Genomic DNA, 143667 nt, shown 5'->3' with positions numbered 1-143667 from the left:
CTTTTTATAGATGCTGCTGATTGCAGGCAGCCTTACAGTTTTTTCTATGTTCTGACTTTTTTTCTCTGACTAAACCTTGTTGAGACAGGGTTTTGGAGGCAGTGGTAGTAGTAGTGCGAGAGCGTATGTAGTGCAGTAATATCTTCATGTGGTTTGCTCTGATGTGAAGTTAAGATCGGCACAGCTATAGCCTTGCAATGAACCTATCACAGAGTCTCTTAAATCCTGCCTTTGAATCCAGCATTACGTGACAGACTGTGGACTGTGTTACAGGACTGGATTAAGTGCTGAATTAACATGTCTCCTTCCACCTGTGAGGTTTTCTGTGAGCCTCTTGCAGTTTCAAGTGCTTGAAAGCCATTTGTTGGCATGTTTTTCCCCTAAGGGTTTAATTTGATTTTGGAGTGGATCCATCCTGTAATATTTGTATGACATAAGACATTTCCTTCCCTGATACTGCACTGTCCGAGTGTGCCCCAAGCAAAGTCACAGACCAGTGCGTCAGCAGTTTCCCAAACTTCAAACCTTGGATACTATCAACCGGCAGCATTTTCTGCAAGGCAGCTTGTGACTGTGAGCATCAAACACTGCAGAAGTGATATGTTTCTGCAGGAAAGGGAAAGGTATGGATCACCTGCTCTGGCCTCGCATGTCACTAGTGCCTCATGAACAAGAGTTTTGGAACATGTGTCAGCCAAAACAGAGTAGAGATGAAACCATGTAGAAGATAAAATCTCCTTTGTAGGTGAAATAATAGGTAATGTCCCCTCCTAAATACACCATTTGTGAGTGCTGAAGTTGAGAGGTTTAAACTTAATTTTCCCCATCCCTCCCATCTCCTGGACCACTGCTCCTTTTCTGTAATGTTGTTGTTAGGTTGTACTGAGTTCGTTAATGAAATCTTTTCCAATAAGCTCAAGCAGGTTAATGCACTTTGACCTACACATGATGATGTATTAAAAATCAGTTAAACACTGATTGAATCTTCTGTAATAATTTCTGTTCTAGTCCTTAATGGCTAATTTATGCAGAGGTTAGCAGAGGGCAATAATCAAACAGTGTATCTTACATAATAAGACAGAGGATCAGCTGGAAAAACTGACCTGCTGTCTGGCAATTGGTGTGAACTTTTTATTTTTGTGGAAGCATAAGAACTGCCACATTAGAGTGGGTCTGAAGGTCACCTGCTCTGCTGTTCTAGCCTGATGCGAGTTGTCCTGGGTGGTCCAGGGGACAATGTAAAGACCATACCATATGAACTTGCCAGCTAGTCCACTTTCCCACATTATAGCTCATTTTTTTGCCTTCAGAGATCAGCACACAGTTAATATGTTTTTCAGAAGTTTATCATTATAAATTTAAGAACGCTTTCCAGCAGTAGTGATATTAAATCCTGGAACAGGCTACCTAGGGAGGCTGCAGCATCTTCACTGCTGAAGATTTTTGAGAGTAAGAAAGCAAGTAGTGCTGAGGACATAAGTATTCAAGTGGGGGACTCAGGTCTGCATCATCAGCTAAACACTGCTGCGAGCTTCCATTTCCCACGCACGTGGTAACTCCTGCATGCCTGCAGGACAACCTCTCTTCTGTGCCCATCTCCCAGCTCTTATCATCAAAACCATCACTTTCATCCCATCTGTGGGGAATGTGCAACACAGGGCTGACCGAGCAGAGCTGAGGCTGGGGCACTGCAGCCGTTTTGCCAGGTTAAGTAGATCTGAGCAGCACTGGTACAGGGAGGATTAGCACGGAGGTGTCCTAGGATTCTTTGGTGGACTGTATTTGTATGTGTTTCTAATCCCCTTTTGAATCTTGTTAGGTTCTTGGTCTGGATGACTGCCTGATAGGCAAGTTCTAGGTTTTAGTTATGTATGGTGTAGGCTGAAAACATGTCTTAATTGCTTTAATCTGCCCACTTCATAGTGGGAGCTATGGTTCTGTAGCCCAATGAAGGACCAATGTATGGGTGCACTGCAGCGAGCCAGAGAAATGTTTCTTTCATGACGATATTGGCAAACAAAGAGAAGCTAAGCAAAGTATGGGAGAGGTTACCATTTCCCTCTTCCAGGATACTGAGGTAGTTACAAAATACATTAAAATATGAGATAGAGCAGTGGGAAAAGATACACATAGAAAACCCAATCATAATTCCATTGAACTCAATAGGAGTTTTTGCCCTTATCTTCAGTTTTGCTCCGCACCTAACCTTTAATGTATCTCATCAATGTTTTCCATTGCACAAGGGCCTCATCAAAGTTTGATTAGCCCTTTTAAGGAAAACAGTTTATTGCTGAGAAACAATGAATCAAATCCTTCAGGTTAAATTAAAAGTGGGGAAGAGCCCAAAACCAAACAAGGCAGTAAGATCGCTGACCTCTGGAAGAAGCCCTGGAAAGGCTCTTGCTGAAACAACCTTCTCTGCACACCCGCACAAGCTCCTGCAGCAGGGGCTCCCAGGCCAGTCTGGTCACTCTTCCAACTATGCATTGGCAGGACAAACTTCTCTGAGAAAGAGGATTGTAAATACAGGAAGATATCCGTTTAGTGCTGAGATCACAGGACTATAATCAGCTGATTTGGATTCTGTCCCTGACTTTCTTATTGCCTCACTGTGAGAGGCTGGCTTGTTCAGTTAACCCCCCTGCACTTTGCCCGTTCCAGACGGAAAATTATTTTTATTTATCTCTTTGAGATCTTTGTAAAAAGGATGCTAAGTATCATCTCCACTCTTTGCAAAGACAGCTAGAGGCAAATAATATAAAAGCTCTGTAAATGCAGCACATTTTGGCCTGACAGGTCTTTAACTACCATTTCACTGCAACTCCTTAATAGTTGCAAGGACTGAAATGGAATATCCTCCTCTTTCATATTCAGAAAGGCACTTCAGGCAAGTGCCTGCCCAGCCAGTTGTCCACCACAGAGTGCACTGGGAGAGCACATGCCCACGACAGATGACATGAGGTTTCGTCACAGTGTGGGATTTCATTTCTGCCATACCACCTGCAAGTCATGGCAACCGTGTGACAAATGGGACAGGAGCCTTATGCCTGTATTCTAGGGTTTTCCCATAGGGTCAAAGAAACTGTCCATTTTCATTTTCAGGTTATTGCTTATATTATTAATTAATGAAGGGGGGAGATAAAGAGGTCACTTGCTTTTGCACCTCTTTAATTTTTATGGGGAGAAAAATTGTACCTTTAAGAACTGTTTAAGATTTTTCCTCTGCTAACAGCTAACGACGTTTACCACTGATCTCCTCAGCTGTGGCTGGAGTATCTTTGGCTCTGAGCCTGCACAGGAAGAATAAGGGAATAATAAGCTGGAGGGCTGTTTTTAGGGGATTTTTGCCTATTGTTTGTTTTCTTCATGATGTGTTTGGTGCTTGTTTCCATGAGAAAACTCTAGGTAACCACAGAACTGAGGAAATTCTAGTATCTTGGGAACTGAGGAGTGAAAGATGAGAAATCTGAGGGAGAGGAGATTTGCAGGCAAGAAACTGTTTATGTTTTTACAGAACATTCAGCACTTGCCTGCAGTGCTTTAGCTACAGTGTATTTTTTTCTGTAGACCACCCCAACTTGGCTGCTTAGCAGAATCTGAGAAGAATAAATGAGATATTAGAGATTGTTTTAAAGTACTACTTTTATGGATGTCATCCCAACTCTATGGCTATAAATACCCAGCACAAATGAAGCATAATATCTTTGCATAGTGTTTTACTGTAATGTTTGTGTTTGTCTTCTTCCCTTCTCTCATTCTCACTCTGTGATGAGTGTGTGAAGTCTTAGCCCTGACAAGAGGGGATGACACTTCCCCTCCAGCAAGTGTTATCACCTCTCTGCATCTGCTTGCCTTCTGGAACCACTTACAAGGAGACACCTGCAACAGTGGAAATTTCTTTCCCCAAAGGTAGTGTCAAGAAATGCTGCTAGACTTACATTTTTCTCTCTGTTAAACAACTCTGAGTATTGACCAGTGGGTCTTTTCAGTGGGCTACGTTCCAGTGGCCAGGTTGCAAGTTCTCGTTTGGTATAATTTTTAGAGCTTCCATTCCCCAGAAGCATCTGATTGGAAGGAAGTTGAGTGAAAATTGAAATTCTTGAAGCTCAAAAATTCTGAAAAATAAGCCCTAAGCAACTCTGCTTGAGATTACATAGGGAACCAGCTTTAAGTCCCTGTCCCTGGTGTTTTTTGGTATTTCATCTGTCAATCACAAAATCCTCAGCCTTCTTCTGAACTCCTCATCCAAGAAAGGATGCTCACAATTCAGTGGAGTCCAGTGATCTTGTGACCCAAAACATCCTCCAGTTTATTCAAAAGCTTTCTCCAATTCCAAAACGTTTCTAAAGAACTCATAATTTTCAAGCAGTTCAATTAGAAGGAAATGTGCTGAGCAAGATACAGAAATAGTTATTTGCTTTCACTGCCCAGATACGGCTTCTTGAATTTTCCAGTCAAGCTCAAGAACTATTGGTATTTATTCAAGTAAGATGATGAGATGACTTATTTTCAGTTGGCAATTAGTACATTGGCTTTAGGGAATGAAAACTGTGTTACATGAGAAACAAGAACAGCAACATCAACAAAAGATTTTTGTCTGTTCCTTGTGCCAGTTTGTGTTGTGTGTAAATCTGTAATTCTCAGCTGCCTCACCATCACCCATGTCTGGAATCTGGGGTGTGCCTGTGGTGTGGAGTGACTTGCCTTTGCTAGTTCTTTGTCAGGCTTGTGTCAGAGAACACTTTAGGAAACTAAGGGCTTGTTTAGCCTGCCGAGATCCATTCTAGTGAATCCATGACACTGTCATCCCTAGACTTTTGCACTTTTGACTTGGAATGAGGTTAACCATCTATTTGAAACCTTGCAGATTTTTAATACCAGTCTTCGCTTCAGAAGTTCCCATCATGGCGATCTCAAGGGGGATCCAAGCAGGTGAAGCCATGATTGCAATTTTCTAGAATAAGTGCAGTGATAAGGAAAAGCTACATGGGCACTCGATATCTGTGTGGATTGGTTTATCTCCTCTTTTTAATCCCTTGGGTTTGGGAGTGGAAATAACCCCCCTCTTTTTTTCTTCCTGCTTCTTGGATGGAGAAAAAAAATAGAAGATGAACCCTGCCCTTCTGTGCCTTTCTTGCAGAGAGCTTGTGAGGTAGTAGGCAATCTCTCAATTAATGTGCTTCCTGTTTTTTTGATAAACTGACTTCTTCTTGCAGATTTTTCCAGATTTGATTTGACTGATATGTGTGATGAGTGGAGTTGAAACATTCTCTTGATGGTTAATAACCAGCCAGAAAACAAACTCGGCTTAGCATCCCTGTCCAAGGGGCATGAAGTGTGAACTACAAAAGAGCTTCAAAATCATATTTTCAGAAATCAGAAATTAATTATTAATTAATTAATTCAGAAATCTGAATTAACTCAGCCAAGAAGACAGACATCTAAACACACAAAGCTCTGCTCATTATTAATGTTAAGATACCAAACACACATTCTGTGAAATACTTTATTTAAAGTGGAACTTACCTGTGTTTACTAGAAAGGGCAAAATATCTCATGAGAGATTACATAGGATATCCTAAGTCTCGATCTGAACTTCTCTCTGGAGAGTCCAGGCCTTGGCTGCTTTTTACTTAACTCTGAGGCTGAAATTAGGAATGGGGTGAAGTTTTGCCTCTTTTGAGATCAGGACAGTCTTATTTTTGAATCCGAGTAAGCATGTGCTTTTTTTTTTAAAAAAAGCTATTTTTAAAGGATTTGAGGCACAGCTTCCAATTTTCTATTTGGAGTTTGTTCTGGTTCCCAATGAGAGAGTGAAGTTGGATATCAATGGATATACCATTTGTGCTTACAAGCAATTACAGCTGCAATTGATTGCACACAAAATTAGAAGCAATTTAAGAAAAAAAAAAGTCTAATTTTAAGAGCTCTAAGTCATTTGTCCAGAAGTGTTTTAATGCGTATGAACAAGGACTGTTCATTTCCTTTTGTTGTGTGTCTGAAGTTTGAATAAGGTGCTTATGGAGTGCAAGTTGTTACAATGGAGATGGATTTTTTTATTGGTTGAATTGCTTGTGAAATACGTTTTATGTAATGAAGCACTGATTACCTAAATTAGAAAACCAAAAAAATGCTGTTGTCTCATTTGGTAGGAGGCAGAGATTTTGTGGACAACTGAAAGCTTGCTTAAAGGCAATCTGTGACCCACTCCATACTATTCTTATGCTAATGTGAGAATGGGTATCCTGGGCACCATCTGCTGTCCCTGAGGTCCCGGCCTTGGGCATTCAAAATTGGTTTGCTTTATTAATGCTAGGCCATCCAGAACAGCAGCAGTGCATTTGTTATAGTCTATGAAATCAGAAGTTCCAACTGTAAGCATACAGAGATAATTGTCACTTTTAATAATACACTCAAACATGATAGCTACCACTTTGTCCAACCTCTTAGGCAAAGATGCCATCTTCCAAGCTGTAGTTACCTTCAGCAAATCCAACAAAGGCCTCTCTGGCTTTTCAGGGTGATGGGTTTTACATCCTTGGAAGGTCATTTCATTATATACAGGATGGATTTTTTGGCTGGCTCTGTGTTTTAACTTTTGTAAATGCCCCCTAGAGAGACAGAGGAGTGTCTTGATATAAATCAAAATTAATAAATAGGACATACGATGTGATTATTTTTAGAGGGGCTAAAGGGATGGGCTATCAAATATCCTCAACTAGTCTAATTAAGCCAGTTGAGGCTTAAAGGACACGAGGCATGAATTTTGCCTAAGCTTATTGGCAGAACAAATGGCTACAATCTCAGTTGTAAGTATCTTAATAAAGTGTCCTCTAATGATGATTCTGTTTGTGCTTATTAGCTATATAGTTATTTCGGTGTCCATGGTTCTAATTAGAAAGCAATTCCTCCTTCTGTTCAAGTATCTGGGTACTTAGATTGCTCCTTTTCAAGTACCCATGAGATACAAGTCAGGATGGTTCAACTGCTAGCCAGCAAGCTCGGTCCATCTCACCTGCTGCCTTGGGTCGGTGGTCTCGAAACAGGCAGAGCACCTGAAGCTTAGAAACTGCCTATCTGTCTCCTACTTCATCCTTATCAGCGGTGTGGGACAGCTCCTGAGCTGACACCCAGTCTCCAGCCTTCTGTAGAAAATAGCATCTTGGCTTCCATTTTACAGGTGAGTAAAGTGAGGCATGGCTAATACTGTGCCTTGGGTCCTCAGGCCTGAATCAGCACAGGGAGCGTTAAGGCCGTGCCAGATTCAGCCCCAAACTGCTCACAGTGGGAGTATAAGGGGAACTGAAGATGTTAGGAGTGTGGGGAAAGAGTGAGGTGACGGTAAAGCAATGTGACAGGCAGTGGTCTCAGCTGATGTCAAGCTTTTTGTGGTGTCCTGGTGAAAGAGCATGTTATGGCGGAATGGGAAAGGAACAGGTTGCCCAAGGCTGTTGGCTGATCCAGTGAGAGTGTAATTTTGGGTTTGTGAGTCTGACTCTCCTGATCTCTCCGTTTCAACATGATGTGTGTGCAGAATTTATTTACAGTGACCTCTGTGATGGAAAAAAATCAGCCAATGAACAAATCATCTCCAGTTACCTAAGTAAGCAACATACAGCCAACAGGGAGAACAACTTTCAGTAGCTGCTTTTGTCCCCTCCCTTGCCTGCAGAGCTTTCAGTCGTTTCTTTCAGTTATGGGTGAAGGAGACAAGCACTCCAGGGCCAGGGAAAATGAGAGTTAATTACACTGCGGAAGGGGATTGTTGCACAATGCTAGTTCTTTCCCATCCCTGTCTCAAGCGCTTGAGAGTACAACGGAGCAAACAGAGGTGTTCTGCAGTACCGTCCTTTGCTTATTCTGGAAGCATTGGAAATACAAAGCTGGACCTTAAACGAAGACTATAAGGAGAAGGCTTCTCTTAGGTCTCAGCATTTGTGTAAGTTGTGCCAAGGTCAAGTGAAATTCAGCAGAGGTGGATTTAATATTACATATACATTTTTAAAAAGAATATTATAACAGCGTGTGTATGCACTTCTTAATGTTCTAGATGAAACTGTGTTTCAAAAATCTTAAAAACAGTAGTTTTTGCTTTGGTCTCCTTGCTGTAAAAACTAGAAGGAAGTCCCTGAGACATGCAACGAGGAGAAAATATTTGTATCTGGAGGACTAAGTAGAAGAGTGGGATATGAAAGATTGTTCTAGAAGTCACTCTAGGTAATATTCACCCTTGGATCCATCTCCCTCACTTTCTGGGATTACTTACCTGTCACTCCTGCATTTGACACATGGAAAAGAATCCACATTTAAGAAATGCTGTCTTAATGGAGTGCTGGTGTAAAACAGAGGTGAAGAAAGGGGAGGTGTGGCATTCTACAAAATAACGAGGGGGAAGCTGACAAGAATGTCACCTTTGGCTCAGCTGAGGTGCTGAACTTGTACTGAGATCCGAGTACAGAAGACACGCTTACAGATTGCTGATTACTCTTAAATTTCTCAGCGATTGAGAATGATCAACTTCTGGTAAAGTAGGGCACTCACTGACAGGAGATACATTGTCAGGCTGTCAGCAGGGGCTGCCACACTGTTGTATTGTCAGCTGCCCAAATTAAAGTTGTTCAGTATGTAGGTGTACCTGCTTATGAATGTGGCCCTATAGGTGCATATGCAGAGCTAGTGCAAGCACTGAACCAGGTATTAGAGGTTCAAGGTGTCTCATCTGTCAGGGCAATCTCATCTCACATCAGGGACTAGTATTTGAATCTGTCACATCTCAGCTCAGTCAATCCCAATAATCACTGGGTTTGCATGTCCTGATTGGAAAGACTCCCATTTAAATGTGGACAATGCTTCAGAATGATTCTGCTACATTCAAACACTGGAATAGGTTTGTTTTCAACTCATTGTAGAAGGCATTGAAATACTGAAACCTCAAAAACTGCCATGAAGCAAAATAATTGTCGTCTTATCAGATCTTGTGTGCATTACCTTCAGCTCACACGCAGCTGGGACTGAAGAATATCTGCAGGGGTTGTTTATATAAATGCACAGCAGAGAGTACTTAAATGCTTATTATCATCTGGGATGCAGATCTCCTTCAGCACTTGACCAAAAAATTCTGCTCTGCCTGCACCTTGCTGATGCCTGTACATACAGATAATTATAACAGTACATGGTGTGAAATAGTAAACCATTCAAGTTAAGTTCTGGTGTTCCTAATTTGTTCTTCTCTTGCCAGATATTATACTGACAGGGTTGACTGAACGCTTTTGAAATATGTTTTTAGTTTCTTCCCTTGAAGTAACATGTGCCACTCCATTGGAAGACAATTGACAGTAACAACTAGGTATTGATGAGTGCAGGAAATCAGAAACGGCCAGAAGTGAATATTTTTAGAAATTAAAAGTTGGTGGCTGCGCATCTCAGTGCTGTGTTCATTGTTTTTCATTGTTGGCTGGATAGGAAAAGTAGTCCTGTTTAGCATGCTGATGCATACATGAGGTGTAGGGATATCTATCAAAATCTATTGGGGTGCTTTGAAAAGTTGTGAAATAGCATTTCTGCAAAGGATGCGGAAGCTCTTGGAGAGACTGCAGGGGTGCTAGACAACCTTTCAAGCCTTTATCACAGCCTGGCAGTCTCCATCTTCAGGAAGGCCACCCTTACACATGTACACAAACAACAAGAAGGGAAAGTTTGTGTCCAAAGAAGTTAAAAAGAAATTGTGAAGAGAGATATATTTAGAGATGGCAGGACTGCAATGGGCAAGTCTTGGTTCTTCTGTGCAAGACTTTCTAGAGTGACAGCTTTGGTTAGGGATAGTGTAATTATTTGCTTTTGGAATGCCTAATATTGTTTCCTTCAAGCTGAGTTAACTTAACTTACTGCCACAGCATATTTCATTTGTCCCCTTGTCAGTAGCTACTGGATGTCTTCTGTTCTCCATGTTACGGGAAGGACAGTTGGGGAGGCCAGAGGACAAGGATGGCTCTCAGAGACACTGGATGCTGACAGTGGCTCAGCTTTGGTCTTGATTATCTTTGCGTTTCTAACTTGATCTAAACTGAGCCAGGTACTTGGTTCCTAGGTAGGTATTTTAAGATGCTGAGATACCAGTGTTACACAAGTATTTTGGAAAACAGACCTCTCCTTCTCCCTAAACATGGTGACATTTGCTGCTGCTTGGTGCGATGACCCAGCTGGGAATCAAAGCCTCATGGTTAACCAGGGACTGGCACTAGGGATCTAGAACTTGTTCCTGCACGCATTTTCAGACTTAACATACAGTTAGATATGGTGGATGGGCTCTGGAAGCTATTAATTATAATAGCAGTGAGACTACCTCCCCCCCTACCTTGCAAAACCAAGCGGAGGCTGAGCACAAGTGCTTCTAATAGAGTACCTGAGCTGGGCATACCTGTCCATGCTGGGATGACTGTTGGCTGGAAAACAAGAGCTACAGTATGCTCTTCCCAGTCACCAGCTTCTCCTTTCCCAGAATTCTTGTGAGTACTCGCTTTCTACCTGCAGATTAAAACATCTTTAAACCTTAAAAAAAAAATCTTGTGGCATGATTTACATCATTCCATTTGTGCACAGTCATGGTTCTTTTCTAAGCAGAAAGGGAAGAAGTTCTAGCAGAGTACAGGTGGGGAAGAAAGCTGAATAAAATAGTAACAGCAAAGGAGATGGGAAGAGCAAGACTGCTCTTTTCCTCCTGATGGTTCTGTTCATCTCCTGGTGCTGCTGGGACACCTTCCGCTCACAGGCCCATACTACATGCGCTCAGCAAGAACTCTTTCTCAGCTCTGTGTGTGTACGAGGCAACTGATTTGCAAGGCCCAATTTAAACTGTAGATCAAAATGCTTGCAGCTCTGCATACGCTTCCTCAGGAGAAAGGAATGTTTTCTCATTCCTGTCTTACTTCATATTTCACAGCTGCAGTTTGTCTTGTTTTCCCCCTGCCTAAGGCCCAGCAAGTGCTGCAATGCACAAGGGTTTAAAGGATTATTTATTTTAGGGCATTGATGCCTTCTTTGAAAAGCTTTGTATGTTTAGTTTGTTTTACCAGGGACTCTTACTAGAGCAGCATGGGGAGTTTGCAGGGAGAAAAGGGAGGCAGTAAGTACGCATATCTCTTCCAAAGATGTGTTATATAAAGATAGGTCTCTCAAATTATCTTAAGCAAGATGGATTGTGATGGTCTTTGCTCCTGCATTAATTTTTATTTCGCAGTGGCTGTACATCCCACTTTTTCCACCTTAGTATAACTCCATCTCTGATTGCACTGATAGCTGAATGTCCTTAAGTTATCCAACACAGGTGAAAATGGTAGGAAAATCAACTTCCATTAACTTCAGTAGGAACATGATTAGCCCTTAGCTGCACCATCCAGCCAAAACTGACTCTGGTTATAGTGTAGGAAGTGAAGCATCAATAATAAACAGCTACCAAGTCCTGATCTCTGGCCAATGGTCCTTTGCATCATTGTGGCAATGGTATGTTGCTGCTCTGCTTCTAAGAAAACTTCATGGAAAAGGAGGCAGTCTTGTACTTTGGAAGAATAGCTTGGAAACAGCCATGATGGCTCTTGCAAGCTTTCAGCCTGGTAACTTGTTGGGTGTCCCAGCCATCTTGTAATCCAGGGTGATCTAGCAGCAAGGATTCTTATAGTTTGATTAGGCTACTGCTGAGCAGTGCCGGCTTACAGATGTTGATACACTGCCAGCAAAAGAGTGCAAGGGCATGGCTTGCCCCATAAAATGGGAGGTGTCCCTTTCAAATCGTAAGGGAGGAGACGGAATTGTGACTTTCTTGCCACCCTGAGATCCTGAGAGGGTGGACTCTTGTTTCATGCCAAGCTGTTATTTGATTATTTCCACTAATAGGTGCATCATCTTGCCATCCCCCTTCTCCCAGAAAATAATTCAACAGCTGAACTCAAGAGAATGTGGCAAGGCTGAAATATATAAATATATGTTAAAAACTCCCTCTCTCTATAGAATCATTTGCATTTTTTAATTCAAGGGGGAACTTGAAAGTACATCTGTAGTGTGCCACTTATCAGCCTCTCTGATGTCTGGTAGGCTTTTATCAGCTTAGGGCTAGTTTGTCCTGCTGTATATGGGAGCGCTGGAGGAGTAGGTTGGTTTAGACATGCTGGTGTAATGTGATATATACAATTAATGTTGTGCTCCCTCATCTCCCACGCTCAAAGGGAGTAAGATACAAAGCTAAGTCTTGCCTTAAGCCTTCCCCAGAGCTTTGGAAATGTTTGGATCAAGGCCTCCATCCCAAACCTGGGGAGACATTGATGGGTTTAGTAAAGCCTCGATGTCTCTCTCATACAGCCAAAGGGCACAAAGTCTCCTGCAGTATCTCAGGCTGCATGAAGTGAGTGTGACAATTCCAACAACGTAAGAGGTTTCCTCTGAAATACATTTTGTATAGATCTGTAAGTCCAAGCGCAAATGTGCTTGATTATTGAATGTCGATGTCCCCTTTGTGATCATTGGGAGAGACTGGGTAACAGACTAAGTCCGTCCCAACAGCATCCAGAAAACATTTCCAATACCTTTTTTTTACCCAGAAGAAACCTGTACCATTATTCATTTCAATGCATTATCATCAGTCTGATGAGGTTGTATATTTTTCCTAAAATCCTATCTTCAGAAGTCAGGTGATTTATGGGAAGATTCTCTGTTTTCCTTTAGAAGAAAGTGTCTAGTTCTCCTTGCTGTGAAGAGAAAAAAAGGTAGGCTTGAATACATAGCTGCAAAAGGCAGGAACACCATAAGGCAAATAAAACATAAAATATCTAAAAACATCTTGTTTTCTAAGCCAATCTCATTATTTTTTAGGATCTGAGTAATGAGTAATGATTTTTGAATGCCCAGGTTGGCTTTGGAGACAAGAGACCTGATTTTCACAAGTGCTAAGTACTTTACTCCAGCTGTCACACCTATAAAAATCACCCATTAAAATCATGCCTGGGGTCCAGTAGTCAGACATACACAGTTGCGGGGTGGAGAGAAGAAATGCAGATAGCATGGCATATACAGAGCTTCACCGTACCTGCGATATGTCACGGTAAATGTGAACTATGTTAAGCAACATTGTCTTCTCTGAGGCAGAAACAAGAAATAACAGTAGAGGCTTCTTCATATAATCTTTTTGGTCTTTCATAAAGTAAAATATTAATGTAAAAATATTATGAACTAGTTATGAAATCGGCATAGCTGAAATTTACATCTAAGGAACAAATTAGGTTAAAGGGAGGGGGAAGTAGAGAAAAACACATGATAGCAAAGGGAAGCCAGAAAGGATCTTTCTCTGGGGAATATCTTGAAGTAAAACTGAGGAAATGGGGAATTTTGTTTTCATTTGAAAAAAGGGCTGTGTGGATACCAGTGCAAAGTCTTAATGGAGACAAAGCCCATCTTGCAGTGTTATTTTATTACAAATTTTGCTGGTTTGAGGTTTTCCTTAAGGCTTCAGCTCTTGGATTCAGGGGAGACTCTCAACATCCCTTAAGGAGGTAATTTCTTATGTTCCCCATCCATGGAAGAGTAAGTGGAAATGTGAGCCAGCTGCATATTAAAGAGGAGAAACCTTCCTCCATCCCCAACCCCAAGATTGCTGTTTGTGTGTATTTATTTTGCAGCCTGACTCTTGATTGTCAAGTGCTGGGGGTTAGTGATATTCCAGCTTTTACCCCAAGGTCACTGATTGAACCTTATTGTACGCTTCACAGTGGAGTTTCCCTCATTTAGCACTCTCAAGGTCAGGATGGCAGTGCTGCATCTCTGCTAGACTTTAATCTAAGGATAACAATTTCCCTGTAAATACACTTTTTGGTCTTTCTGCAGTGAAGGTAGGCTTTTTTGAATGTTCAGGTTCAAGCCCAGCATATTACCAGAAATAATAGAAGCAGTCAAAGCTTTGAATGTTCTGTACTTTTAAAATAACCTAAAATTTTATAACAGAAATAAAAGGGGAGAAATTGCCTGACATAAAATTTTGGGAATCAGTATATTTTGTTTGTTTGTTTGTATTGTTTTTACAGGTAAGTCTGGCATGAAGCATGTGAATCTGTGTTTGAGTTACTGGCAACAAATTAGTAAGCCACATGCTCAGTCTTTGAGATACATTTTAGGTTTAAAAGATGCTATAAAAGAAATGGTTTTTCCAGCAGGTCCTCTGGGCTTTGCAGGTTCTTTTGATGGGGAAGGAAGATGACTTGGCTTTTGAGTGAAGATGGTAGAAAGTTGTGTGCGTGAATACCAGTAATGAGAGTCCTTAACATGGGTGTATAATATATATTCTACCTGCTCATTTTTCCAAAGAATGTATATACATCAAAACCAAAAGTCCCTCTGTGAACAGTGCTGAGCCAAACCATCCTAACAGAGGGCTCTGAATAAGCTCCTTTCACTCCACAATTCTACTTGTGCTTTTCAGTAAAATAAGCTGGTATTTCCACCTACGTGTTCTCCTGTTATAGGAAGCCTTTCTCTGTCTACTGGGGATATTCCTCAATGTGGAGGGTACATAAAATCTCTCTCCCTGCAAGTGAAAAAAGAGAGCTCAGTTTTGTACAATGTAGTGGTAGCTGGCAGATGAAACTGTGTCCGCAGAAAGAGAAAAGTATTCTTTTTTCTATATAAAGGGGCTTAAAGTGGGTTAATTAACACTGACCCTATTTAAAGGGATGGCTTATGCGCCTGCTTGACAGAGGGGAAGTTAGAGTCTCACATGTGTTCGTGGAAATCTCTCTTTCAGTGTATTTGTAGCCCCGTGCTGGGCTGAACAAGCAATGAAGCCTGACAAATCAAGCAGCTGTTTGCCCCACAATAAGCCAGCTGGTTTGAAATCCAGGCTGTGTTGTGGAGTCCCTTGCATATTCAAAACCAGGGCATATTTGCTCCTTTAATTAGTGTTCCCCCTGGTCCTTGGAATATGGGTTTGTGACAGGGGGCTTGTTAACAGAAGATCAAGAAAGATTTCCTGCTTTCCCAGCCTCTCCAAGGGGGAGAGGAGGAGGACAGCTGGGGGACCACTCACTGCATGGGAGGGTTGCCGAGTGGCTAAGGCTGAGTTTCGGCAGTGGAAGAGGGGATGGAGGAAAGCTGTCCCTGCTCATTGCAGACAGAGTTTATGTCAAACCAGTACTGTGCATTTTGAGCCGAACTACAGCAATGTTTAAACTTGAGGGAGGATTCTGGCACAGTTGCAGTTCGGAGATGTGGTCTTTAGGACTTTAAACTTTTCCTTGGGCCCATCTCTCATCAGGTGCGTGGAGGAGGCTACAAAATACAACTGTCTTGGTGGTTATGTCTGTAGCGTGAGGGTCCAGCCTGCGTGATCCCAGCAGAGATCCCACACAGATGTGCCCTCCACCAGCTCCAGAAGCAAGAGGGAAACCTCCTGTGTGACTAATGTAATGCAACTAAGCAGGCGCCTCTTAAATGACTGACTTAGCTGAACCCTGATGATTCAGTTGTCTTTTGCCCCTGCAGGTCTTTTCCTGACAAGGTAGCACCGTCCTCATAGCCTTGCTGATAAACCCATGGCACTTAAGAGCAGAATGAAGGAATTTACCTGATGCTTCCAATCTCCACAGGGGATATTGCCTCTTGGTGTCCTTTATCAGTTACTTCTTCTGGTGATACAATCAGGATGCTGCTGGTATTGAAGTATTATTAGTAACACTGAGAGCTGTCAGATCACTTTGGGTGGATTTTCTCTCTCTCTTCTTATTGTGTAGGAGAGGCAAGGCAAACCCTGCATTTCCAGGGAAAAAAAACATATTAAACTTCCAATAAAGCTTCTTTTTAAAATGAACAATAATAAATTAGCAAACTGCTGAGTGGGGTCATTTGTTCCATGGAAGCAAAGTATTGATCCCCCCCAAGATTCACCATTTTTTTTACTCATTTCAGCAGTATAATTGGGAATGGACTAAACTGTGACTCATTTTAACCCTTTGTTTGTAGGAATGGTGTTAGGAAAAATCCAAATGAGGAGAAAATGGAAATTGGTATTTAGTGTTTCAGAAAATTGTGGCAAATTAAAATATACTGATTTTTCGTATTATTATTGCCTGCTTTTAAGGCTTGCAGAGAAATAGAGAAGCAGGTCTGAAGAATCTCATTAGAAAACCTGATCAGTCCTTTCCTTCTCTATTTTACCTTGAGAGAGAAAGGGGAAGTTCAAACTGAAAAATGGGCCATGGATAACAGCTGAAAGACCTTATTGCATACAAAGCAATGGGCTGGAATATAAGAATTATCTGCCAAGAGGTGTCTTCAAGGAAAACTACGCAGTAGGATCTGAAGAAGTAGAAAAATTTTACTGGTGATAACAGCTTTGGCATCTCTGAAGCAAAGACAACGTGGAGGGCAGCCAGTCGTGAGGTTTTTAAGCTGTAGCGTCTGCTCTTTGAGAGGATCCCCTTTTGCACAGAAGTATTCTGTGTGATCAAAAAATGTGTAGTAGGGGGGCAGGATGGGGCTGATTGCCTGCCCAGAAACTAAAGAGCTTCTTGGAAGTAGCACTGAAGTAAACGAGAGCATGGCGGATCATCTTCCTCTGTGCTGCATTAGCTGCTGAAAATAAATTGTACATGTTGTTTAATTAATTAAATTTCCAAGCTGTGTAATAGCATGTTTTCTGGAGAGATACTTTAATGGCACCACAAAGTGTCCTTGAGCAAATTAAAAAGACATTACTTTGAAAGGTAGCTGCTCTGAGCCACACAGGAACTTTTGGGAACTGCCTGGGATGTCTCAGGCAGAAAGACACATCTTTGTTATCAGGCGGATAGTCCATGCTCCTGGGCATCCACTGAGACAGGGAAAGATCTGCCATTCCCAGGAGAACCTTATAATGTGGCTTTTGGTGGGGAATTCTGCCCCCAGCCCTCCAGAGGGGAAGGAACTTGTGGAGTTCACAAGACTCAGCTGCTCTGAGAGCTGACAGCAAACCTGCCCACAGCCTCGGGGAAACCCACATGTGCGCTGCCTTGTGGACCTGAGCCCAGCAAACCCAGTGAGATGATTCCCACTGCTCTTGGTAGCTTTGGGGTGGGCCCGTAAATGCTTTGTTGCCATATTTAGGGCTTTTAGGGACAGCAAACTGGGGTGGAGACTATAAAATGTCAGTCATGCATCCTGTGGCTCTCTTCTTCCCATCTTTCTATGTTTGCTTCCCATTTGATTTTCATTTCCATTTGTCCAGGGCCTTGATTTCTGGCCAGTTGACCTCCTGCAAACCCACTCTGGTTAGTGGTGTGAAGGGAAGTTCCCAGACTGACTCCTCAGGGTTACAGACTCTCTTCACTCGTGGCAGCAGAACTGCCAAGGCAGCGTGTGCCCAAACCACTCTCACACCTAGACGCTGGCCACGCTAGCACAGTGTTTTGGGCCAGAGTTTGGATGTTAATTTGGATCTGAATTTGCCTGTGTAGAAAAGCGCTTGGATCAGACCTTGGGTTCAAGACTCCTTGAGGGTAGAAACCATAGCCCGCTCCCAGAGCTGGAGAGGGTTTGGCTGAGGCCCTGGGTGCTTTGGATCAGCCCAGGGGTGGGGTGTGAAGCTCCAGGAGAGGCTGGCAGTTGGTGCTGGGGCAAACTAAAGCTCATTTCTTTCTGCTTGGCCCTCTGCTGGCTTTCTGGAGGCTGTTGTCCTGTAGCAGAGGCAGGAAAATCAGAGATGTCTTCACCCTTCACTCCCCTTCCAGGAAAGAGGGACCCGGGGAGAGGTGAGATGTGTGAACAGGGGGAGCAACGAGGGAGCGAGAGTTGCGTTGGGCTTGCTGCATTACAGACAAGTGCTCATTGGAAACTTTGCTTTTGGTTTGCATTTCCATCTGTCCCTGTTGGATGCTTCACTTGACAAAGCTTTTGATGCCGTACCTTCTCCTCTGTGGGTGCTGGAGGAAGGTTGCCCGCACGAGGCTGCTTTGCTTAGATGCATCTGGGACGTGCCCCAACTGCCGTGCCAGCCATGCCCTGCCCCTCGCTGCTGGTGGCAAAGGGGGCAGGACCGCGTGGGGGTTGAGTGTGAAAATTGAATGCGTGCCCTGATACGGCCCTAATCACAGGATGTCTCCATACCAAATTCTGGTTTGCTGCTGTGTTTTCCTCCTTGTGTGCTCTGCCAGGTGAATTCCCATTCCCAGTTGTCCTTCAGCTGGTGTGGTGCTGTCCTCCTGCTGCTTCCTCGCTGACGGACAGGCAGTTGCAGGACCTGCAGCTCCTGGGGAATGCACATTTATTGCTGAAGTGTTTAGGGTTTTAGAAATTACTTTCTGATTCTGTAGCTCACAAATTCCCCTAGTACCAACACCTCTCCCCCTCCTTCCGTGCCTGCTAAATTTTTCTTTGATGAAAGCAAGCAGCACGTGCGTTCAGAGTGCTGGTGAAAGGGAATTTCCTAACTAAAGGTGAACTGTTAGGGCATGTGTGGTCTCCCTTTAGGAAAGTGAGTATGTTTGTAATAAAATTGTTCCTGTGTAGATCAAGACTTTTTGATCTAAAAGTTCAAGCAGCTTTTTGGCTTCCATAATGGCTCCCTGGATTGTTTGAAAGTCTTGACTTGGTTACAAAATCTGGTATAACATGTATGCACAGCAGTCCAGAGCAGAACTTACTGGTTATTTAACTGTAATTCAGGGACTCAGGGGACGACCATTAATGCACTCGCAATATTTTCACTGTATGTGGGTGATCTCACTGATTGGTTCTGTATGTACAGAGAAGGACAGGGATGTTTTGCAGTTTGTTAGCCCCGTGATTTTCACAAGATACAGGAAAACTGGAACCACTCTCTGAAGAGGAGTGCCCTGGACAGACATTCAGCATACGATACTGTGGACTATAGTGGCGATAGCACACCAGGCATCTTTCAGGGTGCATGTCAAACTGCTGTGCTTAAAAAAAGCAGAATTAAAATAATTTTTTGTTACCTCCCCAAAGGGTTTTGGTAGAAAGTTATGCATAATTGAAATAAAATACTTTCCTATTCTTTGATAGAGAGGTGGAAAGGAATCAAAACTCTAGTTTTATTTCAGAAACAAATAATTCCTTTTGTATTTGATTTTTTTTCCTTTGGAGTTTTTTGAATGGTCCTTTCCACCACCCCCACCATTTTAAAACTCCTGATGCAGTTGCATTAATAAAGCGTAGGGATTTTTTAAGGATATTTTCTTTTACATTTTCCTTTCCCCACTCTTGGGGGAAAAAAACCAAAACCTCTCTGTAAAGTTTCCAAAGCAAAATGAAGGAGAAGAAGGCAACAGTGGAATTTTGCCACTCTGTAACTTTGCCAAAGTTGGAAAGACTTGGAAAGGTAGAAAATAAAAAGGGGGGACAATAAAGAGGAAGCAAATCAATCTCCTTCCTCCTATTTTTGCATTTAGGAGTAGAAAAAAGAAGCAGCTTTGAAAAATTTGCATTATAGAAATTTTAACTTCCACTCCCCTCCCTCCTCCTGTCTCCCCATGTGCTTTTCCTACATTTTGTATTCAGGATGCTTTCAGGGAGGAAATCTGGAAGACGAGAGAGCGGGGTGTGAGTTTCAGCAAGCTCTAATGAGAAGCACCTTGGGTGTTTTTGTCTCCCGGTAGAGCAGCTTGCTGCGTGCTTTTGCGTTGGCTCCTCCTGTGTCTGGCATGGCCGAGGGGAAGCAGAGCATCCAGGCCGGTGACGCCATCGGGGAACATGCTGTTTGGATTTAATCTGTATGCTGGACCTGACTGACAAACAGTGGTTAACCAGAGCTAAAGAGAGGATTGCAGGCATAGTTGAGCTAAAGGAGAAACAATGTGAATCTAATTTGACTGGATTGCTAATCACAAGGAATATTTTTCAAACTCTTTCCGAATCATTATGGGGTGGAGGGGTGTAAAAGTTGGGTGAAGAGTTTCTATAAGAAGAAAAGTCCCTGCTGCTCAGGGCTGTTTGTCCCCTGTTGCAAGGAGATGTGGGAAGGGTTCAAGATGCAACTGGATTGTTCAATGCCAAGGACATGGTCTAAATGTTCAACTCTGCAAAAGATCAGTGCAAATGAATTTTTGTTTCTTAATGCTGTGGTGAGACAACCACCATTTGGAGTCTGAAAGCACTCCTCCTACAAGGTCTTACTTTATTTCGTGATATGATCTATACCCCAGACTGTTAAGGATTTCCTTGTAATACCATAGGTTAGCGAGAAGAGATTTATCATCTCTTTTGGGACTCTCCTAGGCCTTTACAAATAACAGCAGGAAAAGCACTAGCGGGAACGGGGGCTCCCTGTTGAGCTCCCTGCCCAGTATTTTTCAATTTAGTACACTTACGTTGTAAAAAGTAAATTTACTCTGAATAGGGAGAAGAAATAGGTTGATCTAGATTCTGTCCCATCTCTTATCCACGAGATTTGCCTGACACATAAGAAGCTGTGACTGGAGCAAGCGAGCAAGCTGAACAACTCTTAGGGAACTCTTATTTAAGAAATGAGTTCTCCATTCTCTTTTTTTTGTTTGTTTTTTCCTGTTTCTGTAGGAAGAGTGATTTTCCTCAATTTTATTTTGTTTTGGAAATGTGGTGGAGCAATACCTTGTGACAAATCCTTAAGGATTTCAAATCTGAACTGTATTGCATCCAACAAAACCCACTTTTTTTTTTTGAAACAGGTTTAGTTTCATGATCTGCTTGACTGTGTCTGTCCAGTTGTTTTGCTGCTGTGTAATTTGGACAGTAACGGTTGCCATCATGTGTGGTTTTGATCCATGCGAGGCTATTTCTTGTTTGATCCTACTGATTTCAGGAAAGAGAACTCATGTTGCCAGCTTCTTCTTGTAATGAAAACTGCGGAAGCAACCTCCAAATAGATTGGCTAACCAAATTCCTTAGGCCTAGCAACAGTTTGTTTCACTTTGTTAATTGGATAAAAATTGCTCCTGGAATTCTGTAGGGAAATGCTCATCTTTGCAGATGCAACATTTACTCTCTGATACTCTCACAATATGGTTTCAGCAAACATTCTAGTTTTTTAGTTTCAAAAACTTTTTTTTTTTCTTTTGGTGAGAAATATCATTTGCCAGGAGATACAAGCAAGCGGAAGGTGAAAGAGACATCAGCACAGTCCAAGCAACCGTACTACTGGTGTGGGCATCTGTGTGCAGTGTTTTCTTCTGGTGTAGATACTGAAACCAGGGCCTGGATTCAGCGTTGCTCTCGTGATACCAGTTCTGCTGGCGTCTGCTTTGGTTTGAGGTGATTTACTATGTGGTGCATTTGTAAGCAGGATATGCCAAAATTAGAACCATTTATCTGCCTGCCTTTTCCATCCCTCAAATGTATCGCTTTCAGCTACAACAGGGCCTTGATCAAAACCAGTTCTGACTTCTGGCCTTTTTCTGGTAAGAAGGGTAGAAGAACAGGGTGAATCTTTGCTCTTTCCCATCCTTTATCTCTCTTTGGTTGTGGTTTTTGTGGGATGGCTTTGTTTTGCAGATTGGAATTTGAAAGGCAGAATTGATTTTTCAGTCCCAGAAACTGGCAGGACAGTCCCAGGGAGACCTAACCTTGTGGTGGACACGGCTGCAGAAAGCTGTTCCATTGCTTCCAAGCTGAATTGGGTGCACAGCCAGCCCATGCGGGCACAGGGTGCGTGGGTGATGAAGAAAGGGGTGGAGTTATTTTGTCCTTCTGAACAAACCCCCAAAAGCAGGAGCAGACAAAGCAGGGGCACTTCTTGTGCCACAGAGGGGTAAGGTATTGCGGTAACTTGTCATCCGCTTTGGTTGTGCTGGATGTGACCGCACCATGGAAGGCAGCCTTGTCAGGGACTAAATGCGCGCTTCACTACCTTACAGTATATTCAGACTGACAGGGTTTTCCCAGTTTATTAGACTCATTTGAAGAGGAAGCTAGATGCATTTTGCTAGCACAGCGCTTTGGACACCTCTGTGATCCTCAGCCATGCTCTTAAACCTTAAAGTAAATTCTCATTTAATATAGGGCTTACTTTTCCTTTCCCAAGTGAGTAAGCACAGAGCTGATGGGAGAGGACATCCAGCTGTCTTGGACTCTGAGGCTGGCTTGTCATTTCCCACAGATGTAAAGGTTGCACAGCATGCTCTTCCCTCAAGCCCCAACAGCAGCTTCTCGCTTCTCCTGACCTCCTGCGCCGTAAGCAGCTTCCTAGGTGGACATGGGAGCCACCTACCCAGCCAGTTCATCAGGGGAGAAGGCAGCCATAAACTGAGGAGATGAGATCTAACAGAGCCGTGTTTTCAGATGAGTCCCACTAGAAGGCACCCCTGCCCAGCCAGGAATGAGCCCCAACAGCTCCGACAAGGGACAAAAGATGGTGAGCTCCTCAGGGAAGGTTTTTTTACGGCATGTAGAAGAACAGGTTAGTGGGTCAAATTCTGTTCTTGGCCACCGCTGCTGGACAGATGGTAAAGTGTTCTATTTTGCTTCTTGCGCTTAGGAGAGAGGGAGACAAATAGCTGCTCCTTTGGAGGGGCATGATGGGCAGTGATGGAGCGGAGGAGAAGGCTCCTGCACCTTTACCCCGTCTAAAGTCTACATGACAGCAACAATAATTTGACCCCAAATTCTGGGACTAAAATTCCCAAAGACTCGAGGTGGGTTACTTGGACTGCCTACTTGCTCTGTCTGCAGTAGAGATTATCTAAATAGATCTGTCCAGACATTTCTAGAGTTTCTCTTTCCCTGGCTGTGCCATGCACAGTACTTAGCTTGGCTGTTCACAGCTGACTAAATCCTTTTAAGAATGAGTCACTCCTAAATGAGAGGTGACAATGGATATGCAGACAGCAAGAAGTCAAGAGTGAGATAATGAATATTAGAGAAAGGCTAAACTAAATAGGGAATGAGCAGCATAAACTTGCAGCCCTTATAAATAGCACTGCACTGAAAGGTTGGGTTTTATTTAGAACTGTAGTTCCCAGGGAGAATTTAGATTTCCTGACCCATAAGTTTATGTCTGTGAACTTCTGCCTTGCCAACTCTTAAAAGACAAACAGGTTGGCACAGGTTAGTATTCAGTGGGGTGATTCCTGAAGCAACATTCCCCTCCATATTGATTTAAGACGTGGCATTAGTGACTGATGAAATGATGCTCTTCCCTCTCGGTCAACCTTGCTGGACTGTGGAGCAGAAGAAAACGGATAGGATGGGGCTACTTGTCCCAGGCTCTCGGCATTATGTCTTGTGTGGTGAAATCCCCTGTTGGCTTATGGCTAAATAGAGCATTCCTGCTTTGCGTTCTAGCCACTGTAACAGGTCAGCAGTGGCTGTTTTTCATTATGGAGGTGACTATACTTCAGCGGAGACATAAGTCACCCTGGAGTTTGTTTTACGTATTGGTTTGGGGTGGACATTGGCACAAGGTTATTGCCTAAGGCAGAGATTTGCAAAGAGCTGAAGGGAGTTAATTATCCAAATCCTATTAAAGTGCAATATAATTATAAAATCCCATTAAAATGCCATATAATTATATAGCTTTATTTTATTTTAGTTATTTATATTTTGTGCAATGCACAGTGATTTTTTTGCATGCATCTCTATTAGAAGCAGTCAGCAAGACTAATGTCCCTCCTAGTGCTGAAAATTAACCATTTACTTTTTCTAATTTAACAATATAAAAAGCAAATGTTTGACTATCAAAGAAATATGGTATCTCAAAACTTCATTTGTTTCTACCTACATCCAAAAATCTTTGACCTGACTGAAAAGACAAATTACTGCTTTTGTCTTAAAATAAGCAAATCAGACTGTGAGGCAGTCGGGAATCTTGAAGTAAAATGAGAAATGGACCTTATGGATGAAATCGTTGCAGATAAGTGGAAGATTATCTGGTGGAGTTGACATATTGGCATCCTGTGGCTTTCACTCATAACTGAATTAAATGAAATTTAGCTGTACACAGATAACAAGGAGAAGGGCATCTGAACGTTGTGTGGTAGCTATGGGAAAAGCAGTGATGGAACTGACAGAATTTTACCCGTTAATAAATAAAATGGCCTGTGGGGATTGAGTTTATTAATTTCTTCTCTGTGGATATCTGAAGCCAGAAGCAGAAGGGTAGCGGGAGGGAAAGAGGTTACTTGAGTGTGTAAAAGCCATTGGGACCTCAACTGGTAACTTGGGCTAAAGGTTATCCTGGCGCATTTTTTGTATTTTTGGTGAAATGTTTTCAAATTGGTCCCAAACAGGACTTCACAATACTGTGAACCATCAGCATCCCAGAACAGCTTCCCTTTGGGGAGTGATTCATTGTGACAGATTGTCAGGAGGATGCTAGCAGTGCAAACAATTGCAAGAGTTAGGATTATCTTTTTGTGTGTGTGTGTCTTTTTGGTAGTGGTATTTTTACCTTTAGTTTCACTCAGTTTAGGAAAAAGGTGCTGCTGGTAAGGAAGGTGCAGAGGGGGAGGACTGAACTCATGAAGGGGCAGTAGAGAGTGTGTCTGCCCCCATTACAAAAAACAGTGGTTCGTGGCATGATGATTTATTTGTTTAGGAAAATATACGGTATTAAAATGTGGTAGCAGGACTCAATTTCTTCATGTTCTGATCTCACTGACCTCAGAGCAAGTGGCTTTAATTTTCTTTGCTAATAGTGGTGTTTTGTCTCAGTGAATGTTAGAGCTTTGGAGTTACCTGAATCATTGATACTGGCTTAGATTAAATTATGATCTGTGCTTGGGTTATCTTCAGACATTTTTTTAGTTTGATGTTTTTGTCAAGTGCATCCAGAGCATATGGAGAGGCTGCTGCTGGTTTTGTTTTTTTTAAAGCCTAGGTACAAATAAAGTTCTTCCAGCCAGGTCCCCTCTATCTTCTGTCTCAGCTCCCTGCATCATCCTTCTCAGACAGCAATGAAAGTGTCAAATCTCATTTTACCTCTATTCTCTTGGTACTGCAAAGGTCACCCCTCCAGACTGATGGCTGCATTTCCTCCTCCCTGAAGATCTCTCCACTGCCCTTCACCTTCTCCTGTCAGACACAAACTGCTCATCTTCCTTTCCCTGATTCCTACCTGCCCACTCTCCTGCAGCTGCTTCCAGCCAACCTGCCCAGCACCGCTCAGCAACTCGGGAAGTCAATGACAGCTAGGAAGGAGTGAGGAGCCACTTCACTCCATCATCTCACTTGAACTAGCCAGAAAGGTTGTTTAGTCTGTTGGGGGGTCTTTGACCACTGATTTTGACTCTCATATGGGAGGTTGTTCCTCCAAGATCCCCAGTAAAACTTTGTTTTCTTCCTTCTTATCCTGCCTCAAAACTCCGTCTTCCACAGCAGCATTTATTAAAGATGATTCTTCAGCTTCTTTTGACAGTGGACAGCACTATTCCCATGTTTGACCTAAATCCTCCTCTTATTTCCTTATGCATCCTTCGCTGTACCCACATGTTACTCATGCTCTGTATTTTGTTTATCAGCTCATTGGGGAAGGCTGCTTGTGCTCATTTGGTCCTCTGGAGTCCTGGCCTGGGAGATGGGTCTTGCAGGCCCCACTGCAATACTGATGATGATGTTTATTTTAGAGTTGGCTCACAAAGGCAGCGAACTCTTCAATTATTAAGGACACTCAGATAAATGCTGGTTCTTTCTGTGCAGCAGCATCTCAGCTCTTTTGGAACAGGCACTTGCTTCTGCTGGTTCACACTTGCATGTTCTGCACTATTAATTTCTCCCTGCTACAATCAATCTTTTAATATTAAGAAACATTAAATATCGACCCATATTTCACATCCCCTCTCTAAAATTACTAAGCAAATGTGAGCCACAGGGTAGATCTTTAAATGGTATAAATGGGCATAAGTACCCTACATCCCTTTATAATAATTTGACAATTGGGACTGGAGGACAGCTCTTGAGGCTTCTCACTGATGCAAAAGTGACCTCAGAAATGGAGGCAGAGGGAACTTTTTACTGTATGGAACATTCACCACTAGTGCTGTTATCCCTCGTAGGTCTTGCTGAATCATGCAACAAGGAAACATGGGGTAGGGGAGAAGAGGTGGGTCCCCATGCAGAAGGCAAAGCATATGGCAGGTTTTCTATAAACTTCTATAAATTTTAGGGCCAGCTGCTTCTGCTGTGTGTTTCAGTTCCTTAGGAGAAGGGCAGCAGCACTGGCGAGAGGACAGAGAGGCTTGCCTAAGACCATACCAGCCCTTTTGCCCTTTTTTTAACCTGTTTTGTACCTAAGGAGCTGGACATACGTAACACACATGTGATGGTGTCAGGTGAGCCCACAGTGTCACTGTACATGAAGAGGAGTGAGTGACTGCTCTGGCTCTCTGTCACTGGGCCCCTTTGGGCATTGCAGGACTCATTCTGCACTGCACCAGTCAATGGTGATTTTGAATCCCCCAGCCATGTGTGGGAGGTGAATGTATGTGGGTTCTACTCTGTACTTTGTGGGACAGTGAATAGATGTGATTTGTAGTTATGTTGTACAGAGGTTTCCTGAGATGGAACTTCCCTACTATGTCTTTGGCCTTCATCCCTGTCTTTGTTTATTTTTACCTGATTGAAGCAGTCCCTCAAGCAAACCAAGAAGCCACCCACTTTTGATTCATTGATGTAAAATATTCTTTTTAACACAACCACCAATACCTGTTTTATAGAAGGCTGCAGTTCATCTGCTGCACAATAACAACACAATCCCAATCTTGGCAGCATTCAAAGCATCAAATCCATGTGTCTTGAGCCAACTGCTGACATAAGGTGCTTTCCACTCCTTTCTTTGCCTTTTGTAAAATGTTCTTGAACTTCTTTAGAAACCTGATAAAATACATACCCTCTGCTCTGTGCCTGGAAGGTTCTTGGAGCCAGGCTGTTTTGAACAGGAGCCAGCCATGAGCACATGGGCTGATGACCCTAAATGTGTGTGCATCCCATCTGAACTGGCCGGATACAAAAAAGATAATCTGCATGTATGCTACATACGCTGAGCTATATGTAAAATTAGGGTAGTTCAATGCCCAGACTAATACAATGGACCTGGGCAGTGCACTGGAGAGCAGGAATGTTCTTAGAGTCTGCCCAACCTACAGCCCTTCTCTTTATAATAAGGTTGATCCATACAACTTGAACAGTTCTGCTGGCCACAGAGTGGCATTGGCATAGCCGGACCAAGATGAACCCTTTCGTTTTCTCACCACTTCTTCATTGCTCATCTTCAAAACTTTACTATTAGTGTTTTCATTTTGTAAGAGGCAGCCTTCTCTAAAACAGCAGCCTGTGATAAACTGTTGAAAATATTTAGTTGTGCATCTCTTAATCTAGATTTGCACATTTTTCTTAGTGCTTATATGATAGGGAACTCAAATTTTGGAATATTTGTGCTTAGACAGCAGCCAGTATTGTATCTAAGCCCTGTTTTATCTTCTCCACATGGTGAAGAACAAAATCCCAGAGCTGTGCTGACCAGTGGCATAAGAAAGGTCCTGTCCTGCTTGAAAATGATTAGAGTCCTGCTGTTGTCAGCATTTGAAGGGAGCTGTTGCCAGGCTACTTGACCAGTCAATAATGAATGCTCATTAATCTATTTTCTGCTTCTTGATGACAGTTGTTTGATAGCCTGATCAATTTTATGATTGCCATTTGTGTGATGGCCTCCTGCTCCTTTACTCTATCTTTTTGTTTTAAGGAAGAGGAAAGCAAAATCTGAGAGCCTCTGTTTCCCCCAGCTTTGGAGATGAGGTGGAAACGCCACAGATTTTTTTAAATTTGCATCAGTTTTCAAGATCAAAATCTCTTGCAGTATTTTCTGTGACAACCCTGAAAGTATAAATATAGAAACCACAGACAGTTCCCTGGAGACTGAAGGCCTAATATGTGAATAATCTCACCTCCTACTTCATAACAATATCATAGGAAAAAAAAGGTGTATTATGCATACCCACAGCTCTGCTTCAACAGTGTCTAGTCTGGTGTGTGAAGTGTGTATGTAAATATTTGAAGGGTAGATCTCAAGTCACCATTGTGGGAGAGACTACACATATAAGGTGATATAACTTTGTGCTAGCACTTGGTAAGGTTTTGAATATGCCCTATATCCAGAAGACAAAGCACACTGGGGCTGGGCTTATAGCTTGTGCAGTTAATGCAAGGCATGGGTCTTACCAGAGCTCAGAAGCTTTAAGATGTTTTATGTGCGGGTAATCATGCGGTATACTTAAAAGCACAAGTTATCTAATTAACTAATATTTAAAATGGCGCTCTTGTTCTGCTTTGTCCTCAGCCAGCATCTCTGGACCGTGAAATCATTCCGAAAGTGGCAAAATCCAGCTAGATTGCCAAATTGTTAAAATAATTATGGAATTGAAGGGGATTGTTCCAGACTACAGAGGCTGAGGCTTTGGGAGTAAGGTTCTTTTTGGTTTCTTTTGCTTGGATATACCTGTAGGATAAGTTAAGGATAACGCTAGTCTAGGTATGGGCTTGGACCACTGGGGCAACACCAGCACACCCTGTCCTCTTACTGTTCCTGGCAGGGAGAAAAGTGATTCTAGCAAAACTTTGTGCTTTTACTGAATACAGACACCTCATCAAAATGATCTGTACTGTTACAAGCAGAGTCTTGTCAGGATAAGGTTTTATCTGCTGGCACAGCTGGACCAGTGAGGGAAGGAACATCCAGATACTCTGGGCTTGGAAAGTCTTAGACTAAAGCACTTGACCCTGTGTCCTGACCTGTTTCTGTTCATACAGTTGTGCCCAGCCTATATGTATGCAGATATGTATGTGCATATGTATATGCATATATACACATACACGTATGAAGAAAATGTATACATATATGTATATAAAAATGTGTATTTTTGTATGTATGTGTTTATATTTAACAGTCAGAGCACTGTTGAGTGGTGTCGTGGTTTAACCCCAGCCAGCAACTAAGCACCACGCAGCCGCTCACTCACTTCCCCCCCCATCCAGTGGGATGGGGGAGAAAATCAGGAAAAGAAGTAAAACTCCTGGGTTGAGATAAGAACGGTTTAATAGAACAGAAAAGAAGAAACTAATAATGATAATGATAACACTAATAAAATGACAACAGTAAGTAATAAAAGGATTGAAATGTACAAATGATGCACAGGGCAATTGCTCACCACCCGCCGACCGACACCCAGCCAGTCCCCGAGCGGCCAAAAAAAAAAAAAAAAAACCTGCCTCCCCCCCCCCTTCCCAGTTCCTAAACTAGATGGGACGTCACATGGTATGGAATACACCGTTGGCCAGTTTGGGTCAGGTGCCCTGGCTGGGCATGAGAAGCTGAAAATCCTTGACTATAGTCTAAACACTACTGAGCAACAACTGAAAACATCAGTGTTATCAACATTCTTCACATACTGAACTCAAAACATAGCACTGTACCAGCTACTAGGAAGACAGTTAACTCCATCCCGGCTGAAACCAGGACAAGTGGAAGTTACATTCCTCTGTTAATCTGGGCAGGGTGAGGAAGGGAAGAGGGGTGCTTTTGTGAGGGCAGCAGAGGGGGTGGTTGTCCCCTCATTGCTCCCCAGTGTGCGCCATGAGCTGTGAGTTTATCTGGCATGGAGGGAAACATCCCGCCTGGCTTGCAGGACGCAGCTGCGTCCAGCCCTGGGAGAGGCCTGTTGTTGCTGTGTGGTGCCTGTTCTATGATGGCCGGGGCATTCCCCTCTCTGGAGCGGTTCCCTCTGACATGTCCTGCTAGCACAAACCTCTCCCGCGTGTGCTTAAGGTAAAGGGAGAAAAAACCCAACCAAATACCTTTTAGAATCAGTCCTAATTTTCTGGTGCTGGTTGTCCATCCGGTACAGACAGGACTTTGTGAATGGCTTCCTGAATAGCACTGCATGTGTTGCTTTGTATAAGAATGATACAAGATCTATTTGCATCAGTGTAACGGCATTTCAGAAAGTAGCTCCTTTAGATCAATTCAAACGAGCGTTGCTGCTGAAATAAATGGATGCAAAGGTCAGACAGTGATTTATGTACAGTGCTAATCAACTTCATGTCTGCCGAACTGCAGATTACTCTAGTATTGCTTCCTCAGCGCCACACTACAACATGAAAGCTGAATCAAACAGGACAGTAGTTTTTCATGTGAAAAGCAGTAACTGCCAAGGCCTAACTGTTGAGAAAGGATTTTTTTTTGTAACCAGAAACCTAGAGAGGCACACCTGGCTCTCAAATTTTGGATTCTGACTAACTTGGAATGCTTTTGTGATGGAGAAGTTACCAGCTTTGCACAGGAAACCAAACTTGTTGGTTTCTGGGAAGGGGAAATAGAGAATTTATAAAGTCTGTGAGGTGTAATACAGAGACACAGCATAAGTGGTTTAGTTCTGAGTCTTAAACTATCTGGATATGCTGAAAGACTGAGCAACCACTGAGATCAAAGTTGTGCCTGCAGAACAAATCACTCCTCTACAGCACTTATCAGCACATCTCAAAGTACTTTATAAATGAGGCCACTTTCCTGATTTCCCCTTCACAGTTGAGGAAACGGGCATTGAGAATGACACAGGGAACAGATAGACCGGGGTGGAGCCAGGAGCAGAAGTTGTCCATCCTGAGATGAAGGGGGAAAGTTGTCCTTGGGGCCTCCCTGCCTTTGAGGGCCCCATTCTGGAGCTATGGAAATGGTCCAGTAAAGATGTTGGAGAAGTAGCTGTGGTGTGTACCTGTGTGCTGGCTCTGTGCAGCCCCCCTGCCACGCGGTCCTCCAAAATTGTACCAATATATCAAAGGCTGAATGGTTTTTTGATTCCCTTACTAGGAGCTCTTTAGACTAGACTAGACTAGATTAGACTAGACTAGAATAGACTATTTCAGTTGGAAGGGACCTATGATGATCATCTAGTCCAACTGCCTGACCAATTCAGGGCTGACCAAAAATTAAAGCGTGTTATTAAGAGCATTGTCCAAATGCCTCTTAAACACTGAAGGCATGGGGCATCGACCACCTCTATAGGTGTTCCAATGTTTGACCACCCTCTCGGTAAAGAAATGCTTCCTAATGTTCAGTCTAAACCATCCCTGGCACAGCTTTGAACAATTCCCACATGTCCTGTCACTGGATACCAGGAAGAAGAGATCAGCACCTCCCTGTCTGCTTCCCCTCTGCAGGACACTGCAGAGAGCAATGAGGTCACCCCTCAGCCTCCTTTTCTCCAAACCAGAGAAATCTGAAGTCCTTAGCCGCTTGTCATAGGACATTCCTTCCAGCCCTTTTCTCCCACCATCTCTTCTGGATTGTTTCTATGGCTGGTGTTACGAAGGTGATCAAGCAGGATGGTTACATCAGTCTTTTAGGAAACTGTGTGTCCTGGGGGCAGGCAGTGGGTTTTTCTGCAGATTATTTTCCTCACTGTGAAAATTAGGCTCATGATCTTTGCACAGCCCAACTGGAGCTCCTCGTAGAAATGTTCCCAAGTCTATGCACTTCTAGGTCACCCCATCTTACGTCTGTCCCTATGATCTATAAGTGATCACTCTGTCACTTTGAGGGAGACCTCAGCTTCTTCTCATGGCTCTCTGGGGTGGCCAGGATCCCTGACTGCCTTGCAGTGCAGCTGCCTTAGTGTTTAACACCCTCCACTCTTCTGAAGGTGTTTTTCCTCATGATCCAACCCTCAGGGGGACATGCTCTGGTCTCATGCATGGGGGCATGGGACTGAGAAATTGTAGAACAAGACAGGAGAGTGGATCCCATGCAAAGTTTGGCCTCCAAATTGCGTAAGGAGTCCCAGAGCAGGGAACTGAACCCAGCTGCCTTGTCACCCAGCCCAGCCCAACCAAGGCATCACTCCACACCATAAGCCTGCTTGGTTTTGGCCCCGAGACTGGAGTTATGGCCCTGCCCCTCCAGTCTGGGATTTAGTGATGTAAATTCAAAAAGGTTTGATTGATGGAAAACCAGAAAGAGATTAGAAGATCCTGCAATGTGTTAACAAATCACTCTGTTGATTTATCTGCAATGTAAATCACCCTAAATGAAATGCTCTGATTTATCCATCTTTACTTCATATTTGTAGCAGGAGGGACTGATTTAGTGATGCTGAGCCCAGCCATTAATGTACCATGTTCATAAATCGTGGCGTGCTTGTGTTAAACTGGGATTTATAAAACCCAGTCAGACTTTCTGATTTCACCCTATAGCTGTGATAATGGGCACCTTGAAAGTTTTGTCAGCTGTACGAAGTATTGACAGATAGAGGACAGTATTAACAAGACCTTACCAGGGATTTCCTCTCTTGGAGCCTGGGGATGCTCTGCACTTTTTAATTTGGAGATCAGATCAATAATCTTTGCTTTCCTTTTCTCATTCACAAGTCAGCAGAAGGAAGAGAAGGTTGAGAAGGATGGATGCGGAGAGTCACTTCTGATGGGCGTATGGGGGATAAGGGAGGGAGCGGGGCTTTATGCAGCTGTCTGTAGTTACGGCTGGTTCTTTTATTGCCTGCTGCTTTATGTTCAGTGGAGTCACTGGAGATCAGTATGGGGAAGAGGGAGACAGGATTTAAAGTGAGAAGGCATTGCTACCGTCCTTCAATCTGACTTCCTGAATTATTCAAGATGTGGTATTTCGCCTTGTAATTCTCACAATGAGGCTAATAACTTTGTAACTGAACTAGGCAACTGTGAAGATTTAAGCATCCTCCCCTAGCCCCACCCCAAAAATTTACTTTCAAGCCTGTGCTGCACAGGGTAAGTTTTGTGAGGTATGAAAAACAGCTGTGCCTTTGCCCTGCAAAGCTGTGAGCTTTCCACCTTCGTAATTTTTTATTTTACATCAGTACTGGGCTGTAAGGAGCCAGAATTTGCAAGTTCTGTGTTAGAGATGTGTAATTCATGTTTTTTCCACGAGAATATCCAAGCTGCAGGAGTTTCTTGTAGGTAGCACTTGCTTTTAAATGAAATGACTTAATTCATAATTGCAGGTATGCATTGTTATGCTTTTAAAAAGGAAGATGGCTTTGGCTGCTGGAAAAAAATAGAATTTTAATTAGACTAGGAATTAAACCAAACTAACTCCCACTGCACTCTTCCCAATGCTAGGTAATGCCAGATGAGCCTTGATTATAATTATGGTGTCACAAGTGTTAAAGCTTTCTAATGTACATAATGATGCTTTAAAAATGACCTCCTGCATACTGAGATTTATCAAATTATTACCATTTCTGTATGTCTAGATTAATCGATCATAAACAGAGCTTCAGGAGGGTTAAGGAAACTATCTAAATTGAATGTTCTCCTGAGACTCATATCTGGACAGGTTGACTGAATTTCTGTGACTTAACGACCCACTTTCTCCCTTGCCTGCGGTCTGATCCTGTGTATGTGATATACAGCAGTAGGGGTGGCTGTACAAACCACTCAGTGTATGTGAATACAAATGAAGTTTTCATTCCACTCAGCAGGAGTGTTTGTGCCAAAAGGATCACTAAATATTTGCCTGTTTCTTGGACTTGGTGCTTGCTCACCTACCAACCAGGCAGAGCAGCCCTGTGATGGAGAAGGGTTTGCTGGGATCTCTGAAGCAGCAGGTTTTGGCAGACAGCGAGGATCTTTTCCAGGTCTCAGGTTTAGTGTCTCAAGCTCTCTGCTGCACTGTGGCTGGCTGTTCAGCTTCCAGAGGGACAGAGCAAACCCAGGCAGAAATCTTGTAAAATAAAGGCTAAAGAGGTAAAAAAAAATTGCGATTATGAGAACACCTTCTGTGAACAATAAGCTGTGTCTGTCACTGAATACTGTTGCCATTTCTAGCATTTGCTAGGAATATCCAGTGCTGCAGAGAAATATTAATTCTCCTTTTTTTCCTCCAATTATCATCACTGCAAGTAGCACTGTTTACAGTCCTGCTTTTGTCTTCAGAACTGATAACTCTCTTGTTTAACAGCTGTAGGGAAATCTGGGACAGTCCCACTTTTACTTAGTGACACTCAGAGCATTAGTTGTTGCAATGAAATCCTGGTTTTCATGAAATCAGTAGCAAAATTTTTGCTGACATCAGAAGAGGCGATGTGTGTCTATGGATGCTTTCTGTTTTCCCCTGAAAAAGCCAAACTTAAGGCTAGTTTGATCTCAACTGATGTCATTTAAATTAAATAATTATTATACAGCAGCTCTTAGATCCCAGAGCAGATAGAACCATCATATAAAGGGCTGGACAAGGCAGTATTGAGCAGCGGACTCTGCTTCACAGACGTTATGATCTGAAGTCACAAGTCAGGAGGGTGCTTGATGTGTATCTAACTTCTGAGCCCACGAATAGCTCCTGTGACTTCAGTGAGAGGACTCGCATGCCTAACCTTAAGTAAGTGCTGAAATACCCAAGCCACTTCTAAATTAAGACCTAATACACAGACAGTCTTTCTTGAATTTTAGGTTCCCCTGCCTGGCTGCCCTGACCTTCTGCAAGCCTGTGGAGGGTTGATAACTGTGTTTTTATACATAGGCTCAGCCAGTACAGTTTTAATCTAGCAATGATGATGGCCTCAAAATTCAAAATGTAGAACATCCTTAAACTCTACTTCCATACTCTTGGGAGTTTAAGAGGGAGAATGCTGTTGAGAAGAGTACCATGTAGGACTGTAAAATGTAACTATAGCACAAGAAACCTTGGTCACTTATTAACACATCTAGCAAAGATAGAGTGGAATGGAGGATCTGGTAGAGCCTTACAAAGTGCCCGAAGCACGTCAGGGTGTGTGGGGCTGTTCTCTCCATTGCACCATGCCAGCTCTCAGGAGTCACCAGCTTGTGGCTGGAGAGGCAAAGGCAAAGCAGTGTGTGGAGGGAAGATGTATGCACACTGCCCTCTTCCAGAGAGCCTTTTTCATTTTTTCTTTCATTTCTTCTTGTTTTGTTGCTTAGATCAGTCTTGAGATCAAAGGCATTCTGATGGGACTGACAAGCACCTTCTTTTCTGTGGGAAAGAAAAAGAAGTCCAATAAGTTATTTTGCACAACTTTCTACTGTACCATCCCTTTTAATTGAGTTTGCTCCTGTGGTTAAACTAAAGTAGCTGTTCATCATATTTTTGGACAGGCTTTTGGCTTCTGCCCTTTGAAAAATGGAAGGAACTGCATCCTTAAAGTGAGAGCTTGGTCTTTAGGCTCTTCACCAGGCAGCATCTCCTCAGTGGTCTCACCTATGACTGGATCAAGATGTTGACCATTAGTTTTGCTCTGTCAGTCCAGAGAGATCCACTTGCTGATTCTCCGGTCACATCCCTATGCCTCTGGAAAACTCAGAACATCTGAGGTAGCCACCATTTTACTGGGTTGTTTTTTTGATGCTTCCTTGAAACCTCTCTCTGCTGAGGGGGTTTTAAGTGGTGTAGGGCAGGGACAGGCATCCTTCCTGCTTGTCCATGCAGAATGCGAGTCTGATCCGTCAGCGAGTGCCTGGAAACTAACATTGATTAATTCCTCCTTGGGGTAGTAGTAGGAATGAGATACAGGTACCAGCGACTGCTTCAGAGGATCTGTTCTGTTACTGACCAGTGTGCTTTGAAGATGCATGGGTGGAAGAATAATGATAAACTTTCTCAGTCATTTGTATTCTAGCTGAGAGCCAGCTGTATTCATGTAACCCTTTTGTTCGTGTGCACTGAAAGCATCGATGCCTGTGTGTGCATGTGCTGTCTCCAGGTACATTCAGATTAAATTCTCCCTGTGGTAGGACACCTCATATTTCAATACCTTAAGAAATTCTAGGTGATTCCCAACCAGTTTCTAAAATGTCACAGGAAATTGCAAGCTTTCGGCTCTGTCGTAGTAGAGCCTGTCGCTGCAGTGTACAGAAGGTGGGAGTTTGCACTGTGCCAGCTGCCCGCAGCCCAGCCAGTGTTGCCCCATAGCACTGACAGATCTCCCAACAAATCGGCGTGTGATTCTGCAGCCCTTCTAGGTCAGGTGCAGGTGAGACAGAAGGAGAATTTGAAAAGAAAGACAAACCTGTTGGTATTTTTTTCACTGTATATTTCACAGAAAGGCTTCTATTTATTTTTGAAGTGTTTGCAAAATAGGAAGATTATATTAAAGAGAGACATGGATACAGTTTGGACGCGGTGGCAGTGGAGGTGTATGGGAAGGAGGTATTTGTTTCCTGCACTGGGTTTCTTTCTGCTGTGTCCCTCCCCACATATTTTTTACCCATTTTCTTGATTTCCTTCTCTCCTTTCATTTTCCTTTTATATTTTTACCTCATGGGGCAAGTTAAAAATATCATCACAAGCTCCATGCATGCAAGGAGACAAGAATGAGCTCACTAGTGTTTTGGTCACGATAAATAGTCATTCAGTGGCACTGCCAGGCTTTCAGAGGAGAATAGATCTACAGGCAGAGAGATCACCTTTTCCTTAATGAGAACATCTGCATAAAGCATCATATAATCCAGCATATAATCCTTCCATGTCAAACCTGGAACACTGAATCCTTAGTTAAGGTATTGAATGAGTGACAGTATTGTGTCCTTTTTTAAAAAAATAAATGCTGTTATAGAACTCTCTCAGCTTAAAAAATAAACCCTTAAAAATAGTTTTGCCTATTTCAGGCCAACTGAGTTTCCTGCTTTCTTTCTCTGCACTGTATGTTGAAAAATGTTAAAAAAGCTTTTAAGAAGTAGACATTCTGCTTTCTTTTACGTGTTTGCCTACTTTCTGCATTCCATGTCTCTTGGGCCATCAATTGCAAATGTTGATGGAGAGTGTTTGTTGGGGAAAAAAACAAGCACAATTCCTTTGAAGAGCTATAACTAGAGATGGAAGCATTTATCTTCCTTTCTGATTCCTGCAAATTGTAGTTACAGAGACTAAATAGGAGTCCAGAAAAACTTGACCACTTTTCCTCTTAATGGTTGTTTCACTGCAAGAGAGGGCTTTTGGGTAGAGTTATTCTAATCGCTTTTACAGAGAGTTTCCTGATGCTTCACTGTAGACGTGCTACAGAAAAATCCCAACTGGCAATTCATCCTGGAGAGCAAGCGTGGGGCAAGTGTCTGCATTTGTGATGGAGAGGCACAAATGATCAGGGAGCCTGAATTCACCGAGATGCCATTTTTCTCCTCTGGGCATTCCTCCTTGCAGAGCTTGCTGCATTTGTGGCCTAGTTTTAATGAGACATTTTTGACAGCAATGGTGAATGTTGACATTTTCCTCTATTTTAATTTTTTTTCCTTCTTTGGGTTTGAGCTGAGCATCCAGTGTAGCAAGAAAGCTCAAGGATGCCTGATTTAGCCCCTCTGACTGCAGGTACCATGTCCTAGAGTCTGCTTTATAAACTCCTGAAGATGGTTAATGGTTTCTTTCCCCCACTATTTCTATTGAAAAGTAGCTTCTGCCTCATCCTTCTGCTAATAGAAACATTATAATTTTCAGTCCAAATTTACTTATGGCCTTCTTATTCTTCTTTGTTTACTTCTAGTCACTGATCTTGACTAGCTATTTTTCTTCCTTGGTGTTTGCCTTTGAGTTATTTCTGGATTGCAGTGATGACCCCTCTCAGTCTCTGTTTGGTTAAGCTGAAAAAAGCTGGCTACTCTGGTCTCCAGCAGAGGAATCTCCCTTATTCTGATTATCCTACCAGTCTTTGCCAGTCCCTGGCTTTTTTGGAGTTCAGTGTGTGTGTGTTGAAGAGGGGCCCACACAACACCCTCTGTGTTCTGGCTGGTTCCCCCAGGTTCTCGAATATTTAAAATCACCTTCCTCATCACAAGAGTCACATGTGAGTTTCAGTAAATACATGTTTTTGTTTTTTAAACCAAAACCCCAACCACCATTCACTGAATGCAAAAGCAACTTCTTGTCTGTGCAGGGTAAGGAATGGTATGTAATTCTTTGAAGAGCTAAAGGATTGAAAATTTGTTAAGACAGTCTGGATGCTGAAGGTATTTAAATAGTCTGCTTCCCTTGCTCTGTGAGAGTGGGACAGTTATTTCCACCAGTCCTTTATACTTGTCTGCTCTACTTTAAGTTTAGGGCTCTGCTTCTTTAGGCAGGATGCTGTTTTGTAGTAATGAGCGGGGCATTTAAATACAATATTTATGGGTTGTGTTTGAACTATCTGATTATTTGCAAATCACAGCAAAAGCTCCCAAACCTGACGCAACCTAGTCCATATCAGAGCAGGATTTGCCAGGCAGCCTGGGTGCTGCACAGGGTGGCCACTGTGAGCCTAACTCAGCGGGGGATTTGTGCTGTGCTGTTGTGACACTTCCAGAAAGCATCTGACTTTTTACTTAAAACTGTTCCGCACATCCTGCGTGCATAAGACAGAACAGGGTGGGGAGGTAGAAGGGCAAGCCCGGTAGGATTATCCAGGTGACAGGAAAAGCAGAACCAAATTGCAAGGTGTAAAAAGGGAAAACCTGTCCTTGGTCTGCAAAAGATAGTGAGTGGAATCATTGTGCCATTTGAAGGTATGGGAGGTGCAGGTAGCAAGTAAGAGCTTTGATGCAGCTGGAAGCCACAGGTCAAAATTTCAGTCAGGGTAACAGAGAAATCGATGGCACTGCATGGCTTTCTGCCAGCTGAAGATCGGGCCTAATATTTGTTTTCCCAAGTAAAAGGGTTCAGTCAATCTTGCAGCCTGCCTGGAAAACAAAGGAGCGAGACAGATTTAATGCTCGTTCTGTTAATTGCCCAATGGCCATTCTTTCAGCACAGATCTGTGTTTATGTGCCAGAATAATTTGGGTTTGTGTCTGACACAGGAGATTTGACTTGTGGAGGGACTTCAGTCTGGGCTGTTATTCTTGGAGGACTGGGGAAATGAGGGCATATCCTTCCTGCCCTTATAGTCTGCAACTGAAGACACCTTTCAGGTAGGAGTTGTTCCTATTGATGGCCAGAGAGGTGAGTGACATGTAAGCCTTCTTTTAAAGCAAAGTGAGAGGGGAAGGAAGAGATGGAGAAGGGACAGAAAGGTCCTGAAGGGTTTTCTTCAGCCTGGCTTAATTTGGAGGTGACACTTCATATGTCGCTTTAAATTAAGCCATTTCAAAGAGCGCCCATCCCAGAGCCTTTGATGCACTCTTAAGATGGCAACTGTGGGGTATGTTGGGTGACAGACAGAGTTGAGGACAGAGAGGGAGGGAGCTGCAGGAGCAGCTGAGATGAGGTGCTTCGTGGCAGGGCTGCTTTGTCCCCTGACATGTATGATCGCATATAATTGCCAGGATGTAGTTCACCCCTGTTTTCTTTATCACATGCTCGGGCCTAGTGTTCTGGTGTGTGTTAAGTCCAGGTATCTGTGTAATGGGTTTGTGTGACAAGGTTTTGGTAGTGGGGGGGCTACAGGGGTGGCTTCTGTGAGAAGCTGCCAGAAGCTTCCCCCATGTCCAATAGAGCCAATGCCGGCTGGCTCCAAGATGGACCCGCTGCTGGCCAAGGCTGAGCCTGTCAGTGACAGTGGTAGCCCCTCTGCGATAACATATTTAAGAAGGGGAAAAAAACTGTACAACAAGCTGCAGCTGGAGAGAGGAGTGAGAATATGTGAAAGAAACAACCCTGCAGACCCCCAGATCAGTGAAGAAGGAGGAGAGGAGGTGCTCCAGGCACCAGAGCAGAGATTCCCCTGCAGCCCATGGGGAATGGTGAGGCAGGCTGTCCCCCTGCAGCCCAGGGAGGTCCACGGTGGAGCAGATCTCCACCTGCAGCCCGGGGAGGAGCCCACGCCAGAGCAGGTGGATGCCCAAAGGAGGCTGGGACCCCATGGGAAGCCCATGCTGGAGCAGGCTCCTGGCAGGACCTGTGGCCCCGTGGAGAGAGGAGCCCAGGCTGGAGCAGATTTTCTGGCAAGACTTGTGACCCCGCAGGGGACCCATGCTGGAGCAGTCTGTGTCTGAAGCACTGCAGCCCGTGGAAGGGACCCATGGTGGAGCAGCTTGTGAAGAACTGCAGCCCATGGGAAGGACCCACGTTGGAGAAGTCTGTGGAGGACTGTGTCCTGTGGGAGGGACCCCACGCTGGAGCAGGGGAAGAGAGTGAGGAGTCCTCCCCCTGAGGAGGAAGGAACGGCAGAGACAATGTGTGATAAACCGACCACAACCTCCATTCCCTGTCCCCCTGTGCTGCTGGGGGGAGGTGGTAGAGAAAATCAGGAGTAAAGTTAAGCCCAGGAAGAAGACAGAGGGGGTGGGGGGGAAGGTGTTTTAAGATTTGGTTTTATTTCTCATTATCCTGCTCTGATTTAATTGGTAATAAATTAAATTAATTTTCCCCAAGTGGAGTCTGTTTTGCCCGTGATGGTAATTGATGAATGATCTCTCCCTGTCCTTATCTTGACCCACGAGCCTTTTCTTATATTTTCTCTCCCCTGTCCAGGTGAGGGAGGGGACTGATAGAGTGGCTTTGGTGGGCACCTGGTATCCAGCCTGGGTCAACCCACCATAATCTTTTACTTATGTCATGGTTTTCTGAAACCCTCCTGATCTGAGTAAGGTTTAAATAGGAATGCTGTCAGGGTGTTGAGCGGTTAATGTAATAGAAAGCTAACACCGGCATCTGCAGCCTTGTCCCCTCCAATGCAGCTGAATAGCATTTCATGATGGCAGGAAAATAATTCAGTAAAACCAGGCCTTGCTCCGTGGGCGATGAATGAAGCTCAAGTGAAGTAGAGGTCACTCGTGTTAATCTGAAGCAAATAGGATTGTGGGACTGGGGAAGAGTCCTTTTATGTACAAATTCTATAGCTCAGAGGCTTAGGAAACACTTCATAGTAAACATTTGCAAAGTATCCATGCCATTAACCTTTTCCAAGCAGAGAGACAAATGGTTTTCCTGCCTCATTTTGTGCAGGTCTCGCATTTTGGTATGTATGTAAATTGTGCTGGGTGGCAGTGTCTCATACAAATAAGCTTGAAATGCAGAGGCAGCCATGCAAGAAAATGGCTTGCCTTTTCCTGCAGCTGCAACGAGACTTTTATCACAGGAGGACCAGGTGGGGAGAGAGCCTGATCTGTAAGGAAGCATTAGGAAGAGCGAAGAAAACCAGGAATCCTCCTAAAATGCTGGCACAGTAACAGAAAGCACTGCATCCATGCTACAGTGCTACCCTGTATTTTTGATGACCTGAGGAGCATCCGACACTGTTTTATTTTTCTTTGAGTTTTGGAGCATCCTTATCCTAACTTCTCAATGCATGGAAACATGCGAAGAGCTCATGGCTCTGCGGAACTGGGGAGGTGACGTTTGGGAAGAAGAGATGAACAGCACCTTTTTGAGATCAGGAGCAAAATAAGCATGGAAGATAATACAGATGTGAAACGCAAGCAGGCAACTTTGCAGGGATATTGACTACCTGTTGTAAAGACAGTGTGCGAAGGCTGGGCATTACATTGTGCTGCTAGTGTTCTCTGTCCCACATCCATTGCGGGGCTGTGGATGAGGTTTTTCCACACTGTTTAACAGCAGTAACTGATATGCCTGTGTAGGATCATCCCAATTATAAGTCTTCTGTGTCTCTAACCCCTTTGCAATGTTTCTTTTATGAGCTGGGTAGGCATCAGGCACTTACATTTCCAAGGGATGAATCCCTGTTCTCTCCATCTTAGGCTGTGCTTTCCCAACAAGTGTACCAGGAGCGACTATCCTGCAGGTTAGATTGAGTTTGACTTTTTGAGTCTGCAGTGTCCCTTGGTTAACATAGTGACAAGACCAAATGTTATTTAATTTTAGTGATAGGTGACAGCAAAACAGAAGGGAAAAGGGACTGGAAGCTGATAAAAGTTCTTAAAGACATAAGCTTCCCTGGCTTTTGTTTGCAACCAGACCTTTCTGGAGTTATGGCTCATTTGACGTGCCTGTGCTGGAGTAAAACACCAGTGCTACCTGCCCACTGAATGTGAGAAGGGCTCTAAGCAAGTGTGCGTAGTGCAGACCATCAAGCAGGGGAAAGGGGCTACTTGGCATTATTGGTTTCTTCTCTGTGTAGGTGCAGACAGCCACAGCTTGAACAGGCTCCTTGCTTTCAGCTAGGTGAGCTGTGAGAAGGAGAGAACAGTGCAGCTGCTGATTCGCACCACGCTTCACTGGATCCATTCCTTCTTTGCTCTTTGATCTTTTTTCACACTGAGTAACAGGCAGCATGACTGCAATGTGATGCTCTGGCTGTAGACTGCATTGTCATGTTGGAAAATGAATTGCCTCAGAACCTTCAGTCTATCTCTGGGCTATTTCCCGTTAAAACCAGGAAAGCTGGGATTTCCATGTGATTTTGAAGCTCAGAGCTCTGATGTACAGAGAAATCCTGTCTCTCTGTGTTCATTCATTGCTGCTTCTGATCCCTCCTTTTCTCTTCCATTATCTAAAATGCTTTTGGAAACTTCATTTTCGAAGCACTATACCGTCTCATGGGCCACCGCTCACTTGAGTTTCCTTGTGTGGGCATCATGGCTTAGTAGGAAATGCAACACTGGTCTGAAATGTTCGGCAGACAAGATAGAGAAAGACACATCTGTGAGTTATTAAGGGTGAGAGTAATGTCTTTTACCTTCAGAGTTTACAGATATTTTTTTCCCTTCTCATCTGCCAAACACTTAGGCTTTTCAGCGTTGTCTGTGTCCGGAGGGTGTCTGTCTTGGTGGAGAATTATCTTGGATGTGCAGCCTGTGTGAAGCTGCCTTGGGCACCTCCTGAATGCTCTGGCTCTGTGGCTCAGTCCTTCTGTGTGTGCTAGCTTGTTTTGGTTTTAGCATTTCATCTCCGGTCACTCATGAACTGATTCTGTAGTGGGAGACTTTGGTATTTCATTTTGTAACTATTCATCCTCATGTGAACTGCAGGTTTCAGTAAGAACCTGGGCTGCACTCTTCCCTCGGTAACTGAAAACCTCCTTTCCCCAGTGGTGACAGCCTGCTGCCTATGCTCGTGACACCTCTGCCTATGCAGAACAGGCGAATGATGACAACAGTGAGGTTCTTCCGGTGAGTTCCTGATCAGACCTTAAAACTCACTGAAGATTAAGCAAGTTAAACCCAGCTTTTCCCCTGGCCAGACCATTGCCCTCTAAAACCAATCTTTAGACAAAAAAGCTCTTTTATTGTGGTAGAGTTTTCCAGTTGTTAGGTTTTGTGTGTGGAGGTCGAATCTTTGGTTAATGTTTCATTTTCATGGCCTGTTGTAAGTTGTTTCACTTCCGTTCCTACTGTGTTCCTGGCAAAAAGGGAGGAGAGATATGGTAACACAAGTAGTGCCCTTGTTTCCCTATCTTCACTGTGATGCAGAGGTACGTGATTGCCACTTGTTTTTGCAGTTTTCAGAGACAGATTCTTTAATTCCAGCCATTAAAAGCATATTGGACTCGTGTGTCCATTAAAATTGCTAAGGTGCAGGAGCTGCTCTCTAGAGGTGCCAAGCACCTGGGAACTTCATCTGAAATGGCAAGTGTTTGGTGCTTCTAAAACTAGGTGTTACTGTGGAAGGGAGCACTGGGAGGAGACTTTAGTGTCTTCATTTCTCTCCCTCTGCTGTTGCAGGCAATTGTATCCAGTGGTGCTTTCCATGAGCATACTAGGTGCCATATTGAAATCACTGGGTTTCTCACCCCATTGTAGGGCTGTTCCACTCTGTCCAAGGTTAGAAGCTGTCTCCTAGCTTACAGTTTAAGCTTACGGGCAAACTATACCTGTTGCCCACATCATCAAGGAAGAAAGGCAAGATGCAAAGGCTGTATTTTAATTAGGCCACAATCTAATTAACTCACCTGTGAACACAGCCAGACTGCACACTGTGATTTTCTTGCTCATTCCCACTTCTTCGGGGATTTGTTACCAACCTTTCTCTCTCTGTGGGAGGAACCTGGAAGCCAGGAGTTTTGAGCTCTGTTTCTGGCAGTGCTATTGATTCACTTGTGACCTCATGCAAGTCCCTTTGGGTTTTGCTTGTAGGGCTTTGCAAACGTAGGGGAGAGATGAACACACTTCCTTCACTTCTCAGCATTTATTGTGAGCCCTAATTAACACTTAGAAAGCAAGGGGCTTTACGCTACAGGGTGCTGCAGAAATATATTGCTATGGGAATACAATTAATAAATAATAACACATATGGTACAGGAGTTCCCAAACTGCCTATTGCAATGGTTTATTTTCATTATTTGTTTACTGCATACAGTCTATATGAGTCATACTATACATCTCCTTAATTTTCATTACTGCTGGAGAAACCCTGGATAGGCAACGTTAATATTCTACCTCCTAAAGTACTGACTTAATGGTGCTGTGATCCCAGGTAATGGGAAGCTATTACTGCTGTGTCCTACTGTTCTTCAGCTGCCAGTTCTCAGACTCCAGCTCTGCCATCAGGGCCCTGTTCACAAGAGGATGGGACAGTTCTAACCAGCTAGTCTGACCTCCCATGCAAAACGAATAGCAAACTTTTGTCTAAAGACTTCTACTTCAAGCTCAATAACTTCTGCTTAGGTTAGAGCATGTCATTTAGACAGACATCCAGTGGGGCTGCAGAAACTGTAAGTCAGAGAAAATCTACTGCTTCGCATAGTAAATTATTTCAGTGGTGCATTGCTTTGGTCTAAAAATGCTCTCCTCACTTATTTCCAGCCTCCAGTCTTTGTTATGCTTCTCATTATGCTTTTGTTTAAAATTAAAAAAGACTTAAGCACCCACTAATCTCAGGATTTTTCACTGCATAGGTACATACAGACTGTGATTGAGATGCATCTTAACCTTCTCATTACTAAATTACAGGCACTGAGCTCATTTCAGCTCTCTGCGTGATGGATTATCTGGACTTTAAATTCCATTTTTTTATCTTTTTTGCTAAACTCTGTGCCACCAGACATTGTCCTTTTTAGAGTGAGCACCAAAACTGACACTACAGCAACCTGGTAATGATGGTTAATCACTTTTATCGTCAGGAGTGTGCATAACTCAGATGCCTTCCTGGGAGAGTTTAGGATCTAAGCCTCCTGCTTTGAGGTGGCTCTTTGCAAGATGAGTGTCTGTTTCTGGCTCCAATTATAAGGTTGTTTCCTGTGTGAAGGTGAAAAAGGAAACAGGAGGGGGTGACTGAACAGGGAGAGGACAGAAGGAAAGGGAAGGGAGAGGGGCACTGGGTGCTGTGATCTCAGGGAAGGCTAATGTGTATGTCTGTACAAGGTAATAAGAAGAGCTTGCCTTACCAGGCATTAATTGCAAGCGTAAAAGGATGAGTTTGGCTCCATGTCAACAACAGCCATGGAAGGTGAACACAAATCCTAAGCTGTGTGGCTCAGAGATGAAGTGGCTCTGCTCTTGCCAGAGCTTGTGTCAAGGAGACTTTATCTGAGTGTGACTTTGTTGCACTTCTGGGTATGTTTCATCCTCTGTACTCCAGTCCTTTGCTCCTCATCTCTCAGCAGCCTTCATATTACTTGTCACTTAGATTGGCATGTGCCCACTGTTGCCAGCTTCTCTAATTTTGCCAGACTTTTTTCATAAAGCTCCCATGAGTGTAATTATTGCCCTGATGAGAGTAGGTGCTGCGTGGCTCTCCTTCAGTGGGCAGAGCTCATATAGCATAGGGGCTCTGCTAAATCTCGACATTTTGGGGGAGCAAAATAAGCAATGGTGTCCAGCAAATGCTTTTGACTTGGGCCCTTTTAATGAAATATTCCTTTGTGCAAAGTGTGCAGGTTTGGGATCCCCTTGCTTCTCTTTCCCAGGAAAACTAGATAAATTAGCCATGTTTGTCCCCCAACGGCTATCACTGCAAGTGTGGTGATTAGGGATGAGATCACTTGTGGTAGAGCCATTCTTTCTGGCTCTCAGCACACTCTGCAAGGTACGTGGGCATCTGAGTCATGAGGTTTTCTTTGCAGCTGCATTTCTTAGAAACTGAGGTTCCAGGGGGCCAGAGAGTCTTTTGAGGAAGAAGCCAGTATATATATATATATATATGTTGGATGGATATTTTTTGCGCATTGATGTCTTCTTAGCCAGCTAGCAGAAGCATGACAAAGAATGTCTTGAGATCTCAAGTGTTTCCTTAACTGTTATCCTTTCCCTACCAGGAAAACATGTTCATTTTACTTAAACAATCCTTATAGCAGATTATAGAATGAATCCACCTGATTTATTTCCTGCAGCTGATAGGAACAGAGAGGTTGGGATACTGGAGAAGGTACAGACTTTTTCCCCTGCTAGGGATGGGACAGGAGCCAGTGGTACCTGTGTGCTCTGGGGTCTGGAGAGCTCCACACCCCACAAAGTGGCTTTGTAAAGGTTAATTAAGGGAGAAGGTGCCAGTAGATGGCACTCACGAATACACAACATTGTCTCAGGGTTTTGCAGGGCCACAATCACTTCTTTTGGGCATATGTCGCAAAAAGTGCAAAACACTGCAGCATTCACATGCTGAATTCACAGACACGGCTCCAAGGCAGGTGGCCAGTGCTGCAGTGAGCAGATAGCCTTCAGGTTGGTGAGCCCAGGAGGTGGGAAGGAGCAATTGCTGTCTGTTAGAAAGAAAACTGATGATGCCCCTGGATTTGATGGCCATCCTCATTCCCCCTGCCCCATTTCCATTCAGAGCAGTTCACCTTTCCAGGCTTTGTCGGTACAAGGACACTGGAGAGAGGTGCAGTGACGTAGGCCTGACAGTTCAGTGGTGGCAATTCTGCACAGCCAGTTTACTGCGGGGTCAAAATGATTTTTGCTTGGAAAATTACAAAGTAGAGCAGTTAGTATAGGAAGTAGAGTCCAAAGTACAGTGGATTATTCTGCAATGCTATTATGTACATGGGACTGGCTGTGCCTCTCAGTTTCCTGTATGTAGGGTAAGATTGATCTGTTTCTCTTTCTTTGTCTTATTTACATGAGGTTTAGGTAGTTCATGGAGTGGAGTTACTACAGATTGGCCACTGCTTGTGGGCCAGCACCCCTAAAGGAGGTACATCAGGGGACAGGGCAGATGCAGATGTCACCCTCCTTTGTGCCCCCTACAGGGCTGCAGCCCACCAGAGGTAGAATTTGGTTTCATATTTTTGGAGACAATAGAGGGAGGAAAATTCCTATGTTATATGTGAGCTCTTTTTGGTTTGGGGTTTGCATTTTTGAACCACAACCAAAAGAGCTCAAGGGCCATGAAGCTTGAGATGCTTTCAGTCCCAATGCTTTCTGACATTAAACCACTAAACAGCAAACGGGTGAGACCCTTCTCCTCCTGTCTCCTGAATCCATCCAGCTGATCCTGAGCAGATCACTTGGGTGCAAATGAAACACAGTTTCTTAGTCTCCTTCCTAGGGGACTGGTGTCGTCATGACTTTCCGCCTCTCCAAGGAGTGCTGAGGGTGGCAGTGACAGGAGACACAGGCTGGGGTGTGCAAGGCTGCCTGTCTGTGTCAGCTCTAGCTCTGCCCGCCCTGGGAGTGAGAGGAGTTAGGCTTCCAGTCGTGCCTGCCCAGTGCCCCTCTCCTTGGACAGACCTGTTCAGCTGCTGTCTGGTGCAACAAGTGGCCAGAACTGGGGCTTCAGGCTGCCAGCATTCATTCCTGATGGGGAAAGTAGTGACATTCAGCTTCCATTAGAAGACAAAAATGGCATCACAGGCCATCTGAGGGCACATTTTCAGGAGTCAGAGTGAAGGCAAAGTATGGGCTCTATTTCTGAGCCAGAAGAGCAGTCTGTTCCCGGTCCATGAGACTTGTCAGCCCAGAAATGATTAGTGAGGCAAAAGCAAAGGCCGCAAATCTCCTCCTGCCCAGCTCTGGTGAGAGAAGGTGATAAGGAATTCATTGTGCAACCGGGAGATAATTGGCAGCAGTAGCATGAAGCAATGCCAGTCCCTTTTGCCATAGCAATTGTCCAGACATTTTGTTCACAGCTGTAATTCACCTTGCTGCACAGTTGATCTGTTCAGGACCATGCACCATTTTGAAAAGAGCACGGCTGCCACGTAAAATCAAGCGGGATGGCACAATGGCTGTGTACGGGATTAAGTGTGAAAATCCATTTTGCTGGTGCAGGGCTTGGGAGAGGCAGGCAGTGAAGCGACTGGACCCCCAAAGGGCAAGTCAGCCTCCTCTCCCCTCTCTCTTCCCTCCCTGCAGACACTGGTAAGTGTAGCTAAGACTGTACAATCACTTAACTCCTTGTGAGGAGGAGAAGCTGGGCTCTACGTGCCTCAGCCTGAACTGACAGATCAGATCTCTTACGGGAGGTAGAGCCCATGTCTTGTGTGATGACAAGCTTGAAGGAACAGGGACTGGGTCTCTCTGATGATGTCTGCGTGGAAAAGTGAACAGAGAGCTTTTGGTTTAGTTGAAAGCCATACTGCCTGTGTCTTTCTTACTTTCTTCTGTGTTGCATGCTGCAGCCCAGGCTTAATGTGTCTGCCCTGTGCATAGGGAGAGTGGGATGAGGCTGTCTGCTGATGGCCTCGACTGTAGCTTGACCTGCAGGTGACAGGTCCAAGGAGACAGGGTGGCTAGGGTGACTTGGCTTGGCTAAGGTGGTCCCTTGGGACCTTCAGTCCAAGTTAATGGGAGCTGAAATGTTGTCGATGGGTGAGCCCCTCCTGCTTGGCAACATAGGTCTCTACTCACCAGCTTTGAGTCTGTGGCCATGTGTCACATTGTCCTGTAAAGAGTGAGTGTGCCCTGGAGCTGCCCAGCCCCACATCAGTCCCCGAGCTGTGCCCCAAGGAGCTGCTGTCTTCAGAAGTGGCTCCTTACCTGCCGTCTGCAGGGCTGTGCGCAGCCCTCTGGGATGCAGCAAAGACAGCGCTTGCTAGAAGGATAGTGCTTCTCTTCCTCTGATGATGAGGAATTTATCTGGCATTTCCTCCCCTGCTTTGCTGAGACTTTCTGAACTTCTGGGGTTTCCTTCCCTCACCATGGGACAGCAGTTATTCCTGCTGGGGCAAGCACCCATTGCCTCCCTAAGCAGTAGCTCTCCCTTGGGCTTTGCAAGATAATTGGCCTGTTTCCCTGGTGTGGAACCAGTGGCTGTGCAAGACAGCTAATGAGAAGAAGCCAGGGTAGCAACAAGATTAAAAATATGTATGAACAAACATCTTGTTTTGACTGCAAGGATGCACTGAAGCATAAGAATCTAGGTCCCGCAGTAAGCCAGAGGCAGACTGGATTGGCATTCAGACCGGCAGTTGCACAGTAAAGCAACACTGGTAGCACGGGAAAAGTGAGAGCAGGAGCGCAGTCTTATTTGCACTGGTGTAAACTGGAGTCATGTCATAGAATCACCTATTAAATTTGGCTGCATCTTGTTGGCTGGAATCCGGTGTGGATACATGGCGTCAGGAGAGCGGGCAGGATGCCACCAAATCCAGTACTGGCCTCTAGCTCTGTTCCTCTCTGCCTGTGGCCTCAATATGGGACGGTACCTTTCATTATACATGTTGTTCATATGGAGCCATTTTCTGCTTAACAGACACCAAGAGCAGGGAGGTGGATACTGAGTGTGGTGACCCCATCCTGGTGGGCTCCACGGGGCACTGGCAGAAGCAAAGCGTGACTGTCAGTGAAGGTGTCAAGAGTGACACAGAGGTGGAGTGGGTGCTCCAATGAAATGTTGCTTTTTCTTTCATGAAAAAAATAAAGGTATTTAATTTTAATTTCTATTTTAAGGGTGATTGTTCTTGGCTGGGTTGGGTCCCTGTAATACTTCACAAAGTGATTTCAGATAGTTGAAGGCTGTCAACACACCCCAGTCATTTTCCTCTCATGCAGTGAAGGATTTTTTGGGAGGAAGGTTTATGACATATCCTTGCATTGAAGCAGCTCAGACTAGCAGGGAAACTTATCAGCTAACTGCAAAAGCACTTTCATGACAATGAAGGCTATCTTGATACATTGGCTACAGCTGGCATATATGCAACCTGAAGAGTTGAAGGCTTGCTGTGAGATCTCTTCACAGAGAAATTCATTTGCTCACGGAAGGAGTCGGTTTCCCTGTTTATATGCTAGGTTTACCAGGGACCATAAATCCCTGAGCTTCGGATTTCATGAATACCAAAAGAAAGAAATATCCCGTGGAAGATGAGGGTTAGTGGAATAGATGGGCAACCGCACAGGTTTGTAGCCTTTGTGATGCATGAGAGCACCCGGACACCGTTGCTGTGTCAGGGATTCCCTGACCCCACGGGTGCTGCTTGGCTGCCCAGCCGTCAGCAGGCCTGAGGTGGAAGGGGAGACTGACCTGGCACAGCAGCAGTGCAGAACAGGTCGAAAGCTTTAATCAGTCCCCATCTCCAGTGGCATTGATGTCATGTGTTTATCTTGGAAATCAGACCCTCCAGCCCCATCCCATATATTAGCAATTCCAATAAAAATAATAATTGGATTCAGTCCATTGCATTTAACATTTTAATGTCAGCTGGGGATTTCTTCCTGATCCCAGCTCTTGATTAGGTGACATCTTTAAGCACCAGATTAATAAGCCTGACTGTATTCTCTGAACATCTGACTTTCACAGCCAGAGATGAGGGTTGAAATGTAGTGCTTGCTGCACTGTCGTGCTTTATATACTTGACTGAAGCTGGTCAAAAGGTCATACTCACGATTCTTGAAATATTTTTTCTTTTTACATTTGTTTTTTGATCTGAACTGGATGGAGAACAAAACTTTCCTAAATTTGCCATGAATTAAGTGTTCTCCCATCCTGTGGGTGCATGCTAAAATTGATGCTTTCTTGAGTTTTTAAAGAAGCTGGTCACTGAAAGTGATGTGAAAAAGTCTCCATATCTAAGACAGGTCTTGCCCTCTCCCTATGGACTGTCTTGGGTTGAGGGTCTCATGAACATATCTTTCCTTAATCTTGGGGCTCAAAACTCCTCTACTCTTCAGGTAAGACTTGTCAAACCTGGGTGGTTTTGTACACTGAAAAGCATTATTTTTAGAAGAAAAAAACCCCTATTTTGCCAGAAAACTCATGCTCCACTGCCTTCTGGGCTCTGAACTTACAATAAAGAGATTTTTTTCTGGGATTGTGGCCTTCTATCTTCAAACTAATGCTTGGTCCTGCCTATGCTGTGTCAAAACAGTCCTTAACTTTCTCAGTGACATGAAAGATCATGGAATGAACTTCTCCTTGGTGGTTGTACCTGCACACATGCTTAGCTGGGCAACCAGTCTTCACTATTTCTTATGGAGTTCTCTTTGTTGCCAAATAAAACCAAGAGTTTGGGGACAAATAGTAGTGAAAATCTGCTTGGCATGAACAAATCTATAAGGTCTCACATTTTATTGGCTGTGTCCTGCTATATAGTGAGCTACCAGTGCATGCAGACTTACAGGGGAGAAAGAGAAGGGAGGTGCTGGAAGGGTTCACGGACAGTGAGGAGAAGGAAAAAGGGAAGGGGAAGGAGAAGGGTGTATTCTCCTCTAAAGAAGTAACTGCACTGAGGATGTGTTGGAGGCAAGGTTGTGTTTTAGGCTGTAGAAGTTCCTCTTGGTATGTGTAAGTTTGTTTCTGGCACATTCTCCATTTACTGATGTGATGTGGTCAGTCTCACAAAGGTAAAAGTCCTTCCTCTGGAATAACTTCCTGAAATCTTGTTTGAAGTGTCTCACTAAATCGGGTTTCAGAGGTATCTTTTTCTTCAGCTGTTGCAAATTGTTTATATCACAAAGACAGTCTCAGCCCCGCTGCTCTAGCTGGTATTAGGCACGCTAAAGAAAAGAGGGGCACTTTACGCAGTGCAGTTGATGCTGGTCTGCTATAGCTGAGAGCCATTGATTCTTTAACCCAATATCAAATATTTTGCCTGGTCAGCAGCCAGAGTTTCTTGCATTTTAACTTCCCAGGTCACAACCCCAATAAGCTTGGGAAGGGTATTCTTTAAGTCAAGACACACATTCTCTATCATGCTTTTTCTAATTGTAAGGCTTCAGTCTAACAGGCTGGTGTGGGAGTGCTGTGGGAGTAAGATCACAGACAACCCTTGTCTCTAGTGTTCTAGCTGCTGGGGGGACACTGCCCTGAGCCAGCATGGTAGTAAAATCTGATTGTCATGGGATATTCTCCAGGCAATGAAGTCTTCATTCATGGAATGGGATCCACATAAAGATGTGTTTCTTCTCCAGGCCCTCTGGGCTGATGTTATTCCTGATACCTATGGTACCTTTGCATTGCAACATATTGGTAACCCGGTATTCTTCAGTACTCACAAGCGGTCATGCCATGCCGTGTGTTTGCCATCCATAGCACCTTTGTATCATTCCACTCATCAGTGGAGTTGCCGTAGCTGTGAAATCAAAATTCATACTGATCTAGTATGAGGTTAATTCTCAGATTCCCAACACTTGTTGTGGGAAAAGTGGATCTTCAAGAGAGATGAATGAGCAGGAGGAGCCACATGAAAATAAGGATCTGCTTTCATTTGTGGGGACAGGGGAAGGAACCACTAAAGATGAAAGCAGCATCAGCTGTCCCATCTGCTTTGAAGGAATAATTCAGACGCTCCCCGGTGATACTGTAGCTGAGGGCCTAGCATCTCTAAGGGGTACAAACCATTACGAGTTTGTCTGTGCTATAGGCCAGCCAGAAGTATGTCAACCCAGGCTTGGAGGCTGTATGACTGGGTCACCATGGGAGGATGCCCAAGCTGCAAGAGTTGTTTGCATGGATACGAACTTGCAGAGCCCCTGGTAGCTTTGCTGTTTTCACACTCTTAGGTGATGCCTTCATCATACGGTCCTAGTAGCTGAAATGCTAAAGGAAGGGTGGTAGTTCTAGGGGTTGAAAACAAGACAGAGAGTCTTTCTTCTTCAGGTTGTCTGTTCCTGGATGTATGTGAGTCTATCTCCAGCCAGTTTTGTAGTGCATTGCTGGCCCCCTGACAGGTTAGCTCCCTCCCTGCTCCCATGGAGCCTGTCTCAGGGCAATAGGGAAATCCTGGACTTCAGTGGCATCAGATTTTCCTGGTCTCTCCAGAATACTCTGAAGGCAGCAGGAGATGAGGGCTGGCAAAATTTTCCTGGCAGCTGCTTGACACTGCTTCTCTTCCACAGCAAACAGCACTCCAGTCTCCTGTATCTTCAGTCCAGAATCATCCCCCATGTGAAGTCTTTTGGTGATGGAGTGCAAAAAAGGTCTGAATCCCTGCCTAAACCCTTTCTGTTCCTGAAGCACAACTGCATTGAGTGGGAAAGAGCCAGAGAGGAAGATTTTTTTTATTGCAAACATGTCTGACTGAGAAACAGGCATTAAAAAATTTCAGTAGTGGCTTCAGTGTAAAAGCTGTTAATACCATTCATTTTCTAACAGCCTTATTGACTTTAATCAGTTCCTTTTTGTAAATCAGATAAACTACATACCTTCCCTTTGTATGTTACCTTCATGTGGTTGGTCTGGGATGCTGAGATGCTCTGGACAGTCACAGATTATATATTGGCCTCCATATTCAGCATCTCTAAAACCCCCAAATGTCAGGTACCACCAGTGGTTTACCCCTTTCAAATATGTACATTAAGGTAGGAGCTCAGCAGCTCTCCCTGCTGACACGTGTGTTCTCAGCACAGGGCTGAGCTCAGGTGTCGGAAGGGGACGGCTGTGCAGGCAGGGCTGCTCCACACTTACTCCACTTCAGTGTTGCAGTAATTAGTCTTAATGATTACATCGAGGTGAATGTAAATTAAAACCCCAGATCCAGATGCTGCTACAGTGTGGCTAAGCCTGAACGTAGTCTCTATAATGGTGACATTCCATCTCTTGAGCCTCTCTGTTTTGATGTCTCCCAGCAGGCACAAGAATCGGTGTCGTTCCTGTTCACAAGTAGCTGGGGAAAAAAATGGAGAATGACTTGTGTAAAAATCTAGTATGTTGGCAAATGCTTTTCAGTTTGAAACAAAGATAAACAGCTTGGAGAATAGTTTTTATATGTCTCGCCCAGCTCTAGATATTTTACAGGTTGCAAACTGAGGCACAGTGATGTGTGGCTGTTCCAGTGAAGAATCGATGTTGAATGACAGCTATTTTTCGAGGAGAAGATAAATTTGCTGCATTTGCCCATCTCGCTGTGGTGGTTTTACTGTCAGATTTTGCCCTTAAAGCATACAGCAGCATAGTTATGTATATCTGTTCCTAAATGAGAAGTAATTCTCACCTCTGCTGAGACATTGTAGTGCAGGGGGTTGTGCATGGTCACGTATCAGTAAATCTGGTGTTTGTGCTGGACCACGGCAGCTTGGCCACGGTCCCCTGGGTCTGCGGTAACACACTGTGTCTCAGAATCTTATTCTCTGATACCAGGAAGGACTGGAAACTATTCTGTGCTGTTTAGATAGGTAGGGTGAATCTTGGTTTTCTCAGGCCTGAGAGCAGATTGAATTCAACATCTGTAAGCAGGTAAAATCCAGCAGGCAGCTGGGTCGTCTTCGCTTGTGTTCAGTCAAAGGTGATGTTCCCCATGAAGGAGGATGGGGACAGGACAGTCAGCATTGGACTTTACAGGGGTCTTCTGAAAAATTCTGAATCCTGTTCCTGTTTCTGCAGGAAGCTGTGATGTGTTCTGTTTACAAGCTGTGTTAAGGTAGGGCTTGATATGTTTAAGCTGTTAGTCCTGCTACTCCTGTTGGAATGTGATTTAAATTGCAGTTTACAAAAAAAAAAAGGACCTGGGAATGACACTGGAGATCCGTACAAGGCAATGTTACTGGGAGGTTCGTGCACAGCTGCTACTGAGCTGCTGCCCAGCCCTGGGCTGCTGTAGCAGCTCTTTGCCTCAGTTTCCCCTCTGCCAAAACTGGAGGAGCAATGCTGCTGGGCTGTACAGCCTCTCATGGGGAAGAATCACTAATTACAGCTCGGGCAGTATTTCAGAGCACAGGTTTAAGGAATATTGGCTCGTATTGTTTCCCTCTTGCAAAACCCTATTCCAGGGTGGGGATTTCCTTGTAGACATTCCTGTCCCTTTGTTCCTTTCTGAGAGAGGCAGAATTTGTGCACCCGGTGCCTAATATTAATCTGAGAGTATTTCTGTTATATGTAATCAACTATATCTCTGTCTTAGCTTTGAATTTTATATCACACACATCCCCACAGTAGGAGAGCAGTACATTCAGTTTTACTAGTTCCTGGAGGTGGATTATATCCCACTTGATTGTTTACAACAGTTGTGAAGTTTCAACAACATTTTAATGAGATGTAGCAGTGGTATATTAAGAAATGTGTCTATTAAATGCAGTCTTTAGTAGTTGATTGGTATTTAATTGGCATGTGTTAATATTCTTATTACATCTCAGTTAAATCCACAGTTGAAGCATTAATTTTGAGTAGGAAAATTATGATTTGAGGTAAAAATATAAACTAAAATAAAAATACAGCTGCTTTTAATATGAAGACTTTATTAATAAAGTCTTACACTGACTTAAGCAACTGTTTACAGTAGGTATTTTTAAAACAGATGAAGATATAAAAGAAACGTTCTGTCAATTATTGCTGTAAGATTCATAAGGAGTTATGTATGGAGTAAATTCCATCTCCTCTTAGGAAAGATTCAGACTTCATCATTTTGCAGGGAAGTTTTTTTTCAAAAGTGTGTTCCTTCATGTGAATGTGGGCATTCTTCTCCAGGGATCTGGTCTCGGGGATCAGCAGTTTGGCAGCTGAGCTTCTCCAAGCTGTGGTGTGGTCACCATCCACAGAGGTTTCAGACTGTAGTACCCCAACCCACTGTTACTGCAGTCAGTGGTAGATATCTTGCAAGTTTGTTGAGAACAGGGTGAAACCCATGTTTCAGAAGGACGAGGTGAAGGACAAAAAGTTTCCTGGGGCGAGAAGACAGCGCATGTGTAGATCTCAGGGGAAGACGCTGTGTCGGGTGCCTCGCGTGATCCCCCAGGCTCAGTCTCCAGTAATGACAAGGGCACATCTCTGTCCTGTCTTGTCATTCTTGGACCTGAGCTGAGAGGATCCTCAGGACAGCAGTCATGCATGAATTCTCTTTGAATGAGCTGCATTTGCTGCCAGTCCCTGCCCTGCCCTGTGCGAGGTTTGCACTACATGCACTACACTACTTCCCAGTGGCCCGTGGTGTGGCAGCGGGAAGGCATTCTAAACATTCGCAGAAGTTACCTGCAAATGGGGTAAACTAAGGCACAGAGCGGTTCAATGACTTACCCTCAGATGTTCAAAGACTGACCCTGAGAAGTAGCATGCGAGGCCAGCGGCACGGTGGGAAAAGGCCTCTGCGTGCCAGCCTCGCCGTGTCACTTGTCCGAGCCTGCGTTACTGCCCCGCGCTCGCGTGAGCCCCGGGCACCTTCACCGCTCGGGGACTCGAGTCATTCCTAAGCAGCACTTGTGTGTCCTCCTCGCTCTGTCTTTGCTTGGATCTCGGCAGATCCCAGATCCCACAGCTGAGCAGTTGGGACCCCCTCACTGCTGGCAGGCAGCCCGCCTGGTTCCCATCGCTACGTGCCGGTAGGTGGTTCCTGTCTAACGAAGCTCCTTTCCAAGGGAGGCTGTTGACGTGCTCCAGCATCGCCAGATGGTCCCCTTACCTCTTCTGCTCTCACGCTCCCTCGGAAACATTAATGATCCCTAAACCTCTCTGATGGAGGGGCTCCTTTTTGTGACAACCTCATTACGTGGTTATCAGGAGCTGCCACTACCCAGGTTGTCACGACAACCAGCCTGATTCAGAGCCGCTGGGAAAGGTCTGAACCTCAGGCAAATACCCAGCCCCAGCTCCCAGCAGATGCTCACCCGCAGCCAATCCGCGGGGCGCTGGGAAACCATGACATCATGGGCCAAGCAGGCCCCCAAATTTAATTGTTAGCTTTCAGCGTCCCTCCGTGTCCCTTTCCCCCCGCTGCTCCCCACATCAGTCCCCGGTGCAGCTAAGCCGGTCCTGCCGTGGCCCCGCTTCGAGCCGCTCCGGAGCTGCCTGGGCTCAGCCGGGCTGGCAGGGCTGGCGGAGGGGCCCCCTGAGCCCCCCCCACGTAAGCCAGCCTTGGCCAGGAGCAGGAGCCGTGGTGGGCGAGCGCTTTCGCCTCGGCGGTCTGGCGCAGGCAGAAAGCGCCAGGGTAGCGTAATACCCACGGCTGTTAGGAGCCAGAATAGGTAACTACTTATTGCGGTTTTGTTAATGGGGACGGGAGTTAGTCGTCAGAGTTAATTTTATCTGCAGGACGAGCTCTCTGGCAGCTACCACTAAGTATGGAGATTAATGGGATCCTCAGTCCCCCCTTTCTCATGAAAACCTACTGACACCCAATTACCAGTCACGCTGTATCGCTCAGATTGTGTCATGTTTGCCAGCAAGGTGAGATAAATGCAGCAGAACCAGTTCTGTCGAGGATGGAGAATGTGTCCACCCTGCTGCCTGCTGAAGCAGAGGGGTTTGTTCAGTGGCCTTGTGACCTCACCAGGGTGTATCTACCTGAGCCACCTCTGGAACTGCGTGCCCCATTAATGTTACATCCTACGTAGTACTGACCGAGGTGTCCTGCAGATGTGCGGCTGCAGAGCTTTCCTGAATTCCTGCCCTGCTTGAGCACATTCCCTGTGAAAGCAGGATCAGGCAGCTCTTTGAAGGGAATTGTCTTTTTACTCAAGAAAGACTTCTTTTTTAAACTTCCTGGCCATCCCAGCTAAGCGTACATTTGGTTTCTGACAACGCTGCTGCTTGGTCTCTTTTACTGAGACGTTTAGCGTTGCACACCCCTCTGCCACAGGGAAGGGTGCTGGTAGTTTCAGGCAGTGGGAATCTGCAGCACTGCAATCAGTTTGGGAGGGTCTGTCTGATTAGATCTAAAAGGTGAGGTTATGTGGCTTTTGGCTTCTGAAGTCCTCAGGCGTCTTTCAGAGGAACAAAGGCTACGAGAAGGCTATTTGTTGCTCAGAGCTAATATTTCTTTCTCTTTCTTTTGCTTTGCTGCGTTAGCTACCTAGCCCTGTATTTCCATGGGGCTGCATCTTCAGGGAGGAGTTGTCCCTGGGCCACTCTTGGCTGGAGGTGCCACACAGAGGGGCTGGGGAGCTTGTGCACAGCCCAGCATGGAGACACTCCAGCACCAATGGTCCTGATCCAGGCAGTCCTGCCTTTTTTAGCACACGAGAAAGGAGCTGTTGGGGCTGGTGATGGACCTGGTCCAGCCAGGTCCCTCCCCCTGCTTCTCAGACTCTGAAAGCATTGAGCACTGGGGCTGAAATTAGGGCAGCTTCTGAGGTTACTTTTGCAGGATAAGACCCTTGCTCAGAGACCTAGCTGGCTCCTGAAAAAACAGGGTTGAGGCAGGCCCTGCGGGTCAGGAGGCTGGACCTCGTGGGCGTGCAGACTTGCGAAGCATTTCCAACTAGCTTTGACACCCATGTGACAGTCACACAGGATTGACATCTAGCAGGGACCGGCCTGCTTTCCCGTGCCTTGTGGGGACAAAGCCGGCACCCTGTCCACGTCTGGGCTGGATCAGGCTCAGCAAGACTTTGCAGGTCTGGCCCAGCCCAGCCCATCCCAGGTGTCGGACCCGTGGAGCAAGTCCAGCTTGCACTGCCGAGCCCTGCGCCCCGCGCCCCGGGACTGTGTGGGTGCCCTGGCCGTGCAGTCACTTGGCTTTTTCCCTCTCCCAGCAGTGTGCCATGAGCAATGTGCCCGTTGTCGGCACACCTGGCTGGTCACAGTGTGCGGAGGAGCCCTCCAGCTCCAACGGGGTCAGCCTCATGTACGGCTGAGGTGAGGGGCAAGAAATCTCTGCGGTTTGGGCAATTTCCCCTTTCTGGCGTTTGCCTTTGCTTCCTTTCTTTGTCTCTTTTCCCAGGAAGGTATGGGACAGGCATGGGGCATCAGCTTCCTATGAGGCATGGGACAGTCAGCTTCCATCCAGTAGCTTAAAGATAGCTGGAGAACCCCAGAAGGCTGAAATAGCACAGGTTCAAGGGCTTTGTGGTCTCCAGAGGCCAACCCAAAAGGCACAGACTTTTAAAAATCCTCTGTGATTTTCAGGAAAAAACTCCACCGTGCACAGCAATGTTTGCGAGGTTTTCTTGGCTCCCAAGAGAGTCATAACTTCGGACCAGGCTGAGAGTAAGGGATCTGATCTTGCTTTTTCACCATGTGCAGTCACGGAGTCAAGTTTCTGCTCTTTCACAGGGGAAAGGAAGCTGAAACTCTTCCTTCATCTGCTCTCGCCCAGCCTTTGGCAAAGTCAGCCAGAACCCAAGGCACCAGGCTTGGTGTCTCAGAGAGCCTGCAGTTTTCTCATAGTGCTTGTAAGCATAGTTTTGCTAATAGTTTATGCTAAAACTATGTTTTAGTTGTACTTTTGAAAATGAATGCAAGTGATTCACCTGCAGATTCAGTCCTAACATTTGTAATTGCCTGACTTGGTGGTCTGTCTGCAGCTTTTCCTTGAGCTGCGTCCCTCCTTCGGAAGCCTGTGAGCGGGGCACACGCCTCACGCTGCCTGTGGTGTGCTGGGCTGTGGGGCTGGTAAATAACCTACCGTTCTGTGTCCAAAGCAATCCGGAATAATTTTTACTCTGGAGGTGTCCTTTCCAACTCTGTGGCCTGTTTTTAAACAGCAGTTTGCAGCAGCCAGTGTGGTTTGTAGGTGTGCTGGTTTTGGCTGGGATAGAGTTAATTTTCTTCACAGTAGCTGGGATGGGGGCTATGGTTTGGATTTGTGCTGAAAACAGTGCTGATAACACAGGGACGGTGTAGTTACTGCTGAGCAGTGCTTACACAGAGTCAGGCCCTTTTCTGCTTATCGCCCTGTTCCACCAGCGAGGAGGCTGGGGGGCACAAGAAGTTGAGGGGGGACACAGCCGGGACAGCTGATCCCGACTGACCCAAGGAATACTCCAGACCATACGATGTCATGCTCAGCAATATATATGGCTAGGGGAAGAAGAAGGAAGGGGGGGATGTTCGAAGTGATGGCGTTTGTCTTCCCAAGTAACCGTTAGGTGTGCTGGAGCCCTGCTGTCCTGGAGATGGCCGAACACCTGCCTGCCCATGGGAAGTGAATTCCTTGGTTTGGTTTGCTTGCACGTGCGGCTTTTGCTTTACCTATTAAACTGTCTTTATCTCAACCTTGAGTTTTCTCACTTTTACTCTTCCGATTCTCCCCCCCATCCCGACACGGGGGCAGTGAGCGAGTGGCCGTGTGGTTCTTAGTTGCTGTCTGGGATTAAACCACAACAGCAGGTATGGCCCCTCAGCCCTGAAGGGCTAGGTGAGCCTGCAAGGACCCCTGGCAGCTTCTTCAGCCACATTCCTTTCATCACCGCAGCTGGGGGACATTCCCCTAAATCTTTGCACAGACTTTGAAGGGGGAAAAGCTGGGCCAAAGCCTAAGCCCTCTGCAAACTACCCTGTCGTGGCTGAACAAGGGGGAGTGTGTCCTCTGCAGGGGCCACCCCACCTGCTTGTCCCAAGCCCCCTTGGATGCGCACCGTGCTGTCACTGGGGTGGACACTATGGGCAGCAGAGAGTGGAAGGTGCCTCTTCTTCCACCATCGAGGGACAGCAGCCTCGCAGGGTCGCTGCTGACCTGAGAGGATCCCAAGAGTCATCTATCCACAGGGGTATTTCTCTACAGGGATGGAAACAGCACTGACAACTTGCTCCACGGCTTGACTGTGGTCACTGCAGAGCCAGCTGGCCAAGTGATAGATTTGACTCGTACTGGGGAAGAAAACCTTGACGAGCCCTCAGCGTACGGCAGGAAGGGACGGCGGTGATTCAGTAGGGGCTGCTTGTCACGTCAGTGTTGACTGGGTGACTCAGTGCGCTTTTGCTTCGGGAGATCCTGTCCTTTGAACGAGCTGTAAGGCGACAGTGTGACCACTCGTGGTCAGAGAAGATCACGTGCCGTGTGGTGGGGCTGGGAGGGTTTGTTATCTCCTCTTGGGTAATTACATGGGACCTGCCTTACCTTTGGCAACAGCAGCCAGCAGAAGGTAAGCCTTCATTTCTCACCCGTGGCTGCCGCGTAATGCATTATTAAACGCTACCTTGTGCCTCTCCCTCAGGAAAAAAAACGAAAAAAAGGTCAAAGATGTGCCCATCTTGGGATGTAACAGCACGGCCCTTTCCATAGCCGGCGGGGCCCGGGCAGGAGAGCGGCTGGCAGAGCCGCCTGCCAGCCCCCGGAGCGGGCACAGCCCCGGCGAGGGGGTCAGCTCCCAGCAAGGCTTGTGCTCCCAGCCCCGCATTGCTGCCATGTCCACGGCCCCAGGGGCTCTGTAAAATCGGTCATGTTTGTCTGTGGATTTTTTTTTTTCTTTTTTTCTGGGAATTTTGTAAACGTGAGGTCATCCTCCTCAAACCAGGGTCTGTTTCTACTTTTCAGACCTTTCATGGAGGATTTGAACTTGCGGGTTCGGGAGAGGCAGGAGCGGGACCACGCTCTGCCTCGGGGAAGCGTAATTCTGGATGGAAGAAGGAGAAGGGGAAGGCACCCACTGTGGAAAAGGAGGGGTTTCTTCTGGTGCATTTGGGGATCTTCGCAGGGAAGCGCCCTCTTTGCCGCAGGAGTGGCCGGAGCTGGTCGCTTCAGCCTTGCTCCTGGTGGGTTTCTCCCACGTCTGGGTGCTGACGGGAAAAGCCCACGGGCTGTCACATGGCAGACGTCATTTGGGGGGGAACCCGAAATTTCACGGCGCATTTCCTCCTCCCTGCGGACGAGGAGCAAGGAGCGTTACGATGCCTTTCAGGACACCTTTCGGTACCAGCCGGCTGCCGGTCCCCGCCTCCCAGGTGCCCGCTCAGCCCTGCCGCGGCCGACCCACGCCGGAGCGGGGAGACCCGGGGGGAGGGTGGTGGCGGGGGGAACGGCACACACGGACCCCCCCGCGCCGCGCTTTCCCCACTCCGCTGCCTTGAACCACAAGATTTGCCCCCGCGCTCCGAGGGGGCCGCCGCAAACCGAGCGAGCGCAGCCAATGGGCGAAGCGGGCGGCGGGTTGACGACACAGGCTGGGGCGCGGCGGCGCGGCCCGCCGGCGCGCCCGGCGATTGGCGGACGGCGGCGGCGGCGGCGGCGGCGGCGGCGGGCGGGCGGCAGATGGGCTGCGCCCGGGGGTGGGGGGGGCGGGGGGCCCGCGGCGGCGGCGGCGGCGTGAGGCCGCGGCGGGGGACGGCCGGTGCAGCATGACAGCGGGAGCTCCAGGTAACGCCGGGCTCTGCGCCGCCGCCGGGGGCTGGGAGCGGCCTGCCGAGCTTCGCCCGGGGCCGCTCCGCGGAATGCGGTGCCCGTGGCCGTCTGTGCGGGTTCCCCGTCTCTTCGCGGAGGGCGGGGAGGGGAGCCCCGCCGGGCCGTTGCGGGGGGGGGGTGCGCGGCCGAGGGGAGGGCCGGGCCGCTGCGGTGGCGGGGTTCGTCTGCGTGTCTGGGGCTCGTCTGCCGTTCCGTGACACCTGTGTTACCGGGCGGCCTCCGCGCCGGCTGTAAATGGAGACCGGTGTCCTGCGGGAGGGAACTCCCGGCGCGGCGGCGCGCCGCAGAGCCTCCGTCGGGTCTGAAGTTGTGTCAGCGCCGACACCGGCCATAAAGGCTGCCGTGGTGCCTGTGTTCCCCGTCTTCCAACAATGCGGTCTTCTGGGCTGTGCTTCTGCAGAGGAGTGAGAAATTCTGGGCTATAAATAACTCGGCCTTTTTTTTTTTTTTTTTTTTTTAAATACTCTTTATTGGCAACACGCATCCGATTGACCCCTTTAAAAACGCCTGCTAAGTTTTTCCCGAAATCCGGTCGGGGAAGGGTGGTCTCTCCCCGGCACATGCATGGTGGTGCCTGATGCCACACGGGAGCTGGTCCCCGTGCTGGGTTATCCCTTTGTCCCAGACTTGTACACCAGCCAGCCGGGGAAGTGCTCCAGCGTGATGTCTGGCTGCTCCAGGCTTCCCTCCTCCAGCGGGGGATGCGCTCAGCACGAGTGCCCCCTTTTTGGTCATTCAGACAGTTTTTGGATCCAGTTTTCACTGGTGCCAGAAGTGAACCCTGTTTTAAATCCAGCGATGTTATTTAATGTAGAAGGTTGAGGGAATTCAGGCAGTAAATGCCACGGCTTCAAAGTGAGCAACGTCTGAAAGAGATTGTGGGCCTGAGCTGGAAAGAGCAGGGCTGTTTCTGGACTCGCAACCCCAGAGGGTGTCGGGGCGTTGGATCTTGTCTCTCCCCGCGTGGCTCCGTTTGCCGGGGTGGGCGCAGCGTGCCTTAGGGGTGAACGGCCTGGTTATCTGTGTGGAGAGTTTGGCAGACGGCCCTGAAAGCTTTATTCCCCTCACCTCCCTGATGCCCCACCTGCCCAAATCTGACGCCGCGCAAAGATTGCGGGAGAGGGGAGTCCGCTTTTTGTTTTCCTTCTGGGCATGGTTGGCGGTGATGTTCAGCACCGGGAACCAGGAGGCTGGAGATCAAAATGGGGTTTGCTGAGCGAGTTTCGGGCTGACATGAATCACCCCAGAGTGAGGAGGAGGAGGAGGAGGACGGGCTGTCGGGAGGGCTGGGGGGAGGCTGCAGGGCCCGAGCCAGGCTGCTACCTGCCTGCCTGAGGGAGGGAGAGGGAAGGAGATGCTGCGGCCGGAGGGGATGATGAGATGAGATCTTCTCCCCTGGCTCCTCCTCTTGTGTGAATCCACCTTCTCGGTGGCTGTCAGGCGGGGAGGAGGGGGCCTGGGGACAGCCGCGGGGGGACTGGAGCAGCCCCGGAGGAGGAAGGCCGCTGTGCTGAGGGCCCTGGGGGGCAGCGGGGCCGGCTGGGACCCCGGAGGGGCAGCAAGCGGCTGGGGAGCGCGGCAGGAGAATGGGGGTGAGGACATGGCCCCGGCCAGGGCGACCGCCCGGGGCAGCTCGCAGCGGGAGGGGATGCCAGAGGGGACCCCGGTGTCCCCCGAGCAGGAGTTGGTGCGGGGGGCTGCCGGCAGAGAGCAGGCCATCCGCGCAGGAGTGGCACTGGGGATTTTCAAGCACCTTTGCCCCGTCTCTCGTGGAAGTGGGGCACATGGCTGGCAGAGGAGCCTCGTGCTTCTGGGAAAGGTGTTCAGTCACAGGTTACCCAACGGCGTGAGCAGAAAACGAAGTAAATCAGGAATCGGGGATAATTAGTTCTAGGCCTGGGAAGTGGGCTGGTGGGTTGTTCAAGGCCGGGGAGTGAAGGTTGCCATGATGGGTTATGTGCATGAAGGGGAAGGATTTCCCTGAGCCTGGGTTTTCTGCCGTGAGCACAGGGCTGGCGAGGGACAGCGATGCTTGTGGCTGCGTTGGTTGGAGCTGCCTTCCTTGAGCGTGGGACTGGGCAGAGGAGCTGGTGGCAGGCGCGGTGCGGGGGGCTGTGTTTGGGGGGTGGCTGGCTTCACGGGTGGGGGGCTGCAGGCAGCTGCCTCTGGGCTGCAGAGGAGTTTGTGCTCTGAACCGAGACCTGCATGGGTGGTATTTCTTCACTGAGCGACTCTGGATAACTAAAAGTAAGTCTCAGTAGCTCCTGCGAGCCCTGAGCTCCTGTTACAGGATTAAGTTTCCAGTCTCATAGGCCACCGCTTGCAGCAGCAACAGTTCAGGAGGCAGCTGTGGCAGCAGTGCCGCAGGAGGCAATACCCAGGGTGAGCTGCTTTGGTTGTCACAGGCCCTGTGCTTGGCCTTGATCACCTTGGGGCTTTAGCACAAGCATGCCAGCTTCTTGTAGGGAATGTCTGAGGGGGCTTTGTGACCTCTAAACTAACAAGCCCCACGGGACTGTGTAGGGGCGTCCTGCAGAAGCTGGCAAGCATTTTGCTGTTTACTACAGCGAAGAGGACTTTACCTCTCCAAGTAGACCGTTCACTGGGAAATTTCTCTGTAAGGATCTGACCAAAACTCAGTATTTAAAAGTATGTGGAAGTTGGAGTCCAAATTATCCTGCGCGTCCTGAGCCAGCTCGCAAGGTCTGGAAAAGCAAAGTTTGGCACAAGAGGTCACCTTCCTCCACCCCCCGTATTTCTTTGCAACTTTTGTGCGTAAGGTTACAGGGATAGGTGAGACAAATTCAGCTCTGCAACATACTGTTCGCCATAACAAACCCAGCTCCTGTGTTAGCTATCTCCTGGCCTGGCAGCATTTGCTCCTAGAGGAGAGCTGGTTTGTGGTGATAGTCCCATTTCAGTTCCTGTTCCCTCTGCCTACAAGCTTTCTCCTCTTTTTATTTTAATACTTTAATTGTGACTGTGGATCCAAGTGTTCCTGGAGCTGCCGGTGTTCTGGGATCAAAAACAGCCTGGAAGCTGGAGGTCTTTCAGATCTGCCTTCAACTCCTCCTTCATTTTAGCCGTGTCTGCACACAGAATGGGTCACAGGGGAGATGTTGCCAGATTCGGCTTCCGATTCTGCTCTGGTTGGACTCCCTGTGACTTTGGGACATTCACACTGCTGTCAGTTTGTGCCTAGCTGGTTTGAGTACTGATTTCTGTTCCTTGCTGTGCTACGCAGTGGGCAGGTGGGAGCTCACTGTGATCTTCCTCTTTCATTACCTGCCTTAGCTCCTGCAAAAGGTGCTTGAAGGTTTTCTCCCAGGAACTTAATGGGCAGGGGGAACAGAGTGAGTGGGTGGGGAGGGCAGCAACACGAAGTGGAGAGAGAAACGTGAATTAACTTTCACCTGCAGAAATAAACCTTTCTACTCGCCAGTACTATTTTGCGTTTAGCTAGCATTTTCTCCCTGCAGCTCTATTTTGCTTTTTACCTTTCAGACATAATTAGTTGAGCTTACGTGTCTTCTGTTTCTTCTATGTGTACTGTGATTTGTCTGATACTTGAAGAATGGCATTAGGCTGAGTGGTAATTGGTAGGTCTCACTGGGCCTCGGTCAGCACAGGTGGAGATGCTGATGTGAATGTCTTGTCTCAGACCTGCTGTCGCTGGTGTGTCTCCTGCCCCTAGCAGTAATTCTATAATGGAAAAATACGACAAAAGAATCTGTGGTTTGCTCGTGTCTTGTCTCAGTGCTTCGAGTTTTGGAGATCTTTTCCAGGTGAACGTCAGCAGCTGTGGCTTGTGCGCAGCTGACAGCAAATGCAGGGTATGCTCTGTTGGGGATGGCAAAGGGACTTTTCATTTTGCATGTTTGATTGTCCGGGTGCAACTTAGCTCTGGCATGGCCCTGTTTATGAGTTGGCCTGCTGGGTTTCCTGAGACAGGAGACTGGGCTGCAAGGTGGCCCTCACCTCCACGACCAAGTGGTGTGAGACATGGCAGGTGGGTACCCCTTGCTGTGGGCAAGCAGCATGGCATCCGCCCAGTCAGTCCGACCGATTGTCATCCAAGAAGCCTCTGATCTTGTTGATGCGGTCTCCTGTCCCCAGCTACTGGAGCTCTTGACCCCAGGAAGCCCTGGGCGGGGGACAGGCGGGCCTACAAGCGCTCCAGGTCTTCTGGCTCCTGGATTGGGAGGATCCTCGTGTCAGCGTATGCCACCAGCCCTACCTGCCGGTCTGGCTCTCAGAGCATCGGGCTAGGTGCACCTCTGGGTACTCCGATGTCCAGTCTCGTATCTTCTTTTCTAGAGGCAGACTTAGAAATGTCCCTCTTAAAACAGGGCCCTGTCCTGTTCAGTTGAGAAAGCTCTGCCATGAATGTTGCTTAGCATGAGCAGATGTTTTCTGTTGGTTTGTCTTACTCTAATGACTTATCATCATGACTGTGTGCATTAAGTATTCAAGGGTAAAATAGTGTTGTTGTATATTCAATGGGCTCATTTCCCAACGTTATTTTTTATTGTCAATTGCTCATCTAGTAGTGTATTGATAGATGCAACTGACTCTTGACTGATCCGGGGCAAAGCACTTCTCTGCCCTGGAGTCTGTGCTGGCAGTTACATGGTTTGAATAGTTTGAACTGCTTCCATGTGGTAATGCTGGTTTTTGGGCTCTCTGTGTAGTACAGGTGCAGGACGCTCCAATACAGCACTGTGTAAGGCTTGCAAATGGCAAAGTTAAGGTTGGATACACCTCCTTCACTCTGTCTGCTCTGGTCATGTGTACTTTTTTATTGCTGTCAGAAGCAAATTAAAGCAATTTGGATCCCAGAATGTGTGTTCAAGGAGTCTTTGGGAAAGTTTTACGTGTTTCTTCATAATCCTAAGGGCAAAAGTGTGCTTCCTCAGAGAAATGGAAACAAAGATTCTGATACGACCCCTTGACTTCTGAAAGCAATACCTTGCACGTGGACTAGTGATAGCTGTGCTTTGATCCAGCTTGCTCTACACGCATGTGCTTGGCTTTTCCACAAGACAATGTACTGCAATGTCATTTTTGTCCAGCCTTAGATCCCCTACAAGCCTGAAACAAACTGCCATTTCAACATTGCAGTACAGCACAGGCTCCAGAGCTGGACCATTCTCATTTTCTTTCTAATCCTCAAGTGTTGAAAACATTCTGACACCTTAGCAGGCTCACCATTGCTTTGCAGGGTGTATGCACAGTTGGCTGCACGTGACTAGGGGAGGACTAAAACATTTTCTTGTCATGTCACCTGAGCGTGCTCGTTTCTCCAGACAGTGCTGTTGAAAGGGCAGCAGCTGTGTGGCCCCCCAGTCCCTGTCCCTTTGCTGGCATGAATAAATTGCTGTTTGCTTTATTTGGGAAGGGCACTGGAATGTACTTCTGTGTGTCTTTCAAGGGGAGTGAAAGGCCTAATGTTTTCCATCTTCTGTCGTCTCCTTCTCTATTCCCTATTGTGAAGGAGAAAATCCTCCAGATCAGAAATTTTCCAGGTGCTTCCCTGCAGAGAATTTTGATTCAACCTGCAGTGCCCAGATGCCAGCTCATATTTATCAGGTGCACGCAGCCACTCCCCAGATGAAACATGGGGCTGCTGGTGCATGGTGAATCCGAGAGGGAAGAATGGAAGTCACAGAATTAAAATCCTGGGCATTTGCTAAAACTGTTTTTAATGTCACCTGCCCTCACAGGCAGAAGATTGTGGACTTGGGTTTGGGATGCTCTTGAAGTGTCACCAGAAAAGCTGTCAAACATGTGCATGCAGAAATGGAGGCTTGGAAAATGCCTTTAATTGTGGCTCCACTCTGCACAACACAGATTGTCATGCTTTGAGCTCAGGTTTGTTTGTATCAGGGACAGACATTGATGCAACAGCTCCTATCGGGGTATGAATATTTCAACAACTGAAACGATGCCTGCCTGCTCCAGAAAAGAGCTGCTTACATCCTCGTTTGATCTTTTTAGTGAACCTAGCCAGCTCAGGTTGGCATCCTGGTTATTTATTTCCTACAGATATGGTCTCTGTTAGCTGTGCTGTGCTATGGCTCTCCTCTCTTCATTCCAGAGGCTCTGGGAACTCAAGTTGGGAAGAGGTGAGATTTCTAGCAAGAAAAGAGACTAAAGGAGCCAGGATTTGCTCCCTGTTTTGTTTCTTTTTGAGGAGGCACTTTGCACTTTGTAGGATGCATGGACCAGAAAAAGGTGGGGTAATATTTGGAAGTATCCATGTGGAAGTATCTATACGGAAGTATCTAGAGTGGCAATCTCTGGGGCCAGTCTTCTCCTTTCATTTCTGCCCCACATCCTGCACCCCACCCTCTCTCCATGCTTCTGTTCTTTCTGCACTTCTTCTTGCACTAGGGGAATGCAGAATCCCCCTCTCTAGTGGCATTAATGAATAATATTAAGCACTTCAGAAGGAATAAGCTGAGAGTGGAGCCTTAACTCTTTTCTGCAGTATATTGACAGTTCATGCACAGAGATTGTGTCCTGGACCCTTCTTTTTGAAAGCTATAGTGGTATTGAAACACTGGAACTCCTGGTACCATTGTGTGTTTCTGAAGTAAAATGTCTCCAAAGCATCTAATTAGGGGGCACTTCCTGCAGCCACGATCCATAATGCAGACAGTGAGAGCTTTTGAGCAACTTGCTCTTCAGGGCATGCCCTGACTTCTTCTGTGGTCTGTAGAGCACTCTGGACACTCAGGGTGAATGCCAGGCTTCTTCATGTAATAAGGAAAAGCAATAGGAATCTGAGTATGAGGTAGTTTTCCACTTCTAAGTCCTTGGTGTGGTAAGGTCTCTCTCCTCTTACTTAGTGAGCAACAGCGTGTGGATGAAGTTTCCAGGCCCACAGATGATGCAAGAGGTCAGTTACACGATTCTCGAGTATTTTTTTGAGCTGTGTTTCATGATGTTTGCATTGCTGATCCCAGTTCTGTGAGCTTGGCCTCATGGTACAGCTGAACATGTGTGATCCTCTATTTGAGGAATACATTTATTGGAGTGGTTATCCTGAGTATAATTGCTTGCATACCAGAACAGAAATTATACATTGAGAGTTATAGCTGTGTATGTACCCCAGGAAGCAGTCTGGTAAACATAATCCCCAAATCAACCCGCAGTAGGACTCACTTTTGGGCAAGGCAAGGAAAAAATAGGGCTCTTACATATTCCAAACAGCCTCTAAAGCATGAGTTCTCATTAGACTGATGGCTTTTGTTGGTGGGGTCATTAGGCAGAAGCAGCTTTGCACTGGTCTGCCCTGCAGTGTTAGTGTGGTCCATGGAGCTGGCCGTGTCTGACCACAGGTCCCCCTTGCCACAGAAAGGGCGGCTCAGGCTGGCCCAGGCTCCCTCCCAGTGTGCTCACTTGAATTTTCAACATTGGTGCCAGAAGGCAATGGGCAGTAGGTGCATGCTTCAAGCATTTTTCTGCGTTCTGAGGATTTCAAAGCCTGTTTTCTGTGAAAACCATTTTAAAGGTTTACAATAAATGGCTAAAAGTCAGGCCTGGAGAAAAAGCAGCGGTGTGTTAAGGCAGGGTCTGGCTGCTCCAGGGGGGCTGCGTGCCAGGTTGACTCATGTCAGACACATTGGAAACACAAGGATGAAGTCAAATGTCCAAGGTCATCAGTGGGGTGCTGGCAGAGCAATAGAAGATGCCAGTTAGAGGCAAACATGATTGAATTTTTGTGTCCTGAACTCACTGTGGGGAACAGTGGTGGTGGTGTGGCCAGGGACCTTGCAAACCTGGGCTAGTAGGTGCCCAAATGATAGAATTTGGGTCCATGGCGACTAATGAGGACAATTTATGGTGGAACATTACTTCTTGTATCCTTTTTCAAAGCAGACGTGTGGTGCTTCCATCCGGCAGTGTTAGGGAGAGAAGAGCCCTGGCACCCCGAGGCTGCAAGGCTCATTCAAAACATATGCACTGAAAGAGGGATACGTTGGATGAAGAATTGCTACTTGTGACATATTAGGTGTTAAACGCATGCGATCCAAGGAGCTTGTGAAAGGATCTGGATTCAGGATGTGCTTGTGCCTAGCAGAAATGTTCCGGTTTGTGACTGTTTTGAGCAAAAAGACAAGGCCCCCCCCGCCCTGCTCAGCCATTGTTGCAGGCTGGTTGCTGAGCCGAGTGTTGTAAGGTAGCCATTACACAGGTGGCCACGTAACGCAGCAGGATTTATAATGGAAGACGTAGGGGCTCTCTGGGGACTGAGGATTTAAAGGCTTTTTAGACACTTTGCATTGCGTTTCACTTGTACGTGTTTGGGAGGGGTGTCCTTGTATGCATATATATCGTATGCAAACGTATTTTGAGTTGCTGTGTGTTTTGTCTGAATTTAGAAAAGGAGTGATCTGGAGAAAGAATCCTCCAGGAAATGTTGTTTTTGCAAGCACGGGCCTCTTGACTGTGATTTGGGGGGGAGGAAGGAGTGGGAATGAGGAGGAGGTTCACTGAGGTTTTCTTCTTTTCTTGTAGCATTTTGGGAAAACTCCAGCCAAGGCCCACATACAGTCAAATGAATCAGCCTCCCCTTTTGCCATAAGTAATTGGCAGCTCTAGCTGCAATGCAGTTTTGATGTATGGCTAATACACTTTTTTCTTGGTTAATTGAGAAGAAACACTGCAGTAGACGCATGTTGTTGAGTTGGCCTTTGTATGGGGTCTTTGAGCTAGTAGGGAGACATTGTAGGTTGCTTCTTGAGAGGTTGGAATTTGCCGCGAGTTATATTCCATACTCTAGTCTGAAGGCTGTCTGCTCTAGAAAATACATTTTTTGTTGCATACAAGTGTAGAGGGCACTGTAAGCTGGCGCACGGCACTGTTGCTCAGTGCAGGGTTTCCTTGGAAGAGTCTCATTTTATAGCAACTTCAACAGAATATTCATGTTCTTAGATGAGTGACTGTTCCTGTGCTGACAAATAAAGCATTTTGGCCTTCTCATATTCCTGTAACAAAATGAAATTCACTTGTTTTCTAAAGCATCTGGTGCCAATTCAGACTCAGAGCTTTCTGTGTCTGCTGTAGGATTTCCACTGGGATCGGAAAACTTACCAGACAAGCTCAGCATTCACCACTGGAAGTATCTGGAGTAACTGGAGGGCTTTCTTGTCCTGGAAACAGGACATGTAGCAGTTGCCCTTGGCAGGCTAAGACTTGCCAAATGCCTTTTATTTCCTGTTGGAAGCCTAGTTTTACATGGAAGGACTATATTATGTTCACAACTGTAGTATCTGTTGGTAAATATTGGCTTTAATAACATACGCTTCACTTTAGCAGAATAACAACAGTGAGGGATGAATGAGCAGTGAAGTAAGTGTGCTGTACTGGGGCAGTAACATCAGTGTTCTTCTAGAATGTTTTAAATGGTAAATACCATGCCTATTATTTTCATAGCATTTGAAAATTCATTAGAAACAAGTCCCTTTGAGGAACCTGTAGTCATAAATGTGATTAACTCAGCCTTGGAGTTTTAGTCATGGCCAAGGCTTTGCTAAATGCTGTCTAAACAGAGAAAACAAGCCTGGCCTCGAGTTACTCTTTCATGGGATTGCTTCATATACAGGCAGCATGTGGCCTTCCTGCCTCCAGTTGTTCAGTGGGGGAAGAAAACATTCAAAGAAAATACAAATGTAAAGTCTTTGCAGGGGGCAAATAAAATGGTTGGCTCCAGAGCATTTTGCACCTGAAAGGAAACACAAAAGTGACAATTTTTGCCCTGCACCTTTGTAAGGAGTGGAGGGGACTCTTGAATGTTTGAAGATGCAAACACATAGAAAGCAGAATGGCACCTGCTTTCCATGCACGCTTAGATGACCAACACTCCTGCTTGCTTGGTTCAACATGTTGTGTGTATCTGGAGAGAGATTATATCCAGGCCAGTTAGGCTGAAGTTTGCTCTTTCTCTCTCCAGTTCACTGGACAAGTGTTTTACGTTTTCTTCAGCGTAACTTTAAATGGACATTGTTTTACCCTGTTCTGGAAAGGAGCTGGTATTTCCACAACTCGTGCTGTCATGTAAGTAACCTTTTTCTTTTCTGCACAAGGTCATTACATCATGATGCAGTAATCCTCTGCCTGTGGGATAAACCATTCTCTCTGTCTCTGTGTCTGTCTGCTGCTCTTATCTGTGTTTGTTCTTTCTTAAAGTGTGCATGGGGGGAGGAGAAATGAGGGGAGAGCAAAAGTTTTGATTCTGGCCTGTTAAACTATGTTTAGAGAGAATAATGCATGGGTTGTGAGATGCAAAGGGCTGTTGTCTCACAGAGGTATTGCTTTGATACTTTATCCACAAAGAGAAGCTCCAGAGTCTCAAGTCAGAAGAGCCTGGGGATGAAATTACACCTTTGCCAGGCTCTGACAGGTTAAACTTTACGGAGATGCAGGTAGCAAATTATCCACAGACTGAATTGCAAAGGAGGGCTTTAAAATGGGCTTTAACAACCTGCTGGGGAGATTGAGTGGATAAAAATAGTTAGTTCTTGTATCCCTCTTTTTGTCTGTAGAGCTAAAAACAATTTACAAAGGAAGGACAACATCGTTATCTTGGTCTCAGCCCTGAGGAACCCGAGGGATGGAGCACTGTGGGTGGAACAGGTCAGCATGGGAGGCAGCAGCAGGACCCGGCCATCTTGCTGCCTGTCCCATTGCCTGGCCATTAGACTAAGTTGCTCCCTGCTTTTTGCAGTTTCTAATTTGTCTTGGATGTGTCTGTGTACTTTTTCCCGTGTCAGTTTACACCACAATATATCATTCGTGGCCAGCCTGGGGTGAGCACGATGAAGTATGGTTCAAAACTATTTTTGATTCATTTATAAAGGGATTAGGTGACGTGGTTGCCTGGACAGCAGGGACTGTACTTGGTGACCCAGCGGGTCTCTCCCAGTCCTGTATTCCTATGTAACCTGAGGTGATGCCATCTAAGCTGCATCGAGATGCCAGTGATGTAATTTCAAACTGTCTGGCCTGAGCGCCAGTGAAGTCAGGGAGGCTGCACATGTGTAAGATAGGATTGGCTTCGATCCTGTCTATTTTGCCCAAATACTAAGTAGAAGATAGGCAGGGTTTGATTCAAAATGAAACCAGCTAACTGAGCAGAGGAAGTAGAGCAGATGTATTAGTGGTTGATTCCATCTTTTACCTGCTCTGAGGGAAATAGCCGTTGTATTTTACTGTGCAGCTCTAAGGTCTGTTGCAGATTAAGACAAATAACTAAGTTGAGTCATCAGGTTGTAGTGTCTCAACAAACTACTTAAAAAGATGTCAGGCCCTCGCTGTGGGTGGATGTTAAAGTGCCACAGCTATCAAAGAAACACATCTAGAATCACATGAAGACTTCACTGTTGCTGTCATGCCATACGTTATAGCTGTTCAGAGCATTGCAGTGATAGAGCACGTGTCCTCCAAGCTGGAAGTGATAGACTCTTGTAGCTGTCAGCAGGACAGGACTATGACGGGCACCTTGCAGGGCATGCTGGCGTGGGTACGGTTCTGTGCTCATGTGCCTTTACAGCTGTCAAAACAGACACGTGCATCAAGTTGCTTGGAGTGCAAGCAGAGGAGCTCAGATTGGGCTGTGCCCATCTGTGGAGACTTAGCCATGGCTGAGCAGTCTCTGGTCCGGTCAAAAGGGACACCAGTAACAGCCACTATATCCTCATGATAATATTTCCATGTTTTGTACTTGTCCCTAATTGATTATATCCCAAAATCCAAGAGTCTTCTCGTAGAGATTGCGTTGCTGACAGCGTCTTCATCCATGTTTCAGCTGTGCTGCCTCTGTTGGTGAGAATAGGCTCTGTGTAGTTTGCTCCAATGTCAGAGTGTTTTAATGGAGGAGGGGAGATTTCTAAATTAGATTAATTCATTATGCTCTTTTCTCATTACCTGTTACTAGAAAAGTTCTAGCAAATGACTTTGTACTACTTTGTTTGCATTATTGGTTTGCTTCTGTTTAATTCCGGCAAAATCTTCAGACCCAGATTCCAAGGGGATGACCATGTTGTCAGAAGAACATGGTCACAGCAGAACTTCTCAGCCATTAGTTATGATAGCTTTGACTTTTCTACCAGGCTAAATTTCAGAGCAGCATTGATTTTTATTTCTTCGTGTAACTTGTGATTTGCTGAGTTATAGCTGACAGCAGCTTTTCCCTGTCCTTAAAGGGTCATTCTGCATACGTGTGTGTGTTTGAAAACTGCAGAATCACATCTTAAAAAGAAAGTCCTCTAAACATGCTTAGCTGAGTGTAATACCTTTCCCTATGCACTTAGTTTTAAAGCCAAATGTCGTAAAAAAACTTTCAGTGCTTTGATGTGGGCTCATAATTTTCTCATTGATGCTATTAATATTGCATGCCCACTTGCTCCATGGTGGGTGTCAGCGCTCACTAACAGCAGCCATCTGTGAGAAAGGAGCTGCTTTCTGGCATGGATTAAAATTTAGGCCAGCTGTGGATGCTGGAACCACATCTTAGAGAGTGTCCCTCTGGGCTCTCCCTTCCCTGTGCTTTGCCTGAGACTCTGCACTGAGCAGAATTTCTGGTACCCAGGATCCCACAGCCTGTGGAGCTGCATTTCTGTATTAATGTCTGTGCTTCACACTCTGAAGGCAGAAAGTAGGGCCTGAATTATTACGCATTGGGCTCATGCCGTTGTCATTCCAGAAGGCCGATATCCCTCAACTCAAGGGACTCGCCCATTTCAATCCATTTAACTGGGAAGTAGTTACCAACAAATGATGCTCTTGTTCAGTTTGGACAATACCTGAAACTTGATGTCTCCCCCTGCACCTGTTCAGCACAAGTGGTGTCTTATGGGTCTAGTGAAACAAGTGAAAATGCAATTGCAACTCTGGCCTGATAGTCTGGGGGAAGCCAGTTTTGCCGTATTTTTTACTGTGACGTTGGAAAAATCTTATCACTCTGCCCTTTAGCTTTAATTCCTGGAAATATAAGCAGGTTAGTATTGAGAGGGCAGGGGAAAACAAGCAAACAAACTCCAAGCAGCATCCCATGTAAATCTTGGATATGGAGGATGTGTGTTTTGCCACATGTTGAATTGTTTTGCAGTCAGGCTTCTGGGATCTGAATGGATTTTCAAACCTGTGTCAGAGCTCAGTGGTGGGATTACTTTCAGCAAAAAAAAATCATGGAATCGTAGAATGGTTTGGGTTGGAAGGGACCTTGAAGATCATCTAGTTTCATCCCCCCTGCCATGGGACAGTACTGCCATAATCTGTCAGTACTGTTCTCTTAGTCTGTGTTAACTATCTCACTAGCCCACTCCAGCTATCCCAGAGGCCGGTCCTTATGAAAAATAATGGCCTTTGGCCAAATCCTGCCTCCAGTTATGTGGTCTGACCTCAAGTTTTCATTTAATTTACAGAATTGAGGTTTATAAAATAGCTGTGTTTAATAACTGCATCAATTCTCATCTTGATGTGACACCTAAGTAGCATTTGCAATAGGAACATGGTCTCAAGATTTCTGCTGTTTTCCAGCACACATTCATCCTTTCTGTAGCTTCCTTTCAAAGTCCTTTCTGTCTCACAGGATTTCCTTTCTTAAACAGGGTTCTTGGGACAGGCATTTTGCAGATGGCTGCAGGCATAGGCCAGTCACTCAGAAAAGGGCTTCTACCCTGGACGTGCCTCCTTGTAGACAGGGAAAAGAATGCATGGTTCTGCTGTCCAGCGGCCTTTAGAAGAATGGAAACTTGTTTCTTTGAGGGTAAACAAACCTTCTGCAAAGACTTAGGAAGTGATTCATCTCCATTTATACAGTGTGCACTATCAGCTTGTCAGACTGGGATCGTATGTTGCACTTTATGATATAAAGCCCCCGAATGTGAATCACATCAAGGCACTCTTATAGTTTGTCCAGCCAAAGTTACATTAGCGCTGGTGGTAATTGCTAAGAGAGTATAATGATCTACCTAGATAATCATGACTGAGTTCTATCAGTAACACTGAACATTCCCATTCTGATAAAGGCCCCAGCTTTCTACTGTCGTGAAACTTTGCTCAGCTGGGAACGGTACAAGCCCAAAAGACTGGCACAGAATCTGCCTTGGTGGATGGTCACATGCGGGTCGCATGTAAATGTTGTGTGGGTTCAGAAGACAGATTAGGTTAGAACTGGGTTTATGCTTTTCTTCCTCAAACTTCTCTGTCATAGAAATCAGTGGAACTAGTGAAAGGCAAAGGGGGAGAGAAACTTCCCTCTTCAGCTCACAGGTCATCAGAGATTTGTATTATCTAATATGAATCATGTTTCAGACTTAAAGGAATGCAGTCCCAGATCCTTCAGCAGCTCCCAATTTTTCCATTGCAAACACCAGAACCACTGTTTAACCCCCACTGTGGTGATCTCTGGGGAGAGGCTGGGACCCGAACGGGCTGTAGAAGCACCAGTAGCTGCCTCAGTCATGTAGGTGGCTTCTTGATATTGAAGATGTTAACTTCGGCCAGGCCCCGAAGGTAACGTGCAGGAATATGTGCTCGATAAGCCTAAGTAACTCCTGCCTGGCAGAGGAGTAGAAGTTTTTTCCTCTCCCCATAGATGGTGAGACACATGGAACCAGAGCTGGATTCTCATGGGAGCTGAGCACTGCCTTTTGTGTGCACCTGAAACGGGCAGTAATTTCTCTGCTGCATTACTGAATCCCATCATATTCTTTGAAAGTAAATGAATGAAGGTTTGGTCATGGTTGGCAAGAAATTTGTGGATAAAATGTTCAGCACAGGAATTTTGTTTCAAGGAAGTCCAGGCAGTAAATGTAGGAATGGTACAGATTGAGGTGGAGGCCTTGCATGAGGAGCAAATGGGCTCTGCAGTGAGGTCTGGTAGTGTTTTCTGACCAGGCTGGGATTTCTTTCTGAATGAAGATTGAGATGAGCTTTGTTTTGCCAAAGAGAACGTGGAAGCTCTCTGTTTCATTGGTAGATGCTGTTTGTTGTCTCCTTCATAAAATCCTTGACAGAAGAAGGAATTCTTTATGGCAAAAAGTGGTTATGCCAAATAAAACAACAAGAGGTGGTGGCTTGAAATAGAGTTAAGTATTTCTAGGAGAAGCATGAAATGTATTCTGTTTTCAATGCATGCCTTGATGCCACATCCTAGATTTTCCTTGATAACATTTCGAACCAGCAGGCCCTTACCCATTCTCTACCAGTATTAGTTGCAGCTTAATGACATATAATTACTTTGGTTCTTTATCACTCAACTTGCCAAGTCATTTATCTCTTGGAAGGAAGGATGGAGAGGAGAGTTTATTGCCTCTCTGTCTCTTGATGTTCTGCAACACAAATGTGTATTTTGCCAAAGCCTTGGGGAAGGTACATTATCTGAAATGGCAGGCGATTGCACACCTAGAAATGGAGGTGTTGCATGCTGCCTGCACTGATAATCTAGCCAAGTCCTTTTAATACCACGTTACCCTATACCCACAGAGTTTGGTAAAAAGGAGATTGGTGAGATAGCTGGATGATAAACAGTAATTTCTGGTGTGTTCACATACAGAACTCGCATGCACATAAATTGGATTTTTGACAGCTGTTGGCAGCAAGTTATCAAAGCAGATTTTTTTACTGAGAATAGACAGGTAAAGAGTCGAGGTGTGTAATTCCTGGAGCACCGGAACAACTGCAGTGTTCTCTTCCAGGGCATAAGGTGACACTGCAGCTAGAGGGGAGTGCGTCTCCCCACTAGCTTCTCCATGGAAGTCAGCGTGGACCAGCCACTCACCGAGGCACTTGCTGCTGGGAGGGGGCTGCGCCCTGTGCTGACATGCCCGCTGGAAAAGCGAACTTGGGTGCATCTTTAAGAACTGCAAGCACAGCTTTGGTGCAGAGTTAGACGCTTCTTTGGTCTTCTGACTTACAAAGAAATGAAGGTAATCCATCCTGTCAGTCTGGGAGGAGGAAGTTCTGGGCTTGTCAGAAAAGTGGCAGCAGCTTAACTGATTCGGTTATAAATCACCTGCTTCGAGTGGTGTGGACACCCAGTGTAAACGTGCTTGTCCAAATTCCAGCCTTTGCTTTGATCCATTTTGTGCAGCTGGCTTGTCAAATTAAGTAATACTGGCTGCTGAAAGAGTTAGGCCTGCTTTGAATGTGTTGGCATTAGAGTTTAGATTGTAATAAATCATTTTCTAAGGAGAGTCTGGCCACTGTCTTCCGTGTTGTCAGTTTGGGTCAAGAAGCTGAAGGGAAGGCTGATGAGTTCCAGTAGATCCGAGTCCTGGTGGTTCTCTCGTCCCCTCTGGTGGGAGTTACTGTCTTAGAGCCAAGTTGCAAGAATGCGTGCCTCCGCCTTTGTCACTGTGGGGCTGGAAAGTTAGCCCAAATCCCTTCAGTGGCACTTTAGGCTAAGTCAGCAGATGCTCTGTGCAAACGGTTTAGTACAGACACATCTTCCTTTCTGCCAGCTTTTCTGGGTGAGCAGTAGCTTTTGGCAGAAGGGCTTCTTCAAATAGTCTCACGGGGTAGAGCGATGTCACGTGGCCAGATTTGCATGTTAAGAGCATGTGGCCCTGTGCCCATCTCCAGAGCTCTCTTAAAAGGTTCTAGGCCAAGATCATCGTTTGCTTGTTATAACTCACATGCTGTGCTTGGAAGAACTGATTCATGTTGAGTCCAGCATCACAGATTCATAGGAAGGATGGATCCAAGTTGCCTGTGGCATGTGTGTCAGAGAGCCACGATAACAATGGGAAACGACAGCAATATCTCACCTTTTACCTTTTCCAAGCACTCTCTAGCCATTAACTAATTAATAATCTGCACAGAATCCCTGGGAGGTGGCCAGCAGGCTGGTTCTTTGTTGGAGGGAGGTTGAGTGGAGATTCTAACATCCTTGGACTCTTGAGAGCTCAGCTCGTGATACCCTGGTCACTGCGTGCACACAGCACCATTTACAGGTAAGCGGAACCTGAGCTCCTTCCCTGTCGTAGGGCCAGGTAGGAAATGGTTTTCTCTTCTTTATGTCCCTGGCACTAAGACCTTTTAAAGCTTTTCAGAAAAGAGTTGGAGTGGAAGAAATGCTATTAAGAGGTTTTCACAAAGGAGTGGGAAAAACTGTTCCTGGGGAATCTGGATCCCCTGCCGGCGTATCTGACAGGCTGGTGCCTGCATTGAATCTGGATTTCCCAGTCCTGTTAACAGCCCCAAGTCCGCACTTTCTTCAGCTATTCTCTAAGGGAAAAAAAATGCTGTTCTCTCTCTGTTTCATCCAGAGACATGTCCTTCTGATGAGGCCTTCCAGAACAGTGGCATATTCCCATGAAAAGATTCTCTTTCAAGCCACTGACATGTAACTTGCTGAAAAATTCATGACCAGCTCTAGTCAGAGACCTTGGCTCTCCCAGGAGCACGGCCTGTGCCTGTCGGATTGTGATGTGCCTGCAGGGAGGCAGAATCCTAAGTACAGGATCAGTCCCAGGTGACGAGGGATTTGTTACAGCATAATTGTAGCCACTGAGAAATGAGGGAATTGAGGCACGTTGTAATTATGCAATTGGCCAGAGTCCCCATGATAAGTCAGTTACAGAGCAGACGAGAACATCAGATTCCTGGCACTTCCTCCTGTGCTCCTGCACAGGGAGGCAGGATGGGAAAAGCCCTTCTGATTTTTGGATTTGATTCGGATATTGAAGGCTGTATTTTTAAAAGACCTTAGCTTCCCTTGAGAACGGCAGAAATTATGGGGATGTCAATAGCAGAATTAATCAATTTTTTTGAAAGAAATCAGCAGCTAAGTGATGTAGCTGAAAGAGATCTGAGGCTGCAAACGTGCAAAGAGGATGTGGTCAGTGCATCTAGCAGAAGAGTATTCAGTAAGTGACGTGACCAGGTACACCTGCCCCTATAGCTGTAGGCAAGTGTTTGAACATCAGAGTATCAAGGTAAACATAGCAGAGGGTATGCACCTTTACAAGGACAAGACAACTGTGTGACAGGTAAGACTTGGTGCTGCAAACCACCTGATGGCTCAGGGGTAGAGGGATGATAAAGCTGACTTTCCATAGACCTTTATCTGGACTGGACTGTTTTGGCTGGTGGATAGCTAACAAGTGCAGCAGTAGGTGCTAGGCAAAAGAGGATTTTGCTGTCATTGTCTTCAACTGGCAGCGATTGCTATTCTCTGGAGTACAGGAGAGGCTTTGCACAATTTAATTCTGAATATAGATTTGATACATTAGATGTTGTGTGTACAGGAGGCAGAACCTAGGAACTCCAGTTGTATTTCTTAGCTGGAGAGCTTACAGCTGCTGGAGATGGATGCCGGACAGCAAGAGGAGGAGTTTGGGCTCTTGGTGTATATCAGGGACAGGTGGTGGCATGTTTGTTAATTTATCCCATTTTTACATCCACAGATTTATTAAGGCAATTTGGAGTGATAATTTAATCTCTGTGCATTGATTTCCTAATTTGTAAGCTCTTTGCAGGCTGGTGCCTGTGTTCTGGCTAGCTCAGGTAAGCTCTGTTCAGCTTCTGATGCCAAGGGTGAGCTTTGTCTGGCACAGGCTGCGTGGTGTACAGTCTGCAGTGTCTGTCTTTAGTGCTGCTTCTCCTTTAGGCTGAAAGGCTGAGATTTTTGGCAGTGGAAAACCCAGAATTCTGCCCCTGACTCTGCAGACAAGTATGTGATTTGTCTGATAAGAATTCACTGATCACTCCAGAAGTGCTTTGGGATTATCGCAGTTAGGGATGAATGTTACTGAAATTTACCTATATGTTGTCAAGGGGTTTAATTAATTGTAGCTGGTGAAGGGCTTCATAATCCTGAGATAAATGACTCTTCAGATACACAAAATGTTATCGTGTATAAATATTTTCTAGATAATGGAAGAAAAATATTTTAAACCACAAAGTAATACAGGAACAAGATCTGCAAAGTGTTGCATTTATTTAGGAGCTGTTGCAGGCTGAATTGAATCTGAAGATAATGAAATAGTAATAAACCATGATTTGATGGCCCACATTTTCCAGCGGAGGCTCGTTCAAGTGCGCACACCATTCTGCATCAGCCCAAATTAGACTCGCAGGTCCCAGGATGAAATGGAGAAGCGTGATAACTGGTACAGCAGGACTTTCATGTGCCTGGCATGCACAGAAAATGATACAGGGCTGCCCATTTTGAGCCATGGGCTTTGCCTTCACACTTTCTTTCTTCCTAGGGTTTGTGCATTTACTGTCTGGTATCTTGGCGTTTGGCCCGTGTGTGGCAGGCAGCCTGGTTTTCGGCATGCTGAGCCTTAGAGATGCCCTTGACTTCGATGGGAGCAGGGGGTACTTAGTCCTTCGCAGGACTGGGCCAAGTGTGTCTGAGTCAGAGGAAGGGCAAGCAGCCAGGGCACTTTCCTCACAAAGGCAAGGAAGCTGAATTCCTTTAGTCCTTAAAGGAGCGTTTTGCTCCTCAGATTGGAAGGGCCTGTAGAAACCTGATACCGAATAGACTCCAGTAATGCTGTGACTTCGGTGGGAATTGAATAAGACTCTAAATGTGTTAAAGTCTTTGCACTTTTAGCTGTAATGATGATGCTGATAAGCAGAATTGAATTAAAGATAATAGAGGAAAGAACTGTCTTCCCTCTGCTGTTATCTGGTTTCTTTTGATAGAAATGTCTGCATCTAGATTATTTTAGGTTTTGTTTTGTTTCCCTGTGGTATCATACTCTCTTTAATAAATAATTTGTGGTTCTTTGTGACAATTTTCTTTACTCCTGAAGAGAGGAGATCCGGTTTCGTATCCCTTCTGGCTTTGAGGTATGTAGTTGCAAACAGCTTCTACCATCTCTTTTTTTCTTAACATTTCCTCCTGTTGACAGTCGTGCCTGCACCTTGGGAAAAGTTTACTTAATGCAAGGTAAATATTTTCTCTTCTCTGGTACACGAAGGTTTGTCTTTTTTTGTTTCTGATGGCAAATAAGAGCTGTTTGAGCTGCAAGAAATGATTAATTTTGCAAAAGAACCTTCATCTTCTAGAAGTGGGAGGATGCTTTCATTCAGATATAGAGACTAAACAGACAGAACAGGTCGTCACTGCCTTTTCATAGAGGCTGCTCTTAGGTTTGCCCCTGAAATTTACCACAAGGGGGGGGAAAAAACCCTGAACATTTACCACTAGTGGATCTTCGGCTAGTTTTCCACTGTAGCTTTCTGCTAGCCCAGGTCTGTGTGTCTCACTGGTGAGGTGGATCTCTGAGCTGCCAAGCAGTGCTAGTAAAGATTGGGGCATAAGCAGGTATTTTTGTTGCTGTAACTTTTTTCACCCAGGACAGTGGCACTCTGATGAGAATGGCTGGCAATGGTGCACTTTATCAACAGAAGTTCTGAGGACGTTGCTGGCTGGTATATCATGACATGTAGTCTTGCAAAGAGAAGGCAGTATTTTTCTCTTGTGATCTGACCCGTCAAGGAGCCAGTATTGCATTACTGTTGCTTGGAGTCTCCCATTAGAGTTAGGTAATAATTTGGTGTGTCAGTCTGCTGTCTTCTCTTCCACTGAGACATGCACATTGCATTCTGTAGAGTTTCCCTTTCAGCATGTGTTTGCTGCCATTAGTTACCAACCGGGAAGTGCTGTATGCTGATGCTCTCTGAAGAACATGGGCAATTATCCCTTGGATGTACTCCATGGGGTTGTTTATGTGGTCCTTTCTCTTGGCTTGTGACCCAGACAGTGCTGGTGACGCGTCAGGTGTGGATAGAAATGCCACATTCCAGGGAGTGTAGCTGGTGGTTGCTTTTCTGTTTGAGCAAATGTACTTTGTGACCTGTTAGGCATCAGCTGGTAAATGGGATGGGTCACTGGCTTTCCATACTTGCTGTTCTTGGTTTGCTTCTGAGGCATCTCGGTGTTGCTCTGAGCTGCTGTGTAGGACTTTGGTACCTCAGGACTGGGCAGGGAAAAGCAGGCGTCTGCCTAAAGCTGTAAACTAGGGAGGAGCTGACAAAATCATGCTAGTAGCAGAGCAACTTCTTGTATACCAGCTTCTTTGAGTGGCTCAAGAGATAAGGATTGATGTAGGTTTCTAGCTCGGTAGCTGGCAGCCAGGGCTGTGCTACCTGTGTTCCCAGCTCCTGGCTGGGACTGCCTCCAGCCTTGCCCTGCTTACTGGAGACAGCAGGCTGATGAGCCGCCCTTCCAGCTGGGGTGGGACCCGTCGTCTGGCCGTGCTCCCTGAGATGACCCTGACCTCACCCTCTGCTGCTGAGGACCCTTGAGCCCTAGGATGGAGGTTCTCGGTCCCTTAGCACTGCCTGTCGCTGCAGTGCGTGCTGCTGTCCTCCGATGTTCCCAGGCTTCAGAGTGGCGGTGCAGAGTCTGCAGAGCTTCTCCAGCTCAGTACGCTGCAAGGCGCTCAGCGCATCTTTTGCTCTAAGAATTTCTTTAAAGGCCTCGGGTGTAAATGCAGGGCCAGGAGTTAACCTCACTAGGAACAGGTTCACTCAGTGATGATTCTTAGATCGCGGTTAGTCTTTGTGACCTGTTAGTTAGTGTGGCTTTTAATTGGTTTACTGCATTCTGTGGTGGTTTTTTTTTTTCTGTTCTAGTTTTTTAATCAAAGGCTCTTGTCTTCTAAGGCCTTCTAGGGACATAAGTTTCTATGAAAATTATAATATTTCTTTATAAAATATGTTTATCTTTTCATGGTTGCATGGCCCTGCTGCCAAGTAGTGGATGGTTCTGTCAGCTTCTGTCAAGCTAAAGTGATAATGTCTCTGGTTTTATGAGAGTTCTTTTTTTATCAACAGCTTGTATTTGCCCACTGACCTCAGAACTTTTTTTTTTTTTTTACTCTTAAGTTTTCAATGTTTGGTGGCATTTCTCCAGTCTAAGATTGCCTCTTATCATTGCAGCTGGCTCTACAATCCAGCTGGAATCAAATTGGTCTTTGATTTAATGGCACAGCAGCAAACATAGCTGTAGAATGGCTGGCAGCTTCTTTTACAGAGCCTGGCTACTGAGAGTCTGTTCATCTGCTGAGATTGTACTGCAGAGATCCTTCTTTTCACAGGAGCATCCTCAGTCACTGCATTCACTCTTGTTATTTACTTTCTGGAGAAACTGCATCGTAAAGGTATTCTGTTCCCTGCATGTGTTTACCCCATTGCTCTGAGCTGAGCATTTTTTCTTTTTGCATATCTTTCTGACTGTGCTCTGGACCACAAAGCCTGTATTTTCAGGCAGTCTGTCTCTCCATGCTTCCTGGGGTCCTTTAACCGCATTCTTACTCCGTGCAAATGTTCTCTCTCTTTGGCCTGTCACTCTTTCACGCTCGCTGGATAGTTCAGATGGCTGTGCTGTTTGGAGGCATTTCACTAGAGCTAGACTGGGAGGCTTGCAGGTTCCCCTGTAAACTGGAATGGTGCGAGTCTCAGGCTGTTACCTATTTCACTAGAGGACCTCTAGAGTTACACATAGACACAGTGACGCACAGCTCTGTAACCAAAGCATTTATTCTTTTCTCTGCTTCATGATTTTGCCTAAACAATAGTGCCTTTAGACAGGTTCATTTTGTCTGAGATCAGACAATATATCAGCTGTTCTGGGTGTTTTGGTTTTTTTAAGACACTGTCCCTGGCAACAGTGTCTTGCTCATTTCTCATAGTTTTCTGCCACTTAGTAAAACCATTTCACCTCCATTTTTCTTGTCTCTTCCTCCTCAAGGACAGACCAATGTCTAGGCTCTGTTCTTGCTTCTGTTGACTTTTTTTCCTAGTAATCCAGCATTTCCAGGGGTTTGAGATCTCTGCCTAGTACTTCCTGTTTTTTCAGTTCCTACAAGGTATTTTGTGGGCCTTTTTCTCTTCTTCACTTGCTATCCAGGTTGTTGACAATGTATTGCAGGTACTGTGTGCTGGCTAACAACACGATTGCTCTCAGGGTTCTGAAACTAAACTGACTCTCTGTTAGGTTCTTTAAAGTCTGGTAGATCTGATGAAATAGAAGCAGCCTCCCATCTGCATTTACAGCAAGGGAGGGAGAGGAGTTCCTCACAGAGCAAGAACAGACACACAAAGACAGTGAGTAACATGTCTGAGGTCATTTGTGAACTCTGTGGCAGGTGTCCCATGCTTGTACCCTCAGCACGTGCCTCTGCCTCTCAACATGTCCTGCAAGGAAACAAAACAACAGGCAGAGCCCTGCTCCTATCCCCTATTCCCTGGTGAAGACCAGCTCCAGGCACTGGTTTGTACCAAGGTAGAGCTGGGGGTACTGTGAGCCCAGAGGCTGGTGGTGTGCTGCCAGCCCCCTCATACCGCACCATCTTCCCATAACTTCTACTCTTCCTCCTGGGATGGCGCCTGGGAAGGGATACACCTACGTTGCTCACTGCGGGCATAGGCATCTTGTAGACAGGGACCCATCTGAGGTGGCAGTTGCTGCTGGCTGAGCCAAGGAGCAGCAGTTTGCTGCTGGCTGTGTACATATGGAAATGCTCTTTACAGTTTCAAAAGTCAGCTAGAGTTTGTCAGTACCGGGAGTGGGACACGGTGGGGCACAGGCCCGTTGAAGGCTGAAAGAAGGGAATTGCAAGGCTCTGCAGCTCTACGCAAAGCAAGCACGGAGACATACCATCTTCTGTCTGCTCTCCCAGGTTGGCTGGTCGTGAGTTGTCTCTACCTCGGTACTGTGTCTGTGTATCAGGTGTGGCTGTGTCAATGCAGTCAATGGATCAATGTGCAGTCAATGCTGTGTCAATGGATCTGCCTCCTTGCTGCCCATCTCAGTGCCCTCGCGCAGGGTCTCCGGGCTGTGTGCCCGAGTGCCCACCTCTGGATGTATGCCTGGGGAGAGCAGTGCACCTCCAAACCCTTGGTCCCTGTTTGTAATGACTGGAGAATAAAGACAGGCAGAGGAACGGTTAAGATTTTCTTGGACGACTTCTGTCCTTACATACTGCTTCTCTGTTGTCCTTCCCAGTTCTCAGCCTGCTTTGCTTCTTACAGAATATATAACAATGCAGCTGTCATTTTGTGCCTCATAAAATCCTCAATTAATATACTTCAGTTTTCTTTTAAGGTCTGAAGTTGTTGTAAATAGAAAGTAGGGGGTGTCAAACAGTAGTAGGCTTCAGCCAGCAGTGGGGTAAATGTTGATGAGCTGTTTTAAGAACAAGTTTCTTTGCAAAGCTTTTATGCCATAAATCTGATGTGTGCCTGGCACAAGGAATCTATTTTGGGTCCTGTTGTTGTCCTCTTTCCTCTTCCCTTGCTTTTTTTGTTTGTTTACTTCTTTCTGTGCTTTTTGATGGTTCCTTATTTTTGGTGCTTTCTTTGACCCGATACAAGATTGGATTAGTGTCAGCTGCTGCTCTGGGAGTTTGTACTTCTGTAGGGATTTGCATTAGGACCTTAGGCTGCTTTAGAAACACTTATTGAGCATTGGAGGCATTTCATTTTTAAAGGAGCAAGTGCAGACGGCTCTGCAAGTTCTGGACAGAGACCTTCAGAGGTGGGGGTACCTTGATGTGTTGGGAACAGACGTGGCTTGGCTCTTGTCTGCTTATAGGAAGAGACTTGTGTCCTTTTGCATCAGTGACTTGCAAATGTGCTCCCAGGTTCTTCAGACAAGGTATCTATGGTTGTATGGAGAAGCTATGTGGTTTGTCCTAGAAAAAATTTGCAGGAAACAGGAATGAAACCCAGAAGTATGAGATACCTACCAGTTGCTCTAGGATTTGTAGCATGGACACAGTGCCATTTCCAAAACTAGAATGGTCCCTGCTGGCTCAAGCGCTCTCCCTTACAGTAGCTGAGGCTGAGATGTCCTTGCTCCTGGATGTCACCACCTTTTGGAGGTGTTGTTTCGTCCTGTGCAGGGCCCAGTGTTCTTAGCCGTGGTGGTTGCAGACTTTATGCAGGAGGCTATGGACAAGTGCAGAGGGATTGTGAGCAGTTCCCTGGACCCCTGTATTTTTTCATTGAGGTCATAAGAGGACAGTGAATTGTTTTGCTGTTGTCATGTGGAGTCAGGCAAGAAGGAGTAGTAGAGCACTAGTCTGGAGCAGAATATTATCTTTATCTTTTTGAGCAGTGAGGCGTTAATTGCTGAATCCCTGTTTTAGCAGTTTAAAAATACCAGACCATTGTGGTAGCTGAGAAAACAACAGATTTAGTGTGTGGATCTCGTTTTGCTTTCTGCATATAGGTGTCATTTCTCCCCTGACCTATTTAAGAATAACATTTTTATGTTTGCTCTCCTAGTCTTCCCATCCTGATGCTCTGAAGCCAGGGTCTAGCTGGCAACTGGAAATAAGTGCATGCAGCAACTGCTCCATTTCCCCCTCTGACTGCTCCAGATCCATAATACCCCCAAGGTAGATATGCCATTACACACGATAAGATCACTAACGTAGCAGGTGAATATTAGATATATGAAGCTAGTCAGCTGTAAATAAAAGGCCTGGCAAAGAATAAAAGGCAAAACGTTGTCCCTGAGGAAGTAAATGGGGATATGAATGCCTTCCTGCCCTAGTGCCCTAAAGAGATGATGCAGAATCTGGAACGCATCCACCTCCCGGGTGAAAGGCATGTGGCAGCCTGGGCTTCGCCCTTTCCTTACCTGGAGGCAGGAGCTGTGTCCTTCCAAACATGCCATAATGTCTGGGGAAGATCAGTACAGCAAATCTTCTCATGTGATGTTGATCTCTGTCTCCGCTTGTGGCATTTGGAAGTCCATCCCATGCTCTCCCAGTTAGAGGTCTTTGTCTTCAGCCCCAGTAGCAGAGCTGGAGACATCCAGAGGACTCCCTGTTCTTTATTTTTCCTTCTTGGTGTGTGGGTCACCTCCCAACTCTGCCTGGCAATCCTGGGGTGGCCTTAAGTCCTTTAAATGTCAGATTCATCCTTCTCCTCTGTCACAGGGGCTTAGTGTTGTTTACTACAGCAAGTTTCTCAGCTCGCAGACAAAGGATGCAAAAGCAAAATGAGCTAAAAAGTGACTGGAAGGTGCTAGAAAATGTCAACTGTCTATAATTTTCAATTACTGGCATTATACTGCTGCTTCCTCATCTCTCCCACAGTTGCCTGGTGGTTGTTGGCTTGGCCTGCGTGTGTCTAGTGGGCCAGTCCTTCAGCAGAGTGGAGCTGTAGTCAGTGCGGTATATACCCTCTCTCTTGCTGGCTTCCTGGAGAACTGCATACGTGTCTCTCAAGGCCAAACCAGCTTTTGGTCTGCCTGTGTGGACAGTTGCAAGCGAAAGGGCCGCAGCCATTTCTTTGGTGAATGCTGTTAGCGTGGATTAGAATGGTGCTAGGCTGGAGAGGGTTCAGCTGGTCGTGTTTATCAGGGCATGTGTTCTGTGAGTATGTCACGCAGAGAATAGGAGGAGCAGAGAAAGCACCAACACCTGCAGAGAACATGAGGAGCACGGAAACTGGTCCTTTTTTTCTTCCTCCACCCCCCCCTTCTTCCAAACCTTGTTTGATTCTTTTTCTTCTGTAAACAAAATTAAAAACATAATAGGCAAGATGCCAAGTGGATTATTAAAAGCAGTCTTAATGTACCAGCTGGAGTTCAGTAGGAGTTTAGGGTGCCCAAAAAATGTGAACTCAAGGACTTTTTTTATAGATAGAGTTTTTATTATGGAAGTCCAAGCAAGAAGAGGCTTCCTTTGTTACTGTTTTCGTGGTAAGAGAGAGAATAGTGATGAGAACAGCTTACATCTGCCAAACCCTGTGACTGGTGAATGCTCTGCCCAGATAGCTGGTTTTTAGCCTGGGTATAGCTGAGAATCAAAATTCTGCTTGAGAGTGGCCAAATTTAAGCTCCTCTGCTGGTGGTTTGTAGTGCTGTCAGCCTTTCCCCTGCTGCGACAGAGCAGACTGTGTGAAACAGACCTCAGGTCTCTGCTTCAGCATGCTCCAAGTCCATTTTAAGATGGTGCAAACGGTGGGGTTGGTGAGTGAACGTGTGTTGCTCTGCTGAGAGCGGAGATACAGACCATTGTGTGGTGCTGTGCATGTAAGTTGGAGACAAACCCTGCACCCAAATGCATGTGCACTAGAGAGGCACAGGAACTGAGGAAGAGAGGATAAAAGGTAGGAGAAATTGGTAAAGAGACTCCCAAGCTGTCCAAGGCCAGTGGAAGAACTGGCAGTTCAACCTGCACATCCTGAAGCTGTGTTGACAGAAGAAAGCGGTGTCTTCCTGCCAGTATGAAGTGATGACATCACCTGTATGTGGTTCCAGATATACTGGTGTAAGGGAGCTTTGTATCTTTTTCTTCAGAAAGGGACATGCATGATGTGTAAAATAAGAGACATTTGCATTGATGCAACACCACAGCATGATTTTTCCTGGGCTTTTTCTCAGGTATAGGTGAAGCATGTGTGATAGCCTGGTACCTTACTAGGCTAGTGTAGATTCAGCTTTAACATATCTTCACCAGAGAAGATGAGAGAAGGGTTGAAATTCTTGTGCTGAGTTGCAACAGTTGTGGTCTTTGAATGCAACGATAGTGTGCTCCCCACCATATAAATACGAGTATTGTTCAAACCCTGTCAGATTAATGTTTCAAGTGTCCAGGTTCTGCTGCACTCTTAACTGTTGCTGTAAGGAGCAAGCCCAGTGTCCTGATTCCGGCTGGGATAGAGTTACTTTTCTTCCAGGTAGCTGGTATAGTGCTGCGTTTTGAATTTAGGGTGAGAATAATGTTGATAACGCACTGATGTTTCAGTGTAAGCACTGCTCAGCAACAACTAAGACAAGGACTTTTCAGCTTCTCATGCTGCCCTGCCACTGAGGAGGCTGGGGGTGCACAAGAAGCTGGGAGGGGACACAGCCAGGACAGCTGACCCCAACTGGCCAAAGGGATATTCCAGACCGTAGGATGTCACGCTGAACAATAAAACTGGGGGGAGTTGGTTGGGGGGTGGCACCCCACTGCTGGGGGACTGGCTGGGCATCGGTCAGCGGGTGGTGAGCAATTGCATTTGTGCATTACTTGTTTTGTATATTCTCTTATCATTATTTTCCCTTCCTTCTCTGTCCTATTAAACTGTCTTTATCTCAACCCATGAGTTTTACCTTTTTTCTGATTCTCTCCCCGATCCCACTGGGGGGAAGTGAGCAAAAGGCTGTGTGGTGTTTAGCTGCCTGCCCAGGTTAAACCACAACAGTCCTTTTTGGCACCCAGCATGGGGGTCAAAGGGTTGAGATAACGACAGATCTGACCAGAGGGTGTTAAAGCAAATTTGTTATAAGCATTCGTTATATTAGTTTAATAGTCTCTGGTCACAATGTTGATGTACTTGTTCTCAGAGTAGTGTTATGTAACACCTTACTTGCTGTGTATGTTCCCTGTTGTGCTGTTTATCATCTCTGGGGGCTGGATTAAGGTTATCATTTTTATGTACTGTGTAACAGTGGCTTATGATATGATAAAATTACTCGTCGTGAGACTAATCTGGTATTTGTACTCAGCATTGCTGTCATCTTCTGTACTTTGGGAACCATCTCTCGGAAACTATTAATAATTACACTCTTTACCTTTCTCCTTGGAGAGCCAATCTACGGGGGAGACAAGGGGGGACAATTTCCCTTGCTCTTTCACCTTCCCCTTCTCCTCCAGGCTAGTTACAATAGCTCTTGTGAATTTTGAATATCCTTGAAGTGTTCAAACCAGCATGTTCCTATTGCTGTGTCTCCTGAATGTGTTTCAGGTCTTGTTTAAGGTTAAACAACTATTTAAGAATACCACCCAGCGCTGTACCCCAAGGCTGCATGGTTTTGAGTGGCAGGGTGTGTGGGATAGTATGGGCAGGCACCTAGGACAGTGGGTACCTCCAGTGTTTTGGAACTTCACCCCTGAACAAGTGCAGAATCCTGAAAAACTAGTAAAATATTTGGAAAAAGTATGCTTCCACCCTGGCAATTCCAGAGAGACACAAATCACTGCAACATGTTGGGGCCTGGCCCATGCCTACCGAGCCCTGTTCAGCACCATACAGTACCCTCAAGGGGAAGAGAACGTCTCTGGGTCTGACAACAAAACGACAGGCGCTGTGGCTACTCCAGCCCCGGCGACAGGCACTGCAGCTGAACCAGAGAACCAACCTGTGCCAGTATCAGTCGCCCCTATACACAAGAAGAAATATTGAATGCAAAAGTCAGCTTGTTTAGTAAGGGAAGAAGCTCCTACTAAGAAGGGGAAGGAGGAAGAAGTGGATGAGACAGGCTACTCTGAAGCAGGGCCATCACAAGAAGAGGAGGAGGAAGAGGCAGAACTCATAAATGAGGCAGTAACCACCCGATCCCTATCCCTGAGTAAGCTGCGAGATAGGCAAAAAGATTTCAGCCGTCATCCAGGCAAGCACGTTGTCACCTGGCTGCTCTGATGCTGGAATAATGGGGCCAGTAGCCTGGAATTAGAGGATAGGGAAGCCAAGCAGCTGGGATCCCTTTCTAGGGAAGGGGGCATTGGCAAAGTGATTGGAAAAGGGGCACAAGCCCTCAGCTTCTGGAGGCAACTCCGGTCAGGCGTGAAGAAAAGGTATCCCTTCGAGGAAGATGTTATACATCACCCAGGCAAGTGGACCACCGTGGAGAGAGGTGTCAAGTACCTGAGGGAACTAGCCATGCTGGAGGTGATTTTTGATGACCTAGACAATGAGCAGTTATCCAAAGATCCAGATGAAGGCAAGTGTACGTGACCCATATGGCAGAAGTTTGTACAGAGTGCACCATCGTCGTATGCCAACTCATTGGCCGTAATGACCTGGAAAGATGGAGAGGGACAAACGGTGTATGAATTGGCTGGCCAACTCCGGCAATATGAAGAAAGTCTCTCTTCCTCCCTACGGGCCTGTGTCTCAGCTGTGGAGAAACTGTCCCGAGAGTTCCAGCGATTCAAAGAGGGTATGTCCTATTCCACACCTGTAGGGACAAGTATCTCAGCTATTAGAAGTGAGTGTTCCTCTGCTCAAGAGAGAGGATATAGTGTGTACACACCACGGATCACCCTGTGGTTTTACCTGTGTGACCACGGAGAGGACATGAGGAAATGAGATGGAAAACCTAACTCGACCCTAGAGGCATGGGTACGTGAGTTGCAAGGAAAAACAATCACAGAGGGGGTTCTGGGAAAATTGCTGCTCCGGTTTCCAATGGGCAGTTCCCCAGACAGAGTAGAAGGGCTGATCTTTCTTCCGATCTTAATAAAGGGATTTCTGATTTGTGTTTACAGGAAGTGAGTAACGAATACTATACCAGGACTAGAGGGGCCCTGCCTCCAGCCAGGTGGAGGAAGGGGACAACTGGGTTTATTGGACTCTGTGGATTCAATGGCCTGGCACGTCAGACCCACAGGATTATAAAGCCCTAGTGGACACTGGTGTACCGGTGGCAATATTGCACCAACCAAGACTCCCTGATTCCCATCCATACGCTGATTCTGTTGACTGGTGAGCCAAGGAGTGATCAGCTAGACTTGATCACCCTTTAACAGTCCCATATGGCCAGTGTGAAAGTCTAATGGAGAGTGGAGACTTAACAGCAGACTATCATGGCCTGAATGAAGTCATGCTGCCGCTGAGTGCTGCCATGCCGGGCATGCTAGAACAATACAAACTGGAGTCGAAGGTAACCGAGTGGTATGCCACAACTGATATCACTAATGCATTTTTCTCAGTCCCTTCGGCAGCAGAGTGCAGGCTACAGTTTGCTTTCACTTGGAGGGGTGTCCAGTACACCGGGAATTGACTGCCCCAGGGGTGGAAACACAGCCCCGCCATTTGCCATGGACTGATTCAGACTGCACCTGGAACAGGGTGAAGCTCCGGAACACCTGCAATACATTGATGACATCCTCATATGGGGCAACATAGCAGAAGAGGTTTTTGAGAAAGGGAAGAAAATAGTCCAAATTCTTCTGAAAGCCAGTTTTGCCATAAAACAAAGTAAGGTCAAAGGACCTGCACAGGAGATCCAGTTTTTAGGAATAAAATAGCAAGATGGACATCATCAGATCCCAGGGGATGTGATCAACAAAATAACAGCTATGTCTCCACCAATTAGCAAAAAGGAAACACAAGCTTCCTTAGGCATTGTGGGTTTTTGGAGAATGCATATTCCAAATTACAGTCTGATTGTAATCAAGTGACACAGAAGAACAACAATTTCAAATGAGCAACGACAAGCCTTTGAACAAATTAAATGGGAGATTGTTCATGCAGTAGCCCTTGAGCCAGCCTGGGCAGGACAAGATGTAAAAAATGTGCTCTACACCACAGCTGGGGAGAATGGCCCTACCTGGAGCCTCTGGCAGAAAGCACCCAAGGTTGACCCTTAGGGTTTTGGAGGCAGGGATATCAAGGATCCAAGGGTCGCTATACTCCAACTGAAAAAGAGATATTGGCAGCTTACAAAGGAGTTTGAGCTGCCTCAGAAGTGGCTGGTAGTGGTTGGTACTGAAACACAGCTCCTCTTAGCACCCCGACTGCTGGTGCTGGGCTGGATGTTCAAAGGGGGGGGTCTCCTCTACACATCACACAACTGATGCCACGTGGAGCGAGTGGGTCGCACTGATCACACAAAGGGCTCAAATAGGAAACCGCAGTCGCTTAGGGATCTTGGAAGTGATCACAGACTGGCCAGAAGGCAAAGATTTTAGAATATCACCGGAGGAGGAGGTGACGTGTGCTACAGAGGCCCTACTGTATAAGAAACTGTCAGAAAATGAGAAGTAGTATGGTCTGTTCACTGATGGGTCCTGCCGTATTGTGAGAAAGCATGAGAGGTGGAAGGCTGCTGTATGGAGTCCTATATGACAAGTCACAGAAACTGCTGAAGGAGAAGGTGAATCGAAACAGTTTGCAGAGGTGAAAGCCATCCAGCTAGCACTAGATACTGCTGAAAGAGAAAAGTGGCCAGTGCTCTATCTCTGTACTGACGCATGGATGGTGGCAAGTGCCCTGTGGGGATGGCTACAGCAATGGAAGCAGAGCAACTGGCAGCACAAAGGTAAACCCATCTGGGCTGCCGCATTGTGGCAAGATATTGCTGTCCATGAGGAGAAGCTGGTTGTTAAAGTACATCATGTAGATGCTCATGTACCTAAGAGTTGGGCCACTGAAGAACTTCAGAACAACTAGCAGCTGGATCAGGCTGCTAAGATTGAAGTGGCTCAGGTGGATCTGGACTGGCAACATAAGGGTGAGCTATATATGGCTCGGTGGGCCCATCATACCTCAGGCCATCAGGGAAGAGATGCAACATATAGATGGGCTCCTTCTCAAGGGGTGGACTTGACCATGGACACTATTGCACAGGTTATCCATGAATGTGAAACATGCACTGCAATCAAGCAAGCCAAGCAGTTAAAGCCTCTCTGGTATGGAGGACGATGGGTGAAATATAAATATGGGGTGGCCTGGCAGATTGACTATATCACGCTCCCACAAACCTGCCAAGGCAAGCGCCATGTGCTTACAGTGGTGGAAGTAACCACCGGATGGGTGGAAACACATCCCGTGCCCCATGCCACTGCCTGGAACACTATCCTGGGCCTTGAAAAAGAAGTCTTATGGCAACATGGCACCCCAGAAAGAATTGAGTCAGACAACGGGACTCATTTCCGAAACAACCTCATAGACAACCAGGCCAAAGAGCGTGGCAGTGAGTGGGTATATCACATCCCCTATCATGCACCAGCCTCTGGGAAAACTGAACTGAATTAGCTGCCTTCTGGATTAAACCACAACACCCAGGTTTGGGTTCTCTGCATTGCTTTGGGGCCTTGCCTTTCTCCAGCTAATATAATCACAGCCCTCTGCTTAAGCCACTGCAGAGACACTACTATAAGGCTTCCGAGCGTAAATGCTCTTTTGTACCTGAAAGAGATGGTGTCTGAAGAGCATAGATCATTTTACTCTGTGCTCAGGTTGACTGGCCAACTAAGTGAGCCAACAAGCGTTCAGCTTGAACCTGCAAAAAATCCAGCAACATGGGTTACAGAGCCTTACTGTGGCTGAAGGATTACTGCCCGTCAATTGAGTTGGGGTCAGTGACTGCTCCATTTTAATTGTCAGTTAGGAAGCATTTAAATCACTTGCAGGATGCAAGAAGGAAAGGGCATGGGCAGGCTTTGTTGCCACACTCGGAGGACTCATTAAGTCACAGCAAGTGGATTGCTTGTAACTGTCTCTTCATATGTAGCTTGCAGTAAGGGCTGGCTTCTCATACCTCATTTTGGACACTGCTTCAGGATGACTTCAGGTTGCTAACTCGCATTAGAATTCAATTTGTCTTGGCTATTTTAATCCAAATTAAGGTAATGAAATTTTTATTGCTGCAGATGCAATGTTGGTGTGTCCAGTAAGCAGCTTTTCTTGGTTTACGTTTGAGTCCTCCTAGAGAACAAAAGTGAACCTGTGGCTTAAGCTCTGAACTAGGAATAATAAAGTCCATATGGAGAATTATTTCAGTCTATCAACAATCGTTTCAATCCGTACTTCATTTCACACAGATGCTTTCATGTGTAGACAAGGGCAAGGGATGCAGTCCTGTGGAATGTGGGATATTTGATAGGCACAGTTGATTTTGAGACATCCTTTTCTGTTTTATGGAGCCCTTCAGCTGTGTAAATAAAAAGCAAAAGAGGGAGTGGTAAGATTCTTGCGTTTTCCTCTTGCATATGAATGCCTTTTCTTTACTTTTTTTCTGTACTTTTTCATTATTTCCCATTACATTAAAAGAAGAAAAAAAAAAGGCTGTGGCCCCATGGAGGTAGTTCTGGGAGCTTCCGCCTCATTTTGGTGTCCTTCCCTTTTTCCTTTTTCAGCTACTTCTGGAGCGTCCATTGCTCTGGCAGTCTAAGTATGTCTCCAGATTCAATGGCTTAGAGTACAACCTTTCTGTTTCAAACCGTGATTCAAAAAAAATTGCAAAAATACCCATGTAGCTGTCTGGGATTGGGTGTGAGTGGGTGGAGGAGCTGGTGGCTCTTCCCAAGGCAGCCAGGAGGGTGGAAGCTCTCTGCTTGCTTCCTCTGGGTGGCAGAAATGTCCTAGTGACCCAGCTAGCTTTTCTGTATCATCAGGGTTTGATGTGTCCATACCTTTGTCATATGAAGTTAAGTCACTTTTCTTATCAAAAATAGTTACCTGAAAGTGTGTTTCTTAATGATTTAAAATCCATATACCATCAACGCTTTTAAAATAATAATGACCAAGAAGCTGCTTGGCATAGGGTTACCACAGGCACTTTCCTGGCAGCCAGGCTTTGAACATGCACTTACTACCCGTACTCCCCCTTTCTGCGTTTCATTTGCTTGTTTCTGTTACGTGACTGTGTAAGTTAGGTGGTTTTGCAACCACTTTGCAGGCCATCTTCCAATGCTGTGATGCTGCGAGGTGCTCACTTAATGTAACCCCTAGGAATATACTTCATTTCCTTGCTGTGCTGTTAGGAGGTTTAATTACTGAATGCCTGGACAAGGTTCCAAGCGGAAAGCTGTTCCACTGCCCCACACCCTCTATACACACACTTCTTCCCCTCCCAGGTCATGTAACCATCCCAAAGCTCAAGTGGTTTAGTGAGCAGCCAGGATCCCGGCATGAGTGCAGTTTGAACGGATTGCTTTTGTTTTGATGTGATTAAAAAACACCCACAAAGAAAATATGTTGGGCTAGGGGTGTGCTCTAGGGCTCAGCCCTGTCCCAGCAGGGCGGAAAGGGACTCTTACTTTATCCCGTTCTTCTTTCACGGTGTCTTGCAGCTACGCTCAAGTCTCAGTGTCCTTTTTCATGTTATCTCATACATAAAGCACTGGTTAAGCACAGCCCTTAAATATACACCTAACTTTGAACATTGCTGTCTTTAATGATGCGACAATAATCCCCTGTTTTGCTCTTTGGGACCACAGCCTGAAGAGCCATGACTTTGTACAAAGAAGGAAGGTGAGAGGAGCTCTCTTAAAACCTGGGCAAGTCCCAATACTTGCTGCATTTGGAAAAGTGAACCTGTGTGAGGTGCTGTGAAGCTTTTGTAGTGGGAGTGGGTACTGGGTATTGGGAGTCTGCGGAGCAGCAGCGAGTTTCCACCACGTAGGAAGAAGCGCTTAAAGCGGGTGGGCTGAAGGGTGTTGTGAGATGGAAGTCAGATGCATTTCGTAAAGTGTTGCCTGTGGTTGCATTGGCAGTTTGCAGAGAAAGAGTTGAAAGAGTTGTGGAAAGAAATGTAGTTAGATAGGTAGACTAAGCGTTTGAAGAGGAAAGAGCCTTGAAAGCCATTTACTGAAAAATGCTGTCAAATGTAAGTTAAGCAAGGGGGGGAGGGAAATGTTTGCAGTTACTTTCTTCAGTTGTGACAAGCTCTATTGCTTCAGTCCATTCCCAGCTCTTCGCAATTTAACTGGGTGACTCTTGAGGTCCAGACAAAGGCCATCATAATTTACATTTGAAGACATATTTAGTCAAAACTATTACATTTATAACTACTGCATTCACATCCCTTCTGTATTCATTTTTTGACACTATCGCTGCAAGTGCACTGTCAAGAATGAATTTTAAACTAGTATTAGTAAGTCATTTAGTAAAACTCTTAATCCTGCAATTCCTAGCAGAAGCTTGTTTATCCCACCTCAGAAAACAAACAGTTGCAAGTCATTGTGACCCGGGTAGTTTTGCTTGGATACAACCTGAATTCAAAATATCCCCTCCACACAGGGAGCTGCTTACCAACAGCTAGTTCAGAGGCCAAAAGTTACTTGTAGCAAGTTGCAGAGGGTAACTTCTGAATAAATGAATATATTGGAGGAAATCATAAGCTGCTTACAGGGTGTTTGCAAACAGAAGCAGAGAGTACATTCATCAAAGAAATTACTCGGTTTGAATAATTTGTACAGCTCAAAGCATGTTTACCTGCCTGTGAGGGGAATGGGGAGGCTTAATTGGCAAATGTTGGTATTGTGCTTTGAGACAGTTGTATGAAAGGCAGTATGAAAGTGAAGCGTTGTTATGGTTTCTACATTCTAATTCCTTCTGTAGTTTGTGTGAATGCTGCCTTTTTTCAGGGCTGCGTAAAGAAGGGACGCATCGGTTGTTCTGCAACACGTGCGTGTGGGGGAGCTCCCTGAAAGATGTCTACACTCCCAAAGGCACCCAGGCACCCTGCCTGCGTCCACCCTGCCTGCAGAGCCGGCCCCACACACCCACCTCCCGTCTGCAGGCACCCAGGGCTGGAAGCAGACTGCCTTGGGGACATTATGGGCCCCGAGGGCCCAGAAAGACTTGCGTCTGCTTTAGCTGATGCTGAATATGGCCCTTTTTTTATCAAAAAGGTGTCAGTATTATATTTTAACTTAAACAAGTTTTGCAGAGAAGACAGTAAACATCTTTCATGTAAGTAGTGAAACAGTGACTGCATCCATTCTGTACAACTAACCGTCTGCTCTTTCAAATGAACTTTAAGAAAAGTGCAACATGCAGATGTAGAAAAGGAGGTACAGTTCTTCAGCAACTGGGCTGGGAAGTACTGTATAAATACTTTCAGATAGTACTTAACAGAGTGTCTCAGTAGTCACTATCTAGAGAGAATCCTTCTCAGTTACATCACCATTGATTTCTGGGAAATGGGTGAGTATCACTGAGAGCCGAATTTGGCCCATATAAGTGAGTAATAAAATATCTTTTTGCAGGAAGTATATTTATAAACAAAGAGTGAGCATTGCATCTTCAAGTTACATTTGCAAAGCTACTGCCTGAAAATTGGCATGGCTCCTTCCAGTCAAGGGATCTTAGAAGCAGTTTTGCTGCATCACAAGCTGCAATAGTATCTCTGAGGCTTTGAAAATGAACACCAGTGTCTCTGCAAACAGGATACTCTTTGTGAGTTTTAATTGGAACCAGTCATGTCTGAATGCTGCAGACTTTGAAATAACGTGACTAACCTAAGAAAGCTATTTAAGATCTATCTACAAACAGTATTCCCCAGATACACAGGGGTGAAGAGCTTACTGGGATAAAGGCCCAGCATGAGCTTGTGCTCTGAACTTGAACTGAATTGAACCAATTTTTTGTGTGTGTGTTGTTTTGAAGACATTTGGGTGCTTCAAATATCTTCCTTCCTCTCCTCTCCCTAGCTTGGCAAGAACTAGATGCAAAAATATTATAAGACAGGCTTTTGCAAAGGGGGAATTGAGTCATGGAGAAGCTGAACACCATATATTTAAAGTCAATGTTTGTCGTTACACTTAACAAAACCGGTGATTGGAAGAGGTGAGGGGGAAGGGAAGGGATGTTGGATCATCTTATATAACCCTGTAATAGTTGTGTAGAAGCAACTGACCTGGCTGAGAATTTAATTTCAGCTTTTGCCACTTGGCTGTGAAGCCCTAGCTAACATACTCAAATACACTCTTGTATTTTGGTACAACAGTCTGTGTCTTAAAATGCTTCCTTAAAGCCAGTGGGCATTGAAAGGAATTTTCTCTGGAAGTAGGTAGTTACTGGGTATCTTGGTGTGGTCTTGATTGCACGCATGCTATGCTATATCTTACAAATTTCTGTTAAAAGGGTTACCAGCATTGCCTTGGTTGCACTAATGGGGTCTTCGAGGACTGAGATGAGGAAAATCCTGTTGATTGTGCACTCTGTCCTCTTGGTGAGCACAGGCTGGCCTCTTCCAAAAGCTGTCCCTGCTGGCTCTTGCAGCTCTGGTGTGGGATGGTAGAGTGCTCTGGTAGCTGTGGTGTAGCAGCGCTCAGAAGCTGGGCACAGTGTTTCACAGGTCTGCGTTCCAGGTTTACCAGGATCTCCTCTCCGCTGCAGAATGTGGAATATTAGCTCAGAGATCCTGGGACTGCTGCCTCCCCTTCAGTCGGGGTCCTGTGGATTTTGCGGTCCTTTGGGCATGGAGTATGTTACTTCAGCCTTGTTCTCCTGGAATTTGCAGTTCTGATACAGGTGGGAATTGGAGGGGGTTTTTGTCTTGTTGAAGGGTTTGCTTTCAGTAGCTTCTCTGGGAGAAGGTCTTTGCTGGATTATGTGCTTCTTGGAAGTACTGCATAGAAACTTAGTCAATGTGAAGTCAGAGACTTGGGAGTTCATCTTGCACCTAAGAAGTGGAAGTTTTGTGACATTTCTCTCCAAGGAAGAATGCAATCATCAATACCTTGCATGTCGAGTTGAGACAGCGTTACAGGGAGCAAGGTTGCCTGGGAGCCTGCCAGGAGGAGTAGCGAAAACTCATGAAACCAACGTGTGTTTTGAGTGGAGAGACTTGTGTCTGTATGAACAAGAGGTGTATGAAGGGGATGAGGTAGCAGAGATTATTTCTGGGAGGCAGGAAATGCTGCTGCTGCAACACTTAAGGATTCTTGATAAGGCAGTAGTTTTCATTTCTGGGCATGGAAAAAGGGTACAAACCTCAACTTATAATCAGGAGGCTGAATGCACTGTTTTGCCAAGAGTTTCCTAAGAGTGCTTCGTTGCGTGCTTGCTGGTTTGTCAGGTGATGAGAGCGGTGAATGCATTTTGTTTTGAAAGGTAATCTCCAAAGAATGAAATTCTCAGTGAACCTCACATTTGTAAGAAATCAAGATAATTAGCATTTAGAATAGAACAGAATATTTTAGTTGGAAGGGACCTACAACAATCATCTAGTCCAACTGCCTGACTACTCCAGGACTGACCAAAAGTTAATGCATGTTTTTAAGGGTATTGTCCAAATGCCTCTTAAACACTGACAGGTTTGGGGCATTGACCACTTCTCTAGGAGGCCTGTTCAGTGTTTGACTACCTTCTCTGTAAAGAAATGTTTCCTAATGTCCAGTCTTTTAACCTTCCAATCTTATCAGTATCGTTTTATTTAAAAAAAAACACAAACCAAACCAACAAAACCCTAAAAAAAAAAAAAAAAAAGGAAAGAAAAAGGAGAGAGAACACCAGAATTTGACTGTTTGACTGAATATGTGGACATGGCGTAATCATTTCTGATAGACAGAAGGTGGTTTTGGATGGGGTCGTCCTATGCAGAACAAGACTAGCAGGATCAAGGACTTGTTATTAGGACAGGAAAACCTGGCCTCAGGATGGAGATTAACTTGGGCTATCATGCTGTTGACACTTCTCTGCAATGTAAACCTGAGAAGTTTCTGAACTGAATACGTCTTGTTGGCCCTCCATTCTTTACAGGTTTTCTCTAAGTTAAGGTTGGAGCAAGTAAGTACAAAACACTTAAAATCTGAAATCTCATGTGATAGTGAATGTTCTTTTGTCATGATGCAGTGGTACATGGAAATTCTCAAAATTAGAATGAATGGAAGAGCAGATAGGCTCTGATCAGGAAAACCATAAATTATAAGTCTCTTGGTGTGTATTGCCTTGTGGTTTGCTTTAGTTTTCATTTAGACCAGCTTTAGAAAGTTAATATCATCCGTTAAACATTTTAGGCTATCTTCCCCCCTCTTTTTTTTTTCCTCTGGTTTAGAAGTGAATAAAAGGGCTTTGTACAGTTCTTGAAACTGAGCCTGAAACAGCTCTGAACAAAATATAGTGTTCCTTTCAAAATCTTGGAAATAATTACATCATAGGCAAATTGGGCCAGAAACCGTTAATAGTATTCTTTGTGGAATGAAATCCCATGGGAGGACCTATTTCAGCAAACTGGCATTGTTTACAAATAGATACAGTGACAGATACAGTTGTCCCATTCTAAGGGACAGCTGAAACTTTGTGCCCTGTAATGGACTTCACAGAGTAACCGTCTTGCTTTTGACAACAAGCTGAAAACGTGCCTTGGTGCTTCTGTGGTCAGCCTCACGCCAGTGATCACAGGGAGTGAAGGCTGTCTTTGGCACTGGAAAAGTATTTGTAGGTGGGTTAAAGTGAAAATAAAAGCCTCTGTTGCTGTAAACTCCTAGTCTGTGAGAATTGCTGGAGGGACAGCGAGCCATGTCCAGATGTCTCTGTTGGGCTTCATGAGCTGGGAACTCCCACGTGCTTCCCTGTGCAGAACTACCTGGGCATCGTGCACGTTGCCTTCACCAGGATAAGGCGCATCGCACGTGTAGTTGTCCCTATTACCTTACAGTAGTTTTCATCGCTGGCTTCCCCCCTTCCCCCCCATTACTGGAAAACCTGCATTTCAGCATAGAAATCACAAAGATTAGTAATGTTAACTGTTTGACCTAAATCTACAAAAGCATTTAGTTCTCTAGGTAAATAGGCTAGTCTGTACTTGACAGTTAGATCAGCACAAGCCCTAGCCTGGGCACAATTATAGCTATTCCTTGGTGATACAAGGCATGTTATTGCCTACATAAGTGCTTCCATAGGAGAGTGGGCCGTGTTCCTCCATCGCCAGAGCAAGTGTCCCAGTAGATCTCTACCTGGACTGCTGGGCTGTGTCGGCAGAGCGCTCGTGTGGGGACCGGGCACGTGCTGGGGACGGCGGTTTTCTGTGAAGGATGACTTCTGTGCTTTCCCAGGTGGTGTGTTCCAAATGACAAAAACATCCTTCTGTCTGACAGCTGCTTCCAATACATGACTTCATTAGTTAAGAATGCGTGATCTTTTCCACGCTTCTAGGCCTAAAGGCAAAGCTACAGGGAACAACACCTGGTCAGTGGGTGCCTGTGGTTCAGTATTACCTGTGCAGTATACAGGTGGAGGTGAGCAACTCCATGGTGTAGGGAAGGTCTAGCAGTTCACATAGGGCTTGAGCCCGTGAGTTAGACATCCTCTTTGGCCGGTGAACACCATATTGATCTACCAGCAGAGCAATTGTTTGAGCTGTCCCTAATTTGCTGCAGGCAAAATAAGCCAGAATAGCTCAGATCACTAATTTAACGCAAGCTAGCTGATGAAGTCAGCTGGGAAGGGTGCTCATACAAACTGCTCCCCTGATGGAGGTGAGCAACTGGGGTCAGTAACGTCTTTAAGTGCATGTTTGTGAATCAAGATCTCCAGGATCCCTGCTTCGTGATGTATGTACTAGGAAGAGGGCTGGGACCAGCTGTTGCTAGGGTTTTCTACTCTGTGACCCTGGGATGGGTCCCTGGGATCCCTTGGGGATCCAGGTGTTCAGGAGCCCCACTTTGTGGACTCAGGGACCAGTGCAAAACAGAAATGTGATGGTATATGTCATTTATTGTTCTTGTCACTGGGCAGATGCTTTGAATCTGAGATCTGGCATTCTGGGATCTCATGTAGACGAAATTAAACATGTAAGTCAAGTAATAAAAAAAAAAGTGATTGTTTTATGTGTGGTAATTTGAAAATGGTAACAAAGGCTAAAATGCCCATATCATTAAAAACAGTCTCGTCTATAAATGTTTCAGTTGGTCATTTAGTTTTTATGTGGAAGGTATTGTCAGTTAAGGCAATGTGGATTTGATTATCCCCTATTAATATATCAGCTGGAAATCCCGGTGAAATTCCAGCTATATCAAAATAAATGCAATTGTTGAAAACCTTAACCTTAGTTCTTAGAAAAAAACAACCAAACAACCCCAAAACCCCTCATCCATGGCAGCTTTACCTGTCCAAAGTGAGAACAGCAATGCTATTACCAGTTAAGCTTCAGGACCTCTTTGTGTAAGTGACAGTCACTATGTTTGGCTGATACCTCTGAAAAAAACCTATGATTTCCACAGCTGAAAAACGTAAGTTGCTTTAACTTTAAATTTAACAGAGTAGCTGATGACTGCAATAACTTGCGTTATCTGTGAATCAGCACAAGGAGAGATCCATAACACATGCACAGTGGTCTGCACGTGCCTTCCATAAAAGGAGCCACATTGATTTAGGGGGTTGGAAGGCAAGGTGCCTGTAGAATTGTAACCTTTAAAAATACACAGTATAGCCCACATCACATCTGATTTGTCTGAAATCATAGTCTATTTTCAGGTCTTAAACCGGTTCATTTTACCAAGCATTGCTTGTTTGTTAAACCAGCTGCTTAATCCAGACTTGAATTTGAATATTTAAGATGCACTAGAAAGATTAGGAATTTGAAAAGCCTTAGCTGCCCTGTGTTTTCCCAACTTAGTAAAGTTTTGGAACAATTTCTGGGTATTTTTTTCCTTAGATCAGTACCCCTGTTCTTAGCGGTCAACAAAAGACTGTACGTGTCCACTCCTTGCTGATGTACCATACTTGGGACTTTATGGTGCTGTTATTCACAGCTGTGCCACAAACAGCCCTATGGTAACAGACCTGTGTGGTAGCAGGACAGAAAGACTTAAATTGTTTTCAGGATATGATCATTTTCCTGCTTAGGTTTTGATTGATTTTAAAGTAAACATATGCTTGTTTTTATGTGCAAGAAAATTTGTAATTGGTACTTCTGAATGAATTTCCTTTGGGAAGATCATTGCTTTTGAAGCCCCACGCTACCAGGACTAAACACTCTCCAAACACAGCAGGGAAGGAGCAGAGATCTTAATACTTCCTATGCATATCCCCCCAACATACTCCTTGTTTCTTACATTATAAAAGTGGTTCACTACGATACCAGGTAGTTTCAGTAAATCATTTGAATTTTGCTTTGGAAGTCTGGCTTTAGAGGAAAATTTGGATCGTAAACAACTACAGAAAAAAAGTTGTAAATAAAAATTTAAAAAGCCTTTAACGGGTTAAAAAAGCTTTATTTTAAAGGTAATACAGTGATTTTTAGGAATTGGCCACTGCATTTCTTTATAGCAACTGGCAGTAACCTTATTCAGAGCAAACTTCTAATAGAGAGGCTTCCTAATTCCACCAGAAGGCTTTTCTTGCCCTCTTTCCTCCCTAGGACACCAGCCTTGGCATCCTTACTTGACAAGCATGCTTTGTGTTCTGCTTTTGCAGGAGGCTGTGAGGGCTGCTGAAGATGTCCGATAGTCTGGATATTGAAGAGAAACCTCCAGCCCCACCATTGAGAATGAACAGCAACAATCGCGATTCTTCAGCACTAAACCACAGTTCAAAACCGCTCCCCATGGCCCCTGAGGAGAAGAACAAGAAAGCCAGGCTTCGCTCCATCTTCCCAGGAGGAGGGGATAAAAGTAAAGTATCAGCAATGCGAATGAGTGGCTACATCTCTGTTTGCCTTCTGTTGGTTGTTGGTTGCTGTGTTTACTTTCTGCCACTGTTTTCTTTCTGTTTCAGTTGCAGAACATGGTAAAGTCCTTCCAAAGCCTTCTGTTCCAATTACTCTAGTAACATGTTTCAAAAGAGGAGGAGGTGTTCAGTCAGTTACTTTCTTGTCTTTGAAAAGTCAGTAAAACATGCACACATTGTGCGACTTGCCTTTTAAAAACAACTTTATAGTTAAGCTGGGGAATCCTTTCCTTTGGATTTTGCTTTGCATTTGCAGTAAAAACAGAGATGAGGTTGTGTACATTTGAAAATACATTTGCAGAAGTGAGAAAGCAATATGCCTGACACTTTGGGGGTTCTTTTTAATGCACTTACATTCTAGGAACAGGAGCAAGGCTCTTGTTGCTTTTGCAGTGAGAGTGGACGCAGGATGTCTTGGTTTAAAGCCTGCTAGGTGTGGTTACGGCAAGAGAGTCTTTTAAAAATGCAGGAAACAGCATTTCAGTTGCATTCTTTGAAATGCATTTGCAGAAAGGAGTGTGTTTTAGTGTATTTACAGAATTAAGGGAAGAGATCTTTTTTTTGTAATGCCATGGGAACTGATGGGCTGCACCCACAAGTGCTAAGGAAGCTGGCTGATGTCACTGCAAGGCCACTCTTGATTATCTTTGAAAGGTTGTGGTGACTGGGGGATGTTCCTGATGACTGTAAAAAAGCAAATGTCACTTTTGTCTTTAAGAAGGAGGAGCTGGGGAACTACGGGCCAGTCAGCCTCACCTTGGTCCCTGGGAAGCTAGTGGAGCAAATCCTCCTAGAAACCATTTCCATACAAATGAGGGATAAGAATGTGATCAGGAATAGTCAGCATGGATTTACGAAGGGGAATTCATGCTGAACCATACTGACAGCCTTCTACCATGAGACGGCAGGCTTGGTGGTGAAGGGAGAGCAGTGGGTGTTATATCTCCTTTAGTACGGTGTTCAACACAGCCTCCCATGGGATCCTCACAGACAAACTGATGAAGTACAGTCTAGATAAGTGGACAACGAGGTGGGCTGAAAACTGGCTGAAATGCTGGTCTCAAAGGGTTGTGATCAGCAGCGTGAAATCCAGCTGGATTTTGAGAGGGATTCTGCCTTCATTGTGCATCGCTCTTCCTCCAAGGGGAGCTCAGAACTATAGAACTGTGGTCGTTCCCTCAGAGCTCCAGCTCACCTGCCCCGTTCAGGAGTCCCTTCCACAGGTCGTGTGGAGCAGCTGAAGGCAGTCTGGTATTCAGAACTCCTCACAGGCAGTAGAAGGCACAGTTTCAGCCCCATTCCTCCCCTCAGTCAGCGGCAGTCTTGACGGCTCCTCTCATGTGAAGGCTGTGACTGGATGGGCCCATTCCTCAGGCAGACCTGGCCGGTTCGCTCTGCAGAGTGCTTCCCAAAACGTCCCCTTCTGGGAACAAAATTAATCTTCAATTGATTCTTTTTAAAGGCCAAAATTAAAGTCTCTCCCAGCTTGTTTAAGTCCTGGAAGGACTTGGGTCGCTTCTCCCCCTGACTGCCAGCAGGATGGTATAACCCCTCTCTGAGGGAACATTTCTTAAGTAGGAGCTGCTGTGTGGAATGCATGCAGAAACGGGGAGATCCAGAAACAACCCCTCCTGGAAATGATCAGTGACGTTAAAACCAGATGTAATTAACTGCCAGTCAGAGCAGTCTTAGGAAACATACAAGTATCGTGATTTTAAATGTGACTGTGAGGGAAAGTAAGCTAAGTTTTATAGCTTAATTTTGTTGGGTGAAATAATAAATGGAGGAAGTTTAGCTTGGCTGGCCAAGCCCCTTGAGGTGGTTTCATCTCAGGGTTGGTTTGTGGGTCAGGGTATCAGCTGGCCTCTGCGTGCTTCACAGACTCAGTGACACATTTTTTTAAAGTCCTGCTTATAAAACAGAAAGTGATTGATACAGCTGCTCTCATCTAGTGCAGTGCTTTGCAGCATCACAACTTTATATCAATAGTCCACCACTGGTATTAGTCAACAGAATGTGAAGAAAACACCGTGGCAGGGTGTTGCTGCCTGAACCTGCAGGAACTTTGTTGTCTTTCATTTGCTCACCGGACAGGAGGGGTGCGAGGATGGATTTGCTGTGGTGTGTTCTCTTCAAGGCAACGGTGTGTGCTGGGACTGCTGTGCTCGGGGACCACGAATCTTTCGCAGTCACTCCCCTGTTGGAAGTGCAGGGTTTTCAGTTAGGGTTTGAGCACTTCTGTGTTTAAAACCTTGTTTTGGCAAGCCGCTGATGGCTCTGTGGGGCCCCTCTGTGCTTCTACAGTGGAAAGAAGCCCCTTAGGCATTAGTGTCCTGCTCCTTCCCATAGCACCTGACCTCCTTATGTTCCTTGGTATAGTTCCTCTCGCCCCTGTCTCTGGGGTAAGGTGCCCGGTTTCCTGGGGTCAGCAAGCCAAGGCAGACAACTGAAATACGTTTCTGGTGTTACATGGGCAATCTGTGTGGAACCAGGAGCTGAACCTGTTCCCCCATAGCCCGTGCTGAAGCTGTGAAGTCAGCCTTCCTTCCTTGGGGGTCGTGATGGTGATGGGAGCCACAGTGGAGTTCATAGCATGAGTGTTTCCTTTCAGCAGAGTGCTGTTACCTCAGGAGAACTGAGAGCAGAAAGAAATGACTTGCGTTCTTCCAGTTGTTTGATACAGCCGTGTTTGTCTTTCATTAAACCACCTGTAATTGCTGTGCTATGAAATAAATGAATACTGTGTGTGAACTGCTGGCTCTATGAAGGTGCTGTAGAGCATTCAACCTAAAGAAATGAGGGGAGCAGGCCCACCACAGCTCAGATGCCCCTTTCAGCTGAAGAGGTACGTCTGCGTTAAGATTACTGGTTGAATAATATCACTTCCATTGAAGCTGCTTTGCACTTAGCTGCAGACAGGAGCAGAGTCTGACCTTTAGTCATCTGGTTGCCTCCTGTACAGAAAAACAAGAAAAGAGGGAATGAGAAACACCCAGTGGAGTTAAGATTAATGGAGGAGAAAGAAAAGGACAAGGCTGCTGGGGTAGGACAGGAGGAGGGGAGCAGGAAGGAGGATGGGAGGACAGCATGAGTGACAGGGGAAGGGAGAGGGGATGGAGGAAAGAACAGAATGAGATAAAGAGGAGGGGAGCAAACAGGAGGGCATTAAGCGTGAGGTCAAACCCTTCCTCACTCTCTGGAGAAAAGCTGCAGCTTAGCTGAGTCACATTTTTCTCCCAAACAACTGCTCTTTTAACATAATAATGGTGAGGATGATGCAGACTGTGAAAGACAGAACACTCTTTCCTTGTTCTCTTTTAATCTGTGATAGTCACTGAGGTGGTGTGGGTGGCCCTCATCGCTAACCGCTGTGCATCAGGAGTGTATTGTGAAGGGCATTTATAAGAAAATAAAATAGGAATGTCCAATATAAACCCCTTGAATCCAGTTAGTCATTGCTTTAAAGAAGTCATGCCTTTTTGTATCATTTTGCCAGCTTATGTAAAATAGAAATAATTTGAGTTGCAGGGCACAGAATGTCAAAATTTTTAGACTGGAGAGGTGTGAGGGTGTTGCAAGGAGATGTTTAATTCCATATTTATTGTTTATCAGCATTTGGACCATAGGTGTTATATCCACAGTCTTGTAGGCAGACGTCCATGAAGCAGATGAGCCAAATCTTGGCGAATGAGCTGGAACGCTTGTCCCCTGGCAGGAGAGGCCTAGAATGGACAAATGCTGCTTTTGATGGAACATTTTCTGTAATGCCTTATTTCGCTTCTATGTCTGACTTTTGCTTTGAACTGAATTTGATGATCCTTTAAATCTAGTTTTCACTGCATTTGCTTGCAAATGATGAGGTAGGAGAAGCCAGTTTTGTTTTCTACAATAGAAAGTTATATATGCTGAACAGAGATGACATCTTGTAACTGGCAACATCTATCCTGAAAATTAAACAACATCCTCTAAGAGATAAAAGAAGGGCAAAAGCCTTTGCATTTGTATTTGATATATTGCTGCCAACTTCACTGAATGCTAAGTGAAAATAAATCATCAGTTCACATTGTGTAGGGGTGTACGATACAGACAAAAGGTAACAGTTAATTATTTAATGAGGATAAATGAAACAATGCAGAGAAAGTATTAGAAACATCCAAAATAGTCTAGACTATAATTATGAAGAGCAGAGCATCTTCCAACTAAAGGAGGCTGTAAGGTAGAATAAGAAAGATGTGCAAAGAGAGGCCTCATGGAGCTACTGTCTATAAGCAAAGACAGACCCAGGCTGGGAGGGGTGCTGATACATAGTGAGTTCAGCCTTTGGATGAGACCTGTAGGTAAACTTCGGAAGCTGGCAAAAATAATACCAAAACACTGAAGGAAAATGTTAATTAAAACTTCATGAGCATAGTAGTGCTTTATGTTAGAAGGCTGATGTGCCAGAAAATAGTTTTAGCAAAGCTCCATCCTGGTTGATATTGGTAGAAGGGGACACTTGCTTGTGAAATAAGACACACACAAAAGTGTCTTCATCCTGCTGTTTTTGATGTTGCATAGCATGGCTGTCACTGGCGCTGCACTGAGAGAATATGGAAGGCAAAGACAGGACCTGAACAACTGCTCCTTTCTCTCCTGCTGATGTGTAACTATGGCATGTGTATTCATTTTCATATTATCATTAATAAATGGTGATACACTGGCCTTTAGAGATCCTGATATAGAGTCCCATTGTGATAGGCACAGTATAAGCCTCTTGTATATCTCTGGGTTTCTCACAACTGTTAGCATGAAGTCATGTCATATCAGATCTATAGAGCAAGCCTGCTCAGGACCACGATGAGGGTGTGTAAACCAGACACAGATTAAACTGGTAAGAGGGGCAGCAGAGGAAAGGTGGGATCCTGGGGTACAGAGTGCTTTCTTTAAAGATGTGAGATGATGGGACTTTTTTGCATTCTACATGAGCACTTTACATGTGTCTTATTTCATGAGTTTGTGTTAATAACTCTCACATACTGCAAGTGGGCGCTGTAATATTTGTTCTGTTCCAATCATTAGCATGTAATTTTTCTGCTGAAATGACAAATTTATTTGGTAGAATGGCAGTTCCCCTCTCGGCTGTTACAGATATACCACTGGCACTAAAGAAGATCCTGCAGATAGCTCTGTATTGTATTATTCAACCATGTGGTAGTTAGTCTTGGAGCACGCTGGTTCTCCAGGGAAGCCAAATATTTCAGGTACCTGCCAGCAGGATAGATGTTTGAACGTGGGTTTGTGCAATGTTTATTTGGGCGTTTGGGAGTTGTCCAGAACTGGCATTATTGTCACTATTTTTCAGAGAAATCTCTGTTGAACATGGATTCTTGATGCATCAGAATGAACGCAGCTTCTCTCAGCCTTTATTCCACTCATTCTTTTTCAGGGTCAATAAAACTGGGCTGAAGTGAGATTTGTCAATAGTAAAAAGCACAGGAGATGGATGACCACAAGGCATGTTAATTTCTAAAGGTGTTAAAATAGGAGGAAGATGAGAAACACATGCAGATTGACTGACTTTCAAGTTTATCTCCTTCAATAAGATACTCCACGCTCGGTGAATACTCGTGGAGTGATTTAAAAACAAGGAATTCCTGGAGACTAATAAAGCCTGGGTTTTATCGTTATGTCTTAGTTAATTGAGAGCTCAAACAAAGCTTTTCCAATAGCATTTATAGGATCTTGTTGCTGTGCAGATTCTGTGGTTTCTAATACAGAGCTGCTGCTTCAGCCTTTTACTCAGAGAGGAGGCAGGAGCAGGATCTTGGTCTTCTCCTGAGCTGCCTGTTTTCATAGAACTTGAAGGAACCTGGTTATCTTAAGAAACCTCTCCTCTGATTTGGCTGAGTTTGACAACAGGTTCAAAGCGTGTTGGAGAAAAGACATACATGCAAACAGGCACGGACATGCATGTCCTGGGTGCTTTACTTCTGCAGGAACCGACAGAGCAAAGTCAAACAGGAGTTAGTTGCTAGACATGAGAACTTGAGGAAAAAAAGAACAATATGATAATAGAAATCATACTCGTTAGAGGTAGCCTAAGAAGGCTACTTCATGAACAGCTTGCTTTGGCAGCTGTGACACTGACTGGAAGAAAAACAAAATGAAATAAGACCTTCTAGACCTTCCCAAACAGGAGTTGCCAGTTAGGCTGGTGGTGTATTAGCTTGGGTCTATTTGTCAAGTAAGATGGATGTTAATTGATTTGTTTTCCACTTTTAAACTACTATTTTGAGCACACCTGATTGTGAAAAATTTTGAATGAAAAGCTGTGCAGAAAATAAGTGCGTGTTAACGTTTTGCCTCTAGCCAACAAGAAGAAAGAGAAAGAACGTCCTGAGATCTCTCTTCCTTCAGACTTTGAACACACCATTCATGTGGGATTTGATGCCGTCACTGGAGAATTCACAGTAAGTAACTGCTGTATTGTGTGCTTACCAGAGCTTCTAGTTTCTTGATGGTAAAATAACCTCCTGTTGCCAGAAACGTCAGATGACAGCAGCCAGGCTGTGAAGAAAGAGACTTTTATTTGTTGGGCTTAAGATCTGGAGTGTTTTACTTCTGATTCAGGCTGCTTTTTTTTTCTCCAAGGATTGTCAGCAGAGTGTCTGTGGAAAATGAAAACTAGGAAGAACGTAGGTGTGTGCTTTTATCAGTCCCACAAGCTGCTACAGGGGTTGGTTATTCAGTGTCTTTGGAAAAGCATAAAAAAACCTACACACATGTGAACAGCGTATGTTGTGCTGTAGACAGTCAGCCCCAAAGCGTAAAGTCCAGCTGCTCTGCAGACAGCCCTTGGAGACGCCCAGAAAGTGGCAGCGTTGTGGAAGTCCATTCGTTTTAATTTAATATCCTTCAAAATATGTCCATAGACTAGGTGATCAGACATGTTTCTAGCCTTTATGTATTAATAAAATAGCAGTCAGCTTTTTCTACTTACATCACGACAAAGTGTATGAAGTGTTGGGAAAAGTGAGTCTGATAGAAGCTCCTTGAAGTGTGCAGGGGGCTTCAAAGTATTTTCTCTCAGACTACTGGTTAGGTGCTGAAACCATTAATCCTTTAAAGCTAAGGTGGCAGTAAGCTTACATTTGGTTGAGCTGTGGAGGTGAGAGGAAACATTAGCAACTCTCTGTACCATCAGTAGTACCCTGTGAGCTAAGTGGTCAGACTGTGTTATCACCATGCGTCAAATTGTAAAGTGTGGTAGTGCTGACTGGCTGCATACACCAAACAGGATGGGACAAATCATTTGCCTGGACAAAGGATGATTAATTTTCAGAATTTGAGCCCTAAATGTGATTTCTTCATCTTTTTTTTACTTTGATTGCTACTTTTGCTTCTCAAAAACATTTCAGAAAGCTGGAAACTTTCTGTATGCTACAGTAGCAGTAGCAATAGTAATAATAATAGAAGAAAAAAAGACACATTTAATGACAGCATGTCTTCAAAGGAGTAGTGAAATTGAATTATCCTTAGTAATTAGGAAATACAGCTACATTTAAAATATGTGGACTGGTTAATTAGCCTTTTTAAAATAGATGTCACTTATAAAATCTTACTTCAAAATTTATTCTGTGCCAAACCCTAGGGCTTGATTAAATGCTCATGTAAAAAGCCCAGATGTGGTCATTTTTGATCAGAAACTTAGCATAAAGCCTTTAAGATTGTGTTTTCCTTGCTATCTATCCTGGATTTCCTCTTTTTTTCCTCTGTCTCTCCCTGTAACCATTTTATTGTCAGGTTAATCTTCAGTGCCATTCTCTTTATCTTGGTATCATATTATATATTCTGTTACTTTCTGCTTTTATTTTCTCCCTTTTGTGTTTGCATCCTTTCTTCCTGCCTATCTTTTCTTTTCTTCCTTCCTTCCTTCCTTCCTCGTTTCACTGCTTTCCCCACTGGATGTTCAGCTGTTCTTATTCTATATTTGTTCTTCCTTTCAGCCTTCTGCCTTTATTTCTACCCTGTGCTTCAGACTTTTTTCTTCTGGCTCTATGCAAACATGATGGGTCACAATCGTATTCTCTCATAGACTGACTGGTGGTGAGGATCCCAGTTAGTTTCACGTCCCTGCCAGCTGGGACAAAAAGGAGGGATGTTGAGGTTGACACACTTCAGTTCTAAGCACAAGCACTCTGTACCAGTACTTCAGAGATCATGTTTTGGATCAGTTTGAATGTTATTATTATCATCCAGTGTGTCAAAACAGTCTCTAGCATCAGAGATTTTTGAGATTATTTTTTTTTTATGCCAGATGCCACCAGCACAGGTCCTGGCCTTTTATAGAAGAAAGTGATTGTACATGGCTAAACATGTCCAGCTTCATTGCTGTAGCTCAATTTCTTTTTATTATATTTTTCCCTTTCAAAACAGTGGACATTAGATGGCTGCTGTTTCATAATTACATAATATTTCTACAATAATACTTGTTCCTAAAGCACCGAAGTGCAGTGCTGCAGTTTGAGAAGGCTGTAACCTATTCAAAACAAACCCAAGGGACAGGTGACTTCCCTCGTGCAGCTTGCCAGCACAGGACTTAACGCTGCAGTCCTTAGTGGAGTAAAGTGTCAGTCAAAGCACCATTAAGAACTAGCTATCAGCTCCCAATTAATCCCAGATGCAAGCATTAAGTTACACATTACATTAGGCATGTTTGATTTGTCCCAACCTGGATACAACCTGTGTATCAGCTGGGTGGTCATGTGGTAAGTATGTCCTGCTGAAGGGACTGCCACCAGCCATATCATGTAAAAATACTCCCACTGTCTAGTGATCACACTGTCTGTCTCTTTCAAAAGTTTGGAAGTGCCATGGGAATGTCCAATAAATGTGCAAATATATGGGGTTTTTTGTTTTGAATTATTACAGTTGTCATGCCAACAGTGTCTGCTCTACTGGTTATGTGCAATGCATTGGGCCATTTTCTGACGCCTAACAGTCACCCCCCAGCTGCATTACCTGATTGCTGTTAGTTGCATCTCAAATCAAAGTTGCATGGGCTCCTGAGTTTCGGCTTTCAGGCTTGAGCACCAAGCTGTGTTGTTGCTCATGAACGTATGTTATATCTCCATTTCACTGTGCTTGGAGCAACCACATTTGCTGAGAAGTAGGGCTTTTAAAGCTCAAAATAAAATTGGTCGGAAACTGTTGGGCGGGAGCATGCTGCTAGAGCTTTATGTTGATTTATTTTGAAGAAACAGTTGCATTTTCTGAATGGAGGAAGAAGTGTGGTTTGCAGGGCTTTGGGGAGTGTGTTTTGTAAGGCATGCATTTTTGAAACAGTTTCCTGATCCCCAATCTAGAATAAAATGTGGTCACCCACCAAACTTTTAAAGTTTCAAGATTATGACATTAGCAAGTGGGAGAAAGTTGTGGCTACAGATCCAAAGAAGTTGCACGTTATTAATCTAATCAAGCATTTCTTTAGAATTGTCCTCATTTTCAGTCTGACACACATAGATTATTTGCGTTACAACAATACACAACCTCCCAGTGTGAAATCTGAGCTTGACCAGCTGCTTTCTCCACTGCACTTTGTTGACTCACACACTGGCCAATTGTGATCTTGGGGCTGGAGAACCATTGCAAAAAACTTGTGTAGAGCCATTCAAAAATGCTAACCTGGCTTTCAAAACCAGATAAACAGCAAAAGCCCAGTCCTTTCTCTATTATTTTTATTTTTTTAACTAAAAAAAGAGATTGCAGGTAATTTTTCCAGTCACTTGACGTTAATCCTCAGTAATGTATTTTTGAGGGAGAGAAGAACTGGTTTAAAAAAGAGAGGAGGGGGAATGATGCTTCCAAACTTTGGAACAGTTGTGATTTTTCTGTTTTCCTAAGCCTCCCTTCCTGTAGCCTGTCCACCACCTAATCTATTTGGTATCTACCTTGTAACTCCCATTTTAGATGGGACTTCCCCATTTTGGCCCATTGGTTTCCTCCTACCACCTTCTAAGTTGTCCCACATTCTGTTTTAACTTTCTTTTCTTTCTTTATTTACGTCCATTACAGCCAGATCTCTATGGCTCACAGATGTGCACAGGGAAGCTCCCAGAGGTGCGTCACAGGCCCAAAAGAATCTTGCATCAAAATGCTTCTTTGAGATGTCATAGCACTGCAGCAGCAGGTTGATGTGTGTGCAGTAGATTTGTTGCTTGGCTTATCCCACTTTTTTTTTCATTAATCCTAAACTTTGGAGGCCCATGTCACACATTGTTTTGTGGAGAACTTCTTAGGAAGAAGCTATATTAAAGTGTTTACCTAGGTTGGGGTGGCACCAAGGCTGAGTTTAAATGTACTTCAGGTGTAGTTTTTCATTCAGTAAGCCCTACAATTCGCTGGTAGATGTTGGCTGTGCAGCAAATGGGGAAAATTACAGGCTTTCAAATTTAGGAAATTATACTGGATATTTAAAGCAATTTTTCATCGATATAATTTCAATACAGAGCTATGGCTTTCAGCAATTGGATCAATTTTCAAATGCCACCCTCATTCGTAAGCTGTCCGAGAATTCATGTAAGGCTTTGGCACTCTCAGCCTTTTGTCTGAGTCCCTGGTTTCTGTATATTTACAGTAGAGAACCTACAGAGCTACAGGAGCTCGAAAAAGAGACATCATTAGCAGTAGTGGTACAACTCAGTGTTATGATTTTGAGAATTTAAATGCATGTTCTTAACCCCGCAGTGTTCCCTGGTATGCTGAAAATTTATTGTATCAGGGTGGGGTTTACCTTTTAATCAGACAGCAGTGATCGTTTCAGCAAAATGTGTTTGCGTTATTGAGCATTAAAAATCCAGTGTAAAGCTCCTAAAATACACTGTGTTGTCCACAAATATAGAATAGTCTTGTTATGTCTGCACTGAATCACCAGGAAAACAAGCTAATCCTTAAATCATTATTCCATGGAAGAGCAGAGTTGATTTAAAGATGAGTTTCATGCACTTTTTTTCCTATCACAGTCATAACTTTCTTTTCTTTTTGAAGTTGGATCCTGGTTTTAGCTCTATATTTTGATAGAGAAGAGAATGATTGCATCTAATGTATAAGCTACTAATTTTAATTGTAAGGTGTCAATCAAAATTTCTGAAAGTAATCTTACAGGTAGCATGGGATCTTGGTAAAGATCTGTGAGGCTGCGGCTGTTGGCTGTTAAATATTCTAAATCTGCATTCTTTCCACTTGGCATCTACAGGGCATTCCAGAGCAGTGGGCCAGGCTTCTACAGACCTCCAACATAACAAAACTGGAGCAGAAGAAGAACCCACAAGCTGTTCTAGATGTTCTCAAATTTTATGATTCCAAAGAAACAGTTAACAACCAGAAATATATGAGCTTTACGTCAGGAGGTAAGTCTGACATCTCACTGCGAAAAAGGGAGTGTCAGGCCCCAAAATGAGTCAGACCGACATTCAACATTCAAGTGGTCAAGAAGCAACCTTATAAATCCACTTTGTGGAATAGTCCTGGAATGAATTCTATTTCTCCTTTTGTCCCCTAAATGCCATTGAAACTGTGACTTTGTCGCTTGTTTTTAGAACTAAATAAGATTCTAGATGGAACAATCATTACCAATTTTAGTCAGAAGCATTAGTGGCCAAAGGTCATGTTTCCTTTTGTTTCTTCACATCCTTGTTTCTTCACAGTGTTCAGATTGGGGTATGGGCTATGCTTGTTTTGTGCCTTTTATGAGTTACTCTTGGATCCTTTGGGCAATAGGTTATGGACTATGAGGATTTTTTGTGATACTTTGTGATAGAGGAGAATTTTCAAGGATTTTTTTGTGTTGGCTCTAGAGAAGATTAGGTTGCTCTGCATAAATTCACAAACAAACCTAGGATGGCTGCTATTGTGATGTAAAAGGAATATTTGCACAGAGGATGAGAAGGAAATCTCTGCAGCATGGTCATTCATTCCAGGAAGATCCTCATGATTTAGGCATTACCATCCAAAAGCCTTTGTGACAGGGGTGTCATTTTTTCCCTTGGTTATGTACAGTCTGCAAAATTGTAGTGTAGCGTTGCAAAAATAAGAGAGCAAGTCTGTGCTGCAGTTTGCTTTTTTTTTTCTTTGGACATTCTTTTTTTGCTAGACAAACTCTGGCTGGTGACACATCTAGCAAGGAAGCAGAGGTTTTTACTAGGTGCAGCATATCTAGCTTTTGTATCAGTGTGTTCTTTTGCTATTCCTTAATAACTGAATTGATTTTTAAACAAAAATACCATTAAGATACCATTAGTTTGGTAAAGCTCGTGTCAACAGCTTCAGCTAATAAGGGGGTGTCTCTATCCAACAGGGTGTGGACAGCATTTGTAGTTTAACCTGCAGTGCTTCAGTTCCCTACACATGATAGTCTGTGGCAGTGGAGTCTGTAATTTCCTCAATTTGCTGGTTCAACTGATACAATTTCCAAAATGCAGACTGGGAGAGCTTTTCAGAAGTCCTTCTAAAAACTGTGCAGTTATCTCCAGAATTTACTAACACTTCTCTTCTTTTGAGGGAAAGCATCTTTTTTTCTAAATTCCATAACTAAAAGATTTGACTGTCTAACTTGACACTTAATGTTTGCTAAAATAGCAATTACTTTTGTGATGAAATGCAAAATTCAAAACAGTTAGCGTATGCTCCTGAACTCAGGAGCTGTTACTGTGCTATGTCAGAACAGAACTGCCACAGCTAAGGGGGATTTGGTGAAGCTTTTATGGGGAAACATTTTCAGCAAGCTAAAGAGAATCAATACATGCAATTTATTTTAAAAAAAAAAAAAAAAAGCTGCTTTAGCTCTTGGGTGGAACAGAAGCATTGACCGTTAAAGAACAATTTGCATTTTCTTGACCAAGTTTCTATTTATTTTATTTACTGGCAAAACAGGGCAAAAAATAGACAAAAGAAACTGTAGAAAAAGAATAATCTAGTATGTTGTCCTATTATCTTGCTTGCTATGTAAAATAACTGTTGCTACTGGAGGGATGTTGTGAAAGAAAAATCCTATCTATTTAGATTTACTTATTCTGTGGGATTCCCCACAACAGGCAGGTTTATAGCAGCATCTGGTTAATTTTGCCTTGCACATTGCAGATAAAAGCGCCCATGGATATATAGAAGCCCATCCTTCGGTGAGTGTGAAAGTAACCTTTTCCTTTCATAGCGTTTAAGAATTGTGGAGCAAGCTGTGAGCTTTGCCTTTTGTGATAGAGTGCCAGCCTTGTAGGCTGAAAGAAAGTCCATTTTAGTGTCTTTGCAGCAGCAAAAAAGGGATCACTGGCTGTTTTCTAATTTTCTGTTTAAGAACTTTTAAACAGATGAAAGTCTGGTTTTGCAGACAGAAGATTGCTTGCTGTTCTTAGCCATGGTGGAATATATAATTCACAACAATATGCAGTACTGTCTAATTAGCCCATTTTAATTTAGTTTTAACAACTTAGAATCCATTTCTATTAAATTTTATGATTTATCCTTAGTACAGCTGGATATGTAGCTGAATATAAATAAGGTTGTAATTGATATGTAACTCACTGGAACCACTGAAAGAAAGTTTTAAATAATCATCCACTCTAATTAATACTGGATTGCCATAGCAATCTCAGAGATGTAGTCATGACATCCACATTAATATTGACCAGATTTATTAGTGTTAATGTTAGTGCATTAAATAGCAAATGACTGAATGGGGATTTGGCCTTTATTTTCAAGTCTTAAGCAACTTAATTTCAGGTTTGTGATTACACAGCAGAGAATGTGTATAATGAAATGAAAATCATCTTTGAATATTCACACTTCAGATTTTCAGTTGATGCCACTTTCATTATCTTTAATAAAACACACTTTTAAAATAGCTTTTCCAGTGGGTATGGACACATTGGCAGATGCTGTGTTATTTTGTTCTAGCAGACATAGACAGTGGTGAGATAGTCAAGATGTCAGCTTTCAAAAGTTACCGACTCAGAGGATGCTGGTTGAATGTTATAGTACAGGGAAAACAACTCTCTGACAGGATCGAGCAGTCATTGGAATTACTTTAATTTCATTTCACTCCTTAATGGGAGTCTGGCATTAAATAATATGACATTGTATATGTTCTAGCTGCACAATTTAGTGCTGTCAGACCAAGCATGGAGCCCATTGGAAAAAATAGTTACAAGAATTTGACATAACAGAAATGCAATTATTCCCTTCTTTATTTTTCCCTTAATCATCTTCTATCCCCATGTAAGCAAAGTGCTAATGATGCATAGAAAGATACACACTGATCTAATGTATGACAAAGTAACATTCACCTTCCCATTAGGGCACCCCTTGCTTGAGAGAGTTGGTTGTTAAAACATCTGATGTATCATTCCCTACTTTAGCCAGATTAGTAGCCTGTTTCACCGTTTACCTTTAAATGTTGGGTAATGGAACTGAGTCTCACAGAAAATACAATATTCTGTGTGTGTTCAAGTACAGGTGACTTAAGGCAGTGATACAGTAATCTCTTCAGTAAAACACAGACGTGAAAATTAGGTCTCCCTGTTTCCTTAGGGCCGTCCCTTACTGGTATTTATACTGGACTAAATTGATGCCATTTTAAAGATAACGCAAATGAGCTGTGAATATGTAGAATAGTGCCTTTGATTTGCTTCAGTTCTCTAAGTGGCCTGCTGTAGGCAGCTTGAAAGCAGTTGGTAAGCACTTAACAAGGCACCTTTTTAGTTTTTTGTGACAATGTGATATAACCCCCTGCCTCTGAGTAGCAGCTGGGACTGGGGGGTGGTGTTCAACTCACCTAACTTTAAATATCTGCACTGTAGGCTTCAGTTTACTTGTAGACAACTGATCAGGCAGACTTCCCTTGCCTGTCCCATATTTGGAGCCTGCCTGAAGGTCGACTGCACCCTGGCAGTGGCTTTTATTCTCCGCTGCCAGTAACGGGAGCCGGGGTGAGCAGTTGGGATGGCTGCCGGGCAGCCCCGGGCAGGTCAGGCAGGATGCACCTTGCTGCAGAGGGCTGCATTCACTCTGGGTTACTGTTGCGGTAAGAAACGGGCAAACAGAGGAAAGATCAGTGTGTTAATTTATGATTAGGTAAAGAGGAGGATGGTGCTGAAAAAGGAGCTACTAAACAGGGACATTCAGCACTGTGGAAACAGGTGATATGATTACCCCACGGGTAAAATAGTAAAGAAACAAATAGCCTTTCTCTCCAAAACCAAATTCCCAGCAAGACAACGAAGGCTTTGCACTTCAAAGTGTGTTAATTAACCTAGCCAGTAGACACCTGTTAGCTTAATTAACTGTTACCATTTCTGTAGACACAATGCCAAAGCAATTAACGAGCAACTAGATGTGATTTCTAGTGATATATTCGAGCATTACATTTTGTGAAATTAGACTTTGACTAAGTATGGGAATGATTTAGTTGTTTTTAGCAAAAATGAAAAACACCAAGATGAATTAACCAAACAGCATGGTAATTTGTAACCTTTGAATTGTATTGTGCTGTGTGTAACTTAGAACTGAGGCCTGTAGGACTATTGGCATGTCTAGATTGGTTTCTGATGTTTAAGCAGACTAAAGTTGTGTGTAATTATCAAACCTCCCAAGTACCAAAATGGTGACTATCACTCATGCTACTGTCTGTCCACAGAGCACAAAAACAGCATCAGAACCCCCCCTAGCTCCCTCTGTTTCTGAAGAAGAGGATGAAGATGATGAAGAAGAGGAAGATGACAATGAACCTCCACCTGTTATTGCACCACGGCCTGAACATACAAAATCAGTAAGTCCCAGCTTTGGTTAGCACTATATTTGATGTAACTCAGAGCTGCATGTTTCTGATCAGACAGCATGTGCCATTCGTGGATGAAGGCTCTGAGGGCTGGAGTCCTGCCATGACACAGTGCTTCATCCAAGCCACTGACACCAGGAAAATCTGTTTTGAACTTTCACTTTTAGTCGTGAGTTTCCTGTGATTCTGATAGGGATCCTGAATTTATCTTAGTATCAGATAAGAGGTAGCATTCTGTCTTTTAATGCTGCCAGTGTAAAAATGAGCAACTTTGTCCACAGTATCTCTGTAGGCTCTCTGTCATCAGTGGAGAGAGCGGTCATCAGACGCAGTTCACACTCTTGCAGGATACATAGGAGAAACTGTCCCCTGGAGGTACCTGTCCCGCTCCACAGACTAAGTAGCTAAATGAACAGCTTAGAGTACACCCTTAACTTTCACACAACTGAAGCTTGGTGAGAAAAATCCTACACAGCTATGCGTTATAAAGAGAAGGTAGGTCTCTGAATGACTGGAATGCGGTTCCTAACGGCCACTCCCTAAAGCTTGAAATACCGATGGGAAGTCAGTTCAACAGTTATGATCAGAAGAGGGGAATGCTCCCTGCTTCTATTCAGACACGTGCCAACTAAGGAGTCATTTTGTTACTCATGAAAACACACGAGCATCAAGGAACAAAGTTCTGGGGCCTGGACAGATCTATTTCTGTATCCTTGCAACACAGTAAATTCATTGTTTCAGTCATCTTTCAGAAAATCAATGAAAATTGGACATTATACTGGCCATGAACTTGTATAAAACTAGCCTTTCATTTTCACCCGTTCAGTTTGAAAAGTGGACAGCAAACCCAGACATGTTAAGAGCTTTGGATGTGGCAAACAGCATCTTCCTAAGGGTTTGCATTTGAAGTATGATCTCAGGGGCATCTCTGCAAGCCACGCTTCTGACACAAAATAATTTCTTGTCACAGATCTACACACGCTCTGTTATTGAACCTGCCGCTGCACCAGCACCAGCTAAAGAAGCCACCACTCCCCAACCTGAAAACTCAAACACAAACACTTTGTACAGAAACACAGACCGGCAGCGAAAAAAATCCAAGATGACAGATGAGGAGATCCTAGAGAAACTGAGTATGTATCCTGTATTTCTTGTCTGATAAAGCAGTGTACTCTATGCATGTCTCAGGATTATATGCACCAAATGTTCATCCTCAGTTTAGTGTCACAAAGTCACTTACGACTCCCTACACAAACTGTTATTGTGCTTAGAGGAAGCAAGAGAGCAGTCTGGGTATTCCTTCTGCCTCTGAGGGCAGCTATGACAGGGTTGGATTTGCCTGGGCTTCCTTCTACGCTAACGGCAAAAGCAGGGATTGTTTCTGGTTGAGCAGAAGGCTATGACCTAGTTGATGACCTAGTGAACTCCTGTGTGCTAATGGACAAATTGAATTTGGGTTTCTAAATTCTCTTCAGACTCCTGACTTCTCACCAGTCATTGGAGCCAAAATACTTTGCAGAAATCTGTTGGGTTTTGGCAGGTTTTTTGTTTGTTTGGGGTTTTTTTACCAGTAGACAGCTACAGCACAGCTGATTCCTCCAGCCTCAAGGAGCTCTCCTGCCCTGGATACTTTATTGGTGTCGGTTTTATGATTGTTGTTACTACTACTACTTCTACTAATATATCAGAGGGTTTTTTAATAAGAATTCTATGTTTTCGTCAGAGAGGAAGAGGTGTTTTCAATGTGCCCCAAAAGAAAAAAAAATACTTTAATAACAATCCTTATTTTATTTCTTAGCTTTATGCTTACAAAGATGTATCAGAGACATATCTCTGTGGTGTGATCAGGTAAAACTGCACTGCAAGCATTTCTCAGGAGCCAGCCTCCAGCACATCCACTGTATATTCCTCAGATACATGGCACTTTGTCATAGCTAATTCCCAGCCAGTTAATACTATTAGAACCCTAGCCATTGGCCCCAAACCCCTGCGCAGATCATACTCTAGGAAAACACATCAAGCCCTGCATGACTCTGCAGTACAACCAATTTAATCTGCTTCTTGCACGTAACAGCTGCCAGTGCTATGTTCTCAGATAATAAATTGTTGGGTTCATAACATAGCCCAGTTTACTCTGTGCCTACCGTTAACTCTCAGGTCAAAAAGTGGATTGATCTACATCTGCTTGTGTTTGATCTCAAAGCCAATAACATGCTGTCTTTAATGGGGGCAACTGCTTCTAAAGGGATGCAGTCTGGCTGTGGCTTCTTCACAGTGGTTGTCAATGCTCGTTCTTGTGCTATACCAACCCTTTTGTTGTACTTGCCCTTCCACTGAGGGCTGGTGTGGCTGCAGAGGCTGAAGCCTTCCTCAGCTCTGAGATTTCAGCTGCTTGTGTAGAGTTTTCTGCACCCTTAGCAGGTTGATAGGACTATAAAGAACTGAATCTCAGTGCCATTAGGGAATATCCAAGGGATAAGTTTGATACCTTTAGCTGAGGGCACAATGAAATAAATTCCAGAGTAGATAGTTACCTGCAGGTACGTCAGCTTATAAAGGGAGGAATTATAGCTTCTTCAACTGAGGCTAAGTGTTTGAGGCAGACTTCCACCATGAGATCTGCAGGTACCCTGCATACATGAACGTAAGTATGCGTATCGTTTATTCAAGCTTCCGTGTATGCCAGATTAGGACTGAGCCCTTGAGTTATTGTGGGTTATATCTTGGAAATGTTACATGCTTTCATGCTTTTTGTTTTGTAAGAATTTGATACCAAGTGAGCAAGGTCTGAAGGTCTGCCTTGGGCAAATTGTGATGTGGACAATGAAAATCTTTTTGTGCTTTCATGAAGCTATCTGAAAATGGGGGTGATGCTTTTTTGTTATAGTCCTGGGCTAATTATTTAATCATGTGTGGTGGTTGGTTGTTTTAACTCGTATGACTTCTCCACCTTGCCTACTTCCCCCACAATTGATTTTATGCTACTTTTAGGAAGATGTCCCCTGCCCTCTTTTATCTTAAATTGCTTTCATAATTCCTTTCTGCTTGAAATAACTTGGGTTTTTTTAGAGCCACTTTCATTACAACTTTTACTAGGAAGTAAAGCCTGTAATATTGAGATAAGATCAAACAAAATTCTGTCTGTAATGAAATCATGAATATGTTCCACTGTAATTATAAAACAGAAGTGGCCCAATTCTGCTTTCTTATCCACTTATTTTAGGACTTGATAAAGGAAAATGCTTAAAGACATCAAAATAGCTGGTATGTTTATCTTTTGTCCAGAGTAGGGAGTGTTGCTCTGAACTGGAGCCGTGTACCAGTCACTTTGTTGATTTTAGTGCTGTCATATTTGATGTGCATTGGCTTAAGCACAGGAAACCAGCCACAGACAACTAACTTGTGAAAGCAGCTACTCAAGTTTTGAGGATAAACTCCAGAAATCTGAACTGCAAAATCAGTGGCAGATTTGTAAAATTCTTTTTCAAAATATTTGTTCTGCAGTCTTTTTCTTTATTCTTTTCTAACGTGAACTTCCATGAACTTCTGATACCTGTTTTGATAGATACACAGTGCCATTAACTAGCTGAAAATAGCACCTGGCCAGACACCGACAACACTGTTTTTCCTGTTGTCCAGCCCAGCACAGGATTACAGCGGTGTTTGGTTTAGTACTGCAGAGTCTCATGGGGATCCCTGTCTGGGGGATGGTTAAGCTCAGCAGTGTGAGCAGGAGGGTTTGCTTTCTCATCTCACATCCCTTCTTCCAGTCAGTTAAAAGGGAGTCCCAGAGTCCTCTGGTCATATTCTTCTTGACTGAAGAGTTATTTTGTAGTGGAGACGCACTATAGAGAAGCAGAATGAAAGTTTCGTCTTGGGTTATACATTTCAGTGAGATGAAACTACAAAATGTTAACCAGGTCCTGAAAGCGTTACGTCCTTGGCTTGGACTCCAGACAATCCAGTTACTCTGACTCTTGCAGGCTGGCACAGCAGGGCAGGACCACTTCAGGCTCCTTGAGACTGCGTCGGCATCCTCAGCCAGCAGGCAGGCGCTCCCACTGCCATTAGCAGCGGGCACTGGCTGGCGTTCCTTAAGTGCTGGGTGAGGGGAGCGAGTACCGTGGCGCAAAGAAAACCTCTGCTCCTGCAGCTCTCATTAGTGATCTTGCCAAGGGCAGCAAAACTGTTCTAGCAGGGAGCATACCAGATGGTGTTGATGCGCCGTCTTCTTGCCATGCTGGCAGGCAGGATTCCTGCCTAGGCATCCAGTCCCATTTGGATGCTAAAGCCCTCTGTTCCAGAGAAATGGCCTGGATAGGGGAGAGAGGTGTTTGTTACTACTTACAGTGAATGGTGCATCATCTAGTTTTGTTTTGGATGCACAGGTGAACAAACAAGTATGTGTTTGTATTTGTGATACAGGAATATTGCCAGATCAGTCAAACAAAATATGCTGCGAAACGTTGGAAGTCTTTCCTCCTGAACTAAGCTTCTTACAGTATTTCAGTGATGTAGGTTCCAAGTTAAATCTTTAGAAGTCATTTGCATTGAGTGATCACCTTAGGCTTCATTGTTTGTATTTTATCGAGGAAACTACCAGACCAGAAAAAAACAATGTTGTTTTTTTAATTATTCCTTCAGATTTGTTTATCAGATTTTGGCTCTTTCATTCAACACAAATACAGTATTCTAATTACTTCTTTCTTTCCTCCCCGCTCAGCCTGCCTACACCTCCGAGTGGGCAAACAGCCGTAGAGCGGTGCATGCTTTAATTTTAGCTTTCAGTGGGACATGAGCTCCACAATGGCTGCTGGACCCAGACTGTCCCAGGCCCTGTGCCGGACAGGCTGGCCCTGCCTTCCCGCAGTTCTGCTGCAGCGCAGAGCTGCCGGGAGGCGGCAGCACCCCATCTTTCTGCCTGGCTTCTGAATCGCATCACCTGTACTCATGAAATTATCGGCATCTCATTTGTGCAGCTGCCTGTGTAACACTAGCACCTGAGGAACGCTGCTGTTCTTGTTATCCATCACGGCTGTGCTTATTTGTGAAGACCAGCATGTGGGCAGTGTTGAGCGTGCGAGTCAAATGCTACTTACTGCTCTGAGTCAGGCTGAAGAGAAGCAGTGTGGTTCTTAAAATGGCAAACAAGCAAGGTCTTCTTCAGAATGTAGCCTGGTAATAAATGATGAAGGTCATAGTTCTTAAAGCCCCATAATTATTGATTATAACATGAGATGCTGTTCTTTAAAAACATAAAGGCGTTCTTTTGGCAAACTGCTGAAAGGTTGAGAAGATCCCCTCCTGGAAACACTTTGCAATATTCTTCCTGTTCTGAAAATGGCACCTGTTCATAAAAATTGATTCCAGAACCCAAGGTGCATTTAATTTTTGGAAGTATTAAACCTTCTGTTGAATTATGCAGAGTATTAATTCCTAAGAAAGTAAAGGCTGTGTTGTTCCAGCTCTCATTAATGTTTATAGACAACAAACACTTGAATTGGTACTTGTTCTTTTCTGATACCTGTCTCCTGTGAATGTTTTTCCATGTTCTTAGTTTCCTGTCAAGGTAACTCTCCAAAGGACTGTAGAAAATCAGTCTTTGTGGAGGCCATCTGTGCTGCGGAGCTGCCTCTATTGGTGGTGGTGGTGGTGGTGTTATCCAGCTGACTACAAATGGCTCACAGCCCCAGACAGTGGGGCAGTATTTCTGATCTGCTGGAAGGTGGTATCTCCATTTTTAAGTGAGCATCTTTAATTTTGTTTCTTTCAGGGAGCATTGTGAGCGTGGGAGATCCTAAGAAGAAGTACACTCGATTTGAAAAAATTGGCCAAGGGTAAGTCCAATCACAGTTACAAAAACATAGGCCAGGCATTTTGCTGGTGTAGTATCAAGCGTGAAGTCAGGCAAGCTCCAAACATGTTCAGACACTGGGTTTAGATTCTCCTGTCTCTCGGTGCTGATCAGAATTTATAACTGTGGTCAGAAGGTATCATCAAAGACAACTTGATGCTGGCAAGGAGCAGTACCGGGAAGATCTACCATCCCTCAAGTGTGTGGCACCTGTTTGCTTATTAGGAGAAATCATTTTTGTATGTCTCAAAATAATATGGCCACGCTAAAGAAAGGAGAAAAAACTTTATTGCCTAAAAGAGCAACTTACCACCTGATAGTTGTCAGATAAATAACAGTTCTCAGTAACATTTCTTCCAAATATTTTGCTTAAAAACATATTCGGTGATCAGGATTATAACCACATAGTTTAGAAACTGAAACCAGAGCTTAAATAATAAGTTCTCTTTTCTAGCAGAGGTAGTAAAAACCAGAAATTCAGTAATAAACACAGTGTTGATGCACAAAGTACTTGATGAGAAAATGATTATCTGCCTGATGGCAGACCACTAGTGGATCCTGCAGGTTTTAGGCATTTACTGAAAATAATCAACCAAGCCATTCCCTTTTGAAACCCAATTTTGCTTACTGCAAATAGGATTGATTTGAAATATTTCCTATGTGAGAAGGCAAGAACAAAAGAAATCACATCAAAATTAGGTATCTGACTTGCATTTTAAATATGGACAGACTCCCTGCTCGGTCAAAGTTTCCTTGGTTGTGTTGTCATTCCAGGAGGACTAGTGCCATTTGTGTAACACCAGGATCACACTGCTGTCAGTGTATGACAGAAGCTGTTTACTGACATCAGGAGATATTTTCCTGCCTTAACTGTGAGGTTTGAACTCGGGGTAGCATGTTGCTGACCTGGGACTGATACATACTGCAGAAAGCCAGACACACTCATGCTCTTTCCCTGGCAGGCTTTATTGTAGATATATCTTGTTTGGTAGGGCACTTGTGGGAAGGTGTTTCTGCTCCACTCATTGTATAAAAACCCTTTCTCAGATTCCGGCTTGCTTTCTACCCGAAGCTTTGGTTCTTACTGTCATTTGTAAAATGTCAGTGGACACTTAGAGCTGTGCCAGTCTCTCAAAAGATAAGTGTCAGCTGAAGAAGTGAGAGTCAGAATAAACATGTGTGTGAAGCAGATTATTGCTGTCACCGTGAGAATATGACCATCACCCTCACAATCTTTTATTTTGACAGTCCTAGGATTGAGCTTGTACAAAGGTGCCTCAACAACTGGTGGAAAGACAAGTGGCTAGTATCTGGCCTAAAAGGGTATCTAAATTGATTTCCTCCAGCTTTTAGTACAGCCTGAAGATTGCATGCCCTTCTTACAGAGGAGTGAGTGTGCTGCCGTAACCAGCTCATGACTGTAATGCCGCAGGTCAATTTACAGTGATGGGGAAAGATCCTAAAGAAAAAAATCATCACAAAGGTAATCAAACAGGATGATCAGGAGGAACCGGACTGCTGCATGGCTGGGGTTAGTGTGTCTGTCTGCAGCAGGGCTGGGCTGAGATGCACTGCCTCGGATGGTGCTGATGTGCTTAGGTGATGCAGGTGCCAGTTCCTGAGCTGCCCGCCTTTGCAGCGAGTTGGGTACAGTTATGCCAAAGGCACTAGTAGTGTTGGGAGTGAGTAGTTTTTTAGTAGCTGCTAATGAGAGCACTGGAAGGCAGCAAGAGACATGGCTGCTCAGAGAACTGCAGGTAGAGAGCAACTTCTTACATAAGGAAAAGCAACTTAACTAGCACATAGCACTTCATGGCTTCATACAGCTGGTAAGTTAATAAACAGTGTGATGGTTTTACAGCCACTTTGCAGTGAACGGTAGTCAGCAGGCCTGTGCTGAAGAACAGGTCAGCTTCAGTGCTGAGTCTCTGGTTTGTCATCCGTCTCCACTTGAGAACTGCAAATGCTGCTGACACCGGAGGAAACGTAGTTAACTAGTGCTTGATAAAGAGGCTGTGTTTGCTCAAGCAGTGTTAGCTCTTCCTAGGAAGACAAATTAGTATGGAGCCATGAGCAGCCTGGGTTCAGGTTGGTTTTTTTAACTTGTACTGCACTGCATCACAGTGACACAGATCTAATTGTGGGCTCTGGTACTTGCCTAACTGCATTAAACCCAAGATATTACAGAAGCATTTAAAAGTTAGATACAGATCAGAAATTATAGTTGCTTAGAAGTAAAAGTTTGTAATGCAGAATTGCAGAACCCTTGCAATTAATTCACAGCTTTACTTAAATTACTCACCTTTATCTAAACTCCTCACAGATGGCCTGGAGCATACCAAAAGCATCCTAATTTAAATAGCTGGTTTGAAATAAACCCTGACAGGACTCTGCTCAGGAGGTAGAGCACAGTGTTAGCAAGTCTGAATAAATGGTGTTGGCTTTTTATGAAAACAAATCGGATTAATCTTGACAATTAGTCATAGGAAAATGCATTTGCATTTATATTAAAAGAATACGTAGCGTGCCCAATGAGAACATTGTTCTCAACACAGACATACAGTCTCTGGTGCCTGTTGAATTAAAATGCTTCAGAAATATTTCAGCCTGCAGGTAAACAAACAAGCCGGGGGATCATATAAAAATGAGCAAACTGATTTTGGCATTTTCAGTCACTGGGACACTTGCCGGATGTGTGTTCCCACTCCTCAGAATTCCCACCCTGGCTCTCCCTTGCCTCACTGCCCATGCAGACGTGGGCTTCTTAAATGATGGCAGTGTAAACTTGTGGTTTAGCTCAGAAGGAAGCCCCATTAGGGTTTACAAGCCCGCAGTTGCTTTTAAACCCAAAGGGGTTTCCTCTGATCGTGGCCTTTCCGGCCCCTCACATCGTTACAGGGGAAGAACCTCTTTTAATGAGAGGCAGATGGCAAACAAAACCCCACACTGTCTAGTCTGCAGGTGAACACGCCATTTATTCCTGGTGGCTCTACAACGCAACCTATGTCTGCCACAGAAGCAAAACACAGCATGAAGAGTCCTTCACGTTTCTGGTGCACCTAACAGCTGCTGACGGCTCTTGACACACAAAGAAGCTGTCTAAGGATCCTCTGTTTTGAGTAGTTCTCTATTTGTGTGTGAAACAATATATGCCTTAACCTGCTCTAGCTGTGACCTCGCAGGATGGCTGGAGAATAGTTTCCTTGCATGCTGGAGAAAGCTGTGTCTAGATCCTTTCCTCAAATGGCTGTCACATATATTCAGGGTTCTCAGAATGACTGCATGGTGTTGCCTGAATTTTGCAGATAGATTCAAATAAGAGGTCTGAGAAGGCACAACTAGACTGTATGTTACATTCCCTGGAAAAAAAACACACACGTGTGCACACACACCCACCAAAAAAAAGATTAAAAAAAAAACCAGCAAAGCAAAACTGGAGAAAATGGAAAAAGAATTAAATACATTATTTTCCAGTTTTTGTAGACATACACCCCCCCTTAAGTTTTGAGCTAAAATAATTTAGTATGTACATTTGAGATTTGCACCAGCCCTTTTTCTTCACGTTGGACATAAGTTTTATCTTGGATACCCTGCATGGCAGAGGGCTGGTGGGCTGCTGCGCTGTGCGCTGCTGGCTGAAGGAGTGGATGAACAAAGGTGTTTTATAAATACTACAGGCAGCAGAGATCTCCTATCTGGGCTTGCTTTCACTCATAGGGACTAAACAGCTTCTCATTTCTTTGCTGCTGTTTTTTTTCTAGGGCATCGGGAACTGTTTATACAGCAATCGACATCGCCACAGGGCAAGAGGTAAGTGTCCACAGTCCCAGCAGATTTTGCAGGTATTCAGTGCTTTCCCGTCTAGTGTGAACTGTGGATGGGGCTTTTGGGTCACCGGTAGATCTTAACTGCAAAGGGTGTTCCTCTGAAGCACAGACTAGTGTCAGCCTGCAAAGTACATCTGCTAAAGCTTTTCCTCCTAAGCACAGACTAGTGTCAGCTGGCAAAATAGATCATCTGCTGTCTTCAGCTTTTCAGTGAAAGCTCCTTAAGGGCAATGTGGTTCTGTGCCTTAGTAACTGAACACTTACTGGGGCCATCTGCTTTCCAGCAACCATTACACTGAGGTGTTGAGTAATGCCTGAAAAGGTGCCTGCGAATTCCTGGGAGGAGGTCGTGGTCCCCCTGGAATCAGTAAGAGCCTTGGTGCTCTCTGTGCTTGGGCTAATGCTTCACCCATAGCTTTTAAGGCCAATTGTAAGAGAATTATTTTTTTACTTACTCTGTCTTCAAAACAGGTTGGTGCTTGCTACAGTATTTTTGGTCACAGTCTGGTACCATGTTATATCATCCCTGAGTGGGTATTTTAATGGAGAGAAATCTGTAAAGAAATCCCAGCAAGCTTTTGGGCCTGATAAAAACTATATACTTTTTATTGCCAGTGTAAATGTATTGTTTTAGAAATTGTAGTATCTCTGTTCTCCAGTGTGGGTGAAGTTGTGCTGTTACAGAGAATGTTGGTGTATATATACAATTTAACTCTGTACATTTACAGCATAGAGTCTGCCTGTGGACCTGGCCATAGATCAGTTAGCAATACAAATTGTAAAATCTAAAGATCTGTCATAATGAGAGGCCTCGGTAGGACCCTAGGGGTGGTCACAGATTCCCCTATTGCTATAAGGAATAAATAGCTTCATTACGTCACTTGATTTCAGACAGACTTTGTCCTTATTAACTACCAGAAAGAATGCAAGGAGGGAAGCGGTATCTTTCAGAGAAGGACACACTAGCTCTGTCTTAATTACTAAATATATTAATGTGTCAACTAGCTGATGGAGGCTGCCATCATTCAGTCTCGATTTGTCTTAATCACAGCTTCAGACAGTATTACTATTTAGCATTTTTTCCATCATGTGTTTCATCTTCAAAATATAACGCAAACCTAATTAAGGAGAGATCATGTTTGGGGCGCAGTTTTGTGTTTTAGTCATACTGAAGCTGGCTGACACACACACTGACGAATGAGAAGACATATACCAAGAGCAAAGATCTCTCCTAAACAGTACAGTCGTGTTTATGTCCAGTGTCAGTGACAGCCCATTACAGCCCATGAACTGCTCGCAGGGAAGTGGGGGCCAGGGAGGTGAGAAACAGAAGAAAAGCGGTGTTAACTGACAGTCCCTGTAGTGGCTGATTTAAAGTGGCATCTTAACATTCATTTCCTTTTTCAAGCCAGAGTTTCTGAATATATACAAACCCTGCCTGAAAATCTGGCTAGAAAACCAGGAATGAGAGCGGAGGGGTGGTCTCTTTCATGCCGTCTCAAGAGCAGGACTAGACAGAGGGGGAGGCTGACCAAATTCTGTACGGAGAGAACAAGAGGCAGACTTTAAATAGCCACAGGGCCACATCTCCCCACAAGGTGCCTGTCAGGTAGGAGGGCTCCTCTGGGACCGCTGGGGAAGATGTATTTGTAGGAGTCCTTGGCTGGAGCTGAGCTGGGTGGCAGGGAGGGGAGTAGGGCTGAGCCCAGAGGGACGGGGCTGGCAGAAGCGGGCTCGGCAAGGAGGGCAGGATGAAAAGCGCGTGTGGAGACCATGGCTGCCTGGGGGAAGATAGGACTGGGCGCAGGAGCCAGGATGAGGCAGAGGCAGAATGGCTACAGTGGTTCAGAGCGAAAGTGATCATATTAGTAATAAACAGACAAGGTGGTGTCTTAGAGAATCTCGTTGCTCTTTGGGGCTACAGCTTAAGAATTCTGATTTATCATTGCTGGCTGTCAGCAAATACATCTGAATCTTACCGGTAGTTTCTCATCCACCTGCAGTGCTGCACTTTATAACTGCTCTTAGAGGTCTACAAGGGATCTAAAAACCCTAAGCCCTGCTTATAACCTTGGGTGTATCCATAAAATACCATAGAATGGAGTATTTTTGCAAATAATTGCAAATCTAAACTGTGTTAAATACTATTTAGAGTTGCAAAGTCAAAATTCAAGAAGTTAGGAAGTGCTAGGATTGGGGTTTTTTTTGTGTAACCTTAATGATCTTTTTAGTATGGCATTTTATATGTAACGTACGTGTGTGTTTTCTTTCAGTTATGCAGTCAAGTCAAGAATAACAGCAGTTGCTGAAATAATGATCAAAAATCATATAATTGCTAAAGTATTACCAGCTGTTTTTATATATTTTCACAGTAACAGAATCACTTCCTGCTTGCAAAACGTGCATGAATAATAATAGTGGTGATAAACTAAGGCCATTTGAGAAGAATGTAGGTCCAGAGGGTGTTGTTAGAGATTTGTGGTTGATAGTTTAAAGACCATTTTTACAGATTTTACAAGGCAAAATGTATATGGCCATGTGTCCTGTAACTAGTACCCAAGCTAGCAGAGAAATAAGGTAATGTAATGTAAGTTACTGAAGTCTTATGTCTAATAACAAGACAGTTTCGCACAGCTCTGCTACATCATTCCAAAAACACTCACTCCGTGTTCATTCTGATCTTGTGCAACAGACTACTCAAGTTAACGGTTTTCAATGTCATTTTAGGTGGCCATAAAGCAAATGAATCTCCAACAACAGCCCAAAAAGGAACTAATTATTAATGAAATCCTGGTCATGAGGGAAAATAAGAACCCAAATATAGTTAACTATTTAGACAGGTAAGTAGTTCTGGTATTATCACGTGAACGTTCATTTACATACTGCAAGCCAAAGATTAAAAAAAACCCCTTTGGTCACTGGCAGTCTTTATTATTTATCTACTCATATACAGTGTATGGGAGGAGATTGCATTTTGTCTGCATTAATCTTTTCTGGCATATGTAGTTTGAAGGCTGTTTTCAAAAACCTGGATCAGCCATATCTTGCTAAAACAACAGCCTGTAAGTTCACTACCTCCGTGTTATTTTGTTGTTGTTGGTTTGGATTTTTTTTAAGCTGATCATATTTTCTGAGTCTTATGATAAGTGCTGATAAATCATCATAGAAATTATTTTCCTTGGACTGTTCCCACTATTTTCCATTGCTGTGGATGCCGGGAAGACTATGTTCTTGTTTCCAGAAACACGTAATTTGCCAGTTTTTAAATTGTTTTTCCTATTTCTGAATGTATTTTATGTAAGGTTTTCCAAACTGTTGACCAATTTCTGTCCTCAGTGGTACACACCCTCCTACCATGGACAACTATGAAAGTTGTGTTGCCTTGCTCCTGGAGTTAATCATGGAATTTATGTGCTAAGATGATGAACCAGATGATGTGATATGTCCTGGTTCAGGATTTATCTTTGCCGTTAATAAACTGTATTTTTCACTTGCTTGCCATCTAAGATGTCTAATTTTTCACTTTTGTGCCTTTCTCATTTAGACTGCACAGATTCCAAGTACCATATAGCCTAGAATGGATGTTTATTCATTTGATTCTGTCTTCATTTAAAAATGACCTGGAAACAAAAATCAACTGTAGTCTTCTTCGTAAGGTAATGTAGCTATGCACATTCATCTCAATGCCATTGTTTTCTTCTTTCAGCTACCTAGTCGGTGATGAACTCTGGGTGGTTATGGAATACTTGGCTGGAGGCTCTTTAACCGACGTTGTTACAGAGACGTGTATGGATGAAGGACAGATAGCAGCTGTCTGTAGGGAGGTAAGGGATTCCACATGTGCTTCTGACTACTTGGACAGGATGGTACTTCTAAACAGGTGGTAAGAACATGAGTGATTTCATGTTCAGAGCTTTGTTTCTGTGTTGCTTTTATAATACAGAGAAGAAAGAGCATCTTAAGTGAATTGCCTGCCAGTATCACTGCGCTTATTATATGCTGTTATTATACTCTTATATACTGTTAATGTACTATCTCTTTTTTTTTTTAGCTTTACTATTCTCAACTTTGCCTCTTTAAACATTTGCCTGGAGCATGTCTGCACTACATTCCTTGCCTGTAAAAGCAAACATGCTGGTGGTAGAATTTTAAAATAACAGCAAAGAAAAATAGAGAGTCATTTATCACAGTCCTTGGCTTAAAAGGATAGCATTCCACCCAAAATGGTGTTTGCTTCTGAAAAATGACTAAGATGCTACTTCCAAATTTGCTGTAGAGCCTAACAATAAAGTCTTTGTCATGCAACCTCCCACCCGAAAGTGATCCATTTCATACCGAAGGAAGGGACGTTTTCTTTTTTGGCAAACAATAGTTTGTCATATGGATGGAGACAGCACATTCATTGCAGCACCGGTGATTCTGTCTGTGCTTTCAGGGGATAGTCTGTAACAATAATTGACATTTCTTTTTCAAAAGCTAATATGCCTTCATTTAGAAAGTTATTACTCTAATAGTGTTGAAGCAGCAAGCTATTCCTCTTGACAGCACAATATTCTGCCATTACTCACAATTCATCTAGAAATTAAATCTTTTAGAGCCATTTCCTTTCTTGTGTGATGAGATCAGGTCATTAATTTTTACCCTCATGTTTCTTCTTTATCTATCAGTGCCTGCAAGCACTGGATTTCCTTCATTCAAACCAAGTGATTCACAGAGACATCAAAAGTGACAATATTCTTCTCGGAATGGATGGATCTGTCAAATTGAGTAGGTATTCTTGGTCAGGTGCAGTGTTCCCAGGATGTGGTATGGGGCTGCTTTTGACTGACTGCCAGTTACCCAAAAGTGATGCCTGTGGTAGTGAGCTGACCACTGCTGTGAGCTAAAAGCACAATTCCAACGTGCAGAGAGGTATAGAAAGGAAAAAGGTGTAAATTGTGGCTTTGGTGTTTGTGTATGTCCCTTCCAGAGGGAGGGAGTTACAATCTAAAGCTTCAAGTGAATAAAAGCCAATGCATGAAACTTGAGGGGTTTTTTAAGTGGCCAATTCAGTATTTCCTTGGCTACAGCATTGAGTAAAAAGAGCACGGCCGCTTTTCCAGATAGATTCAACAATGCATTCTCAGGCATACAGTGGGGATTTCTTTTACTTGGTTTCATAATTCAAGCTGGCTTTAACAATACTTGTTTTACTCCTCAGCTGATTTTGGCTTCTGTGCTCAGATCACCCCTGAGCAGAGTAAACGGAGCACAATGGTTGGGACTCCTTACTGGATGGCACCAGAAGTGGTGACAAGAAAAGCATACGGCCCCAAAGTGGACATCTGGTCACTTGGGATCATGGCAATAGAAATGGTGGAAGGAGAACCTCCTTACCTTAATGAAAATCCTCTCAGGGTAAGGTGCAAATAAAATCAGATACCACTGTCTTTCTAATCTGTCCCATGTTTTGTCTCCCATGAGACAAAATCCCAGTCACGTCAGCTTGAACTAGTTCCACCAAGACCCGCTTCTAAAAATGTCACTGGAGCATATCAGCATATACTGCAGCTTTGGTTACGTCAATGGGAGAACCTCAAAAGGAAGTGACATGTAGCCAGTTCGGAAATGTGCCATTTTTGCCTTCAACGATGCTTGAAATTTCTCATGTGGTTTTTGAATTCTCTTTGAATTGTTTCTCTGAATGACAAGAATTTTTCAGCAGCAAGTTTCTCCACTTGGGGAATTTTTATGAAAAGCATCTCAACTGTATCTGCAGGCAGAGAAGTCTTTTCAAACTCAGATCAGTGCTGGTTGCTTACCTGAGCCTTTCAGGAATTGTCACCGGTTATAGTAATGCCATAATTATTTATTACCAAATACATTTCTGAAAGTGTGTTTTAGCACAAATACTTGTAGTAAACAAATGTGGTTTTAATGTTCTGAAGTTTTCAGTTTTATCCTAATTCCTTGAAATGAAATGACATGATCAATTCTTGTACCAAATGAGCACGTAATAGTGGAGGAATGTATACCAAGAGAAAACCTCATGACTGATAGCTGAAACAAAGTTAAATGCTGCACAGGATGCAGGAATTTATGAGGAAATTAATTTTGGCCTATGTGTATATGTACATAGTTTTTGTTAAGGCTAGAATTAAAATAGAGCGTGACCTTTAGCTTTTCTCATAGCAGTAAGGCGGTGCTCTCTCTGGTCTATGGCACCCAGACTGCGTACTGCTGACTGAAAGAAGAAACAATAGCATGGTCAGGAAATACCCCCAGCCATGCTACTTTTAAGAAAGGAATACAACAATTATACAAATTTCAGTCTTCCACTCTTTTTGAAAAAAGGTTCCTAAGTTTTCTTGGAAGTCTTCTTTTGGTTTGGTACGTGCCCCGGGGTTTTTGGTTCCAGTGCACACATGTGGAGCGGTGTGTGCTGTGCCACCTCGTGAGGACAGATAAGAAAGAAACAGTTTTGGATTCAGACTGATGCTGAATAAGCAGAGTGCACCGTAGCTGGCAGGGTGGCAGTAGGCCTGTGTCACTGCAGCCCAGTTTTACCAGCAGAGACTTCTGCGCATCACCAGTTTCTTGCAAAGAGAGGACCCTAGATTCCACTTGCTTTCATGGAAGACCCTTGCAAAAAATGCATTTGCCTTGTAGAAGGCAGCCAAAGCAGATGAAAAGGATTAGCATTATTGGTCTGGATGCTGAAAATTCCCTGCTTCCTTAACCTCAAATGTTGATTAGGGCTCCTCGAGAAGCCTCAGGTCAACTGTTAGAAAGATAACTGTATTTCTTATCTCTGACCAAATTCACACTCAGCCATTCCTGCCCTTACCCAGATTATTTGAGATGCTTTTTTTCTCTATACATGCCTCATCTAAGATCAACTTGAACACTTACAGCTACAAGGCATTTTCAGGTGTCTGAGTAAAATTGCAGTAGATTAACATCAGGCATCTGAAGTTGGTACCATCTGTATTCGCTTCCAGGAGTCTTTTGCAGAGGTTGTTGCCCTGAGTTAGGAACAGTGAACAGCTTGTGAGGGACTGCTTGAAGTTCCCCGGTTATCAGCTAGTTTTATTAAGGTAAATCAACCCCAACAGGGACAGGATCCATCTGCTGTGTACGTGGAATCGGAGACTTCAGTGAGAGGTCTCGGCTGCATCCAAACAGGAGAGCTCATAAGCAAGACCTGGTTTTACAGCTAAGTTTCTTAGCTGATGGCACACAGTAGTTGTTGGGTTTAATAGTCACACTTAGACCACATTCAGGGAATTCTGCAAAGCCTGCAAACAAAAGGATGCTCTTTCATTTTTATGAATGATTGTTTCAATAATGGAAGGCATGCAGGAGCTTTAGGTACTGACAGTAATTTAAATGTATAAATAAATTACAAAGGCATTAAAGGATCATTAATCATAGAGTTAACAGCAGTCTTAATGTAGATGCATTTGTTGTTTTCCACATGCAGAGCAAACGCATCCCATGTTGCTCAGGTTCTTTCCAGCCTATGCAGAACTCACAGGAATGAACCATTTTCCTGCCATGAGCATCCTGGATATTTCTGTGACGGTATTTGTTTTCTCTCACTGTGATTTCCTTCCATCAGGCATATGCCTAGGGCCTGAGGGACAAACATTGGTGTGATAAATATCCTTTGAAATGCAGGTTGGACCTCCCCAGTTTCAATTTAAAAAAACCAAACAAACGCTAAGCATTTCTGTTTGCCTTTTCATTTATTAACCACAGCGCATCAATTTGCCTCAAAACTGTAGCATATTTTCCAAATGCTGTGGATCTTCTACAGTTTCAGGCTTCTAAATCATCTGTATATTGTTCTGTCATGTATCTGGGTGGCCTGGATAACTTTAGGATATCGTTTTCACAGACTGCAGCTATAATTGTATGCCGAATCCTTTCTTGTTTCTTGGTATGTTAAACAAATTAATGAGCTTATTGCCCCTTTGCAGCTACTGCAAACACTCACTTCCTTTGTACTGTACTTGTTTTTCTTTGCTGGCTGTATCATAGGAAACCAAAAGATACATGAGAAGAAGGTACTTCAGCTTCCCATAGACCTTTCTTCTGTTGTAGAAATATTTAAAAGGTGCAGTACCTAGCTAAAGATGACTCTTCCTCATGTTTCATCTTCTGTGAAGAAACAAGCAACTAAAAGATCTCCATTTATCCTGGCACTCCGGTTTCACAGTCAGGTGAATGTAGCTGGAATAAAATTTCCAAGGTTGACATCGGTGCTGTATTCCTTTACCCTAGGAGAAGTAACATCCCTCGGGTAGCACAATTTAAACATAGTGAGGACAGGCACTCCAGCTCACCACTGTGTCTGGTGACTGAGGTCAGCTGCAGATGGACAGGATAAGACTGATTTTTTGACATTTATATAGTGGGAAAAGTAAAGAAACTTCCCTTTATTGTTTTTACTGTAGGATAGTTCATTTGCCTTTTCGGGCTTGGAAATCTTCCTTTGTATTTATGAGGATAATAACAAAGTCAGTTTGGTCACGGTCTATTTAAATGCCAGTAGCACAGAGCTGTTATCGTGGCAGACATTTTTATGGAAGACTCCTAGGCCTATTTCTATTATTTTTACTGTATATTTTAGACATGTTTGTGCAAGTTTAAGTTTGAATAGTTCAAAATGTTTGTCTTATGTTTCTAAATAACATCTTGCAAAAGCAGAATGAACTCATGTCTCTAGCTCAGCATGTTAGACCTTGGTTACAAGTGAACCACATTAGATAATGCTCACCCTATGTTTTGCAAAATTGCACTGCAATTCCTTGGCCTGAGGAATATCAGGAAGACTTGCTAAGCTGCATGAACACCGTCAGCTGCATGGACGTGAGCGTCCTTGGCTTTGCTTAAGAAACTTAAGCTTAGCTTAGGCTAGATGCTACTGAGGAGGAGAAAGGCTGGAATTTTCAAGGGTTTGGATAGGCCTGTGTGCACAGAATGGCTGTGCATTCAGATGAGGAGCTGGACGTTCATGCGCATCATGGAAGGGAATTCACAGAGGACTCAACCCTTAACACAGACGAATACTCCCAGTTCTGAGGTAACACTTGGCTTTGGGTTTTAAGTTGTTCCAGCTCTTCTGTCTGTGAAGATCACTCTGAAAACATGAAACAAGTGTAATAGATTTAATGTTATCTTTCCTAAAAAAAAAAAAAAAAAGCAACAAACTTTTCTAAAACAGTGGTTTTGAGAGATGAACTACCCCCAGTTCTTCTCACTGGGAAGCTTGCCTGAAACATGAAGATTATAGTTTAAAGGCAACGTAGTCTATTCTGCTTTTTGTCCATTTTTGCTGAAATACTTAGTGAACATATTTCTCTCATAGTCCAAGCCAAGTCTCTGTGTCACCAAGCCTGAGCTTTCAATAACCCAACTGCCAAAACCTCCCATTTCTTCCCTGCAATTTCTGGGATGGGGACATCATTAATGTATTTACTTGCATATCAAAATTAGCACACAGTTACTATAGGGATGGAATTACTTGTTTTTCTGATTAGACCACATATTTTCTTTTACCACATAAGTGAAGCTGATCTGGAATTTGGAGACTGCTGAAAGACATAGTTGCAGGTGGCTCCTCTCTGCCCAACTGCATTTTCTTCATAATATATTTGTGCATGCAACTTAACATGTCTGTGTTGAAAATGAGGTTCCAAATGTTTCTGTTTCTTTACCCAAGGAATAAGCTGATGGATTTACTTTTTTTCATGCAGTTACCATTTTTATCAAGAATAGAGCAAAAAACTTGACTACCTTTGTTTTACGGAAGCTGTACTTTAGGGACCACTGAGCACTGCAGAGATGCATTTTATGTAATAATCCTTTGAAATTATATAGATAGACCAAATTCACTCTTTAAAATAGCCTGTAAAGCTAGTGCCAATACTTGGAGAAACAATGTGCTTTTGCTGATGTAGTTCACACTAACTAGGTCAGCCAATGAAATCAGCTGTCAAGGCAAGATCATTTTGATGTTGGAATAGCTGTGGCTGCATCAGGGTTTTTTTTTGTTGGTATAGAAAAATCATCTCTAACCCTCTGCCAGGGAAGAAACTGCTGCTGGAGACTGGACTAAAAAAAGGGGTCTATATGAGCAGTTATGGATATGAAGAAAACAGGTGGAGTCTCGTGTTTCCTTTTTCTCTAGGCGCTGTATCTGATAGCTACGAACGGGACACCAGAGCTGCAGAACCCGGAGCGACTGTCCGCTGTGTTTCGCGACTTTCTGAACTGCTGCCTCGAGATGGACGTGGACAGGCGAGGGTCTGCCAAGGAACTTCTGCAGGTAAAATGCGAAGTGGCTGCAAGTGAAGCAGCTGTACTATGTAATGGTTTTCTCATCAGCTAAACTCAAAGGCATCAGATGGAACCCCCTCATATTAGTCTCCAGTCTTGGTGCTTTTCAAATGAAAGATAAGTAGAATCATAGAATGGTTTGGGTTGGAAGGGACCTTTAAAGGTCATCTAGTCCAACCCCCCTGCCATGAGCAGGGACAGCTTCAACTAGATCAGGTTGCTCAGAGCCCCGTCCAGCCTGACCTTGAATGTTTCCAGGGATGGGGCATACACCACCTCTCTGGGCAACCTGGGCCAGTGTTCCACCACCCTCCTTGTAAAAAAATTTCTTCCTTAGATCTAGCGATAATCTACCCTCTTTTAGTTTAAAATCATTACCCCATGTCCTATCGCAACAGACCCTACTAAAAAGTCTGTCCCCGTCTTTCTTATAAGCCCCCTTTTAAGTATTGAAAGGCCACAATAATGTCTCCCCGGAGCCTTCTCTTCTCCAGGCTGAACAACCCCACCTCTCTCAGCCTGTCCTTATAGGAGAGGTGTTCCAGCCCTCTGATCATTTTTGTGCCCCTGTTTTCTATTTCGGTAGTATATTCAGTTTTACATGGTGGCAAAATAACTGAAGTGGAATGATACCAGGTACGGAGGCCTGAAATGGTGGTGGTGACTACCATATACAGAGATACAACCAGGGAGGAACCCAGTGAAATCAGTTGCAGCCAAGCGGTCAGAGATTTGGCTGTGGGAAGAAGGGGCTGTGGGGTGCTCCCTGTCCATCCTGCCGCACTCTTAGAGGTTTCTGCCACTGAGCCCCACTTCTAGAGGTTTTTGCCACTGAAACAGGGACAGCTGAGTGGGACTTGTCACAGCTCCATTTGCTGCGTGGCACAGTCAAGTAGATGAGAAACGCTACAGGTTTACTGCCAGATTTTGTGGCAGTTAAGGAGTTGCAGCACGTGCCACTTGGCTGTCCCTGCTGTGCAGGTGCCAGCCAGCACAGGAGGGGCAGGGGATGGGATGGTAGACACTGCTGTCACTGCAACCCAGAGCGGAGTCCATCAGTGCTCTGCCACTTGTCTCCCTGTTCTTGTTTTGATACTGAAAACCTGTACCTCAGCGGCCTTCAGAACAACACATGAGCCTAAATACTACAGGGATAAACATTTCCTAGAGGTATTGGAGTTCCCTGAGGAATGGCTTATGTTCCTCATCTTTTTTGACAACTACAGTAGCCCATGTCTTTAGAAAACAGGAGCCTAAGGAACTATTTCGAGTTTCCTGAAAGGAGCAAGGCCCTGGGACAGCAAGCAGCATTCCCAGAGCGCTGGCAGGGCAAAAATCCCAGCAAGCTGAAGGTGAAGACACCTTGATAAATGGATTAATAGGATTATGGGCCATGTCTGCCTGTGATAGCAAGGTACTGGACATGAAGACGCAGGTGCACATGGTCCCCTCAGTCCTATTTCTGCGTATTCCTGGTAACCAGAGGAATACTGCTTGAGCCTGTGAGTAACCGAGTTTGGAAAGTAATGGTTCATTTCTTTTTTTCCTTTGGGCAGCATCCATTTTTAAAATTAGCCAAGCCTCTCTCCAGCCTGACTCCTCTGATCATTGCAGCAAAGGAAGCGATTAAGAACAGCAGCCGCTAGCGCTTCAAGCCGGCTTTCTCCCATGCCAGCTCAGAGCAGGACTGAGAACAAAAACTCTATAAAACCTCAACTCTTGTGCTGCAGGACAGATGGATGGATGAACAAACCAACGGTCACAGTCATGGTGGTAGGAGGGAGAACAACCCAGTCCCTCAAGGAGTAAAAAATTATCATTTGTCTTCTTCCTGCTTTCTGGCTCCTTAATTTATTTTTAAGATGAAACAGGGCTTAAGACAGAGAGGTAATGACCGAAAATGCTTTGCTGCCTCAACCATTTCCAAGGTAAAGCAAATTCAGTTGGAAGATTCCCTTCCTTCTCACCCTGTGAATAAGCTGTACATTCACTTTTAAATTGTCAGTTGTTTCTTAAAGACGGAAAGTCCCTTTTATGGGGTTTTTTTGGTATGGTTTGGGATTGGAGAAGGGTCTCCTTCATTCATAAACTCCAGACTGCACTGCCTTTTGAATACAGCCCACTCGCTGGTATTTGCCCAGTCATGGTACTTGTAGATGAGGAAGAAAGTGAAATTGTATTTCCAACCAAAAAAGAATCAAGAGTGGGGCAGACAAAACATCCTGTTGAGATACAGGCTTTCAACTGTGAATATATAGTGTTTTGGTTCTTGACAATTTGATTTGTATAACTAATTGTAATCTCTTTGCCTGGATGACAGTCTTACTAAAATGAAAAAGCAGAAAGATCAGTCAGTGTGCTCAGAAAGGGCTCGTCTGATGCAAAGCAGTAAGAGAAACGTGAGGAGAGAGCAGGCCCAGCCTTGCCTGGTGCTGAGCCCCAGCAGACCCCTTGCAGAGCACAGAGCAGCCTCAGCATCCGCAGACCCAGGCTGGAAGAAGGCACTTGTAGCAGCAAGTGACAGCAGACCGGCACTGGGTGCTTGCCTCTTCCTGGGACCGGACTAATCACCCTATATCAGAGCCAAAGTGGCAGCGGGCTGCTCCCGAGGTGAATCGTA

General features: G+C 44.6%; 1 protein-coding gene across 5 annotated transcripts; it reads left to right on the top strand.

The window, feature by feature from the left end:
• The first annotated feature begins 61964 nt into the window (after positions 1 to 61964).
• On the top strand, positions 61965 to 142875 carry PAK3 (p21 (RAC1) activated kinase 3). Of its 5 annotated transcripts, none has more exons than XM_075053894.1 (17): positions 61965 to 62095; positions 104987 to 105183; positions 111587 to 111687; positions 115292 to 115336; positions 116472 to 116625; positions 118355 to 118392; positions 120903 to 121034; positions 122014 to 122176; positions 126817 to 126880; positions 128146 to 128220; positions 130659 to 130707; positions 133452 to 133564; positions 134431 to 134548; positions 135392 to 135491; positions 135925 to 136121; positions 140899 to 141036; positions 142604 to 142875. In XM_075053894.1, the coding sequence occupies exons 2-17, from the start codon at positions 105009 to 105011 to the stop codon at positions 142691 to 142693; spliced, it is 1752 nt and encodes a 583-aa protein (XP_074909995.1). In that variant the 5' UTR covers positions 61965 to 62095; positions 104987 to 105008; the 3' UTR covers positions 142694 to 142875. The 5 variants fall into 5 exon arrangements, with proteins under 5 accessions (XP_074909995.1, XP_074909998.1, XP_074909999.1 ...); XM_075053896.1 differs by lacking the exon at positions 61965 to 62095 and adding an exon at positions 72181 to 72202; XM_075053897.1 differs by lacking the exon at positions 115292 to 115336.
• The last annotated feature ends 792 nt before the right edge of the window (positions 142876 to 143667 follow it).

This window comes from Buteo buteo, chromosome 22 (assembly GCF_964188355.1).
Source record: "Buteo buteo chromosome 22, bButBut1.hap1.1, whole genome shotgun sequence".
NCBI lineage: Eukaryota > Metazoa > Chordata > Aves > Accipitriformes > Accipitridae > Buteo > Buteo buteo.
Note: the sequence above shows the minus strand (reverse complement) of the source record. Positions and strands in the feature narration are given on the sequence as shown.

Coding starts and splice junctions, on each gene's coding strand:
- PAK3 (XM_075053894.1), top strand. CDS start 105,009: ATGTCCGATAGTCTGGATATTGAAGAGAAACCTCCAGCCCCACCATTG. Junction 128,221..130,658: donor CTAGTATCTGGCCTAAAAGG/GTATCTAAATTG, acceptor TTTTTTTTCTAG/GGCATCGGGAACTGTTTATA. Junction 141,037..142,603: donor CTGCCAAGGAACTTCTGCAG/GTAAAATGCGAA, acceptor TCCTTTGGGCAG/CATCCATTTTTAAAATTAGC.